Source organism: Podarcis melisellensis (assembly GCF_964234715.1).
Source record: "Podarcis melisellensis genome assembly, chromosome: 13".
NCBI classification, from domain to species: Eukaryota; Metazoa; Chordata; class Lepidosauria; order Squamata; family Lacertidae; genus Podarcis; species Podarcis melisellensis.
In genome coordinates, this window is record NC_138545.1 from 37,157,922 (window position 1) to 37,276,929 (window position 119,008).

Sequence of the window (119,008 nt, forward strand, 5' to 3'; positions counted from 1 at the left end):
AGTCTTTAAACCTCTTTTGTTGACCATCAGCATCACGCTTTCCATTTTTAAGTTCGGAAAAGCGTAGTTGCTTTGGAAGACGATAATCAGGCATCCGCACAACATGACTAGTCCAACGAAGTTGATGTTGAAGAATCATTGCTTCAGCACTGGTGATCTTTGCTTCTTCCAGTACACTGGCATTAGTTCGCCTGTCTTCCCAAGTAATGTGTAATTTTTTTCGGAGACACCATTGATGGAATCTTTCAAGGAGTTGGAGATGGTGTATTTATAAATGGTCCACATTTCACACTTGTAGTTGTGCATGTGTGCATCAAATCAAGCTTCTGTTATCTACATCGCTCCATAGAGGCATTCTCTCATATCTCATTCACTCCATCAAAAAAAAGAGTGGGGAAAGGCTGGGACAATAGACCAATTTCACAATTTTTTAAAGCTGTGTGTTTTCTCTGTTTTGGTTTTGCCTTTTGTAACCCCTGATTGTTTCATAGGTCACATCAAAACTTCACTCTTGTGGTTTATCACCACAACAGCTACTCACTTTGGATAAAGCAAACAGTCTAATTTGTCAGCGCCTAAATGATATCGAACGTCAGAACAACTTGGCCACAATGTGGAAAGTTTGCCCATGGTATGACTATTTTCCACCTTCCCATTTTGACTCTCTGGCACCCTATCTGCATAACCTAGCAATTCTAAAATATAGACGCGTTTTTACTCTCACAAGATTGAATGTATTGCCCTTGGCTGTACTTGAGGGACGATTCCAACAGATTCCACACAAAAAACGCTTACCGTATGTCCCTGAGGAGATGGCAGTGCCGAATCAGTGGCGCATGCCCTTCTGGCTTGCTCTTTACAAAGACCTAAGGAATGAGATCATTACCCCTCTTTTATTGTCCATTCCGGGGTCGCCCAACCACTGCCACAGTGTCCTTTCTCTTGGCAGATCAAAATGAGCAGGTGACAGCAAAGTCAGCAAGGTTTTTTGTTTTTGAATATTTATTGAATTTTATAACAAATAATGAAATGATACAAATCTCATTCATCACGTTATTTACAATTATTCTCCCTCCCCTCCTCTGGACTTGCCTCAACTCCCCCTCTGCTGAGTTATTTAGTTTTATTTATCGTATCCTGCTTTTCCTACACAAAAATAAAATCCCTTATCCTTTCTCTGAAATTATCTGTTACTCAAATGAAATTGTGAAAGTGTATTCAGATACTGCCAGTGAATCAGAATAAGATCCACTATTTGACTATTGATTCAAAACCCTAAAATGTATTTTATATAATTGACTTTTTATGTCTATTCTTTGTATATCGTATTGTTGTTTTGTTGCTATAGCCGATGGCTGACGCAAGTAAAGATTCATTCATTCAGGTCACATCGGTAAATGGCGAGGAATCTTTTCCTTTGCTGTGTGGCTGATAGGGAGCAGAATGAGACCCAGCAGCAAAAGACTGTGTCTTTAAATACAGGTCACCTCTGTGAACACCTGGTAAAGGGGGGGGGGTGGAGGTAGGGATAATTTCAACTGTAAAAGCAAAATGCAAGACAGAAGGTTGCTGAACTACCCACCAGGTTCCATACATCCAATCTTCTTTCTCCCTCGGTTATTTTCCTCCTGAGTTTATTTCCATTCTTGGAGCCTAGCTAGGAGAAAGCTGGCTTCATGGGGGAATGGCTGGAGGCCTGCAAGGGCGGTGGGGGGGGTGGGTTGAGGGAGAACTCCATGTTGTCCTCAAAACAGGAACTCAAAGTCGTAAGTCTCAAGAGACAGCGACTATTGTTCTTTAAAAGATAGGTGCCGTAATGTGCTATCATACTCATTTTTCTCCCCTCCTCCTCACATCTGGTTACTCGTGCACATGGACATAGATATACAAAAACTCATCCCTGGGTTGTTTAGATAAGGGGAAACTACAATAAATGGGGAAATTCTTATCTCCCAAAACAAAACTGATATTATTAGTTTCAGGCCAGCTCCTGGGTTTCATCCTCTTGGACAGGGTTGTATGCCAATATGCCTCTGATTCTTGCCTAGCTGTGCAGAGCGTTTGTTACTCTGTTGGTTTTATAGATTTGTGTAGTGATAAGGAAACCCTGCAGGAAGCGTGCCATTGCTAACACCGTCCATATTTTAATCTTCTGTTCAAAGGACTCTGACTTAAAGAGGCTTTGGCACAGGAAGCAGTGAACAAAAATCTGGAAAACAGGCCACAATCCTACTGTATATTGCAAAGATAAAGTAAATAATGATGATGATTGTTATGTACTGAAGTTCTCACCCGGGGCCAGCAGGGGGATACTGTAGATAGTTTTCACTCAGGTCCACATATGCAAATAAGGGATCGAAAGTGACGTTCAGTGATTGGCTAGTTACAGAAAATGGTTACTGTTGTGTTCTAGTGCAGCTCTATATTAGCAGGCTGGCTGAACCCTTCAGTTCAGTTCTGTTCTGGCCTGTGAATAAACAAGAGCTGTTTGAAGAATCGCTGTGTTGTCTGATATGTTCACCCACAACTTAACAATGATGATGAGGAGGAGGAGGATAATAATGTATTATTTATATGCCACCCATCTTACTGCGTTGCCTCAGCCACTCTGGGCAGCTTCCAACAAATTAAAATACAGTAAGACATCAAACCTAAAAAAACTTCCCTATACAGGGCTGTCTTCAGATGTTTTCTAAAAGTCAGATAGTTGTTTATCTCTTTGACATCTGACGGGAGGGTGTTCCACAGGGAGGGTGCCACTACCGAGAAGGCCCTGGTTTCCTGTAACTTCTTGCAGTGAGGAAACAGCCAGAAGGCCCTCAGAGCTGGATCTCAGTGCCTGGGCTGAACGACGGGGATGTTGGCGCTATTTCAGGTATGCAGAACCATAAACATTGAAACGGCAATTAGGCGCTCAGGGTTTCCAAAGAGTTCCAGACAGATACCTGTTTTCATGGACATCAATATAGGGCAGTCTTTCCAGGCATGCCCCACAATTTAAAGCTCTGTATCCGAAGGTCTGTCCTCCCCGGAGCTCTCTCTGTGAAAACCTGCTCTTTAAAGCTCAAGGGTGCCAACGTGAAACCCAAATTGACATTTGCACCAGTTCAGCTTTAAAGAGTAGGTTTTGCGATAAATGTTCAGGGCAAACAGACATACAGACATGGAGCATTAAAGCATCAACATCTGCCTGGGAAAAATGGCAAAAGTTAAGTTTGGATAAGCCCATACTTGTTGCAAGAAGGCTTAAACAAAAAAACAACCTTGCAGGAATTTTATTACAGATACAAGCCAAGAAGTACAGTCAAAGGAACAAAAAAAATCAATGGAGCAATTTTTAAACATGTAATTAATTGATTGATTGATTAATTAATTAATTAATTATGCTGCTCTTCCAAAGGAGCCAAGCACATCTGTCAGAGTCACCCGTTTGGTCCCAGCTCACAAGAGACCCAACTCCGATCCGGTTTATTTACAGAAAGTCTTTATTGAAGATCATGGTTGCATTTACACCCCATCTCTGTGACTCTACATCTGTACCGTTAGATCGTTGAAGTCCCCTCTGAATCTGTCCCGCCTCGGCACCAATTTAAGAGGCTAGCCCTGGACCACCTCTTCCTCTCCTTCCTTTTCCGCAGGGTCTTTCTGCCCCCCTGAGTTCCCCCTCTCCGGGACTCGCCCGAGGCTGAATCCTCTGACGCCTCTGCCCCCCTCCTTCTCGCTTTAGGGCCGGGCTCCTCCCCAGGGCTCTCCTCACTTCCGCGCGCCTCTACCTTTGAACTTGGCGCGCGTACGTTGCTCCTGACCTTTCTCTTGACCGCTACACTGCTCTCGGTGCTGCTCTCCACCCCTTCCGGCTGAGCGCCCTGCTCCGATCTCCTTCCCCTGTCTCTCTCCTGCTCTGCTCCCTCTGACACACTTGTAACTCCACCCCCTTCACTCCGTTCCGGCTGAGCAGCCGGCTCCTGCCTCCGACCCCCACTGGGGCTTCCCCCTTTTCTCCCCTGCTCCTCACTGTTTCCCCCTTGTCCCCCTTTCGGTCTGACCAGGGGAGCCCCCTTTTGGGAATCCTCTGACTCACTGGTCAGACTCATGGAGAACCTTTGGGCATCGTCATCCTCCTCCTCATCTCTCTGGGATTCTTCCCCCTCGCTCTCTGTCTCCTCCCCCATCTGCTCTTCTCTCCCTGAAACCCTGACATCCATCCCCCCCTCGAAGCCCCCCCTTCCCCCCTCCCGCTCGCCGGGGGCCGGTTGTGGAAACTGCGGCTCTTCGGGGGTAGGCTCAGGATACAGGTCGTCTACGTCAATGTTCTCTGCTGGCAGTTCTGTGTATGTGTATTCGAACTCGGGTTCTTCCCCCAAATGCTTCTCAGTCTCTGCTTCCATCGCTACTTCCTCCGGTGCTGCCCGCCAAGGACCTATCAGCCACCTCTTACGCCATTCCTCCTCTGGCTGCTCCTCCCACCAATAAGGGGTTTCCGTGTCCACCCCCGAGCACGATCCCCTGGGCGGGCTTGATTCTGGTGTTCTTTCCTCGGGGGAAGAGAAACCCCTGAACGTGCTATCTGACAATGTGGGTGTGAAAAGCCAGTCATCAAAGTACTCAGCTGGCATGGGTCTATGTGGGAAAAGTGCATGGAACTCTTCTTTCAAAAGGGGTTCGTCTAACTCGTAGCCTGGCACCCAACTATTAGCAGTGGCTGGTGTGCCCTCCCTGGCGAGAAAGTATTCAACCCCCTCCTCCCCCCATCTCGAGTCCAGTATCTCTGTGACCTCGTTAAGGGGTTCGGCTCTAGGCGACCTCCCCTTCTTTGGTGCCCCCTTGCGTGGGTCTGGTACTGTTTCTGACTCCTGAAACCTGTGCGGGGCCTTGTAGGGAGTGAGCACCGACCTATGAAAGACCGGGTGCACTCTGGAGCCTTCCGGAAGGGCCAGGCGAAATGCTACTGGATTGATCCTAGCCTCAACTTGGTATGGTCCTAGCTGCCTGTGTCCTAGCTTCTTCTTGGCTAACGATTTGGCTGGCATAGCTTGGGCTGCTAACCATACCCAGTCCCCCACCTGGATGTCTTCTCCCGCCCTTCTGTGCTTGTCCGCCTGCACCTTATAGGCCTGCTTGGCCAGCTCTAAATGTCTCCGCAGCTCCTCGTGCACCTCTTGCAACTCTGCTGCGAACTGGTCGGCTTCTTGAGGCACCCCCTCTCCTGGCGCTATAAGCCTCGGAAAGGTTCTGGGATGACGGCCATTGTTCGCGAAGAACGGTGTCACCCCGGTCGATGCGTGCTTCGTGTTGTTGTAGGCAAACTCAGCCATCGGCAGGTAGTCCACCCACGCTGCTGGTTGCTGATTGGCGTAACACCTCAGGTACTGCTGCATGATCGCGTTGACCCTCTCTGCTTGGCCGTTGGTCTGCGGATGTCTCGCCGACGCTAGGTCGATCTTGACGTGCAGGATACCCAGAAGCTTCTTCCAGAAGTTGGAAACAAATTGGCGCCCCCTGTCGGACAGGACGGACTGCGGTAGTCCATGCACTCTGAACACGTGGTCGATGAAGAGTTTGGCGGTCTGTTCTGCCGTCGCCACCTTGGCACAAGGAATGAAGTGCGCCATCTTGGTGAACAAGTCCACAACCACCAGCACCGCCGTCTTGCCCCTGGAGCTGGGCAGGTCAGTAACAAAGTCCAGTGCTACCCTTTCCCACGGTTGCTGCGGCGTTTCCAGCGGTTCCAACAATCCCGCCGGTTTCTGGTGTACTGGTTTGGACCTCTGACAGGTGTCACACCTGGCGACGTAATCCGCCACCTCTCCCCGCATCTGGGGCCACCAAAAGTCCCTGGCCACTAGTTCTATCGTCTTCTCCTTGCCGAAATGTCCCGCACTGGGAGCGTCGTGCAATTGCTGCAGAACCTTTGCGCGAAGTTCGTCATTAGGCACGTAGAGGGCACCCTTGCGAGTTAAGAGTCCGTCCCGCAACTGGAACTCATCGTCTCTTTGCGACCCGCTGCGGAGCTCCTCCATCTTGGACTGTGCAAATTGATCCGCTTGCAACGCTCGTCGCACCGCGTCCAGGTCGACTGCGATAGCCGCGCACGCCCACGCCTGCGGTGCGAAAATGTGCTTCGCTGCAATTGGTGTCGTCTCCTCCAGGTATTGCGGTTTCCTGGAGAGTGCGTCTGCTATAACATTGGAGTCCCCCGGGATGTATTCTATCTTGAAGTCGAAATCTGCAAAGAATTCTGCCCAGCGCATGTGTCTTTGGGTCTGCAGCTTTGCCGTTCGCCAATACTCTAAGTTCTTGTGATCCGTGTGGACTTGCACTGTGTGCTTGGCTCCTATGAGGAAGTGCCGCCACGCTTTGAAAGCTGCATGAATGGCCAACAGCTCCCTGTCCCATATGGTGTAGTTCCGCTCCGTCTTGCTGAGCTTCCGTGAGTAGAAGGCACCCGGCCTCCAATTGCCTTGCGGATCCTCCTGCAGAAGGACGGCTCCAACCGCTCTGTCGGACGCATCGGTTTCCACTCGCATGGGTCTGCCGGGATTCACGTGCAGTAGCTGTTCCTCGGAGGCGAAGAGGCTTTTAAGCTTCCGAAAAGAGCGCTCTGCCTGTTCCGTCCAAGCGAACCTCTTCTTTTTGGAACTGAGGGTGTCCGTGATTGCTGCCGTCTCATTGGCAAAACCTTTGATGAATTTGCGATAAAAATTGGCAAATCCGATGAATCTCTGGACCTCCTTCCGATTGCGTGGGCTCTTCCAGTCCAACACCGCTTGTACCTTGATTCTGTCCATGGCCAGCCCCTCGTCGGAAAGCTTGTAGCCAAGAAAATCCACCTCCGTCACATCAAACTGGCACTTCTCCAACTTGGCGTACAGCCTGTGCTCCTTCAACCTCTGTAGGACCTCCTTTACATCCTTCTCGTGAGCTTCTGGCGATTCCGAGAAAATCAGGATATCGTCGAGAAAACACACACACTTCTTGTAGAGGAGTCCCGCCAGCACGTGATGCATAAATGCTTGGAAAACGTGGCTGCCATTTTGGAGACCAAACGGCATAACTCTGTATTCATACGTGCCTAGAGGCGTGAACATGGCAGTCTTCCACTCATCGCCCTTCCGGATGCGGATGAGATTGTACGCTCCACACAAATCCAACTTGGTGAAGATCTTACCCTTCCTAACGGTCGCTAGGAGGTCGTCAATCTTGGGCATGGGAAAGGCCTTGGGCTTAGTCAGTCTGTTTATGAACCTGTAATCCACCACGAGTCTTTTTTGGGGCGTGTCTTTTTTCTTCACAAAGAAAACAGGACTGCCTCCCACTGCCTTGGATTCCTGGATGAACCCGCGCTTTAGATTATGCTCTATGAACTCTCTGAGCTCTTGCATCTCGTCCTCAGACATGGAATACAGCTTTGCAGTTGGCAGCTGCGCCCCTGGCACCAGGTCGATCGCACAGTCGTAAGGCCTGTGAGGCGGCAACTTGTCAGCTTCTTTCTCGCAGAAAACCTCCAAGAATCCCTCGTACTTGTGAGGCACTGCCTGCACCATGCCCAGGTGCAGTTGCTGCTCAGCTCCTTCCTCCTGATTGGGTTGGATGCAATGCTGAGCACAATACGATGAGCAGAAGGTGATCTGCCGCTGGTACCACGCTACAGCGGGACTATGTCTCTCCAGCCAACTCATGCCTAACACAATGGGTGTGTCTGACAGGTGGGTGACATTGAAGCTAATGACTTCCCGATGATTTCCAATCTGCATCACCATGGGAGGCGTCTGCTGCACAACTTGCCCTCCCAGCAATTTCCTGCCGTCCACTGTGACCACGTTCAGGGGGGTCGTCGCAGGCAGGAGCGCTATGCCATGCTGCTTGACAAATTGCATTCCCACAAAATCCGCGTTGCTTCCTGAATCAACCGTGATCGGAACTTCCAGGGAATGTCCATTTGGCAGCTGAAGGGTTGCAGTGAGTTGCACTGCTGGCTTGGGGGGTAAAGGGTCTGTGCGTTGCAAGGGTGCTGGGGACTGTTCTACAGATCCGCCTGGCTGAGCCCCAGTAGCTCCGCCTCCAGCCAGGCACTGTCGTTTCCCTGAGGCTGCTCCGTTTGCACCACTTCCGCTGACACTGTTGCTAGAGCTGCAGTGTGCTTCTGGAGCCTCTGGGGGCACTCTTTCGCCATATGGTGTGCACTGTCACAGATGTAACATTTCCTGGTCCCTCTAGGCGGCTTCGCCTTCACTGCACCGGAAACAGGGGCTCTGGATGGTGTCTGAGCCCTAGCACCACCTATTTCCATCGGCTCTTCACCTTGCCTCCCCAAAGGCGAGGGGTGCGACTGGTTGAAGTCCCTGGGGACAAAAGGGGGGGTTCTCGCTGGTGCACGCGCCTGGGGTCCCTCCCCCTCGTGCCACGGGCGTCCCTCATGTCGGATTCCAATAGCCAAAGCCCGATGCACGACGTCTTCCAGGGTCTGGGGTCTATCCCCCCTGGCGATCTCATCCTTGACGGGGGGGGGCTAAGCCCCTCCCAGAAAAGATCTCTGACTGGTTTACTATCCTTCTCCCAGCCCAACGCAGTTAGCAATGCAAAGAACTTGGAGTGATATTGACGCACAGTGGCTTTGCCTTGTCACAGTCCGTGCATCTGTCTCCGTGCAATATCCACATCCACCGAGGACTGGAAACAAGCATCCATCGCTTTAATAAATTCATCAGAACTGCGGCGGGCAGGGCCATCTTCGCGCCACAAATTGCGCAGCCAAGCTCTGGCCTCCCCATGCAGATGCGAAATTATGAACCCCACTCTCTCCTCCTCATCCTTAAAATCATGACGGAGTAAATGCAGTGCATACACGATGTCCGCCCTGAAGTTAGGGTAATCTTGAAGGTTGCCATTAAAGTGCGTAACTAGGGCGCCCCCCCCCCGCCGTCCAAGTGCAACGCCCTCCGATCTGGACCCCGGGACCCCTGCCCTGGCCGCTTGCTCCCACCTTGTTCGCAGGTCCTGGCAAGCCTTGTCCAGTTCGTCATTCTTCTTCTGCGATGCAATGACTGCAGCTGTGAGCTCGGTAACTTGATTCCGCAGCGTGATCAGCTGTTCCTCCGCGCTCATGGCTGCTCCCGGTGGTGAGCTTTGCAAAAAAAAAAAAAAAATTTGCGTTCTGGAGAGGGGACTTACTGTCAGAGTCACCCGTTTGGTCCCAGCTCACAAGAGACCCAACTCCGATCCGGTTTATTTACAGAAAGTCTTTATTGAAGATCATGGTTGCATTTACACCCCATCTCTGTGACTCTACATCTGTACCGTTAGATCGTTGAAGTCCCCTCTGAATCTGTCCCGCCTCGGCACCAATTTAAGAGGCTAGCCCTGGACCACCTCTTCCTCTCCTTCCTTTTCCGCAGGGTCTTTCTGCCCCCCTGAGTTCCCCCTCTCCGGGACTCGCCCGAGGCTGAATCCTCTGACGCCTCTGCCCCCCTCCTTCTCGCTTTAGGGCCGGGCTCCTCCCCAGGGCTCTCCTCACTTCCGCGCGCCTCTACCTTTGAACTTGGCGCGCGTACGTTGCTCCTGACCTTTCTCTTGACCGCTACACTGCTCTCGGTGCTGCTCTCCACCCCTTCCGGCTGAGCGCCCTGCTCCGATCTCCTTCCCCTGTCTCTCTCCTGCTCTGCTCCCTCTGACACACTTGTAACTCCACCCCCTTCACTCCGTTCCGGCTGAGCAGCCGGCTCCTGCCTCCGACCCCCACTGGGGCTTCCCCCTTCTCTCCCCTGCTCCTCACTGTTTCCCCCTTGTCCCCCTTTCGGTCTGACCAGGGGAGCCCCCTTTTGGGAATCCTCTGACTCACTGGTCAGACTCATGGAGAACCTTTGGGCATCGTCATCCTCCTCCTCATCTCTCTGGGATTCTTCCCCCTCGCTCTCTGTCTCCTCCCCCATCTGCTCTTCTCTCCCTGAAACCCTGACAACATCAAAAAGAACTCCATCAGGACTGGGATGATCAGAAGAGCTGAAAGAATGTACTTAATCCTAAAAATTGAAGTGCTGTGGAGATAGATATGGTATATATCAACCTATAGCTGAGGATCACAGGATGGTTTAAAATGTAAAAACACCAAAATACATAGCATAGTAACAAACAAAAATAATAGACACCCTCCATACAGTTTAAAAGGCCATAGGTTGTGTAATTAGCCAAAGACCTGGGAGAAGAGGGTTGTTCTTGCCTGGTACCTAACGGTTTGTAACAAAGACACCAGGTGAGCCTCCTTGGGGAGAGCGCTCCACAAGTGGGGAAGGACTACAGAAAAGCCTTGCTCTCAAGTTGCCATTCTCAGGATGTCTTAAAGAGCAGGCACACAGTAGGACCTCACATGATGAGTGCAAGGTGCAGGTCAGTTCACATGGGGAGAGACGGTCCTTGAGGTCTTGTTGTCCTAAGCCATCTAAGGCTTTATAGGTCAAAACCAGCACTGGGCAGACTTGGGTCTAGCGTAGGATTGCTGTATTTCAAAAAGTAACCAGGACACCCCAAAAGTTGTTGAGCGTTTTTTAGGAAACCCCCAAAAGTTGTTGAGCTTTTTAAAGACAACCCACAAAGTTGCTGAGCCAACAACGCCCAAAACTGTGATTTTTTTGATTGACTTGCCTACGATCCAGGACAAAGCACCACCTTTTGGAAATCCCCCCCCAAGACGTCAGTTCCGTCTTTGAAATCCCAGTAATGGCAGCCCTAGTCTAGCGGCTGAGCCAGACTAGGCTATCCCTTGGCCAATAGCTGAAGCTGATGGAAGATACTCCATGCCACCAAGGCCGCCTGAGCCTCAAGCGACAGAAATACTCCAAAGCTGTGTACCTGCTCCTTCAGAGCACGCAGGTCCTATCCCTGTGGTCTAGGGAACCACCCACTAAGAACTTCATTCTTATCTGAATTGAACTTGGTTGGTTCTCATCCAGTCCATTACCGAGGTAAGGCAATGATCCAGCACTACCACTGCCACACCTGCAGATGCTAAAGGAAAGGTCCAAAGTCTAAGAATTGCATTCAAAAACCTGAAAGATTCGCTTAATTGAAGGCTGTGCAATCCTAGCATATTTCTAGCTGGGAGTAAGTCCCACTGAATTCAATAAACATGCATAGGATAGTGGTGGGACAAAGTCCCCCCAGCTCCCCAAATTCTACATTGACAGGCTTTCTACCTACCTATATATGCTTTATCCCCAGTTAATGGTTTGAAGGTCCATGCTGCAGCAAATTTACTGAAGTTAAGCAGGTCACGATCTGGCCAGTACCCAGATGGAGACCACCTGGGATTTTTGGAAGTCCGCTCACCTCTCTAGGTGGGGCAGCGTTGCTGGATGGAAGAGGCTTCACTGGCGCCCCGATGGTGGAATTCAAATGGCAGTGCCCTTCCTGATAGGCAGAGAGGCCATATGCCCCTGCCGCCCATCAGGAACTGGATCTTAGCCCGCACCCTGCATTGGCGAATGGGGATACAGGCTGGGATGTGGGCAGAGCCAGGGGCGGAGCCAATGGAGCCCACGGTGGGCTTCCCTCGGATCCGCCCCCTGCCCATTTAAGCAGCCCACACCTGGGGCACAGCCTGTTTATTCCTGTGCCAGGTTTTCCCCCCATCCCACCCACCCACGGTTTACACTGATAGGCAATGACTTTGTTGTGACTATGGTGGTCGCCGTTCTTTATGGGGCCGGGTAGGAATTTGCCCACTGGGCTAATCGGCACTGACCTGATGGTTTTGCCTACCTCATAGCAATTCGTCACAACTGGTTGAGCATTGGGACAGTCCCTTGTTTTGGATGGAGGGGAGGTTGTAGTCTCCACTTGCCCCTCCAAACGCTGGGGGTATCCTGTTAAAGAGTTCCAGGGGGAGTGGCCATGTCCACGTGCCCAGGAGGGCTTCAGCTATTGGCCTCCCAGTACGTTTCCGAGCACAATTCAAAGTGTTGGTGGTGACCTTTAAAGCCCTAAACGGCCTCGGTCCAGTATACCTGAAGGAGCGTCTCCACCTCCATTGTTCTACCCGGACACTGAGGTCCAGCTCCGAGGGCCTTCTGGCGATTCCCTCACTGCGAGAAGCCAAGTTACAGGGAACCAAGCAGAGGGCCTTCTCAGTAGTGGCACCCGCCCTGTGGAACACCCTCCCACCAGATGTCAAAGAGAACAACAATTATCAGACTTTTAGAAGACATCTGAAGGCAGCCCTGTTTGGGGAAGCTTTTAATGTTTGATGTATCACAGTATTTTAATATTCTTTTGGAAGCCGCCCAGAGTGGCTGGGGAAGCCCAGCCAGATGGGCGGGGTATAAATAAATAATAATTTGTTGTTGTTGTTATTATTATTATTATTATTATGGATCTAAAAATAATAAATAAAAGTAAGGAAAACGAATGCATGTCACCATGTAGGAAGTGTGCTGGGTATTTATTGCATGCAATGGCTTCACAGTTAGTGAGCTTGCAGTGAAATAAACAATCACACAGAGAGTTGGCTAGCTGGACCCTTCCCGTTACTGCTAGCCAGAAATAAGGCATGTGTGTGCTAATAGTCTCCTATGCTCCTTTGCCAATTTCAGGCATCTGTGTTATGTTTCTCCAAACAAACAGAAATCGGCGTTGGGAAGGACAAATTCAGTGGCCGGCTCAGTTGCCCCAGAATCACCCAACTTCTCATGTAAGGGGGGACCAGATAGAGAATATAATCAAAAGTCAAAAACACTGTAAACATAGACCAACACCCCCTCAAAAAAACTAGCCACAGAATCTTCAGTGCAGACCAAAGTCCCTAACTCCTAGCAACAGCAGGAATGGTCTTATCACTTGAGGGGCACAACATGAGTTAGAAAGCAGGAACTCCCAATACATCAGTAAAGGTTGGCATTTATTTAATACATGATCTAATGTAAGAACCCAAGTCACATTCTTCCAATTTTCATAAGTGAAAGATGGAAACATCTGCGGAACTTGTTTACAAAATTAAATAATATGGTCAAATTCCACTTCTTCTTTTTTTGAAGTAGTGGCTGAAAGCAGTGAGCCAATGAGATATAACAAACTGTCACTTGGCAACTGCAACAGAGGTTTACCCTGGCCCAGTTCTAGGTCAGTTTATGTATACTGTACCCTATTTCTCCTGGAAGATCAGAGGAGTAATTTCCCTGGATTGTTTGCAAAAACAGTAACAAAATATATAAACATATTTTTTCAAAAGGCAATTTCTGACACCAAGATAGTAAGTGAAGTATTTTGGAGAGTTTAGTATGTGGTGCATCCATTTCCCCCCCTCCCCAGAAGACCAGCTGGGAAATTTTAGGCAGGGGTTGTTTGCTGAACATAAAGTGAAAGGGGATATCCAGTCTTGCTTATGTAAATACTTTCATCTGCAAAAGTTAGGCTTGTATTTGGCTACTTGACTTCCCCTCCGCTGGATCTAACATAATTCTGAGTTAGAAGAGACCTCTAGTGGTGTTTTTTTAAGACACCCACTTTAAACTGTAATGCAAATTGTTGGGTAGATGAAGTATTATGAACATTCTCCAAATCTATGCCACAGAAAAAAATGTTCTAACTCTCATGACTTGCCTGTCTCCAAGGCATCACAGGAAGTGAAGTTCTTTAAAGAGTGATCCACTGGCCACTCAGTTGCCTCTTTCTCTCTGCCAACCTCTCCAATCCTTCCCATTTCCTCTCTCCTTGCCACCCGCATGAAATTAGACCAAGGGCTGCATAAAATCAATATGAGGGCCACAGGTTTTCCATCCCAGTCCCAGAACATCCTAGCCAACTGTATCAAGGAGTGCCTTCTCTCCTACAAAAAAAATAAACATTTGGAAAGCACTTAAGGCCAGGCTTGGGGTGACTACTGGTGTTTATCCTGTGCGGAAAGGGTTGATACCATGTGCTGTTTCAGATTATTTTTTGTCTTTGCAGGAAAGCTTAGTATTCAGTATTTGTATTGTTGCATTGGTGCTGTTAGCGTCTTTTGCACTTTTTTCCTATCGGGGAGCCAAATTAAATAAAATATTGCGGGGGGGGGGTAAGCCCGACCTCACATAACTGGTCACATGATGCACACTGTTTGAATGACAATGCTCAACAACTTGGGGGCCTTCCAGCCCACCTGAAAATTATTTAGGGTAGGGCCAAATGGACCTAATCTCATAGGAGTTGGTTCCTATATGATTCCTAGAAAGTCACTTGAGGGTGCCTCCAGATGAGTGAAGTTATACGCGTATATGAATCCTGCACAATAAAGTGTGTACAAGCTATTTACACCAGTGGCGTAGCGTGGGTTGTCAGCACCCGGGGCAAGGCAAGTAATTTGCGCCGCCTAACCCGTGGATTTGCGCCCCCTAACCCTAACCCCCAGATGTTGCGCCCGGTGCGACCGGCCCCCATGCACCCCCCACGCTACGCCACTGATTTACACAGACTCTTTTTGGACTGCTGGCAAATGGTGTGGCAACAGTCGGTGCAATCCCAATCCCCACAAACACACACACACACAGAGAGAGAGAGAGAGAGAGACTACAGCCCATAGGAACTAACTCCTAGGGGCTGAGGTCCCTTCACCCCTGCAAAAAAAAAAAAAAAAAAGCTATTTGAGGGGACCAGCAGGCCCCCCCCCCCGTTAAATGGGCAATGTCATTCAAATACAGTGGTACCTCGGGTTAAGTACTTAATTCGTTCCGGAGGTCCGTTCTTAACCTGAAACTGTTCTTAACCTGAAGCACCACTTTAGCTAATGGGGCCTCCCGCTGCTGCCGCGCCGCGGGAGCACGATTTCTGTTCTCATCCTGAAGCAAAGTTCTTAACCCGAGGTACTATTTCTGGGTTAGCGGAGTCTGCAACCTGAAGCGTATGTAACCTGAGGTACCACTGTAGCGTGCATGCACCGTGACATGTGATTAAGTGGTGTGGGGCTCACCAGCCCTGATATTTTATTCAAGTTGTCACCCGTGCACAGCCAGCCAGCAATAGAAATGCAGAGGACTTTTTGCTGCTGCTGCTGTTGGAAGAGACCCTTTTACACTAACAGGTAGCATGAGGGACTTTCAACATCCTGCCCTGCTCACTTGCCACTCATACTCATATATATATGCGCATATATTGTGTGTGTGTGCACGCACACACATTGTGCATATATATATATATATATATGTATGTATGTATGTATGTATATGTTATGGGGTACTCTCATTTTGACTCAAGAAAACCACCATTTTATAGTTCAAATTGGGAAAAAGAAATACAGTAAATGGACAAAAGTACAAAGACTCGCAAAATGTTTGGGGGTATGCATACCCCTGTGAACCCCCAGAAAAAAGCACTATATATGCAATATGTGTGTTTGTGTGTGTGTATGTATACCCATGCATGCATGCAATATATGCAATATAATATATGCAATATGTGTACGTTTTTTAATAGAAAACAAAGGAAAAACGAGATTCTCGACCCGTCAGGAAACGCAGCCCTCTGCTCTGGAGAAGTCCTTTCTCCCACGCCTTTATGTGTCAGGAATCAGGATTCATCCCTTCTCGCCTCAAATATGTGAGAGGCGAGGCTGAGATAACCTGACACGGGAAAGTGTCGCTAAGGCAGGACTTTAAACTCCTGTCACTCCTTCCCAGTCTCACATATCTCAAGGGAAGGAGGAGGCCGCCGTCGCTTTTGGCGCCCTTTTTGCAAAGAGCCGAGCCCGCTCCTCGTGAATTACTCCTGTAGGGAAGCGACACAGGTGTTCCCCCGGCGGCATGCATACAAATGAGCGCGCCAAATTCACGCACGGCTTGGGAGGAAGGAGGGCGGGGAAGGAGTCCCAAGCCGAAGGGGAAGGTGTGTGTTTAATTAACATTATATAAAACGCTGCAAAACAAAGTATTCAGGGTTAGGGGGCGTGATCAGACAGGAAGGCGGGAGATCTCTGATTCCCCGTATGTGGCGGGAAAGCGGGAAGTTTGAAAAGATGTTATAAAGGGGCTTAACTAATTCGGCTCTGCTACTGAGAGAAAGGACATTCCTGTGGTAAATGAGGGCGTGCCATGCTTTTATAAACGCAGGCGCACACAGTTGTGTTATCTTTTGACAGGACCACCTTTTTGTATGTAGGAACACCTTGGGGGGGAGGGAAGTGGGGGGTGGAAACAAACAAACAAAAAGTTATGTACAGAGCATTCTCAGAATGAGGAGAAGTAAAACGTTATGGATGCTAAATCGTATTTAAATGAGTCTGATTCAAATATGCCTGGAAAATGGATGCTTTGGCGGATGGGAGGATATTTCATCCCACAGCAATCTATCTATTAGTGGAAATTTGGGTATTTCAAATTCGCTAGTGGTTCACTTATAAAAATTAAAATAAAAATAAAATCCATGAGGGAATGTTCAAAATCAAGGAAAAAAAGAAGCTCGGAAATGCATGAATTATAAAAAGCAGCCTCTCGCTCACTCTGTTTATTGCTCTGTGGAACCAACACAGCTGCTGTTATTCCTCATAACACTTCATTAATTCTGAATACAAGCGTTTTATTACTCTGACAATTCTGACAGGCAGGCAGATGCCATATTTTAACAGAGCACCCTTCGATTTTTTCCCTAAGATAAACGACATATGCGGAGAAAACCTAAACTCCCATAATACCGTCATTAATACTCTGCAAAGTGAAATACTAATTCTTTTTTTTAAAAATAGCCCAAAATAGATTGCTGCAATTTTAAATTGAGGCAGTAGGCCTAGGTGTCCCCTCCCCCGCTACTATGGCATGTCTATATGCTTTGCCTCACACAAAACTGAAGGTTTTTATCTTTAGCCACACTGGGTGAGACGCAGCTAAAATAGGGTTAAAGTAGCTAAAGCAGGTTTATCTCTCTCTCTCTCTTTGTATCTTATTGTAACTGAATTTGGCATATCCTCATCTCATTTTATCCACCTGTGAGGGCCAAGAGGGTGGGATTTGAATATGAGAGATGCCGGTTCAAATTGCTGCTCTGTGCACAACACAGCATTAAACTGAGACTCACTGAACATTGGTATGTACGTTTATTTTCAGGTGTCGTAAATCTGTCTTCGCGATCTGACAGGTTCTGTTGCAAGGGCTTCATGGGATGCTACAGAGGGCTGAGGTGTGTGTGTGTGTGTGCCTCACTTCAGAGAAGGCAAACATTATCGCGGGTTTGTGTCAAAACGAAGAATTGCCACAGGTTCTGATAGTATTTAATGTGGGCCAAGGGCTCTACTTTTGGATACAGAAATACAGACTTAAAACTAGAATGTGTTGAGAACAGGAAGGCAGCAATTTTTAAAAAAATCAACAGAGTGACAGATCTTAAACATTTACAAAAATGAAATATTATACCTTGCTTCTCACATGTATTTACAGTCTATAATAGAATCTTTATTGTTGTCTCCATTTTTATTGTTCTGGACTGCTGTATTGACAGTTTTCAGTATAATCTATTATATCTTTCTGAATTACTTGTCTAAATTTGACCATGATTCTACTCTTATCTGCCAGGTAGATTCCACAAGGTGACTGGAGACAGTTGCTCGGCCCTATGGGAGATGACCCTTGTGTTGCTGCAAGGTTTCGTATTTTCTTCCACCTTATTCAACATGTACATGAAGGTGTTGAGAAATGCAATTTGAGGATTTGGAGTTCATTGCCAGCAATAGGCTGATGATAATCTGTTATTTCTTCCTCAGTTCTTCGCAAGGTGGTGCTGGAATCCCTGAACAAGTTGTCTGGAGTTAATAATGAGCTGGATAAAGGCCAATAAAAAGCAGTTCTATCCAGCTAAGACTGAGCTGTTGACGGTAGGTGAACCAGTTAACGGTAGGTGAACCTGTCAATTTGAGTGTGAGTGGGCAACCTGTTCTTACAGCACTTCAGTGTTCATGGATCCAGCGTTATAGCTTGACAGTTTCTGTCCAGAGTGCTTTTTTCTTGTTAAGTTTGGTGCATCAACTGTTCTCTTTCCCATATTATAATGCTTGTGTCACCATCTAACATACCTTCTAAATTATATAATAACGTCAAAATTTTATTTCCGTAATGCATTTGACGTGGGTCTGCCTTTGAAGACTGTCCAGAAACTTTAACCGATCTAAAATGTAGCACCCAGGTTACTGTTGAGGAATGGCCTCAGAGACCAATCTTCGTATGTCTGCTGCCAGTATATTTCTTGGCACAATTCAAAGTACTGTTGTTGACTTTTAAAGCCTTAAACAGTCTTGGTCAGGGTAATACGAAGGGGCACCTTCTCTCCTAATTTTCTACCTTCCTCTTTTCATCAAAGTCATTAGTGGAGACTTTGTTGAGTATACCATCCCTAATGAGGTATGGTTAGCAGTGAACAGGACGGGGTCTTCTTAACAGTGACACCATACCTCTGAAATCCCTGGTCAGTAAAGCTGTCCTGGACACCTCACCTCTCATCCAGGAAGCTGGGCTGGGGGAAAGAGCTCTTTAAAGGAGTGTTCACTCCAAAATCAAGGAGTATTGATTGTTCTTTTCTAGTTGCTTTGTTTGTGTTTTAAAGATAGGTTGTTTTAGGCTGCATTTATATTTTGTATGCTATATTTAATTGGTTGTAACCTTCTTTGAGAGTGTTTAACTAGGAAGCAGCATAGCAATCTTTAAAAAACAACAACATTTTATTACTTGGGCAAATATGGTGTTGTTGGAGCTAGGTGGTGGTATGTATCTTCTAATCCAAAGATAAACTTTGGAGTTTCTCCAGTTATTCCCAAGGCTGTGAGTTAAGAAGTTAACTTTTGTATTCCTTATTTTGAAGTTCCTTTATACAGCCTACCTGCCGAATTCCAGCAAGTTTACTCAGGTCAATATTTTTTATCAAGTGTTTTTAGGATGGCACATGTTAAATCACACTAAGTTCAATCGGAGTAAACTTCCATAGATGGGATTTCTGCTTTAACACAGTAAATAAATCATGCAGACTGAGTGCCTTTCTGGAATATGTAAAGGTAAAGGACCCCTGGATGGTTAAGTCCAGTCAAAGGCGACTATGGGGTTGCAGCGCTCATCTTGCTTCAGGCCGAGGGAGCCAGCTTTTATCCAGAGACAGCTTTCCTGGTCATGTGGCCAGCATGACTAAACCGCTACTGGCACACAGAGGAGCGTGATTAGTGCCAGAGCACACAGAAATGCCGTTTACCTTCCTGCCGTAGTGGTACCTATTTATCTACTTGCACTGGTATGCTTTCAAACTGCTAGGATGGCAGAAGCTGGGACAAAGGAACAGGAGCTCACCCCATCAAGGGGATTCGAATCACGGCTTTTGCCAAGTTTGGGTATTCTTACTGAGATGCCACTACCCGACTACCTTTGGAGGTTTTAGCCTTTATTTGGAGGGAAATTGGATCATTTGAATCCAAAATACCCTGTTGGAAAAAAGAAAAGAAAAGAAAATACCTAGAGAAAAAGATCTGCCAAAAAAAAATGACGCTGCCGTCAAATATTGTACTTCTGTTGAGGCATATTTTGCAAAAGAAGAAGAAAACAAAAAGTGCAAGGGCTCAAAAATTATCTGTGCACTGTTACTGGAACAAATATAGGTTCTCAAGCTGTGAGAATTTACAAGTCATTTAGAGACAGAAAAGAAGTCAGAAATATTGAATGTTTATGGTTTCTTTTCTATGAATAAATCAGATATATGCACAAACAACATCATTTATTATGATGATTGAAATGTTGTGCAAAACATTTTTCTAGACTCCTGTCTTGACTAAGCAGGTTTTCTAGAGGCCTAGAGTATAATGATGGTAAATCCATATTGGTCATAGGTTTGAAGTCTTGTTTATTCTGTTATATTTTACTCCAGGAAGAGCCATTTATCCTAAATAGAACCCAATAAGGCCAACATGTATGTAAAAAATAGATGTATTTTAATGTGATTCCACTGATATCCCAAAGATGAAATTTTGCAGGAAGCTCATGAAAATGTTTAATCACATCACTTTTTAAAACACTTTTTAAAATTTTAAATTATGTAACTTTAAAATTTAAAGTAAGTCCATCACGTGCCATATCATATTAAAGCCCATGAAGTTCTGAAGAGATTTGTATTTTTAATTTTGAAATATCTCAATTCTGGGCTGAGCTTTTAAGGTTTTCGTGTAGTCCAACAAGGCCAAAATTGTCAATTTTTTGACATTTCAAACCCTCGTAACGGGATGAGATAAAAAATAAACTGAGATCTGGGACCTTCTCTTATACAGTACTACTTTTAGGAAACTGAAACTGAAAGCAAAATAAAATGGTAATGTAAAAGTCTTTGGATCGCTTGACATGGAATGGCCCACTCCATGCCTGTAAGTGTAGAAGTGAGCTTATTGCTACATATTTGCTGCTCTTGTGATTCTCCAGATTAGAGGAAATAAATGTAAAAGCTTCTGGCTATAAAACAAAGAACTGCCAGTACTTCAGAGACGTCACATTTATGTATGACAACAGTAGATGTTAGAAAACGACTCATAGATTTGGAAGGATGATTGATGTGTTGTATATTATACTTATAAAATTCAACATTTACCCTGTTTGTGTAATATATACCAATCATGCCATTTTATAGTCCTTGAGCTCATTGTTCCTTTCAATTTTCCTGTGGATTTCATTTTCCTTATCTCTATACTGTGGATTTCCCTCCCGCTTTTCAGGCTAGATTAATGAACCAAGGAAGAAGGATGACATATCCTGCAAGAACCAGCTATACCTTGATTCCAAACCAGAAATATCGACGAAGCTACCGTCGTTCCAGCAGGTTTAGCAGCACCCTGGATGCAGATTCTCCATCTCTGTCAACCCTTGGGGATTTCAAAGCACTCCCCTTAGAAATCTTTCAGATGGTTTTAGAATATCTGCCAGGTGAGAATTTGAGGCTTTGTGATGTATCTGCTACAAAAGCTCTACCCCACTTGCCAAATGTAGCATACCACATTAGCTTCCAGTTCCTATGTGGCAAGCCACTATGTCTGGTTTATCAGGCGAGGCTGCTCATTTATAATTGACAGTGGCGATATGTTATTTATTGAGATGCAGAATATTTTGTACCAGTGGTCCTGTGGTATACTTCTTTGGCTTGTTTTAGTTCGGGACTCATTGCCCCTATGCTGCTGTTCAAGTTTTTGGGACTAATACAGTGGTACCTTGGTTTAAGAACAGCTTAGTTTATGAACAACTTGGATTAAGAACGCGGCAAACCCAGAAGTAGGTGTTTTGGTTTGTGAACTTTGCCTTGGAAGCAGAACGTGTTCCGCTTCCTGTTGTGTGTGTTCCATTTGTAAATTGAGTCCCCCGCTGCTATGGTTTAAGAACGCTTTGGTTTAAGAACGGACTTCCAGAACGGATTAAGTTCGTAAACCAATGTACCACTGTATGTGTTTTTACCTCTCAGTATAGAGTGCCTACATTGTTTTTTAAAAAATGTTAACTCCTAGTTTATACTGTAAACTCCTGGCCTATACATCAGGGGAACCTCAGGCCTTGGAACCAAATGTGGTCCTTCAGTTTCTTGGTTCAGCCCTAGGAACTCTTTCCCACATCCTCTTTGACTCCTTTTGCCTGGCTGGAATGTGCCTTTAGCTGTGGCAATGCCGCTTGCTTACCTGGAAAGAGAATGGGGAGGTGTGTGGTATATGTGGGTATAGAAATCTCTGACTTTTGCATGGCCGGAATGTAACCTACTGTACAAAGGTAAGAGGTGTGCCCATTGCTCTGCCCACTCTTGCATCTGGTCCTGGCCACCCCCGGTATGTGGCCCCCAGAAACTTGCCCACAAAAGAATGTGGCCCTTGGGATGAAAAATGTCCCCACCCCTGCCTGCTGTACATATATACCGGTATCTTATGCAGTGCGCAGAAGGGGCTTTTATGGAGTTGAAAAGTACTCAGGGTTGTGCAAGGTCAGAAACAATTACTTGCCTCCCCACTTGCTGTGGGTCCCCTGTGTCCCTTTTATTCTTGCGCCATTTTGACTATATATAAGCAGTAGCACTCACAGCCTGAACAATGGAAACAGAAGGACTTATTTAGTCACATGATTAAATTGTGTATTCTCATTGACCTAGTTCACATATCACATTAAAACATAGTTAAAATAAACTGTGTTTTAATGTGAGCGAGTGGCATGCTAGTTGCAGGTGCTTCACTCATTCCTTGCTCCTGCTGAACTGCCAGGAAACAAGCAAAAGTTTTTCCTTGGCTTGCTCCTCAGGGCTTCTTTCCCAGCAGTGCAGCAACAAGGGGAGCAAAGCACCTTGTGAGCCCAGCTTGTCAACTAATTTGTAAGAGCAACAGTAATCTTGGAATAGTCAGCATCCTGAAGTTCATAATAAGCATTCTGGGAAAATGTTTCTGTTGAACCTCATATGGGTGAGAGGAAAGGGCAAAAGAGCTATTTGCCTGTGTCTTGTGATGGGGAAAATTAGCTGAGCTCTAAAGGTCTGATACTAAGTCACTGGAGGCCACAATGAATCCTCAGGCCAACCTTTGTCTAAGATAAAGTGAATTATTGACTTGATAAGCAACAATGTTTTTCTAGAGAATAAGGGCTCATGGTTGTGTGTGTTTTTTCTTTTCCTTTTCCTCCTTTTATTCAGTGAAGGATATCAGCATGCTAAGCATGGTATCAAAGACTATCAGCAGCCGCCTTATTAATTACATCTCAACTCCTACAGGAAACCGAAGACTTTTGCGGCAGGACTTTCATAATCCTGAGCTATCTGGCTGTAGGAAAGGATCCTCCATGCTAGAACACTACAAATCCTTAGGTGACAACAATCATATTTTTTATTTTATTTTTATTCCAGGGACACAAAAATAGATTTCAATCAAATAAAAAGAAGCCAGGATTCAAGATCCTGGTTAACTGGAGAATAAGAACATAGATACAAATTGAATCCTTTTAAAATAACAGGGAAATATTATTGAGCAGGATAGGAGGGTAATTTCTCTATGGCAAGTAATCCAGATCCAGTTTCAGTCATATAGTGAACAAGGGTTCGTTTCTCAACGGATGAGCATAAATCTCAAGTCTCAAAGACTTTTGCTGGAAATTTCTTTGGTTTACAATGAAAGACCCAAAAAAGGAGGACAGTAGTTCTTTTTAATACTTTCTACTGCATACAATACATGCATACATACATAATTTTATTTTTCCATACTTCAAGCCAAGCTCAAGGTGGCTTATAACATGAAAAAATAGATAATGACAACGTAACAAAAGTAGTCATAAACAATAAATAAAACATCAAATCGAACAATTTCCACATGAATCATGAGATCTAAAATAAAGATACAAAAAAAATTCAGTAAAAGCAACAACTTCCCCCTGCCCTCCTGCAACAGCACCCATGCAACAACACCCCAGTCCAAGAATATTTTCCGCAGCCTCAGCTTTTGTAGCTGGAGTCAGTCAGGGCCCCACTCTCCCAGTCTAGTTGGGGAAAGGCCTGGAAGGCTAGGAGCAGGTTTCCAGGACCAGAGTCAATATGGCCTCTACATCATTAGTAGTAACATACACTTGCTGCATCCTGCAAAAACGGAATCAGTTCCATGTACAAGTTAGGAATTGAATAATGCCCATGTAGTTCAGCAAGTCTGTGATGGTCACAGCAACCCAAGTTTCCCACTTTTGAAAGATGGCTTCTACAAAAGGAACACAAGAAGAGCCTTGCTGGATCAAGCCCAAGGCCCGTCTAGTTCTGCAATCTGTTCTCACTGTGACTGACCAGATGCCTATATGAGAAGCCCATAAGCAGGGCATGAATATAATGGCGCTCTCCCTTGTTTATGAGTCCCAGTGGAGGTAGAACATAGCCTCATACAACATGAATTCGCTAATCATCTCTTAAAGCCCTCCAAGTTGGTGACCACCACTATAACTTGTGGGAGCAATTTCCATACTTTACAATGTGTGGTGTACTTTCTTTTGTCTGCCCAGAATCTTCCAACATTCAACTTCACTGAATGGCCCTGGGTTCCAGTACTATGTTAGAGATAGAAGAGTTTCTAGCTATTTTCTCCACAATATGCATAATATTATACACCTTTATCATGTCCTCTCTTGTCTTAAAAAAAATAATAAGGAAAACGCCCTAGGTGTTCTTTTCATTGCTGTTTTCTGAAACCTTTGCAGCTCTACAATACCCTTTTTCAGATAAGGCAACTAGAACTGTACACAAAAAGTTACAATTATCTGGGCCCTCCAGATGTTGTTGGACTCCAAATCCCATCAGCCCCAGGCACATGGCTGGCGGCCAGGGGAAACAGCACTACAAAATGATCAAAATTTGCTCCTTCTGGAATAGCAAAATGGTCACCAAGTGAGTTTTATAGCTAAGCAGGGATATGAACACAGGACAAAGGACTATGTTCCAAGTCCTTAGCCCTTACGTGGCATTAGTTCTCTGTTTCAGCAGCTGAATGAGCAAAAAAGCTCTTTTACACTTTCATCCCTCAGCCTTCTTTGTCTGTCCCCCAAATATATTTCCAGCATTCCCACTCAGAATTCGCTACCAGTTTTCCTGAACAATACACTGTTGACCTAGTTTTTTAAAATAAAAATTTAAACCATAAGTTTCCACTGGCTGAGAAATATTTTCCCTCTACTACAAACAAGCTGTTCCAAATTCTACATCAAAAAACAACTCTGTTGTTGCTTCCTTGTGTGCTATGCCATAATAATTCAGAATAATATATCCTCTAACATGGCTTGGAAGAAAGTCAAAAGCTCTTCTTTCCATGATGGACAAGGGTAGCTGAGTTCCCCACAGTGTACTTTCAGATTCTATTGTATTTCTTTTTAATGTAAATATTTTTAGTAGCTGTCACTTTACAGTAGACACAACCTCTCTTGCAAGGCTTGAAATGCTATTTACATGACCTTTTAAAAACAACAACCGTTTCTGAGGTGCTTTGATGTGCAAGTCTCAACACAAGGAGCCAAAGTTGGCAGAGGCCTCAAAGGATTTCAGCTTTATAGACTGATCTATAAACCAATTAATCTGGAACACTTTCATTTTATCCAGCTGATGTGGCTTTAAGTCCAAACAGTCATTTTAAGTAAATGAAACTAAATCAATTTACAACTAGCAATGCTAATAATAAACATTTGTGTAATACCTGTTGTGTGCCAGAGAGGCTGTATGGAGCAGTCAGTGCTGTCCTGCTCAGAGGGCCTAAGTCAGGCATGTCCAAAGTCCTTTTCGGGGCCTAATCTGGCCCACCCTGTGGCAGTTCAATCCCCAAAAAAGCTCAAAAACGTAAATACTAAAAAAAGCTCAAAAACTTCAATCCTGAAAGAAGGACACAGTTCTGAGTGAGTAGTAGGATTAGAAAAAATTGAGTGAGTAGGAGGATCAGAAAGAAAGAAGGAAGTATAGTGACAGCAGAAAAGCAAGGAAGCTTAGAGTGGGAAGGGTAGTTCAGGAAATAATTTACTGGAAACAGAAGAAGAAAAGTCATTGTCATCTGACTATCCTAACTAGCTGTCTATTAACAGTGTGTAGCCTATTATTTAGTTTATTAAATAAACGGGCTTCTGGCTCCTAACAGCAATATTTCAAAATATTCTTGTGTGCTTTTTTCTTTCTTTGCAGGCCTGTTGTTAAAAAGGTGTACTTTATTGCTACCTACAAAGGAGAGATTGAAGTACATACACAAGATACTTTCAGAAGTAAGCATAACAGCTTTTTTAAAAACCCACCTTTGTACATCTGCACATGCAAATTGCCTTATGCTTCCTAAAATGCCTAGTAAATTGAAGGTTCCACCCCTCTTTTATCTTTATAGATTTCCTGTTTTAAATTTAGTGGCTGCTCAGATCCATTTCATTGTTTAGGACTACAGTGTTACGGAGTATTTTTACAGGTAAAGGATACTTTAAGGGAGAAAAGCATTTGGGTTCCGTGGTTGCTTTGAAACTAAACAAAGTTTTGGGGACTTGGTTTTCACCTGTAGTTCCTATTTTTGGTCATCACAGATAAAAATATGAGTTAGCAGAGAGGTTGTCTGTTATTTTCCAAAATGTTAATTGCACTGATGTGTCATAGAAATCATAAGCAGAAGTCAGTGTTATTCCATTCATTTCTCCGAATCACTGTGTGACAGAAAGAGGGAGAACTGGATTGTTAGATATCACTGAGGGTGCTCCCATGGGGAAAATACCCAATACTTCATTTTTCAAGAAGTAATTTGGAAATATTGGTGCACACTGTAAAATTTGCTTTAAATGAGTGTCACGAGGGAATCCTTTGTTACCATAAAGCACCAATGCAGCAGCAAGCAAAGGCTCTAGCAGCTCAGTCAGCTGCTTGTGGGTGGAAAGCCAAACAGGATGTTTGTGACTGTTGCCATGGGAACAAAGGAGCAGTCCATTCTGTACTGAGCACTGGATGTTAGCTCAGTGTGTGTGTCATATGATCGTACTGGAAGTACATGGGTGGAGTTTGATTCTTACTGCTGTTGAGTGCAGACATGTTTCTCTGTACTGATGTAAGAGACAGAAATAAAGGATGTAAATAGATTTCTGTCTGCTTCTTTCCCCTCCCTGGGGATACCAAAGGGGAGAGAGAAGGAACGGTGTGTTCTTCTCACATCTGGGAAGAATCGCCGAGACCTCGCCTGCTTATCTGCTGGGAGTAGCAGCGGGGAGGTCGACAAGGAATATCTGCCGGTGCCTACGTTGTGGCACATTCCTCTGACCCAGGCAGAATTCCAAAATCCTTCTGACCTGAATTTGTGACTGTGAGGTTCTGGAATGGACAAAAAATATGCCTCCATCTGTCCTGGGAATCTTAATTTTACCACTGGCATTACTATGTGGATATACGGCCCCCCTACCCTGTTCCCGCGGGAGGTGGGTGGCTCTGTGGGTTAAACCACAGAGCCTAGGACTTGCCGATCAGAAGGTCGGCGGTTTGAATCCCTGCGATGGGGTGAGGTCCCGTTGCTCAGTCCCTGCTCCTGCCAACTTAGCAGTTGGAAAGCACGTCAAAGTGCGAGTAGATAAATAGGTACCACTCTGGTGGGAAGCTAAATGGCGTTTCCGTGAGCTGCTCTGGTTCGCCAGAATGCTGGCCACATGCTGGCCACATGACCCAGAAGCTGTACACCTGCACCCTCGGCCAATAAAGCGAGATGAGCGCCACAACCCCAGAGTCGGCCACGACTGGACCTAATGGTCAGGGGTCCCTTTACCTTTTTACCTTGTTCCCAGCTCTCAAATTACTTGTAGGAGCCTCAACTCCCTTTTGAAGGTGTGATATTCTCTCTGCAACAAAGAGTTCGCTCTATGGCTTTATACTTTTACTGTCTGAGGTTTCATTCTCTTCCTGTTGTTGGTAAAGGCAGAGCTATAACTCTTTCACTGCCTCCCAGGTATTTGATGCAGCTCTTCATCTTTGGAGGATTAGTATCTGTCTCCCCTGTCAGCCCTCTACTTCTGCTACTTCCCCCTGGCTGCTTGCATTAATTTCATTGCCTCCCTCCCAAAGACAGTAGAGTCAGGCAACTAGAGCTCAGTACTGAGTCATATTAGAATACTGTACACAAAAAATATATACATAGCTAAGAGATGTTGGACCTATCAAAGTGATTTGGTGATCTTTATGTATCTACTTTTGTTTTTCTCTGTAACGTTTTCAGACTTTAACAGCAGGTTGGGATGAATTAGAATGTCATCGGGTTTATAACTTCCTCTGTGAGTTGAGCAATTTACCCCGGAGAGTACAGACAGTTGTCGGCAGCAAACCTGGTAAATACACCGTGTGAGGGAGAATGGTGTCCTACAACCCTCTTCCTCTGAATTCAGAAGGCATCGAGGCAAGGGCAAGATCCTTGATTCTGAGACTTTGTACACACTCCCATTTATTTTGCATCCAGTGTGCCCCCCCCCCTGTTTTAGGAAGCGGTATATACACAACATTGGGACGTGGATGGCGCTGTGGGTTAAACCACAGAGCCTAGGACTTGCCAATCAGAAGGTCGGTGGTTCGAATCCCCGCGATGGGGTGAGCTCCTGTTGCTCGGTCCCAGCTCCTGCCAACCTAGCAGTTTGAAAGCATGTCAAAGTTCAAGTAGATAAATAGGTACTACTCTGGCGGGAAGGTAAATGGCGTTTCCGTCATTGCTCTGGTTCGCCAGAAGCAGCTTAGTCATGCTGGCCACATGACCCGGAAGCTGTACACCGGCTCCCTTGGCCAATAAAGCGAGATCAGCGCTGCAACCCCAGAGTCAGTCACGACTGGACCTAATGGTTAAGGGTCCCTTTACCTTATATACACAACATTAGCCACAAACCATATCTATCTGCATTAGCCCTGTTGCTTCTTACAGAATGATGCCTTTTCCTGCATTTCCCCCAAGCCAGCTTCAATCGAAACTGAGGTTGCGTTGCAGGGGGGTGGACTGGATGACCCTTGCGATCCCTTCCTACTCTACGATTCTATGATTTTGTGAGCTAGCTGTGTTTTAAGCCAGTAATGTTCTTGCAGCCTGAGTCTGTAGAATTCACTTTCTGCTATTATTTGCAGCAATGTAAAACCAGGCTATTCTGTACCAAGGCTGATTCCAACATGTTGATTTAATGTCTTAGGAAGTGCCCGAAAACTGGAGCTGAGGATAAGGATCTTTTGCCGCAGTGTTCTTTTGAACCATTGGATTCATCGGAGTGATTCGGCATTTTGGCTGACGCGTATTTTAAAGCCATGGCCTATGGTAAATCAAGCCCGGTTACTATATATACTGTTTGGGCCTGCTTCTAACTTGGATGGTAAGCTGTTTTAAGTAATAAGGCACAGAATCTATAACATAGGTAGAAATATATGGGTAGGCTATCTGTAAATTCTGCCTATGCAATTCCAAATGTTTTGTTGCAGAAAGAATTGGGGTTGGCTTTTGCTGTCCAACTCCCCAAGGGACTTTGATTCCCCTAAGTCCATGATGGGTCAGAGAAGAATGGCTGGAGGCAGGATTCAGGGAAAGCAAGGCAGATCTTTATTTTTCTGTTGCAACAAAGTCCCTCCCCCCCCCCTTGCAAGGAGGTGAAAGACCCAGAACAAAGATGTGCAAGCCCCTTTTAAGACATTAGACATTGTCCAATCCCTTAGCCAAAGACCACCCAAAAAGCATCATGCATGCATCACAGAAAGAGGTAGGTCTACCAGAGAAATTTGAGTGTGTGGCTTCTCTCCTGTCTGCCAGGATACCTGATAATGTTTTAGTGATTGCATTACCTGGGCAGTCTGGCCATTCTTTTGAGATGGTAAATACTTTAGTTCTTGAACCCAGGTCACCGGACCACCCTATTCATATACAAAATATGCCCGTAAGGCAGGATTTGAAGTATTTAGAAGAGAAAGAATTATTGGGAAAGGTTTCTCTTCTGCAGAGGAAATATTTAGAGTCATTAGGAGAACCAAGATTGTTCTGTGTGCTAAAACAATGTATAATTTTTTTCAGGGAATATTTCCTAAATTTTGGAGGGAGAAGGATTGGTTTTCTGTGGATTGTGTGTCAGCTCTGTGTGTGTGTGCGCGCACCCTAAAATTTTATAGCAATTGCAAGAAGTCCTGAGTGTACAGTGGTACTTCTGGTTACGTACTTAATTTGTTCTGGAGGTCCGTTCTTAACCTGAAACTGTTCTTAATCTGAAGCACCACTTTAGCTAATGGGGCCTCCTGCTGCCGCCGTGCAATTTCTGTTCTCATCCTGGAGCAAAGTTCTTAACTTGAGGTACTATTTCTGGGTTAGCAGAGTCTGTAACCTGAAGCGTATGTAACCTGAGGTTACCACTGTATTAGGGAAAGCATCATGAAAGTATTCTGATTTACATCATTCTTGTTGAAGAGACTGCCCTTGTTAGGTGTGGAACCAGCTTCTAACCTTTTATGCTGCAGTAGACAGGCATTGTAATTGTTTCATGCCCTCTCCTTAGGAGAAGAGAAAGGCACAATTTGATTGATGAACCTTGGCATTTGCAAGGAAGGCACCATCTTACACATTGCCCCCAGACTTGGCCTGCCTCAGCTAGTAAAGAAAGTGCTTGACAGATTTTCACAGTTTAGTGTGAGGAAAGATTAGTTTTTCTGTCATTTCACCCCTCCACCATATTATTTCCCATCTGTGTCTTCTTACACAGCTATGTTTCTTTTTTCCAAAATACAGTGTCTAGTTTACAGCAGTGCTTCTCCATGCCCATAGACTACTGCTCCCTCATGTCAGTTTTGCAGGAAACTTAACAAAGTCACCTCGCGTCAAAAAGCAAGTGCTGTCAATTGTACCTGACACCAAAGCATTGGTAGGCAATGTCCGCAGAAAGTTTTTCCGGGTCATGTGGCCAGCATGATTAAGCCGCTTCTGGTGAACCAGAGCAGTGCATGGAAACACCGGTTACCGTATTTTTCGCACCATAGGGCGCACCGGACCATAGGGCGCACCCAGTTTTTTGGGGGGGAAATAAAGGGGGGGAAATTATTTTTCCCCCAGGCGCAGGGGGCTGGGGCGGGGGAAGCTCGAGCTTTCCCCGACCCCAGCCCCCAAACAGGCAGCTCTCTGCAAGCCGTGGGAGCACTCCCGCTGCTTGCGGAGAGGTCCGCGAAGCCAGGCTTCAACATGCAGGAAATGTTGGAGATAAGCAGTGTCCAGTGCACAGCGGAATGATGAGAAGTATGAGCCAACATGCTCTATACTACTTTATTTACAGTTCAAAGCTGGTAAGTTACAGAAAAACATTTTCCCTCTGCCGGAGCAGAGAAAGCGTCATCTCTCCTCTAAAGCACGGAGAGAATCACGAACTGAAACTGCAAAGAGCAGTGAAAAACAGGAAACCAGTGTACGTCACATCCAGTCTCCATTCCCGTGAGAAACCCAACAGTACAGACTCTGTGGAATGTAAACAACCTGTCTCGTGACAAGCACTTCGCTGCACAGAGAAGAAAGCAGAAACCAACATCCTCCCCCTTTCTGTGAACATCTCTGGGCAGCGTGTTCGTACAATATCAGTACAAACCCAACTTCTGCACATAGGTACAGTGTTGATCCCTTGATACAATCTTGGACAATACATCAGCAGGAATTTCATTACCTGGCATATAGGACACTGTTACGAGTCCCTTCTGAATACGTTCCCTAGCATGTTGCAACTTCAATTGCAAGTGCTTCGTGCTTTGCTTACAACCTTCAGAATTTAGCAAAGCCAAACATGCTTTGTTGTCCTGGTAAACCTGGATTGGACATTTGACAGGAATTTTTATATCTTTGCACAATTGTAACAACCATTCACAATCTTTAAGTGAATAAGACAGTGCATTCAGTTCAGCTTCACAAGTACTTAAGCTAACTGTTGTTTGCTTCTTGCATGACCAATCAAATAGACCCTGATTGTACTTATAGCAAACTCCAGACGTACTTTTCCTGTCTGTAGTGTCACTCCCAAAACTTGCATCTGCAAATATCTCAAGACCACCAGACTTCTGATTGTTAAATCTCAGTCTGTAATGCATAGTGCCTTTCAAATACCGCGCTATGCGTTTCAGAGCTTTCCAATCCTTAACAGTAGGATTGTTGACTTGTCTGCTTAGCAAATTACAGCTAACAGCAATGTCTGGTCTTGAACATCTGGCAATGAAGTTTAGCTTGCCTAGCACACTTCTGTACAGTGTAGTGTCAGAAAATGCTTCTTCAGTGTCATCTACCTGATAACCTGTTGTCATCGGTGTGTCTACAGGGTTAGCATCCATCAGGTTTAGTTTGCTTAACACATCAGCAATTTTCCGTGACTGGTGTACTAGAATGTTACCATCTTGATCTCTCTCTATTTCCAGAGATAGGTAGTTGTTTACCTCACCAAGATCTTTCATGTCAAAGTGCTCTTTCAATTGAGCTAGGGCGTTATTGTACATTGTGACATCTTTCCAAAAGAATAAAAGATCATCAACATAAAACAAACAATACAGTTTCTTTTGCCCCTCCTCTTTGACAAATACACATGGATCAGATTTCCCTTGCTTAAAACCTAGAGAAAACAATACTTCAGTGAGTTTTGTGTGCCAACACCGTGCACTTTGTTTGAGACCATAAAGGGACTTTTTCAGAGCACAAACAAATCCCTGTTTTACCTGTACGCCATCAGGTGGAAGCATATAAAGTTGTTCATTTAGAGATCCGTACAGAAAAGCTGTATTCACATCATGGTGACTAATGTGTAGATTTTCTTCTGCAGCTAGCTTGAGCATAAGCCTAATGCTCTCATACCTCACAGTAGGTGAGTAGGTCTCATGATAGTCTTCACCTGGTACCTGAGCAAATCCTCTGGCTACCAATCTAGCTTTGTGTCTGACTATCTTGCCATTTTGATCAGTCTTCGCTTTGAAGACCCATTTGCTTCCAAGCAGTTTCATTCCTGGAACTACTGGAACAAGCTCCCATGTTTTGTTCCTTTCCAAGGAATCAAGCTCAGCCTTCATGGCATTTAACCACGGCTCAGCTTCCTTTGAATCCAAATCCTGGATTTCTTGGAAACTTGAAGGTTCAAAAACCTTCTTGGAGCTTTTAACAGCTGTTACTGCAATCTTAGCAAACTCATCAGCAAATCTCTTTGGAGGTCTGCCTTTTGTGGCTCTCTGTGACCTACGAATTAGCCTTAAGTCTTCAACACTCTCCTCTTCCTTCTTAGGAGAAAAACGACCTATTGTGAACAATGGTTCCTCCAATTCTTGATCAGAGCTTTCAGAGGGTCGCATAGAGGCTTTCGCACTCTTGAAATCCTCTGAATCATCTGATTCAGTTTCAGACTCAGAATCAGAACCTTCATCAGTGGGTGTGGGTTGTTGCGGTTGCTTTTGACTATCCTCAGTCTCATCACTGTCATCAGGATAACATTGGAAAATTCCCACATTCTCCCCCCACTTGGCATTGTACTCAACACTTCTTGTGAGCTTAATTTCCTTAGAGTCAGTCATCATTATTCTGTAAGACCCTTTCTGATAACCTAGAAAGATACCATGCAATCCACGCTTGTCTAACTTGGAGTTTTGTGGTGAGTGAACCCACATGTCCGAACCAAAAATTTTCATGTGTTTGATGTATGGCTTCTTGCCAAACATCTTCTCATAGGGGGTACAACCAATCGCTGAAGATAACCTGCGATTATAACTGTAAGTGAAACATGAGAGAGCTTCGGCCCAATAACTCTCTGGAAGACTTGCATCATGCAGCAAGGTTTTTAACCCTTGAAGCAATGTCTGATTTGCTCGTTCCGCAAGTCCATTCTGCCATGGCGAGCGAGGACTAGACAAATCGTGTTGAATTCCTTTCTCAGCCAGAAAAGCTTCAAACTGCTGAGAAGTGAATTCTCCCCCCCGGTCAGTGAAAAGAATTTTCATCTTCTTACCATGCACATTTCCCAACCAAGCACAGAATTCCTTGAACCTAGGAAAAGCCTCTGATTTCTGCTTGAGATTATACACAAAAATATACCTGGAAAATGCATCAATAAGAACCATGAAGTACCTATTTCCACCCAAAGAGGGCGCTAGTGGTCCAACCAAATCAGCATGAATAATTTGGTATGGTTCTGTAGCTTGCCTACTAGACACCTTACCTTTCGCAGCCATTTTCACCTTGTTTGCTGCGCATGCCTTGCACTTCATATGGTACCTGCAGGGTTTAATAGTCATACCTTCAACCAAGGCAGGCATTTTAGATACTGCCTCAAAATGCAAATGACCAAATTTTCGATGAAAATCGTGAATACATTCTGCATGCAAACTTTTGTTAGAACCTGCAATGCAACAAGTGTCATCCTGCACAACATCATCATAATACAAAAGAAACAAACGATCAACAAATTCAGCATACAATTGATAATCATTTTTCTTAGTGATGATGCATCTCTTGTTCTTAAAGGAAACGTCAATTTTCTTCTCAATCAGCTGTCCAACGCTGAGCAGATTATGTTTCGCATCCGGCACATAAAGCACATCCTGTATCGATAAGTCCAAACTGTGAAGAACAACAGTTCCGTAGCCTTTACTGGGGATTGTGTGGTCATCCGCCTGGTGAATCGCACCTTCCTGCGGTGTAAAAGACACGAACAGTCGCTTATCGTTGCACATGTGATGCGTTGCAGCTGAATCAACAACGAAGAAAGATCTAGACGTCTTCTGGACCTCTGCAACCTCCGCAACCTCTGCAACCTTTGGAGCGTAGCGTGAGACCATTGCCTTGTGCTGCGTTGTCCTGGACACCGGACCTTTGCCTTTGCTCTGGCCTTTTCCACGCGATGAGCTTTCGCTGCGCTGCTCTGTCTTGGCCCTGGGATATTTGCATTCCCTCTTCATATGGCCTAGACGTCCACACGAGTAGCATTTCACTGCCTTCAAAGCTTTGGCGCCATCTGGTGGTTCCACTGCACTATGGGATGACGACTGTGAAGTCTCCCCCTTGTTGATGCAGCTAGCACCGCGGCGATCCGCTTCATTCAATATCACGGCAGTAACATAGTCCACTGTCAGCTGAGCAGTTGGCTGTACAGCAATCTGAGTCGCAACAGACTCCCAACCTGAACCCAAAGATTGTAGTATCATGAAGGAATACACAGCCTCTGGAAAGTTGAGTCCTCTCTGTTGCAGCTCATGTCTCAGATTCTGCATCTCCATCAGATGTATACGCACATCTCCACCTTCAGCAAGAGCCATATTATGCAGCTTGTTAAAGTAAAACATAGTGGATCCAGCTTCTGTCCTCAAGTGAGCCTCTCTCAGAGCGTCCCAAATTTCTCTGGCTGAGGTCTTATCATGCAATAGACAGAGCTCTTCTGGGGATACTATCAACGTAAGAGTTCCCCTTGCTTTGGAATCCTTAGCTTCCCATGCATTTGTAACTGGAGCTGGGGGGTTGTCTGTAATCACCTCAAACAGACCCTCTTTCCGCAGAATTGCCTCTGCATACAAAACCCAGTCCGCATAGTTTTTCTTATTGAGCTTAGGAATCCCAAAAGCATCCTGAAGGGCCATCATGACTCTGGCATTCGCCTTCTGCGTCATCTCTGCTGCTTTAAATCAGACTGCTTTATACAAGCTGTGTCTGTGTACAGCTGCTTCAAACCTCATTCCAAAGGCAAATTCAAAGTTACTTTCACTTTCCCAGCCATCCAAGCCACTACGCTTGTGCCGTGGAAAACGGCTTTAAAAGTTCAAAGTCCAGCCTTAAAGCCATTAATTAGAAGCTGGCAGGCTGCCCGGAGCAGTAGCACATACCTTCATCAATCATTTTGACGCGCAGAGCAGATACCGTGCGTTCCGTCTCTCTGCATTCCGATCCTCTTTGCTCCTTTGTTCCTTTGCCAGGAGCCCGACTTCTGAAGTCCATTCTCAAAACACTGCATTTTTCTGGGCCCGGAACCAAATGTTGGAGATAAGCAGTGTCCAGTGCACAGCGGAATGATGAGAAGTATGAGCCAACATGCTCTATACTACTTTATTTACAGTTCAAAGCTGGTAAGTTACAGAAAAACATTTTCCCTCTGCCGGAGCAGAGAAAGCGTCATCTCTCCTCTAAAGCACGGAGAGAATCACGAACTGAAACTGCAAAGAGCAGTGAAAAACAGGAAACCAGTGTACGTCACATCCAGTCTCCATTCCCGTGAGAAACCCAACAGTACAGACTCTGTGGAATGTAAACAACCTGTCTCGTGACAAGCACTTCGCTGCACAGAGAAGAAAGCAGAAACCAACAGGAAAGTCTCACTCTCCAGGCTTCAGCGAAAGCCTGCATTCGCACCATAGGACGCACACACATTTCCCATTTTTTGGAGGGGGAAAAGTGCGTCCTATGGTGCGAAAAATACGGTACCTTCCCACCGGAGTGGTTCCTATTTATCTACTTGCACTTTGACGTGCTTTCGAACTGCTAGGTTGGCAGGAGCTGGGACTGAGCAGTGGGAGCTCACTCCAATTGGCAAGCCTTAGGCTCAATGGTTTAGACCACACGCCACCCGCGTAACCCACATATGGTACCTCACCCTAATTCAACATTTATCTTCTATATTTCCAATCCATTTTAGGGGGGGATTAAAATATTAGTTATAATACTACTTAACTTTTAAAAGAGTTGTGGTAATTTTGCCACAGTCCTAACCCCACAATGTTGATGTGTGTCTGTGTTTAGGGTGCTGTGCAGTCACCTCTACTGAGTTACTGTTGTCCTTAATGTAATTCAGGGCATGTGGTTTGGCAGAAAACGACTGACGGTCCAGCAGACGAAACCAGTTTGAAAGGGTTGGCAGATGCCATTAAACTACTGTATGACACAGAAGCAAAAGAGTGGACGGCAGATGATGTCATCAGTTTGTTGGATGAACTTTCAGGTACAGTACTGCCTTTCTTCTACTCATTCTCCTAAGAATCCGGAAGATTATGACGTAGCCACATTCAGAGCCAGTTCACATGACTCAGGGCTGGTGATGAATTGTGAATTGACTCTGTCTAGACTGAGTGTTTTGCTTGGATGGCAGGATAATTTCACTGAACATGACATTTCAGTATGTGCCCAGACCTATAGTTTGGCATGCCCCCCAATTACTTGGCAGTGGTTCAATAAGCTGTGGCCACAAACTGGGAAACTTAAAATGTCGGCACAAGGTGAAGCAATAACACAGCCGTCTTGCAATGTGCACCCACTCAGCCAAGATACATGCTACTCGCAATTCGGAATGACTCGCTGACTACGCAGATTGGCTCCGAGGGCCAAACTGGGTGCAGCGGGGCCATCATGTGTTTTCTCCATTCACAGGGGGAGATGGGGATCTGGACACAGATAAAGTAGGAGATGCTGGCTGGAAGATGTAGGAAAGCATCTAGAGAACACCAGTTTGATGAAGTCTGCCTTATTTAATAGTACAGTGGTACCTCTGGATACGAACGGGATCCGTTCCAGAGCCCCATTCACATCCTGAAGCGAATGCAATCTGAGTCTTCACTGGTTCCGCGCATGCACGTGACGTCCTTTTGACCGTATGCCCAAGCGGTGAAACCCAGAAGTAATGCTTTCTCAAAAGCGCTCAACCTGAAGTACAACTGTAAAAGGAGACAGAGAGGTGCTAGATTCTATTTACTCTCTGCAGTAGATTGTTCCAGGTTTTTTTGGGATTTTGGCATTTTCTTGCTTGGCTGAGAAGCTGGTTGGTTTTGTAGCTCATATTTTTTATTATCTGATTTGTTGGTTAGATGTACTTTATTGGTGCTGTATTGTATCTTGAGGAAATACAACTAACAAAGGCAGTTTTTTAAAAAAAGTTGAAGACGTATTTTTAAAATACTTTGTCTTAAAAATAATAATCTTACTTTTATAACAGTGGTTCCCCGTGACTGGCTTCTGGAAAACAGTGCCCGGCTCCTTATCTTGTGCGGAAACAATATCTGCTTCACTTTTATGGCTAGTAAAGCTGTGAACGGTCGAGCTATCGAACTGGCAAGGCTGGTGGTTTTCCTGGCTTTGGTGAGTAGCAATGAACAGGCAACTTTCCTTCTCTCGTAGTACCTTTTTCAAAAATTAAGGCATATCAAAAAGAGCCAGACTCATTGTCCATAGAAACATGACAGCAAGCTGCCTTATACCAAGTCAGAACATTCACATACCCCGGTATCGTTGGCAGTGGCTGGCAGAAGTTCTCCAGAGTTCCAGGCTGTTTTGGTTTTTTTTTTTTTTACCCAGTCCTTCCTCAAGACACCAGAGATTGAACCTGGAGTGGGAGAAACTTCTGTGTGCAAAACATATGCTCTACCTCTGAGCTGCAGTTGTTAATCATGGTGTTAACTGCACTATTGCATTTAATGGCTACTTTTTCTTTAAAATAATGGGTGCCAGGGGTGCCAACTTGAATAAAATATTGGGGGGGCAGCAGGTAAGCCCTACCCCACACAATCAATCACATGATGCAACACACACACACAATTTTAATGGCAATGGCCATCAACTTTGGAGGGGCGACCCCCTCAAATCTTTTAGGGGGGGTGAGCGAAGGGACCTTGGATCCTAGGAGCTGGCCGCTATGAATGGCCAGGGATGGGGAGAAATGATTGACACAATAGCATTGGGGGGGGAGGAGCCAACACTTCCCACTCCACCACAGTCTTGATTAAACACCTCCTCCTTGAAACTGTTGTTTGGCATGGGAAGAAAATGGCCTCAAAGGAAGCTGCCTCCCAGGCCCAATAGCTCGTGTGTGTGGGTGTGTGTGGGTGTGGGTGTGTGTGAGAGAGAGAGATTTCTATTAAGACCACAGCAGGTGGGATAACTTCTTCCTTATGACCTACAGTATTGATCCTAATTACTATCTTCTCCCTCTCTGTTGCCTGTTATTTAGAAGAAGACAAAACTAGAGACGTTTAATGTCATCTTAATTTGGCCCTTTTGCACCAGCTTTTCTATTACAGTGTTCAGGCTACTTGCCAAAATTAACAAAATTGCAGCAAAGTTTTGAAAGAGACAGTTTAATATTATCTCTGTGAATACTGCAAGGCTAATTATCCTGCCTTAGGGTGTTTCTATGGCAGCATCGCAAGTATGTCGCTTTGCGTATTGCCCACTGCACGATTTTGCTCTTAAGTAGGGAAAGCATTTGTTTTGTACAACACACTTTGGAGAAATAATTCATTTGGGTTTTGCAGCTACATTTTACTCTCTTAATAGCCTGGTTCCCATTTAGGTTAGTTGGAATCTGCACACCAGACACACACACAACCAACACACACACACACACATGAAAAATGTGTCAAAATGCCCTGCATCTAACACATTTTGCCTGCATTACAATATGTGTCAGAGCTACACTGTGATGTCTGGCAAATTAGTACAGATAACAAGTGCATCTTTCTGCTTTTTTCTGTCAGGCAAGCAAATGCAGCGGGGTGTGGGGATGACAGACTTCTGTACCTTCAATTGTTGCACAGAAGAAGAGGGTAGATACCGCTTTTCATGCAAGACTGAGCAAACCAATCCCTGCTGAGAGCTAGCATGGTACAGTGGCTAAAAAACTGGGCTATGAATCGGAAAGCTCTTGGTCTCACTTCTGTCGTGACCTCACTCAGTGGCCCTTTATTCTACGACATGAAGATAATCATATCAGTCTACCTCACAGGGTTGTTGTAAAGATTATGTAAATCACTTTGAACATTTGAAAGCACTGTAGCAATGCTGGGTATAATATTATTAAATTTACAGAAAGTGCTGACCTTTGGCTGCAAAGGAAGAATTGGCAGTACACTTAGAGAACACATCTTCCTTTTAGCCATGGCTTGAACTTTCCTGTGCCTGATGTCATATATGACGTCAAGCACAGGAAAGGTGGACATGGTTTCGCAAAACAGGCTGATGGGCCAATCTGCAGGCCATAGATTCCCCATCACTGATGTTTTGAAGTGAAAAGGGAGGAAGCAAAGATCAACAACTGCTGTCCGTCCCATCAATGGAACGGTCATTAATATTTTCTGTTCTTGTGCTAGGTATGTGAGAAGGACCACTACTGCATGGATTGGGCTGTTAAAATGATGCAGAAAGTCTGCAAGGTTTTCAGTACTCCGGGTGAAAGGAACAACTTCCTGCAAGGCGTGGAGAATTCTTTTGCACACATTATCATGGACGCACTGCAGTCAGTGATATCGGGTAAGAAATCCTACAGGTAGCAGAACCGTTGTCACCTGCTCATTTCTTTAATTACTGCTTGTCCCTGTCAGCTAGTTTCACTGGGTGCCTCTGCTCCATGTAAATTCACAAATGCCCGATAGCCTTTCACACAAATTAGGTAGTCTAGGTGCAGGAAATAGTTTCACTTAATGCATTGTCTCAAGGCTGCTTGGCTGAGCTCTGAAGTGAGAGCTCTGTTAGACAGATAGCACACGTAGCAGCTTTGCTAGATCATAGACATAAGAGGTTTTTAGGGTTGCCAAAAGTAAAAACCAGGACACACTGAAGGTTGTTGAGCTTTTTCTTTTCTTTTCTTTTCTTAGGAAGACCCCAAAATTGTTAATTGTTTTATAGGAAAACCCAGTAATCAGGACATATGGCAGCCCTAGAGCAGAGGTTGGATGGTCCCCTATAAGGGATGCTGTAGCTACAAATTTCCAGGGATTTTTTTTTTGCCCTTCAAAATCTTCCTCAACTCTCTAACTCTGTGATTCTATATTCTGATAAAACGTCTTCCTGAGTTTAGGGTTCCTCTTTAGCATACTCCAAAATATCATTTAAAGTCGTTTTTATGTTCTTAATTACGCAATTAATGATAATAATTGTAATGTTTTTGTACGCCTCCTTCTGGCAACTCCTGCAGCCAAGCTGGTGCCAAACATCTTGCTCTGCTTTCCTTTGGACCACATTAGTGAGGCTGCTATTTGACTTGTGTGCAGCGCTGTCATGGAGAGACAATAGCAAGGGCAAATAGCGAACAATCTCCAGGGAGTGATTTTTATCAGGGCTGCATTGTGAAAATCTAAAACCCTCTCTGCACCTTCAGTGTTCCCAATCCTGAGCTCATAGTTATTACTTTACTGGGAGTGGGGGGCAGACCCACAGCAATGTGTTTCATACATTGTGTTGTCTGGCCCTCAGGGCAGCTAACAGAACATATATTTGTTTTTGTGCTTCGGATTTGTGATTGTATTCTCTTCTGTTCTACTTCCTTGTCTTTTTGAAAAACAAATTCACCCTTGATCATCATTGGGTTTTTATTCAAAATATTGAAGTTGGACTCCTGCAGTTTTCAACCTGTGTTTAAAAAAAAAAAAGGAACAACCCAGTTTCTAGTCCTAGCTCAAATTAAGCTCTGTGAGCACCCAGAGTTGAGTGTCCTTATAAATGTGTAATTCTCTAAATGGCTTCACACTGCAGAAGTGAAAAATAAATTAAAACTTAATATCTGCTACCCAATCACTATGAATATGTAGCAGCGTGAGCTATTGGCTTGCCACTTGCCACTAAATGTTTATAACAATGCAATCAATGCTGTCACACATCACTAATATAGCACAGTTAGGGTGGCCACTAAGAATAGTCCACAGGCTTGCACATTTTAAGCAGATTCTGCAAAATCTGTTTCCATAAAAGTATGTCTTTTTTTTTTTACCTCTTGTTTATTTCACTTAGGGGAGCACGATGAGGAAGACAGCAGCTTTCTTAATCTGTTTCATCTGGTAAATGCACAGGCAAATTTTCATAAGGAAATCCTTTATCTGGCCATGAGCAACAGCATATAAAATTCTCAGCATTTTGGAGAAGATACCACCATGAGGAGTGTTTCCTCTTTCCCATGTGGTTGCCAATATCTTAACCGGCCTTCAAGATTCACACCTCAGTGCTCATGGGCAACTGCATTATAGCTGTAAAAATATTTTTTTGCAGCTTCTGAAGTGTGTTGTTGGATATTTATATATTTATATGCAAACTATATATCTATATATTGATTATACATATTTATACTAGCTGTGTTGGAAAACCCGTTGCATTAGCAGGAGGTGGATATCGGTTTGCAGAAATGAGAAACGAGCTATGCTTTGGAAAAACTGGGCAGAGGAGCACAAAACAGTCACATTAAATACTTCAGGTAGTGCAACTGCTTCTTCTTTCATTTTTAAGTCACTCTGACACCGAGAGAAGTAACTTTTAGTTCTGGTTTCCCTTTGGGATTTCATTAAAATGAAGGAAGCATAATTAAAGAGGCCCAATCAGTTTTATATCCAGTCCCTATTATGCTATTAACCTTTAAAACAGAGAACTCTGCTGTGGATAATTTAAAGTTGTTAACTGTATGTAATTTCACCGGAAAGAAGGTTTAAAATAGACATTTCCCCAGAATTGGAGGAGTAGCAGAAGGATCTCCACATAGCAGAGCATGTAGAAAGTTAGCACATTGCAAAGTGCATTATGTTGGCCCCAGTGAAAGACATTTTTTGTGGACTTTGTACTATGGTACCTAAATGTGGACTGCATTTAATGGATTGGGCTGATTAACTTTTTGCATACTGAAGGAACAAAGCAGACGTTGATCGTTGATACTCCTTTGCTCCCATCCATTATCTGTAGTAAAATCAGTAATGCAAATGGAGTTATTTTAAAGCTACCTTGGTTGATTTATTCATTCAGAAATAAGCCATGCTGTTTTTGTGTTTATGTACAGAATGAATGACTCCCAAAAAGGACTTGGCAAAATGCACTCTGAAGTTGTAATGGATTTGTTCTGAATTTGGTGTGGGAGTAGGACAAATTTAAAAAGTTAAGCTTCCATGTTGGGTTAAGCGGCGTTACACCTTTATGCTTATGTATTGTGATGAGAGAGACAAGAAGGTGATGTGAGCAGCAGTATTTATCTTTCCCTCTGCTGGTTTTCTAAAAAAAACTTTTGCTGCTTCTCTGTTATAACTGGAAAAAATGCCTTTTTCAGTTAAAGAAAAGAAATTCCTGAATATACTTATGACTTTAAACTACTGTCAGTTTTTTTTAAACTCTCAGTGAAATTGAAATAATATATTGAATGCCCAACTATAAGAACATTTTTTAAAATGTATGAATATATATGTATATATCTTATCTAAATTATGTTTCTATTTATTGGACATTACATTAAATAACAAGAAATGATGAGCATGTACTGAAGGTGGTTTGTTTTTATGTGCATTATTTCTATTCACAGAAGATAAAAAGTCAATTGGAATTTAGATTATAAAGGTTTTGCAAGAGATTCTAAGTTATTGAAAATCTATAAAGGTAAAGGGACCCCTGACCATTAGGTCCAGTCACGGACGACTCTGGGATTGGGGCTTTCATCTCGCTTTATTGGCCAAGGGAGCTGGCATACAGCTTCCGGGTCATGTGGCCAGCATGACTAAGCCGCTTCTGGCGAACCAGAGCAGCGCCTGGAAACGCCGTTTACCTTCCCGCCAGAGCGGTACCTATTTATCTACTTGAACTTTGACATGCTTTCAAACTGCTAGGTTGGCAGGAGCTGGGACCGAGCAACAGGAGTTCACCCCATCGCGGGGATTCGAACCACCGACCTTCTGATCGGCAAGTCCTAGGCTCTGTGGTTTAACCCACAGCGCCATCTGCGTCCCAATGTTGTGTATATACCGCTTCCTAAAACTTTTGATGTGCTTTCTTTTTCTTTTTCTCCCCTCCTCCCGCCAAATGTTCATAACCACCTTTAATTGACAATAAGGACATGAACTGTAGAAAAAGTGTAACAGTGGAACAAAAATATGCTTCTACTGGTCTTTTAAATCCTTCAGTGATGGCAGAGTTCACCGTCACCGCTAAAGTGGTGTTGTATGTCCAGGCGCCGCCAGCTACTGTTTTCATACAAGAGCCACAGTGCCAGATACCCACAGCTTTCCTCTTCATTTTGGTCTTGCCACAGAAGTAGCAAGTATATTAAGCATACGGGCTAATTTCAATCTTCTTCACCATTTTCCTCAGGGAAGCTCCGTATCGGGTACCATATTTACCCACAATCCCAACCTTCTTGGTTCGTTTGGCCATCTTGTTACCGCTGCAGGCCGCAGGGAGAGAGCTTTTGATGTGTTTTCGAACTGCTATAAACACTCTTAATTCTTTAATTTCAATAAAGGTGAAAGAAAGAAAGAAAGAAAGAAAGAAAGAAAGAAAGAAAGAAAGAAAGAAAGAAAGAAAGAAAGAAAGAAAGAACATTCCACGTGACAGCTCTTTAGATGCTTGGAGATGGCTAGCATGATTTTTCTCAGTCTCCTCTTATCCATGCTAAACATACCCAACTCCCTCAACCGTTCCTCATAAGGCTTGGTTTCCAGACCCCTTTATCGTATTTATTGCCGTCATCGGCACACTTTCCAGCTTGTCATTATCCTTCTTAAATTGTGGTGCCCAGACACACACTTTTAAAAGCATTTATAGCTCAACTGACATTTATTTGATGTAATTTATTTGTTTCTTGAAGGTCTGTTTTTGACAAAAGCATGCTTGATTGTTAACTTAGAACTAAAAATATAAGAGTTTGCTGGATCATACCAAATGACCCTCTAGACCAGCATCCTGTTCTCACAATTGCCAACCAGATACTTAGGGGAAGACAGCAAGCAAAATCTGAGTGCAGTAACACCCCACTTTCAGTTCTCATTCTTTGACAGAAGAATGTTATTGCACCCCACCCTCAATCTCCACAGCAGTGTGAGATTCCTGGGAGTTCCAGGGCTTGAGTTTCCTTTGGAAATGAGGCACAGCAGAGACTGTGGTGTCTTTATGATATGTGGTTTATTTACATATATATACAACCTGTTCCTGGAGAGGCAGGTGGCACTGTGGGTTAAACCACAGAGCCTAGGACTTGCCGATCAGAAGGTCGGTGGTTCGAATTCCTGTGACGGGGTGAGCTCCCGTTGTTCGGTCCCTGCTCCTGCCAACCTAGCAGTTCAAAAGCATGTCGAAGTGCAAGTAGATATATAGGTACCACTCCAGCGGGAAGGTAAATGGCGTTTCCGTGTGCTGCTCTGGGTTGCCAGAGGTGGCTTAGTCACGCTGGCCACACGACCCGGAAGCTGTACACCAGCTCCCTCAGCCAATAAAGCAAGATGAGCGCCACAACCCCAGAGTTGGCCACGACTGGACTTAATGGTCAGGGGTCCCTTTACCTTTACAACCTGATCCTACAATGGAAGGGCTCCCAGCTTTATACTCCAAGAGGGTCTTGCTTCTCCCATAGGTGCAGTTCTGTGTCCAAGTAGACATCAGCCATGCTTGCCTTGCTCTCCTACTAACATAAATGTCATAAAACTGGCAGAATGACAGGGAGGAGGGATCCTGAGGGGTGTGTTTGGGGCTGGGACAAGCAAGGGATGGGAAAGGAAGTACTCACAGGGTGATGGACGGTGGCGAGGGGATGGGGGTCAATCCACAGGAACTAGAGCAGCAGGACCCATGACCAGAACTAGAGGGTCTCCTGTCTTCAAGAACACAGCAGGCTCTGAGGTGTAGGGAGAAGCGAGAGGGGTGCTCCAGGACAGGGGTCAGCAAACTGGGGGCCGGTTCACTGTCCCTCAGACCTTGTGGGGGGCCAGACTATATTTGGGGGGGGGGAGAGAAATGAAGGATGCTCCACAAATGACCCAGTGATGCATTTTAAATAAAAGCACACATTCTTCTCATGTAAAAACACCAGGCAGGCCCCACAAATAACCCAGAGATGCAGTTTAAATAAAAGGATACTCATGTAAAAACATGCTGATTCCCAGGCCGGATTTAGAAGGCGATTGGACTGGATCCGGCCCCTGGGCCTTAGTTTGCCTACCCATGCTCTTTAGGAGGCTGAGGAAGACAAGAGCCCACAGCCCAGTTCCCTAGCTAGCCAGGTGAGGCTCGCTAGCTCTGGCAGAAGGTTTGTGATTCCTCGGCTGGAGTAAGCTTGGAACAGGTGAGGGTCGTATGCTTCATCAAGCCCAGATGCTGCAATCAGCATTCAAAAGGGAAGCAGAGCTGAGGTGCTATGTTTGCTCAACTGCCCATGTTGATAGACCTTGACTTGGATACTCCTTCAAGTTTATGGGATTATGCTTTGTGTTTGACCCTGGACTGTATCCTGACTGCTGGACTTCAGGCTTGGCGATGTGGATTGACCCTGAACTGCATTTCCTGGACTTTGCATGTGTGGACTCACCCTTGGACTTTGCATACTGACTTGCTGCCAGGTAAGCCAAGGCTTCAGGGCGCACAACTCCTAACTTTGCTCTAGGCAGCTGCCTAGTTTGCTTCTCTGTTCCATTGCTGTTTACTGACTGATAAACCTTTCCCCCTTGAGCACACCAGGAAAACTGCAATCCTGAAACTCTACTACTGCGCTTTGTTCCTGTACCCAACTCTGAGCTCAAGGAAGGGCTTCACCCATTTTCCCACTGGCACAGAATCTTTGCTTTATTAATTGCCCATCTTCCTGCCCCCTTTGTTTGCTGAAAGGCTTGGCCATTATTGGGTGGCTTGGACGTGGGAAAGCTGAGCCCAGCTATGAAGGGTTTAACTATTTGAGCAGGGATTAAATTCTAAAACTTACTAAATCCGGACACCCCTAAATTCTGGCACCCAATTTGTTCACCATCACTGTATCTTGTGGGTGCGAAGAAGTACTCCCCCCACCCCCGGTCCTGATTCTTCCAACAGTTGGCTTAGGTTGGATGGCACTGAGGGAGGGAAACGTTTCTTTATCCACTTTCTGCAAACCATGGATAAGTTTAAAAAGTTTATCATGTCCCCACCTTTTTTCCTTCTAGACTACAAAACCCCAAATGTTGTGTCCTTTTCCTCAAAGGGAAGCAAAATTACCTCCTTGCCTATAAATGAAGGGCCAACACCTTTTTGGTAGTTGAGCTAAACCATTGAACAGATTACAACTGAGTTTTTACTAACTTTCCATTTAACACCTCAAAACCAAACCATCCTTTAGCCACGCTTTTGTCTCTCTTTTTTTAATGAGCACTCAAGAATGCAAGGTGCCTTGAAGTTTATTCACATTAAATTGTTAATTTTTACATTTCAAACCTTCCAAAAACTACTGTTTGTGTGAGGGAATATGTTTGGTTCTGCCTCTTGTGTCATTTTACACATTCCAAAAATACAAGGAAACAAAAAACCACAAACCATGGATCTTATATATTGGGCCCTGCACATTAGAGATAGTTTTGTTTCCAGTCTGAAAGTAGGAATGGGGTGAATTTGTCAGTTTCAGTCTCCTTCTGCTTCTTCCAATCTTAAATTCAGCTCTCCACATTTCCATATCAATTTATGATTCTTGGTTTTGTTTTGTTTTTAAAAAGTCCAAGGAAACTCATCAGCCTTTCAGTGCAAATTTCTCCTAATACATTGACATGCCATTTTGCTGAATACTTGCTTTGCAAAGCACACTTCTCATCATATACATTTCTGTAAGATATTTTCACTAATACATGTATTTTGATGCACACTTTACAACCCTGGCACATACATTTTTCTACGCATCACTTGGCTGGCAAACGGCATTGCAAAATTTGGAGAAGTGCACATTTCAAAGGATGGCTGTGTTCCAGTTCGCTTATTGTTTCAGAAAGTACAGATTGGGTAAATTCACCTTTAAATGTTACTTCAAATCTCTCCTCCTTGCCTAGCTGAGAGTATCAGTTTGGATATGGAGGCAAAAAGTTACAACCTGCAACAGTTTGCAAGGACATTATTTTCACACAAGAATTTGCACTATGTCAATTTTTTTATCTGTATTAGTAACTGTACTGAGCCAACATTCTGGCGTTTTAGTGCTCTGAAGTCATCGCAGAAACATTTTCCTTTGGAGAGGGAGGGAGGGAGATAAGTCCATCCGACAGCTTTCAAACAATACTTCATTTTCACGTTTCTCTCATATTCATAGAAATTATGAACATGTGACATCTTGGAGAAAGAGAATCCCCAAGCTTTCATATCAACCCAAAAGACACACTCCTTTCTATGTATTTCGCATGTGGCTTTCATGTCCCTGTGCAAAAATCTGACCAGCTTAGAAAGATATAGGGGAGAAAGCAACTATGTATAAAAAATATTTTCTGAAAAAGTTTCTTTAAAAAAAAAACACTGGGCAAAAATAAGCATTCTGATCCCCTGAACAGCAATAGCAGCACAAAGCCACACCTCTCAGAGACATAGTGCTTCATGTACAAGGTTCCACACAGGGAAATGTGGGGTGTTTTGAATATACTACTGAGCTGCTGGGAGTGCTGCCCCATCCATTCTCCACCCGATAGGTGATGTCCGTGCCAAAACCCATTTCTGCACAGAGACTGTGTTGTCCATATTGGGACCTTAGCATGACAAACATTAGCTAGAATATGTTTGGTTATCCATCTGTCTCTCTCCCCCCAGCCCTGCCTCCATTTGGCCTTTAGAAATCCATATTTTCCCAGATTCCTTTTTACTAAAAAAACAAACAAACCCAGAACATGCAAATAAAAGAAAATACTATTTTTTCCATTCAAATCCTGTATATTTTCACATATAGAAAACCTCTTTTTTAAAAAACGAACAACAGTAGGGTAGTCCAAGCAATAGCTTCACCCCTTTTTCCTCTTAGAACCTTTCAGTCACCTTTCTCTTGCTGAGAATTTTTGTCCACCCCTGGCCTTGTTCCCTTGTTGTTCCCGTTGCAATTCCAGCCCAAATCCTTTGAAATCTCAAGGGGCATCTTCAGGGCGTTGGGCTGAATCATTCTTCTCTTTGCCAGTTGGCCGTGCAAAGGGTTAACCTTTCTCCAGAATGCTCTGGAAGAACTCTAGAGGACCACCCCGCTGAGATGTAAACATGGATCTCCTCCAAGGTGAGGTCTCCCATCTGTAGAAAATCCCCATTAAGGCAAGAAAAGGAAGGAAGAAAAAAGGATGTGGATATAAATACACATGGACTGGTAGCAAGCAGGCACCTTATTTACCAAACGCAATTCCAAAACACTCAGTGCTACCCGTTGCTTCTTAAAAGCAGAGTAAATGTCACAAGAGGTATTACCAATGCCTCTGTACTTCCTTCAGCCCAGAGCCCTTATCACAAACATCACACTGAGCAGCTATAAAGACCCAGAAATGATTCTTAATCAGAGAAAGGGCATTAATAGTACAGTAATAGCCCAGGCATGATTATTTTTTAATGCATTTTGCTCAGCAAAATGCAGAAGGCACACAGCTTTCTATCTGCAGAAAGATCAGATGATGGGTATTATTTAGTGATGGCAGAAGAGTTTTCATACACACACAAACACACACCATTTATTCCTCTATGCAGTCTACTGCCTTCCACCCACCACCTACCCCCGCAGCACAGATTTAACAGTGTGGCTTTCAAATACGACAGAGCTTTGCTAACCATAAATCAGAATTCCCACCTGCAGTATTGCTGAGAGAACAGCGTAAAGCGAGAAAAGCAGTCTCCCTGCTTGGTCGCCCTCCATAGGCTTTGCCGGTGGCGTGGCTGGAGATTCTACAACATATAGATGATGTAGGATAAAACAACCAGGCCGATAATGGCAAAAAACATGAGGATGAAAATGTCCAACATGGTGATGGAGGGGGAAATGGGGACAGCAATGGTGCAGCCTGGATTCGGAGGCTGGAGGGGAGGGAGAGAGGGAGATGGAGAGAGACAGACAGCTGGTGCAGAGGAAGGGAGGGGTTTAGACTGAGGCAAGGTAATTGCAGGGGTGCCTGCCTGCCTGCCTATCAGCATCTAACAGGACAGAATGGTGATGCCAGATGAAACAGAGCTGTCTTTTTCTTCAGGGGAGGAAGATGGAGAAAAAGAAAAAATGGGGTGTTTGTGGAATCTATGAGAACGTAACCAAGATGCCAGCTTCTTGTGCCTAACAGCAAGGATTCACTGATATCTATTCACCACAGATTTATTCAAAATATCAGGAATCTGGCAGGATTGCCAGCCACAATGCAGAGAAAATGAAGCATAGTTAAATCCCCGTTGCAGTCAACTCGCTCTGCGTGTACGTGCACAGACAAAGAATCTAGATTTGTATTCTAATGCCCTCCAGAATTTAACCCCTATTTTTGTTGATGTTAGATGGCAAAAAACAGCTGGATGGGATCTTGAGGTCTGGAACTGGGAAGGCATGATCTCCCAGATCGGATATTGATGATGACCCTGGAAAGTGGTCTTTAATTTTGTTGCTTTCCAAGGTAACATTTCCGTTTATCAAGACGGTATTAGCAACTTTTCTGTCCTCGTGGTGCAGCGTTCAGGATGCCACAGAACGGTTGATGGCTGGAGGGCTCTACTTGACAAGGGTGCAGAAGAGATGGTTCTTGGTGCTTTATTGATCCACCATTACTAAGATTTAGTGGTCTTTTAAAACAGCGATCTTTTTGACTGACAGGTCATCTAAGTCGTTTCTCTGTTTCCCCTCCCAGAAGGCACTGGATTGCTGTTATTTTTTTAAGTGGGCGGAATTTTAAAATGCTGGCTGAATATACTCTAGAAATAACAACTTTGAATATAATTCCCTCTTAACAGTGAACTCTTTGGAAGCAAAATGGTCCCCTCCCAAAAGATAAGAGAGTGGTTTCTATATAATTAGGGCACTTGATAAGTGTGCAGAAGTTTGTGGAGATAAAAGTAGGGAGGGAAATCAAAAATGCCAAATGGCCTAGCAAGTGCCTGTCAAGTCTGAAAGCCTGCAGAACATTGGTGGCAGCTGAGCTAAAACAGGGATAAGAAACCTTTCGTTTGTCCCCACCTTGTGGGCTAACTTTCACAGGTGGACGGGACTATCCACCTGTCGATCACATGGCATCATTAGAATGCCACATGGGTGACAGGCAAGTTGTCTCACCACCTGTCAAAAACCTTTGCTGATTGCCAGACATATGGGAACTTAAAAGTGGTGTTGCCTGGATTCAGTAAATTTGTGAAGGCTCAGGCACAGAGCTGGCAAAGTGCTTCTTCAAGCATTGGCTACATGAGGCTGAAGTCTCCCTCACATGGCAAAAGAGAACCCAGGATTGTTTTACCTTGTCTCTTCCCATCACTGGTGATGTCAGCTGTTTGTCAGGTGGGTGTGGGTGGGGGGAAATGGCTTTGTGGGCCAAATTGGGCCCTTTGGTTGGCTGAGACTGGCCCATAGACCAGTGGTTCCCCACTCCTGGTCTAAAGGATCAGAAATCAGGCAATAGCATGCAAGCAGAAAATACAAGAGGAACATGGCCTTGCCTTTCTGCTTGATCTCTCTGCTGCTTTGATACCACTGGGCTCTTTAGGATGGATGCTGGGACTCTGTAGTGGTTCTGGTCCTTCCTGGAGTTTGGGATCCAGAGAGCAGCACTGGGGGAAATGCTTTTCGGACCCTTGGCATGTCTGTTATGGGGTCTTTTGCCCCCAGTGCTATTTAACAACTTCATGAAGCCATCAGGAGTGGTCATTAGGGGATTTGCAGCAATGGTCCTCAGATTCTGGTGTGGACCACTGTCTGGGCACAGTGGTTCACTGGGTAAGGGCCAATAAATTTAATTTAAACCCTGACTTTGTGAGTGGTTCCTGTGCTGGGAGACAGGTTAGATACCTGTTTCAAGGCAGGGATGTATTCCCTCTGAAGGAACGGGTACATAGTTTCGGGGTGCCCTTGGAGGTGACCTCTGTTGCTGGAAGTGCCTTTTACCAGCTTTGGTTGGTAAAACAGCTATGGGTGCCTTTTCCTGAGATCACTTCACCAGTGAGGTCCTGTGACTGGGTAACCTCATTACTGGATTACTGCAATGGACTCCATGTGGAGCTCTATCCAGAAGTTGTATCTGATTCAGAATGCAGCTGCTAGGTTGTTGACTGGGGCATTCTGTTGACATCATGTAGCACAGGCATCCCAAACCTTCGGCCCTCCAGATGTTTTGGACTGCAATTCCCATCATCCCTGATCACTGGTCCTGTTAGCTAGGGATCATGGGAGTTGTAGGCCAAAACATCTGGAGGGCCACAGGTTGGGGATGCCTGATGTAGCACCTCTGCTGCAGGGACTACCTTGGCTCTCAGTATGCTATCGGGTACACCTCAAAGTTTTGCTTGTAGCATTTAAAGCCCTAAACCAGTGTTTCCCAACCTTGTGCCTCCAGATGTTTTTGGCCTACAACTCCCATCATCCCTAGCTAGCAAGACCAGTGGTCAGGGATGATGGGAATTGTAGTTCAAAAACAGCTGGAGGCCCAAGGTTGGGAAACACTGCCCTAAACAACTTCCAGATGACCTAAGAGACCACCTTCCTCCATATACCCCTGCCTGGCACCTGTGCTCCACAGATAGGGCACTGCTAAGGGCTGCACTTTATGTACTAGGAAATAAGCCTTTAGTATGGCAGCTGCAGCCCTCTGGATTCAGTTACAAGCTGAAATTTAACAGGCTCCTTGTGTCACAATGGCTACTGAAGATGCTTTTGGTTAAGAAGGCTTTGTATGATGTACGACAGTCATTTTATGGAATATTAATTGTAGAGATTGGTCTTCTTACAGTCTGCACCTCCTGTATTTTATTGCCTTTCATCTTACTGGCTTGATGTTAGGTGTGGGACAGGTGAAAACATGTCTGAGCCAAGAAGGGGTTCTTTATATGGCAGGGAAGACGTAGGGCCATAGCGCCATTTGTATGAAAATTGTGCCGTCCTGGTAACCTGAAGGAAAACACAACCACGTATGCTTTCCTATGAACCTGAATTGGCAGTTAATGCACACAGAGGAAAGTTACAGTTCTATGGAAAATATGAGGATTATATCCCACTTATACTGGGTTTTCACTGGACTTCAAACATTGATCAAGCCTGAATCTGCTTATCTTTTCCTGTGCTTTTGGCTAAAGGCAGCAGACTTGCCCTGCTGAAGTAATTTATTATTGCTTTAATTGCTTGGCTTTTGTCTCCCAAGTCCTGGCCACTCTCTTTTGCCAGTGCTAGGCCATGTTAGAGGCAAGAGCTTGTATTTAAGCCCTTACCTATATTATGGCATTTGCATCCAGACCTCCAGTACCAAAAATGGGGTCCGATTTCAGTAATCCCACTGGCCTCCCACCCACCCACATACAGTACCCGTCTTCCAGTGCTAACTCTATGCTTCTCTCCCCCAACCTGCTTTTCAGCATCAGAATCCCTGGCTTTTGGTGGTCAAGGTTGATTGTTTTAGATTCTCTAACATAACAGGAGAAAGGGTGCCTAGTGTTTAGCCCCTTGGAGTTCCTGTGGCGTAAGCAACGAAGTTTATGATGCTACAGAAATATAATCTGAAAACTCTCTTTAAAAAATTCAGAGAAAAGGAACTAGAAATTGGGAAAAGCAAACACCCTAGATGCAATGTAGATTAAAATTACTCAATGATTTGGATATGGGAATGTACATTTTAAATTTAAATGTGTATAGGTGGAAATACTATTTTAATGCTTTTTTACTTCAGCTGTTTTTGCATACATTCAGTGTAGTCAGTTTGATCCTCCATCTTCCTTGCTTTTTGCTCTTTCTTTGGTTCCCAGACCTGTTCCACCTCTCTTTGGTCAGCGCTACCAAGTACTTTAGCTGCAGGATAAGGCACAGTCCCTTTACACCAGGCTTCAAGCTATCCCTCACTCATTACTTTCAGAGTGGGATTTTGGGATGACCAGCACATCCTCCCTCTTAAGCCATCCTTGGGTGGGGGGGAGAGTTTATTAAGCAGACTTTCTTCATCTGGGGGGTAAAACCCACAGTCCTGTGGACTACACATGTGGCTACATTGTAGAAATAAATTATATCGGGGAACAACAGGACAGTGAGCAAAAAGGTTATCATTGCAACATCTTGACTTAGGCTATCAAGCGATCGCCATGATGTGAATTGGGATTCCAATTCTCTTCTGTAGGCAAACTATGGTTTGTCTGTACCAGGAAGTGCAGGTGGGAGCAAGTGCACAAGATGAGGATGTGAGAGGGGCCAAACCCTTCAAAGGACAGCTAAATCATGGTTTGGTCACTCTCTGTACAGGGAAATCTACCCAACTTCGGTCTGTTTATACGACTACATGCCGTATAGATAGGTTGCTTTACATTTTGAAAGCAGGTAGCTTCTTACAGCATTCTGAATGTAAGTTTATTTCCCATTTCTACCAAAGGAAAGAGAAAACTATCAAAGACCACCAAAAATCAGTCAGCAGTAAAAATTATACTTTTATTTTCAAATTGGCGTCAACCAGAAGAGAACTGGTACTACATTTGATTCTATGGTGCCATTGAAAAAGGCCAAATGACTTTTGGAGAGGGCGTGCAAGCCCACAAAGAAGAAATACACAAAGAACAGATGAAAACCCCAAAATATACTCCAAAGAAAAAAAATCATTCTAAGTTCAGACACTGAAATCTTATTTGAAAAGCTACAATGTACAAGAGACTTGACATGAATAAAAATGGCTACACAGATGCAAGTTAGCTGTTTTTCTTTCTTTTTTTAACATTTTATTTAAATACAGGTTTAGGTGCTATTGGGGGAAAAGGCAAAAGTGCATAAAGAAGGCAGAAAAAAAATAAATCAAGCAGTGAGAAACCATTTCTCCCAGGGCAGGGTTGAAAAGACTAGGAGATTTATAAAATAATGAGAGAGTATTTTATTGTAACTTTATTTGGTCCTCTAAAAATATTTATTCACATTACGTTATTTTTGTATCTTCCTCACAAAAAGCTGTCCTCTTAAGGATTGTCTATACATGATTTTGTCTTTTTCAGTTAGGAAATCAGCCAGTACTAAGGTTGTGCTTCTGTCTTAGCACCAAGAAGAATGTGATTTCTCTTCACCCATCAGTCATTCTCGTTGGCACCTTAAGAAAGTTCACCCTAAGATTGGGTGGTCCCTAGACACCTGTATTCCTCTAAAAATGATTGCGTTATAGAAAAACCTGTCACCATTCTTGTTGACCTTTTCATTTCTACAAATGGATCTCTCTGGGACATGGATATGGTAAGAGGAGACCAAAACCCTCCTCCCTTTAATCACTAGTGCAAAGGAAAAGTAGGGACTAGTAGGGCTTTTTATTTTTGAGAAAATATGCTAAAATGTTTGTGCTTCTATGACTTTATGAAAAGAATGATTTGGTCATTATTTCTGCCACTGATCTGAGGGGTGTGCAGGAACTTCATCATTTTAAACTTGGATAGGGAGCCCCAAAGGGATTTAAAACCCTCCTGAGAGATTTAGCTACAAATCACTAGTGTGCGGTACTCCACCAGTCACAAAGATATGCAAGAGTACTTTGGGAATGACGACATGTAGCATCCCTTTGCTTTCAAACGTCAGGGGCCTAAACATTGAGCAGGCAAGTTCTCCTTAACTCTTGCTTAACGTAAGCCTATTTCACACCTCTTGTAAAGAGACTAAGCTCGTGCTTTTAATGTTGCATATGTATGTTCTCTCTGTACCACAAAGTCCACAGGCAAGAGGGGATGCAATGTGAGGGAAAGGTAAGGTCCTGATATGCCTCTATGCACAGAAGGGGAGGAAAGGGGAAAGGAAGAGCACATACATGCAAACAGCACTGGAATGGGGGAATGTGTGAGGGCGACACGTGTCTTTTAACTTGGTCCTTATACTTTCCAGGTGCTTGAGAGGCGACGACTAAAAACCACCAGAGGATTCAGTGGACTGAGCACATCTCTCTCTGTATGTGCCTCTGACGGGCGTGCTTAAAAACGAAAAGGTAAGTGTGCCTCCAGAGGTCCACTTGCCAACCATTTCAGTTATCCCAGTAAGAGACAACTACCAAATAAAGTGGTTTAGAGCCACTTCTCTCATGTTAGATTTAAAGACACTAGATGTTTTCCAGAGGCCTCTTCCATAGGTAGAGCTTTGCAATCACATCACAGCTAAATGAGTTATTAGACACAGGCTCTAAGACCTACTTTTAAGGGTTTTTTGCACTGCATGGCTGCTAGTTGTTTATTATTTAACTGGATTTGCCTTCTGTCCCAACACAGAAGTGACCTTGGGGAGTCACTGCACTTCTTTAAAAGTAACAGGAGCAGCAGCATTCAATATGCAGAGAAGGATGACTTTCAAGAATCTTACTGCTGCTTAGAGCAGCTCAGCCTTTGCTCTTTCATTACACCAGCACAGCCCTATAAATTTCCAGTTATATCGTAGTTCCCTGCTATAATGACAGCAACACTCCAAAGAATTTGCTTTTGGTCCATGAGACTATCCCAAGCCAGCAACAGCATATTGAGGGGGAGGAAGAGGTATGTTTCTAGTGCAAGGCAGTAGTTCCCCTGATCCCTTCATCCAATTGCCAGGCTGGCTTGGGGGGCAGTAGAAAGAGGAGGAAGGATTGTAAACATTGCTTGGCTCAAAAAGTACAAGAAAGGGAGATGATGCTTTCTGCAAGTCTGCCTTTGGGCTGACAGGAATGTGGGTTCAGGAGAAAAGCTCCACATACGGATCTGCCTCCAGTAAGAGCCCCATGAATACTCCCTAAAGCAAGGAGCAATTGGTCCCTATGCTTACATCTCCACAGTAACTGGGATTCTTCTTGCCCAAGGCTGCTGTTGTCAAGGTTATTCAGAGGAGTGCCCACCTGCCTCTCTACAGGTTAGGTGTCAACAGAATTTGGAATTCTACAAAAACAGAGCGGGAAGGGCATTGATAAACACCAGGAATCTGCGAGAAATGACTATTTGCAGGCATTAAGCTAGGGGAGTGTTGCATAGGCCAGTTCAAAAGTTTACTTGAAGCTACTTTTGGGGTGGTGAGGAGGGCAGCAGGAATGGTCAGAAGCATCTGGAATATGCTTCTCTTCCTCCTCAAATACTCTCAACTCAAGGGGGTAGCACCAAATTAAGCTGTGCAGAGTAGTATCCCTTAGCTGCAGAAACTTGGGCAACTGTTTAGGTCCTGTGCACATTCTACTCCAAACTAATTTCCCCCAGGAATGCAGGGTGCATGTTTTCCTCATGCCCTATAATATTAAGCCTAAAGTAAATGTACACTCTTATTAAGACATGGCATCCAAGAGTCCTGGATAGAATTATTATTTTTCTCCCAAACCTCCCCTTCTGTACCTCTGCACCAGCTACTGCATCTCCCTTCTAGTTATGACAGATGTGCTGGTTCCTTTTGACTCCAAAAGCTCTCCTGCTTTTAACAAATGGTTTGACTTATTTCCAGCTGATAAAGATTTATAGAAAGGAAAATTAATGAGCAAGAGTCGACATGCAAACAGAGGCCTTGGACATTTTTTTTCAATGGGAATGATCAGAGACTTGCGCAAGTTACTCAAAGCTCCACTCTCCCAAAAGGAAACATGGCAGTGGTTCCTGCCCCTGGGCCTCCCTACACCAATTCTGGTTCCACGTAGCAGTTTGGTTAAGCTGTGCACATTTCAATCAGCATCAAAATCAATTCCCAAAAGGGCAGGTCCCTTGGGATGGAGGAGGGCACAGTGCCATGCTTCATGAAAGCCGCGGGAGAGGATGGAAAGACAATTGATCTTTGATAGTAAAAAAGACACCCACCCCAAGTTCAAATGCCTCCAAAACAAGGCTATGTTGGCAGAAGATTTTTTTTTAAATGGCCATGTCAGAGGTTCGGAACAAAATAACTGATGTGTGACAAGACAGCAGAGAAGGGATAATGGAACAAGAAGCACACAAGAGCCCTCCCCCTGCTTGCTTTCAGGGTGGCACCCGAGTGGAGCTCATATAGCCTCCACATAGTTGGCTGGAAGCATGCCTGTGTCACCGGTCCGCTCAACGGTGCCATACATCCAGCCGTCATCAATCTGCTGCACATTGATTATGGTGTCACCGTCCTGGAAGGAGACCTCGTCCTCATCGGCTGCGTTGTAATCGTAGACTGCACGGAACCGCTTCTGGAGTGGGGACAAAAAGAGCAGGGATGGATTAGGGTTCAGTGACTTTGGGGGCTCCTCACCCACCCTTTAAGTACATTGGACCTCCAAAACATGTGGCTCCCGAATCCCAACAGAAAGGTACATCCCACCTTATTTTTTTAGCAGGCATCTTGCAGGCCTGATCTCTTAATCACTGTTCCAAGCTGCTGGTAGTAGCCTAGAGTGCTCCAGCAGACATGCTTTATGATCTTTTGCATGCATGTATGCAAACACACACACACACACACACACACACACACACACACACACATATGGCAACAAAAACTTGGATTGTGCCACATGCATCAAACCAGAGTTAACACCAAGCTGCTGCTTTACAAGTTTATTTCTAAAATTTATACCGTTCCCCTTCAGTGGTCAACTGGCATTTCCAGAATGGGACATAAAACTAATTACATGCAATACGTAGTAAGACTGAAGGAAGGTCGGGAACCATCTGTTCCACAGGTTAGGTTTATGGAATGCTGTTCTGTGAGTTGATCTGCAATGTATGATGGGATTTGGTCAAAGGATCTACCTTGACACACAGGGCTGGACTTAAAACTTATCTTAGGATCCTTTCCAGCCACATCACTAATGTGAACAATGTTTCAAAAGCTGGAAACTGAGGTGTGACAGTGGCTTCAGATCAGTATCTAAAGGACAGAGTCATAGAGCCAACAGGCAGCTCAGGGCAGGATACAGTGGTGCCCCGCAAGACGAACACCTCGCAAGATGGAAAACCCACTAGACGAAAGGGTTTTTCGTTTTGGAGGCGCTTCGCAAAACGAATTTCCCTATGGGCTTGCTTCGCAAGAAGAAAGCCCATAGGGAAATCTCCGGGGACCTCTTTTAAATGCTAGCGGTGGGGAGCAAAGCCTTTCCCCCCCCCTCCGGCCTTCAGAAGAGGTCCAGGAAGGCCGGCGGGGGCCGAAAGGCTTTTCTCCCCACCGCCAGCATTTTAAAAGCAGTCCGGGATAGCAGGGAAGCGCTTCCCGCTATCCCGGATGGCTTTTGAAGGCAGGCGGGGGGGGGGGAGCAAAGACTTTTGCCCCCCGCCCGCCTTCAGAAGAGGTCCTGGAAACCGTGCTTCGCAAGACGAAAAACTCGCAAGACGAAAAGACTTGCGGAACGAATTAATTTCGTCTTGCGAGGCACCACTGTATTGCCATCTCTTGGCCTGCTTTACATGGTTTCCCACAAATGCACCTGTAAAGCACTTTGTTCACTTCCAATCAGATTATATCTGCTATATACACGCTTGCACACTTTTTCCTGCCTTTCCCACTACTCAACCCTAGAGATGGAACATTTCACAGGGAAGAGCCAGGCTACGTATTTCAGAGTACATAGTCGAACCTTTTGCATCCTTGCATGTGTCTGTGTGTCTATGTCTATGCAGGCAGACAGGCAGACTTCTGCAAAAGGCCAGGTTTAATTAACATTTCAGTTTCATTTCTTCCTTCCTCCCACAACTGTCAGCTAATGACTGGCTACTTTCCTTCTTCCTAGATCACACTTACCCCTCCGCCAGATGGGGCGTTACGCTGTATTGAGACAGGTGCTGCTGGTTCCTTGTAGCTGTAAGACTGAGAGGCTGGTTGTGCAGGTGGCTGGTGGTGGTAAACTGTGGGACACAAAGATTACTGTTAATTGTCTATTGATCAGACTGAAACTGCAGAACCTGCCTCAGGCCCTTAGGAAACAATGCAGAATTTTTGCAGGTGAGTAAATCTGCAGTGACTAAATGTTACAGGTAGAAATATTTGACAGCCACCGTCCAGACATAAATCTGGTACAACATAAGAGCTCCACCCCCCATAGGCCTTTACTAGCTTTGGTGGAAAAGACTCAACTAGTTGGGTTCCTTTTCACTCAAGAACTTTCTACACCTTGTTTGGAAGTGACTGCAGTTTGGCATCTTTTTGTTGCAGAAATCACTGTTTTATCTTTGCAAAGCACACAGTGTTGCCCCTTTTTTAGTTTACCTTTGGAACATGGAACTCTGTATTTTGCTGCTAAGGTCCAGAAAATGTTCAAGCAGCTATCTTAGCCTGCCTGTTCCTTGAACAAAATGCTATCAAATTCAATCAAGTTATTCTCTAACAAACCTTGATTGAATTTTAATAAATACTAAATTCTAACAGCTCATAAAACATGCTGTTAAATGAATGATCATAAAATAACCTAACTATAAATTAAATAAAGGAAAGGAGACCAAACAATTTCCACTTGTAATTTGTTACTTTCAGCACTTCCACATTCTTCTGTGGTGTCTTGAACTCATGGTTTCTCCTAATACTTTCCCATACATCTGCAGATACACCTAACCCAGAGCTCTCACACAGTACTGACAGACCTAGTCTAAAGTGGTTTCCTTCATTTCAGACTCTCAGCCCTCACTCTGTCAGCTGTCCATATTTGGCTAGGACTACAATCCACAGATGCATAGTACATTTGAAGAAGCTGCAGGTGGATAGCTGCAATACCCGGCATGACTTGGAATATTCTCTTTCTGGTAGACTCTACCTTCAGCTTAAGCCCCACCCTCCATCTCCTTAACTGCCATGGAATTTTCCTGATCAGAAAAGCAATTCAATCATTCTAATAGATCCTTACAAAGGCACTACCTTATCACACAGTGAACAGTCAAACTGATTTCCCTCCTTTTTTGGGGTGGTGGGGTTGCTAAATGCCACAGGAAGACCCATTCATTCAGGTATGTAGGGTGGGTTGTTGGTATTCTCCCCACCCCCTTTTCTCCAGCACAACTTATTACCAGGGGTACTTGGTTGGACATGATGAGGTTGCTGGTGTGGTGGTGGCTGCTGCTCCACTGGCCTCCTGTAGTTGGCGCCCTCCTGGGAGTTCTGGCGTTCTGACTCGCCTCCCTCTCCACCAGGTGCACCCATCCTGCTCTTCTCAAACTCTTCATGGTACTTTATCTGCAGAGGAAGGGGAAGAAAATATTAGAGCAGCACCAATAACACACATAGTGTGAAAGTTTTTGTGTTGTTTAATATACAGTGGTGCCCCGCAAGACGAATGCCTCGCAAGACGAAAAACCCGCAAGACGAAAGGGTTTTTCGGGTTTTGCGACGCTTCGCTAGACGATTTTCCCTATGGGCTTGCATCGCAAGACGAAAGCCCATAGGGAAATCTCGGGGACCTTTTTTTAAATGCTGGCGGTGGGGAGCAAAGCCTTTTTCCCCCCTCCGGACTTCAGAAGAGGTCCAGGAAGGCCGGCGGGGGCGAAAGGCTTTGCTCCCCACCGCCAGCATTTTAAAAGCGGTCCGGGATAGCAGGGAAGCGCTTCCCGCTATCCCGGACGGCTTTTGAAGGCAGGCAGGGGGGGCAAAGACTTTTGCCCCCCCGCCCGCCTTGGGAAGAGGTCCTGGACCTCTTCCCAAGGCGGGCGGGGGGCAAAAGTCTTTGCCCCCCCTGCCTGCCTAACCGGGGGCTTTTAAATCGCCCCGGACTGTCCGGGGCGATTTAAAAGCCCCCGGACGGCTTTTGAAGCCTCCCCCCGCCGCCCGGCATCGGGGCATCGTCCCGATGCCGGGCGGCGGGGCAGGAACGCCTCCCCCCGCCGCCTGGCATCGGAACCATGTCCCGATGCCGGGCGACGGGGCGAGAAAGCCTCCCCCCGCCGCCCGGCTTCGGGGCATCGTCCCGATGCCGGGCGACGGGGCGAGAAAGCCTCCCTCCGCCGCCTGGCATCGGAACCATGTCCCGATGCCGGGCGACGGGGCGGGAAAGCCTCCCCCCGCCGCCCGGCTTCGGGGCATCGTCCCGATGCCGGGCGACGGGGCGAGAAAGCCTCCCCCCGCCGCCCGGCATCGGAACCATGTCCCGATGCCGGGCGACGGGGCGGGAAAGCCTCCCCCCGCCGCCCGGCATCGGAACCATGTCCCGATGCCGGGCGACGGGGCGGGAAAGCCTCCCCCCGCCGCCTGGCATCGGAACCATGTCCCGATGCCGGGCGACGGGGCGGGAAAGCCTCCCCCCGCCGCCCGGCATCGGAACCATGTCCCGATGCCGGGCGACGGGGCGGGAAAGCCTCCCCCAGCCGCCCGGCTTCGGGGCATCGTCCCGATGCCGGGCGGTGGGGCAGGAACGCCTCCCCCAGCCGCCCGGCTTCGGGGCATCGTCCCGATGCCGGGCGGTGGGGCAGGAACGCCTCCCCCAGCCGCCCGGCTTCGGGGCATCGTCCCGATGCCGGGCGGTGGGGCAGGAACGCCTCCCCCAGCCGCCCGGCTTCGGGGCATCGTCCCGATGCCGGGCGGTGGGGCAGGAACGCCTCCCCCAGCCGCCCGGCTTCGGGGCATCGTCCCGATGCCGGGCGGTGGGGCAGGAACGCCTCCCCCAGCCGCCCGGCTTCGGGGCATCGTCCCGATGCCGGGCGGTGGGGCAGGAACGCCTCCCCCAGCCGCCCGGCTTCGGGGCATCGTCCCGATGCCGGGCGGTGGGGCAGGAACGCCTCCCCCAGCCGCCCGGCATCGGAACGATGTCCCGAAGCCGGGCGGCCGGGCGAGAAAGCCTCCCCCCGCTGCCGGCATCGGAACGATGTCCCGAAGCCGAGCGGCGGGGCGAGAAAGCCTTTGTCCCCCCTGCCTGCCTTCCCAGGGGCTTTTAAATCGCCCCGGACAGCGGAGAAGTCCTCCGCTGTCCCGGGTGATTTTAAAATGCCGCTGGCCAGAAGAGGTCGGGGGAAGGAGTTTTCCATAGGAACGCATTAATTGATTTTAAATGCATTCCTATGGAAAACCGTGCATCGCAAGACGAAAAACTCGCAAGACGAAGAGACTTGCGGAACGAATTAATTTCGTCTTGCGAGGCACCACTGTATTCCCCACACAATCAGAAGGTGCTTTTCTGCCTGGTCTATAAAGTTCTTACAATGCAAGGCCCCCGCCCCAGTCTCCACTGCTTTCAGCCCTCTCTCTAGTATTCCAGATAAAACTCAGTGGTTGTGAATGGTAAACTGGCAGCTGTAAGTGAATGAACTGATAATCCCAAGGGTGGACGGCTCAGTAATATAGTCCTATCATTCTCTCTTCGGAAACACCCCCTTCAACCTCCCTCCCCATCTGAGAAGTCACTGCAGCACTGCATATAAACCAGAAGGTGGCAGTGGACAACTAGCACTTCACGTACTGTTAACTGCTACCTCCCCCTTCTCCTGTGGCTGGAGAGTACAAGCAAAGGAATGGCTTGGCACATACCGCCAAGCTCAGTGCTAGGCTCTCCCTCCAGACATTTCAGCTGCCTTTTTATTCAGTAGATGCAAGACAGAAATTCTACAGTCAGGAATACCAAAGCATCACTACTGTTGGTTACTTGCTCCTGCATCTTAGCTGCTACTGATGTACAGACATTAAACATCTGTCAGCTGAAGATGCAGAGCCAGGGCCAGCGTCAACATCCTTGGACAATGTCCAGGGCCTGCGACCCACGCCTGCCCCTGGCCCTCCATTTAATTTTACAGGCCCAGCACTTCAAACAGCACTATAGTGTCTAGCCACCATTTACATTTTCCCCAATGTAGTGTCACTTTACAGCAGGCCTGGGGACCCATTTTTGGCTGGTAGGTCAGATCTTTATCTCTCCACTGTCCTTCTGACAACCACCTGATGTCATAGTGACATCAGGCAATACTGTACTTTGAAGCCCCGACAGTCATGACTTCAAAATGCGGCATCAGGCTGCTTGAAAGGTCTTTTGCAAACAGCCCGGCACTGCTCTTAAATGTCTGAAAACCAGAGGTTTAAAAGAGCAGGACAGTCTGAAAAGGGCTTTCAAGCGACCCCATCATGAGCTTTGGGTACATGCACCAAACTCCAGCAGGGGAATAGTGGCACACAGCCAAAATCTGAGCAAGCTTTAACCCAGGGGTCAGCAACTTTTTTCAGCTGTGGGCCGGTCCACCATCCCTCAGACCATGTGGTGGGCTGGACTATATTTAGTGGGGGAAATGAATTCCTATGCCCCACAAATGACCCAGAGATGCATTTTAAATAAAAGCACACATTCTACTCATGTAGAAACACGCTGAATCCCGGACCGTCCACGGGCCTGATTGAGAAGGCGATTGGGCCGGATCCAGCCCACGGGCCTTAGGTTGCCTACCCCTGCTTTAACCCCTGCTCATCAGCTTATAAACCGAAGTTAAATCTTGATGCTTTAGCTGTGCATTACTGTTCCCAGCAAGGGAACTGGTGTACATAGTGAATTCAGAATAAAATCCTGTGCCCCCTCCCAATGATATCATCTGGATTGAGTGACGTCAGCTGGTGGCAGATGGGCATTTTTAAAAAATGGCTTTGTGGGCCATGTCTGACAGCTTAAAGGGTCAGAAGTTCCTCACCCCTAGAGTCTAGGGCACTGTGGGATATTAAAATAGGTACCGTATTGGCCTGAATATAAGCCACACTTTTTTCCAGTTTCGGACCCTGAAAAGTTAAAGTGTGGCTTATATTTGCGACTTTTTACCATATGCTGCTGAAAGCAGCTGCGGAGTGTGTGCACTCCCTATCTGCTTGGTGGAGGGGGAAGCGGTGCCCACCTCCTAGCTGCTTGGCGGTGGGGAGTGGGGAAGCATGCGCAGGCCAACCAGCTAGGGAGCATGCACACCACCAAACAGCCAGTGCTCGACTCCAAGCTCACTCTGCGCCCGCCTCCCAGCACTACCACCCTGAACAGGGGCAGGGGGCACCAGCTTGGAGAGCGGGATGCTGAGCATCGGCACCAGCTTGGTGGCCGCACCTGCAAATAAGCCTTGAATTTAAAGGGTGCAGCTTATATGCCGGTGCAGCTTATATTCGGGCCAATACAGTAAACCCAGCCATCTAGTGTAAATTGCAGCATGGCTACCACCACCATCACCACCACCAGGCAAACCTGCCAGAGCCTACCGACAAAGCAAGGGGCAACACCAGAGCACATGTTGCCCACTCAAAATCTGAGGCACTCTGTCCAACATAAAATCACAACTTTTTCAATAATTAAGGTCAGTCCCCAATTTCTAAAGTGAGAAAAGTTGGGCCCTAAAGCAGTGAGGAACTTGAGTTTTCTACCTGGGAAGAAGCCCTTGTGAGTGTTTTTATTTAAATATGTATAAAATGCAGCAAGGTGGTACACAGCATATAAAACTGCAGTAACATTGATAAAGCATTAAAAAAAACTGGTTGGGAAAAAGAAACTAATGTTTCAAAGGCCTGTCTGAATAACAGAGTTTTCAATAAATGTTTAAAAGTCAAAGCACCCCTCTACCAACCCTCTACTTCAGACATGGGGAACTTTTGTGGCCTGGTGGACCAGATCGCTCCCTCTCCCCCAACCCGCAAGCACACTTTGACAGGTGGGTGTCAATGCTGATGGGGGGGGGGCAAGGATATTTCCCTTCAGGAAATATGCTGCTGAAGCAGCACCCAGCATGATCACTCAATGATGTCAGCTGATTGACATGTGGGCATGGCTGGAGGGAAATGGCCTCTTTGGTCTGCTGGCAAGGCCTGCTATAGCAAACGCCAACACAACCTCAGAGCAGCCCAGCACAAAACACAATACTCATTGATGAGGGTTTGGTTCTCTGTGTATGTTTAAAGATATGCTCATTACAGTCTACGGCATGCCCACAGCCGTACAGGAAGCTAGCTATCATAAACGTCGGGGAAAACCCTGCACTGCCGAAGAAAGGTTGCTATTGGTAACAGTCCTCTATCTCCAGTTGTGTTTAGCAAGGGCAAAGTCTGGCTGCAAATTCCCTACATGTGATCATATCTGCGGTCACAACTCTAACAAGCCTAGGTATTCTTCCACCATTACATGTTATACCTCATCTTCCTCCATAGCAACACGGTACCTGAAGCGGTAAGAGTAAAGGAGGTGGAATAAGGGCACATTTTGTGCAGGGATAGATCTGAGCCTTTATTTGGGTGAGCATCCTCTGCTTGATTAGGGAGCATAAGGATCAAAACCTCATCCCATCATGTGGATATATACTTCCCACACCTTTTGGGGTTCAGAGGTATTAGCCAGGCACCACTCACATTTTATTAAAGATTATCTTTGCTGCCATTATAGGAATATACACAGCCAAACTTTAACTTCTCTTTATATAGCAGTGGCCCACTGCCTCCTTTTTAAAAAAATATAAAAAATCCTCCTAACAGGATGGAAAAAGCCTTTCCAAGGTATCTGGCTCTCCTAAGGATCATGCAAACCTTGCAAAAAAGCTGGAATCTACAGAGACAGCCCCACATGTGGTTTTGTTGATTCCACGGGTTTCTCTAAGGAGTGTGCGCCAAACTGGGTTTCGCTATAGGCATCAGATAAGCCCTTTCCCAAGACACACATCCAATTGCAAACCTGGGAGGTTTGCAGCCAAGAGGGGACAGAACTGAGTCTGCAACCGAAGAGGAAAAAAGCAGAAAAGGGCAATTACTGTACTTAAAAGCTCAAAGTGTGTCTGGCGAAAGAGACTGTGGAGCAGAGGGCCTGGGAAGGGAATTCCTGTGGGATTAAACTCATCCTGCAGGGCTCCCCCCCCCCCCCGAATTAACCCCCAGAGCGCCAGCTCACGCCAGATGGCCAAAGCAAATTATTAAGGCCAGATTAGTCAACAGACCTAAAAAAAAAAGTATTTTGCAGCTAGGATTAAACAGAAGAAATCACCACACACTAATTTTAACCATGGAAGTCTTGACATTTCACATTCTCCTTGCTTGCTTTATGCCATTTGTCACTTCCTTGTTTTTGATCTTCAGAACTCTTTACGCCTACTGTATGTAAATTCCTTGTAGGGAGGACCCTGCTCCCATCGGTTTAGTCACCTAGTGCAGTCTCACCCATCCAAATCAGTGTGAAAAATGGTCTCACAGCTTGGTACTGGGGAACATGGGTTCAACTCCCATCTTAAAATAATTACTGGGTGGCCTTCAGAAAATTGCATGCTTTGTCCACCATTACCCACTTAGTAAAATGGAAATAAAACCTCTTACTGGGCTTTGAGAATAATAAGTAACTACTACAGTCAAACCTCGGATCCCAGATGCCTCTGTTTTGGAACTTTTCGGCTCCCAAACACTGAAAACCTGGAAGTAAGTGTTCCGGTTTTCGAACGTTTTTTGGAAGCCAAACCTCCGATGCAGCTTCCATTTGAGTGCAGGAAGCTCCTGCAGCCAAACACACCTTGGTTGTCGAACATTTCGGAAGCCAAACGGGCTTCCAGAATGGATTAGGTTCGACAAGCGAGGTTTGACTGTATAAAGAGTCACAGGTGCCTGGTCACATTGTTAATTGGTGCATTCAGAAACTGGAACATTTTCTTCCACCCCATTTGGAAGCTCTGTGTAGTTAGGGTTAACATTTCCCACCAACCTCAAAACTGTTGTGTGGTAGGAGTTGTAGACCACACCATGTACTAAAAACTATATAAATTATCCATGGAAGAAGATAAGACTATTTTTGCTGTTTTCCTGAAAGAGGAAATCAAGCTGGTCACCTCTTCCCACTGGCTCTCTACAAGGCGTCAGGCTGTCTCTGTCCCATTCCATCACAGCTTCCAGCAAGAGCAGGTGCTGGGAAGGCTGGGCCCATGTCCTTCCAACACATATGGAAGGAATACATAATGGAAGAAAGCTAGCAGCTGGTTCGAATCCTCTAGTGCCTGCACTGCTGAAGCCCTCTGTGTGCAGCTGGGGGTGGAACAGAGGTCAAGAGGGAAAACAGCCAAAGATGACAGTACGCAGGCAGTCTCAGAGTGGGAGGGAGAAATGTGCCTGAAATGGCTCATAGGAGCCAACTCCAGGGAGCCGTGGGTGCCTGGGCACCCACAATGATATAACTGTGGGGGCCAGGTACCCACAAAGTCAATGAGAAAAGGCAGCAGGCGGCTACGTTGCAGTGACAGGCACCCACAATCCTGAGCGCGAGAAGGCACCCCTGCATTGGCTAGAGACACAATACAGAAGGGTTAAGCCACAGCTACTCAGTTTGCTTATGGGAGAATTTGGATTCATGGATCCCTGTAGTCTGATTCTGCAGCTACATATGGTTGATTACTATATCCTATACAGTCACAAGATGTTTAGTTCAAGGTCTCATGGACGGTGTTTTTCTGAGAAGCAGGTCAAGTTCTGCTACTGTTTCCTCATTTCGCAAATCACTCATAGCACAGGGGAGGAGAAGTGAGAGCTCAAACAGTAAAAATGTTCCAGGCTATGCAGTTGGTTCAGCAAGGTTCAGCCCTCAGGAGGGGGGGGGGGGCATTTCAAGCCCTCCTGGCCAAAAAAAACCCTGGAGGCTGGTAAATAATTTACAGGCAAATGCAAGGGAAAGAGGTCTGGGAGACATTAGGGCTATTCAGAGAATGGTACCTGACTCAGAAAAAGTACTTCATTTCTTCTCATGGGTAGAATTGACTGCCTCCAAGATTCCTATCATTTGTATACTACAAGTTCAAATTCTACTCTGCCTGCAGGAAAAGAAAGTAGTCAATATCCAAAAATTAGTTTATATTTCTTGCCAGATATTTTCTTTCTATGCCTTGGTGAAATTGTTTACTAAGTTGTATGTGGGAGGAAACAGTTATGTAACCCAGTTCTTCAGCAACATTGGAAATTTAGTAACCTGAGTCCACAGTTCCTGCTTAAACCCACCCACTTCCTATTCCTTTGTTTCAAAGAAAAATTTAATGTAGTGAGCGATCACCAGCGTGGGTATTTTATTTTTCCTTAGGAAAAACCAACACATGCTGTTAACAATTAAGACTTTTTGCATAAAGTGGTCTTCTTTTTTTAAGTTCTGAGAAATAGGTACAATCTAGATTTTCTAAAGCACCAAGCTTTTCTAGAATATAAATTAAGATGCTGAATGGTCTTAAGAAATATTGTTGAAATAGTGTATATACTTCCTGTTTTTATATTATATTCCAACAAGATAAAGCTCAAGTATTTTTATACTATTTGCAATAAAGAGAGAAAAGACACTTCTGTGTAACACACAAACTCACTGTCAGCATTTGAAACTTTTGATAATACCTTTAACTGTATTGTCTTCTGTGCTGTACAGAACAAGTAAGGCTAAGGCTGCAAGAAAAATTCTGCAACACTGCCCAGTTTCAAAACAACTATAGAATTTGGGAGGTTTGCAGCAGGGATTTTGAAAGCGGAAACTGTGCTGCAGTAGTACCTGCCAAGGGGGAAACCAAAGCTGAACAGTATAAAATATGCACAGAGAAAACAGAATATGCAGCGTGGCTTACGTTACTGATCTGATCCTGGGTCTTCTTGATTCGCTGCAATTCCGGGGTGTCAGCCACCACGCTGAAGCCCTTCCCTTTATTCTTTTCGAACTCCTCCTTGTAGCGGACCTGTGTATGTGAATGAGGAAGCATATATATGTATTACAGTACTCTCCTACTATTAGCAATTTCTTTTAAAAAATACAATCCCTGACTTGCAGGGGCAGCAAGTGGGACACCTCCATGGCAAGAAAACCTAACAGTCAGCCAAAACTCAGGGTTTCAAGACCTTGCAGGGTTTTGTCTCTGAAAGTATAGCATAGAGTCATCCAACCTCAGGAGGAAGGATGGAGTTAATCCATCTCACAGTGCATTTTTTAGGTGTTCAGAAAACTTCCTAAAGGCAGTACAACAGAAGGGAAGCTTGGATGTGAAGAGGGAAGGATGACTGTCACTACAGCTGCACTGCTCCCAAGGTGCACTGAGCACCTCAGAACCACAACACAACTGTGGGAAGAATTCCCCATCTTCACTCTTTAAAGAACTGAGACTCTCAACATAGACAAAGGAAAGAATAGGTTGTCCAGCAAGGCATTGGAATTTGTAGACTTGTAGACTACTGCCCCCCCCACTATCTAAACATACCTAGGCTCAGATCATTAAATGGATATACATTTACCACCTACCTCCAAATGATTTGGCAATATGAGCACAACAAATTCTGTTCTATGCTTCTCGAATATGTCAACATCACAGTTCAACTATCCTGTGAGTCTCTAATACAGACATCTGGTACAATGGTGTTCTGTATCATCTTCCAATGCCATCAAGACTGATAGAAATTTACAGCTATCAGGACATCAGGCCCCCCAAAACTGTCTAATATGTGCTTCGGCTATCTAAAAATAGACATGCAAAGGCAAATGCAGAGGGTATTTTATCCAGCAAGCTTCTTCGTGGTTTAAACCTCCCTAAAAAACAGCATTTCATGAACTCTAATCTCAAGCTACCCAACAGGAGTGCAGAGGCTCAGTTCAAGTTCCAGTATGGAGACATCTGGAAAGTTTTCTCCCCTTTAGGTTTGCTTGAAATAATAGTTGTTGATACCCTGGGCTCACACAGAACACTTCTCAAAACGTTTGCAACTCACAAATGCTGATCAAAGATTGCTGGGAGGTTTCAATTTGAACCATATGATCATATGAAACAGGTTTTATGGGAAAACCAGAGGCATGTAAGAAGAGCCTGCTGGATCAGGCCAATGGCTCATCTAGACCAGCATCCTGCTCTCACAGTGGCCAATCAAATGCCTGAGTGAAACCAACAAGAAGGATTTGAGCACAAGAGCATTCTCTCCTCCTGTGGTTTCCAGCAACTGGTATTCAGAAACATTGCAGCCTCAAACTATGGTGGCAGAGCATAGCCATTGTGGCTAGTGACCATTAATAGCCCTCTCCTCAATGAATTGGTCCCATCTTCTTTTAAAACTATCCAAGGTGGTGGGCATTGCTGCCTCCTGTGGCAACAAGTACCATAGTGGAGGCAATCTGGATACAAAAAACCCCCAAGCAAAAACAAATATTTTGTTTCAAAGCAGCTGACTGGCCTATGTGATATATTTTAAATAAAATTCCTCCTCATTTCTACCCACTAACTGATCAAACAATTGATTGTCATAACATAAGCCTGAATAATGCCTACAGACAGACTGCTCCACATACAGTATATGTAAGATAATGAAGTTTTAAAACTCTCTTCACTTAAAATATTTCTTAATCGGGCCAATATATGCATGTGTCACAGTGGTTGCCATGTTGGCCCCACAACAGACAAGAGTTACAAAATAATTAGAATGAATTTTATGGACTCAATTTTGTCCATCCCCTAAGTTTGATTTTCTTGAATGCTTCTGCCTGATGACACTTTCCGTGAAACTCAAAAATAAAGATACAATATAATTCTTTACCCAATAACTCAACTCTGTCCTCCAAGCAAGGACAAAAACCCTAAAATCATCTGCTTGGTGGATGCGAACAGCTTCACTGGCAGTCCCAATGGGAGCCAGAATGGAAAAGAAGAGAGGGAGCCTTGTTCTCATAGGCTGTGGAGAGACAGCCACAGCTGCAAGCAGCTTCCTAGATCTCAAATGGTTGAGAAACTTCAAATAAATAGAGCATGCCAATACAGAAGAGTAGTGTGGGGTTAACAGGGACAGAGACATAAATGACTGCAATTTTAGCAAGCCATGAGGGATCATTTTCAGGGGTGTGCCAAGTCGTGCATAGCCTAGTAGCAATGTAAGAGCTGCTTCAGGAGAACTACTTGCCAGTGCAGGAAGTCTAAAAAACCCACTTGTTTGTTTGCAATTGTACCAAGTGTTAAAAATTCTGTAGGTGATGGCTGCCACATTGGCCCCAAAGGCGGGCTATGTGGTGTAGGCAAAATGAAAATATGATGCCTTAGGTTGGTACAATATGCAAAGTTTTGACAATACACATAAGGAGCCAATATATGTAGAGCATGCTGCCTTACAAGTATATTTGCACAGTGCGAACATCAGTTACCATGTTCAGTTATGTACTGGTGCAGTAGCCAGTTGCTCTGCAGAATTCTGAAATTTGGCTCCTTTGAATTCTGCCTGTGGCCGAGCATTTTTGGGGGAAAAACCTTACAGGGTTGCTTACTGCTACACTGGCCCATGTTAATCCAAAGTTACCAAGATAACTATTTCCAAACATCAGAAGACTTCCAGCTGCCACTTGGGCTCAACCTCGCCTGGGTTAACACAGAACACAGTTATCTAGGAATAACAATTCAACATTCCAGTATGATGTAAAACAATTGCCAACTTCTCTTCTGCAAGGTGACCTGAGTCTCACCTGCTAGGGCTGGGCAATATCTGCTTTTCAACATCATGATGTATCACCAGCGAAACATTGTGATACACTGTCGTGATATATCTGAAAATGAGGAGGAAAGAGGACTGCAAAGTGGTTTGAACTGGCTTGGTAGCCAGCCAGCCCACCATCCGCTTCTGCCACTTAGTGAATGTATTGGTAGGTACTGCTTAAGAATTCCATCCCACTATTTTATTCCATTAACGTCTATTTTCACCATGAAGGGCCGGGGATGGAAGCAAAGAATTCCCCCTTATCTTGACCTTGCACCTTGGTCATCACATTGCAGCTCAGGCACAAACTCACTGACATAAGGCAAATAATACAATGAGTTCCTGACTCTATCTGTAAAATCAGAAATCACATCTCCCAGAGTTGTGAGAATTAGAGAAAGGATTAAAATGTGCCTTGTAAAAGGGCTACTGTATCAATTATAACTGAGAATTCAACATAGAAGTGTGATCCCTGCTGAAGTTTTGCAGACTGTGCGCAGAGGGAGACATTTCTTTTGCACACCAGAGAGTGAAGCAACAGAGTGCTACATGCAGAGGAAGTGCTCAGACAAGGCAGGCTTTCAGTTTTTTCTGTCCTTTTATGGGCACTCAGCTGGAATCAACTCAGTTCTGATGCTTACGGAAGGCCAGACATGAGTGAGTCAGGCAAACTGGTTAGCTTTTTCCCATGTCCTGCTCAATGCTGGGCTATTATGAGTTGCTAAAAAGGACTGTGAGGGTGGAAGACAACAAGAAAGCAGGAACACAATGGGGCAGCCAGAAGAAGAGAGGACCAGAAGTCATCAACCAGCCTCAGTAAAGAAGCGATTCTATTCACCAGATCAAAAAGTATGTGTTTTCCGCTCAGTTAGTCACACCAGTTAAAGAGCTATGGAAGTTTAACCAAGCCATGACTACAGTCCCTTTGCCCCAGAACAGTTCTAAAATTAGCCCCCGTCAGCTCCAGAATAAGTGGCCATCTTCAATTGTCTCCACCAGTTCATAACTGGGTACTGGACGCAAATCACCATCTTGACAATCTCATTAAAAAAAAAAAAGAAAATCAAGCTTCTAGCTCTTAATTAAATAACATGCTTGAAATTTTGGGAAGTATCAAACTAAGTTGGGTGGTCTGAATATTTCCCTAGAACAAGCAGAATGAACCCTGCAAAATGAACACACGTCTAAGTTTCCAAGGTTCACAAAGATTGCAGCCAGCGTTTGAAATTCACCAGGTGCCAGGCACATTTTGCACCTGGCCACTTGCAACCATGTGAAGATGCCTGGGCACCTGATGGCACCTGATGTCTCCACTGTCTGGAAGTGCATGCCTGGGGATCCATGGACCATGACTGTTTTCACACAGTAGTTACACATCCTGTAGAATTCTATCCGTTATATTTTATCTGCACAATCACACTGAATTTCAGGAAGCAAAAAGTTGTACAGTGGTACCTCGGGTTACAGACGCTTCAGGTTACAGACTCCGCTAACCCAGAAATAGTACCTCAGGCTAAGAACTTTGCTTCAGGATGAGAAAAGAAATCACGCGACGGCAGCGGGAGGCCCCATTAGCTAAAGTGGTACCTCAGGTTTACAACAGTTTCAGGTTAAGAACGGACCTCCAGAATGAATTAAGTTCTTAACCTGAGGTACCACTGTATTGAAAAATAGGACCTTCCAGCTGTTGGACCCAAAAATTACAACTAGGCATTCCGTTTTGGTGTCTGTAACCCTGGTTTAAAGAGCCATTTGGCACCTAAATTGTGTAGCTGAGTTTCTATCACTGGGTGTAGCCTCCAGCTTTCCCTGGTACAGATTTGTGTGTGTTTTTTAGTCGCGCAGAGTATACTGACAGGGCTGTTCCGATACTACACTGACAATATGCAAAAAGGAAAAAAGAGTTTAACAAGCAGTAAGCCATTCTGCTTTTCTGTTCTTCTGCTCTAAATAACACAATACAGGTTTATCTTTTCATAAAAAAAACCCAAAGTCTGTACTAAAGACTAGGAAAGTCAAAATATATTAATGGCTGCCTTCACCTGAACAAAGGCAAACTGCCTTAATTCTCTTACAGAGAATATCCCCTACTTCACATGCTCTCATTTTTACAGAAACATTTACCCCTCAAGAAGGATTGTACTCCATTAAGCAATTCTATCCCAAAGTTCTTATCTTCCAGGGAGGAACTGGCACTCTCTATGGTGGAGATGGGTACCGTATGAAGGAGTGGACCTTATGCTCATTCACAAGTACCAATAGTTCATGGTTAAGACCTCACTTTTGGTGACATTGAAGGAAACATGCTAATAACAAGCCCGTGCAAATTTACTGTATGAAGAAAGCTGGTCAGGTACAATATGAAGCTGCCTCACACCCGCCATGGGAAAGATTGGACAACCATCTTTCATGCATGATTAAAATAAGCCATCCAACATTTGAGCAGAAAGGACTCTTAAGTCCCAGGCACTATTTTGCCTCAAAGTATTCCCCACTCCCCGCAAGATACTATTTTCAACACATGAGAAAGCCAAGCCACAGGAAATAAGCCCTCTTATTTCATGGTCATATGTGGGCTGAAGGCGTTAAAATTAGTCCAACTGGTGGACTTGTTTACTCTCACAGAAAGTAATTGTGTGCTTCTGGCTAGCTATCGGAACTAGCTACGCCTTCTTGACTACTTAAAATAAATACTGTATTTTTCGCCCTATAGGACGCACTTTTTCCCCTCCAAAAATGAAGGGGAAATCTGGGTGCATCCTATGGGGCAAATGCAGGCTTTCGCTGAAGCTTGGTGCGCACCGATCCCTCTCGCTCTCCAGGTTTCAGGAAGACATCCGCAGCCTAGGTAGCCCTGTGGGAGTTCCGGCAGGGTTGTCTAGGCTGCGTATAGCAGCCTGCTTCCCGGAGCGCCAGGCGCGCTGAAAGCAGAGCGCCCGGTGCTTCGGGAACACATCCGCAGCCTAGGCAGCCCTGCAGGACTTCCCCACAGAGCTCCCCACGCTGCGGATAGCAACCTGCCACCCGGCGGGCGGGGCGCGCTGAAGCAGAGCGCCCCGCGCGCCGGGCAGACATCGGCCAGCCCCACAAGCTCGGGGGACAGCAGGGAGGCGCAGCGCCGCCATCCCGCTGTTCCTCGACCTGGTTCGGTTTCCCCAACCTGGTTTTGGGGGGGAAATAAAGGAAATTTCCCCCCTTTATTTCCCCCCAAAAAAACCTGGTGCGTCCTATGGGACGGAGCGTCCTATGGGACGAAAAATACGGTACACAGAACTCAGAGAGGTATGTGGGAGGGCCTTCAGTGTGGTTATTTCTGCCCTAGATGCCCTTGGGGGAGGTCTAGTAGCAGCCACCAGATGGACAAGTGGACAAAAAAGTCTAAACCCTCTGGCAAGAACTAAGCCACTTTTGCATCCAGGGGTTTCTAGAATTCCTCTCACACAAAAAGCAAACCTAGAGCTATCTGCCTCAGCCAGCAAACTTACAACACAACGCTATTTCACCTGTGGGGCAGCTCAGTCCACCTCCTGACCTAACACTTCAGGGCTACCACCTCCCCTGTGTCCACTCCAACTCACAGTGGTTTTGTGTTCTCCAATATGCTCACACATAATGCCATTAGAAGAAAATAATGTGAAGGAGACAGGGTTTTACTACTACCTCAAGCAGCAAAATATAGGGAACACAGAAAATGAAAAGGAATAAAAGGCTCAGAAGGCCTAATGTGTGCAAGGACCATGTACTGAGGAATAGTAATATAAAACTAAAAATGTAAGAAAAGTGCAGCCACATGTATGTGAATGTGTAGAAATAGCAACTACAACCATCATCCCTGACCACTGGTCTTGTTAGCTAGGGATGATGGGAGTTGTGGTCCCAAAACAGCTGGAGGGCCAAGTTTGGCCATCACTGATTTATAACATAGACATAATAGTCACTATAATTTGCTACCTTCCACACATTCACATACCTGTGGTTTGTTAATTTTGGTTTTATTTTATATTTGTTAAACAGTGATCTATAATTGTATATGGACTAAGTATATTGTCCCCAGATCCTATTCAATAACATTGTATTTTGTAGAAGAAATAAAAAACAAAAACAGTGAGTTCTACTACAGTTAGAGAAGATATACGTGTTGTGGGGAGTGGGGAAGAAGAGTATGTGCTCTGCTGAAATGTTTTAACAACCTTCACACTGCTGTCCAAAAGGGGAAAAAATGTAAAACTTCCCATGAATTTTCTAATAGTTTAGTTGCTTTTAGATAAGAGATTGCAACACTAAGAACAGGCACCACACAGCAGATTCAAGTACTGAGTCACTCCTCACTAGGCCTTGGGCTCTGGGCATCCGGGACAGAAACTTCTGGGTCACTTTGTTAAGCTATACAAAGCTCTCCTCTAAGAGAACATCTTGGCACTTAGCTGTGCATCCTTCATTCCCTGAAGCCACTACAATTGGGTACAGATGATGAAATCAAAACCTAGCCTCTCCAGGTGGCAGATTAAAACAGAAAGGGGGCACATCAGACTTCCTAGAGAAACACAGCACTCCCATCTAGATGAGGCTACAAATTCAGAGAGCAGTTAACTGGCAGCATGCAATCAAGCTGGCAGCCTCCTCGTCTCTCACATGGCATGCAGAGGAGAAAAAGTACCATTCCTTGATGGCCTCCCTCTCACAAGCTGCCTTGCAAAAAAACTACACAGGCGTGTCTTCTAAAGTGCATTCCCCTGATCTCCTGACCTGAACACCCTGATCTAATTATTTTAATTGCTATTTTAACAGGTTTTATTGTGCATTTTATTATGAATGGTTTCTTTAAAAAAAAAAATTTATATTAAGTTTCCATTTACCAAATTAAACATATCATACCAATTAGTCCAAATTGTATCAATACACATTATAAAGTCCAAATGTTTTCCAAATTAAAATTTTTTGTGGGGTACCCATGCTTCGCGATCGTCAGGAGTCCAATCATCCATATTTCTGCTGCTTTCCTGTTTACAATGATGTTTTCAGTCCCATCTTCTCAACTTTTTGTCGTTACTCATTTTCCTTTTCAGTTACCTCCGAGTTCTCTCCACAAGTGGATTGAAAGAAACAGTCTTATTTATATCTCTGTGTGGGCTTATTATGAATGTTTTCAATGCTTTAATAAAATGGTTTTATTGCATATTTTGATTGTGTGCTGATATATTTTTATAACTGCTTAGAAACCATTTTAGCAAGTAAGTGGTATAAGAAACATCAACATTCCCACCTTAGAAGTCAGATTACCTGCCTCAGTACAAAAATGTGGCCTCAGCAAAGAGGATTTCTAACTAGAGGAACCCAGAGCAAGACCATTCCAAAAAGTACAGCTGCACAAAAAGTAACACCTCAAGAACTTCAGCATTAAAACACACACAAACTGCTGAAAGACCTCCTGATTGCAATCCACAATCAATAGCATTTAGGTAGAATGTCTGCTAAACATGGCACTGTGTGACCCTCTTTCAGAGGACTTTGAGATCAAGGTTAAGATAAGAAAAACAGTGATTTTGGGGAAAGAAATCCAGTCAGGGATTGAAAATGACAAGGGAGAGATTAAGCAGCTGAAGAAAAACAACCTACCTAAACCATTGTGGAACCCTATTTACAGTGGTGCCCCGCAAGACGAACGCCTCGCAAGACGAAAAACCCGCTAGACGAAAGGGTTTTCCGTTTTGGAGGCACTTCGTAAAACGAATTCCCCTATGGGGTTGCTTCGCAAGACGGAAAAAATCTTGCATCCCCCCGCGGGTTTTTTCCGCTTTTTCCGCCCTTTTCTTAAGCCGCTAAGCCGCTTATCAGCTGTTCCGCTGATAAGCCGCTTAACAGCTGATCGCTGGAAGCCGCTTGACAGCTGTAGCGCTAATCCGCTAAGCTGTCAATGGGCTTGCTTCGCAAGACGAAAAAACCGCTATACGAAGAGCCTCACGGAACGGATTAATTTCGTCTTGCGAGGCACCACTGTATTTAATTTAGCCTAATAAAGGGTCTGCCGTCCTTTTTGAAGCAGTAGATATGTTCTGAATTTTGAGGCAGTGCTGTGGACACTGGTCACAAAATGGCTGCCATGGGGATGTGGCATAACACAACTTAAGAGCAAAAGCCATAGGTGCTTGATTACTCCACTGCCCCAGAAAATATCATGATTGCTGTGGGAAGTCACCTATGGCCTGTTGGTCCTGACTGTGGGGATCATACATTACATAAATACACACAGTTGCCATCTAACAGGGAGCTTTCTTTAGTACAGTTGTACCTTGGACGTCGAATGGAATCCATTCCGGAAGTCCGTTTGACTTCCAAAATGTTTGGAAACCAAAGTGCAGCTTCTGATTAGCTGCAGGAAACTCCTGCAGCCAATTGGAAGCCGCGGAAGCCCCGCTGGATGTTCGGGTTCCAAAGAATGTTCGCAAACCGCAACACCCACTTCCAGGTTTGCGGCATTTGGGAGCCAAAACATCCGAGTACCAAGGCATTCAGGATCCAAGGTACGACTGTACTGTCAAACCTTGCTTGTCAAACCGTTCTGGAAGCCCGTTCGGCTTCCGAAATGCTCAACAACCGAGGCATGGCTACCAATTGGTTGCAAGAGCTTCCTGCAGTCAAGTGGAAGCTGCGTCAGACGTTTGGCTTCCGAAAAATGCTCGAAAACCAGAGCATTTACAGTGGTACCTCGGGTTAAGAACTTAATTCGCTCTGGAGGTCTGCTCTTAACCTGAAACTGTTCTTAACCTGAAGCACTGCTTTAGCTAATGGGGCCTCCCGCTGCTGCAGCACCGCCGGAGAACAATTTCTGTTCTCATCCTGAAGCAAAGTTCTTAACTCGAGGTAATATTTTGGGGTTAGCAGAGTCTGTAACCTGAAGCGTATGTAACCCGAGGTACCACTGTACTTCCAGGTTTTCGGCGTTCGGGAGCTGAAATGTTCCAAAACAGAGCCGTTCAGGAACCGAGGTTTGACTGTACCAGGATACATGTTGACCACACCACACACATGTATTTCTCTCTCATGCATTAATGCACTTCACATATGCACCTCTTCCTCTCTCTTCCAAGTGCCTCTCTCCCTCTCACAGACCATATACGGTATACCGCCTTCTCAGTTACTCATACAAACCACACAAGCCACACGAATCTCTTTCTTTGTCCATCTCTCTTAATCACACACCGTGCACCCCCTCTAAAAGGCCTCTTTACCAGTGAAGAAGTGCCTGCCATTTCAACCACCCCCCTCCAAAGCTATTCACATGACAACTGGTTGGCAATCACTGCCCTAATGGTTGACTAAACCCTAAGTTAGAGTAGCATATGAATTCCCAAATACCAAGCAATCTGGACCAAAACAAAACAAAACCCAGCATTAAAACAATTATAAACAAGGAAGATGTATTTGTGTGCAGGTGTATCTAGGGCATGGGACAGAATAAATTATCACACCCCTCAGAGGGAGAGATACCGATAATAAACTGTCACTAATAATTTTTAAAGCACCAAGCAGCATCCTCTAGTTGGACATTCCAGGATAACTTTTCTTTTAGGCGGTTGTTGTCACCCACTCACAGGGAAGAAATGTTTCCCTCCTCTACTAAGTAGGTACTCTATGCACCCTGCCCACTCCTCCTCGACTAAAGGTCACTAAGCATACTATGCACCAGGAAACTAGGCTCACTATCCAGACAATTAGTCGACTGCCACCGACAGCAAGCACTGCTTTGTCCTTTTCAGGTGTGGTTGAGATTCAAAGTATGCCTACAAATGGACATTTTGCTCTGCAGATTTACAAAGATGGCTTCAAAACTGATCCACAGAGAAAACCGTTTGCAGGCATGGTTTGAATTCAAACTGTATCTGCAAATGGGGCTCACTGTGAGCATTGACCAGTTGATCAATCAGGGTTTTCTGCTTTGCCAAAGAACCATCGGAAACTGAAAGTATGCTCTTGATAGTTCCTTTGTAGATGCATACTTACCTGCCCCACACCTGACGTCACATATAACATCAGGTACGTGCAGTTTGGGGGAAGCGGCTTCATGGGCCAAATTAGCACTAATTAAGCCCATGAGTTAAAGGTTCCTCACTGATGTTATACACAATGTACAACATCCCATATTCTATTCTTGCACTGGTAACCTTCTCTGGCATTTCTAGCAGGCAAAGAGCTTTCCAGTCATTTGCCCAGCCTTCCAACAAACCTGTGCAGCAGATTATTTGTCTACCCACTTACAGTGAAGAAACAGGCTAAAGGATGAGATGCATCCTGAGGTGCCATTATGATCATGATAGAGAGTGCTATGTGAAAAATAATTTGTGTCCTGTAGTCCTCAGAGTTGACTATGGCAGTCAGTACTTTGTTCAGCATATGAAACTCACTGATTTCATCCCCCAATGCCACTTAATTTCTGGCCATACTTCTCCGCCTTCATCTTATCCCCATCTTGACTATAATATTCTAGAATGCTTGGCTTGTGTGCTTGTGTGCTCCACCACAACTTATTTGCTCACCTAATTACTGCGCACTTTCAGCCTGCACTTTTCACTGAGCAGCTTTATTGGGTACATTTTAATTTGCAACTCCTTCCATTTCTCCAGATTCCTCAGCTGCTGCTGCTGCTGCTTCTTCTTTTTTTGGTGGTTCAAATTCTTGTCCATCAATTATTGTATCATAAATATCATCTGTTTGTAGGGGGGATGCTTGTCAGAGCTTGTTAATTTCATTTCAGCTTTGATAATTTCATTTCCTCAGGCAATATTTTAGTAGTTTTCCTTTCTGACAGCTAAGGAGAGAGTTCTATTTTTAAAAGAGGTTGAATATACACACATCCTCTTTGGGTGCTGTTTCCAGAAGACCACTGAGGAAAATACTGTAACTGAGAGAATATAGCAGTAGGCAACACGTGAAGAAACTTTAATAGCCTTACTTGACTCTGAAGCTCGCTCTGCTGTTTAAGGCGCAGGTTTTCTGGAGTGTCTGCCACCATAGTGAAGGACTGCTTTGGGTAGTGTCTGCAAAAAGGGGGGAAAAAATAGGCTGTGTTAAAAAGGAATCATTCTTAATCTGGTTTGGCCAGATTAGATGAAACCAACACCAGCACAGTCTCTATACATATCATCTACACACACCCCCACCCCGTTTGTGAACTATGATCTTGCTCCTAAACAGACCAATTGTGGATTTTACTCAGCTGTTCAAGGTGCCTCTGTCCACCTAATATAATGGATGCTGCTATACTGCAACTGTCTTTAGTATTGTGGAAGATTGATAGGAATAACGCAAAACCCTAAAGGAAAATTTTGACGTAGCGTCTGTGACATCACTGAATTGGCTCAGCTACAGTGTACCAAAATCCAGGGAGTAGGGAAGGAAGGAAGAGCAGATAAAATATATTCCTGCACAGATACCTTGTGAAAACTATACTCTTAGTTGGCAAGTATATCCAAATTTAGATGCAATTATCCATTGCCTACCTTAAGAGGCAAGTGTAAAAGCAGCTGGGCGCAACTGAGACAAATCAGGCCAGTCAAAATTTGTCAAACAACGTGTAATGCTTCCCTAATCCCTGCTGTCTGGTAGCTAAATTAAGCATTGGTCCATGAATTCAGAGGGGGCTCTATGTGCAAAACCACTGAAGATGTGCATAAGGCTAACCTAGTACAGTATCATGAATTTAGCTTCCGTGAGCATAAAACTATCACATGATTCTTCCTCCAGAAGAGCCAACAAATCAGAGAGCTCAACAGGGGACCTGTTTCACATACATCTAAGGTGCTTGGCGAATAAGGGATACATTTCAAACTTTAATCCATAAATTTCGCTTTCATAGCATTTCCCTCCTTATTAGCAGGGGGGCACACATTTGTGCCACTGTACTGTGAGGAACCTAGATTTTCTAGAACAACTTTTTATTGGATTTTATTTAAAAGGATCATAGGAATGATAAATAATACAAATGAATAGACCAAGTCTTCTCATGTTATCTGTATATCACAAAAATAGCACAATAAATCTGCAGTAATATCTACAATGTATGGTTCATTATTAGTGGTCAATGTATAGGTTCTTGGTTCATGAATTGATTAAACAAAATCAAAAGGGAAACAGGATACAACAGAGGTAACAGATAACATTCAACATTACATAGCTAAACCCCTAATCAGGAGCCCTTGTGGTTGTGTTTTTCCTCTTATGTTACCAATGAAACAATATAAAGCATTGGTATTTTGATGAATGTGGGAAGGGGGTTCAAACAGAAGGTAATAATTTATATTTAAGTTAAAATTTAGATAAACCAGACTAAGCCAAATGCTGATGGGTTGTTTATTTTCTGGAATACTGGGATATGTTATGAAATTACACCATTTTTCTTGATCTGCCCACAAGTCAACTGTAGTTTATTTGTTAATCTTTCAAGGAGGGCTGTTTCCCAAAATGCTTTGTATCAACTGTCTATCACTGTGCCAGAAAGGTGTTTCCAGTGTCTGGTTATGTTGTGTCTCACAGCTTTTAGTAACTGGCATGTTAATGCTTTATTATGTAAATCCAGATTGTTATCTTTAAATATATTTAATAAAATTATTTCTGGTTTGACTTCTAATTGTTGTTTTCTTCTGGGGAACCTAGCTGTCTTATGCAGAACATTTAGCCATGATTGCAAAGTCAGCATGTGATGGGACGATGAGCTGCTTGTGCGTAAAATGCAAGTCCCTCAGAGTTTGATCAGGTTTTCAAACCTCTGCCTGTGACGGAGCCCCTCCAGCATGGCTGCGTCAATCACTAGTAGAATCCGAAAGTGGCTGCTTTCGGAAACGTTTCCAACATAAAAGCTCCTTAACGGAAACACGTCGTCTGGCCTCCCGGCGTGACAGTTTCCGTCGAGGTGTGGGTGTCCCTATAGGAGGTCCTGAGACCTCCCCACTGGTTTCGCTTGAAGCGTCTCTGAGCCATCCCTCCGACTCACTTTCCCTTGGAGTTCTTGCTCGCCCTCTACTGGTTCCCTCTTCCGCTGCTACTGCTCTCTCAACCTCAGGGAGCCTTTGCACCTGCGGCGCTTTAGATGTCAGTTCCCTGACATCCACCTCCCCTCCAGGGCCCCCTTCACCCCCTCCCGTCTCCTCTCCTACTGGCGGTGAGGAGGTAAAACCCCTGAAAGAACCTCCCTCATCTTCCGACGTCGCGAACACTTCCTTCCACTTGTTGCTGTTCCTACTCTCTAGGTACTCTTCGTCATCAGAGTCCACTCCATCTTCCAACTCCGACTCCGCGAACCCTTCCATTTCCTCTTCCTCATCGGTGGTGCCGAAATACTCCCTCCTAAACCTTGCTATAGGCTGAGGTTTCCTCGGGAACCTTTGGTGGAACGTTTCTGTTAAAACCTCGTCATTGACTTCCTCTGCACTTACCCAGGTGTTTTCTGACTCCGGTTCCCCTTCCCACGCCACCAAATACTCCACCTGATTACCCTTCCACCTGGAATCGAGGATTTCCGCTACATGGTTGCGGCGTTCCCTCTCTTCCAAGGCTGGTCCCCTGACGTGCTCCCCTTCACGTCCCCCCCTGTATGGTGACAGTAACGACCTGTGGAACACTGGGTGCAATTTCATGTGGTTGGGTAATCGGAGTTTGAAAGCTACCGGGTTGACCTGCTGAATCACCTCAAAGGGTCCCAATCTTCTGGGCCTCAGTTTCTTACAACCCCCTTTGAACGGCAACCCTTGGGTTGACAACCACACTTGATCCCCCACCCTTATGGTTTCACCTTCCCTTCTGTTCTTGTCTGCCTGCTTCTTATATTGTGCCTTGGCCCTTTCTAAGTTGAGCTGGAGCTGCTGATGGATGGCTTCCATCTCTTCTACAAAATGTTCAGCCGCTGGAACGCTCCATCTCTCCCCTCCTTCCCCTGGAAATGCCCTGGGGTGACACCCGTAATTAGCCAAAAAGGGACTCATCCCTGTGGACACATTCTCCGCATTATTGTAGGCAAATTCTGCCAACGCCAACTTTTCGACCCAATCGTTCTCTCTGTCATTGACATAACACCTAAGATATTGTTGAAGAATGCCATTTGCCCTTTCCGCCTGCCCGTTGGTTTCAGGGTGCCGGGCAGTTGAAAAATTAACTTCCACGTGTAGCAAGCTCATGAGCTTCCTCCAGAACCTGGAAGTAAATTGTTTGCCTCGATCTGAGATCACCCTCGAGGGAGCCCCGTGCAACCTAAAGATATGTTCCACAAACAACTTCGCCGTTTCTTCCGCTGTGACTGCATGTGAGCATGCTACAAAATGGCACATCTTAGTTAACAGGTCTACTACTACCATGATGGCTGTTTTCCCCTTGGACCTTGGCAGATCCGTCATAAAATCTATTGATATCGCTTCCCAAGGCCGTTCTGGTGTGGGTAAAGGTTCTAATAACCCTGCCGGCGCCCTTCTTTCCCCTTTGGCTCGCTGACATTGGTCACACCCTCTTACATACTCCCTTACATCTTCCCTCACCTTAGGCCACCAAAATTCCCTGGTAACCAACCACATGGTTTTGTGTTGCCCAAAATGTCCCGCCGTGGGGCTATCATGCAACTGCTTGAGTACTCTCCCCCTCAATTCACCTTCGGGTATATACAGTGCCCCTTTGTAATACAATGCCCCATTTCTTTCCTCAAAACCTCCGGGGCTCTCGCCCTCCCCCCTGAGACCTCTGAGCTTATCCTGGGCATATTCATCATTTTCCGTTTCCTCCACCAGTTCCCGTTGCCCCACCAGCGCCGCCCCACACACCCAGCGGTCCTCCGGGATGACATGTCTCTCTTCGATCACCTCCTCCCCTTCCCAATATTCTGGTTTGCGTGAGAGCGCATCCGCCCTGACGTTTTCTGGGCCTGGCACATAACAAATCTCAAAGTTAAATTTGGAGAATTCCTGTGCCCATCTCACTTGTCGTTGGTTGAGCACTCGAGCTGTTCTCCAATACTCTAAATTTTTGTGGTCGGTGCACACTTGCACCTTGTGTTGTGCCCCAATTAATAAATGTCTCCACCTCCGGAATGCTTCGTGAATGGCAAGTAGTTCCCTGTCATACACCGTGTAATTCCTCTCGGACTTATTCAGTTTCCGCGAGAAGAATGCACACGGTCTCCACTCCGACGCACTCCTCCCCGGTTGAAGAAGGACCGCCCCTATAGCCCGGTCGGATGCATCTGTTTCCACTCTCATGGGTTTTTGTAAATCCACATGCAGAAGTTGTTCTTCCGAGGCGAAAGCCCTTTTCAGTTCTTCAAAGGCTCGATCCGCCTCCACCGTCCAAACAAATTTCTTCTTGCTGCTGAGGCAGTCGGTGATGGGCGCCGTCAAGTGGGCAAAGTTCTTGATGAACTTCCGATAAAAGTTCCCAAACCCCAAGAATCTTTGCACGTCCTTCTTGGTCTTCGGTGTCTTCCATTCCAGTACCGCTTGAACCTTGCCTGGATCCATGGCCAATCCCTTGTCTGACAAGCGGTACCCCAGGAATTCCACCTCCTTGGTATGAAACTGGCACTTCTCCAGTTTCACCCACAGCTGGTTGGCTTGCAGCCTGCCCAACACTTCTCGAACGTCCCTCACATGCTGTTCCTCATCTTCCGAATACACCAACACGTCGTCTAAAAAGGCCACACAGTTCTTGTAGAGCAAAGGTCCCAGAACGTGGTTTATAAAAGCTTGAAAACAGGCGGAGCCCCCTTGTAGACCGAAGGGCATAACGAGGTATTCAAAGGCTCCCAAAGGGGTAAACATGGTGGTCTTCCATTCATCTCCCTTCCTTATGCGTATCAGATTGTACGCCCCCCGCAGGTCCAGTTTTGTAAAAATCTTTCCCTTCCTTACTCTGGTCAAAATGTCGTCAATTCGGGGCATAGGGAAAGCCAGGGGCTCCGACACTGCATTGAGGGCCCTAAAGTCACACACCAGTCTCGGTTTGTCTGTGTTCTTTTTGTCCACAAAAAACACTGGGCTGCCCCCCACCGCTCGGGACTCTCTGATGAAACCTCGCTTCAAGTTTTTGTCAATGAACTCCCTCAGCTCCTGCATCTCCCTGTCTGACATGGCGTACAGCTTGCCTACTGGGAGTTGGGCCCCTGGGAGTAGGTTGATTTGACAGTCAAAGGGTCTATGCGGTGGCAGTTTGTCTGCTTCCCTTTCGCTGAATACGTTGCTCAGATCTGCGTATTGCGGGGGCACCTTCCCTTTGCCCATCACTTCCATCCCCGCTAGGGTGACTCTGTCTCCTCCCGAGACCTTCCCCTCCTTGCAGTGTTCTAGGCAATGCGCTGACCCAAAGGAGACCACCCTCTGATGCCAGCCCACTAGCGGATCGTGTAGCGCCAGCCAGCTCATCCCCAAAATGATGGGCGCTCCTCCCAGGATGGCCACATTAAACGCTATCTGTTCGGTGTGCCTTGCCACTCTCATTATCATCGGGACAGTCTGTTGGCTAACTTCTCCCCCCAACAGCTCTCTGCCGTCAATCGTAGTCACCTGCAAGGGGTTACTTAAAGGGATGGTCTGTATCTGGTGCTCAGCTGCAAACTCCTTACTCATGAAATTACAGGAGCTGCCTGAATCCAAAAGCGCCTTGACCTTTAGTGGGTGTCCGTTTGGCAGTTCTAGTAACACCTCTATCACTAAAGCAGGTCTGGGAGGTTCTGGCATGGGCACTTTCATTGCTCTTTGGCCTGGCTGCTGTGCCCCGACGGTGGCAGCCAGGCGTTGGCTTTTACTTGCTCCTTGCTTTCCTCTTCCTTTCCCCCAACAGCTCCTGCCATCCCTTGCCATTCCTTTCTTTGTGGGCAGACTCTGGCAAAGTGCCCTGGCTGTTGGCAGAGATAACATCTCTTGGCGCTCTTTCCCTCCTTCTTCCGCCCTTCACTGGGATTTGAAACTGCGCGCGCCCGCGCTGTTCCAACTTCCATCGGCTCTGCCGGCGGGAAAGATGGCTCTGGAATGTCTGGAATGCGGAACTCCCTCCAACGGTCTCCTTTCCCTTCCCGCCTTTCCAAAGCCCTCGCCTCCTGGCGCGCTCCTATGGCCAGCGCAGATTTGGTTAATTGGTCCATAGACTCCGCCCTGGGCCCCCGGGAAAGCTCATCTTTGACGGTTGAAGAAAGCCCCTCTTCGAAAAGCATTTGGATGGGCTCCGCCGATAGGTCCCACCCCAATTTATGAATCAGCATAGTAAATTCAGTCCAGTACTCACGGACAGATCTGCTTCCTTGCTGGCAAGCCATTAACTGCCTTCGCACCACCCCCTGCTCAATATCGCTGGAAAACATCAGGTCCATGGCACGAAAAAACTTCCTCGTGTCCTTTAAGATCTCATTATTCGCTGCCATCAGGGGTCTAACCCAATCTTTCGCCCCGGATTCGAGATGGCCAATCACATACGCCACTCGCGATTCCTCGTCGGGGAAGTCATCAAACTGCAAGTTTAGAGCGTATTGCATCTCTGTTCTAAAGGCATGATAGTTCCTGGGATCCCCCCCGAATTTCTGCACCAATCCTGGTACCTTTCTGGCGAGCGGGGTGGTTTTCTCCTTTCCCTTTTCTGCATCCTGAGCCCTCCTCTCCTCAAGCCTCGCCGTTTGCAGCGCCAACTGGATCTCCAACGCTCTGTACCTTTCTTCCAGGCTTGGACCCCCTCCAGCTGCTCCTGCACCCCCGGTTCCGGCTGGGTTGCTCATGATGCTTCTCTCTGCACAAGCTGGCTTTCGGTGACTTTCGGATTGCTGTGATGGGACGATGAGCTGCTTGTGCGTAAAATGCAAGTCCCTCAGAGTTTGATCAGGTTTTCAAACCTCTGCCTGTGACGGAGCCCCTCCAGCATGGCTGCGTCAATCACTAGTAGAATCCGAAAGTGGCTGCTTTCGGAAACGTTTCCAACATAAAAGCTCCTTAACGGAAACACGTCGTCTGGCCTCCCGGCGTGACAGTTTCCGTCGAGGTGTGGGTGTCCCTATAGGAGGTCCTGAGACCTCCCCACTGGTTTCGCTTGAAGCGTCTCTGAGCCATCCCTCCGACTCACTTTCCCTTGGAGTTCTTGCTCGCCCTCTACTGGTTCCCTCTTCCGCTGCTACTGCTCTCTCAACCTCAGGGAGCCTTTGCACCTGCGGCGCTTTAGATGTCAGTTCCCTGACACAGCATCAGTCTGCTAAATATTCAGAAAGTAGAAGGATGTTACATGTGGGTATACAGTGGTTGTTTCTGCATACTTAATGCCCCACAACCTTGACTTAAATGAGCACACAACCGCAAAAAAAATAAAAAAATAGCGAGATCTTGCAACTGCAATAATTTGGGGAAATTAATGGTTGTTATTTGGCCTACATCTACATAGTTGGACATTTTTTGTGCCTTCATTGCACAAAAATAAAGGTTCTCCAACCTAGAGGGCATTGTAGCCAATCAAAACCACTTAGAAGAATATGCCTGCAGAAATGCAGTTATTTGGTGCAGAATCTTTAGCTCAGGGCTCATTTTCTTTAAAAGCAAATTTCTAGCCCTTATGTGTAAAGTTTGAAAATGCGGCCAGTGATTGGTGAATTTATGATCGCATGAACACGATTCCAGTTGCTAAGAAGTGGAGGTTTTAGCACCCTTCTTTACAGCTAGCAAAATAAAACAAGCAAGGATCTGCAAATATTCACAATTCTTTTGCACCACAACATTTGGGTTACCTTGATGCAAAATTCAGAGGCATTTTAAAATGCAGTCTACATAGAACTGTTTGGCTCTGTGAATCTCATCTGTCCTTGGGCCACACCGATGAAACAGCCAATTGCTTTTCCCATCCCCTTCATGAACACTGCCAGTTTTGCTTTCTTGGCATATAAAGTTCCACTATATTCTTGTGACGAGAATTAGCCTCCGCTCATTGGATAACCTCCACTTTTAACACTCTGGATGAACCCATTAGAAGTTAAATACTCCAGGAGCAGAGAGCCCCCTGCCCTTTCTGATTTCAAAGCACCCACTGGATTTTATTACATTCAAGTTTATGCACAGGCAGACCTCTATACCACACCTTTGCAAAGCTGCAGAACATCACAGTATTATCCACCGATACCACACAAAGATAAGCCACTAGCCACAGCAAGGATGAAAAATAACCTGTGAGCACAATGTAGCAGAAACGCAGGAAATTCAGGGTTAAAAATAGAACCGACTACTCAGAAAGACCAATTATGAATGAGTATATGTTTAACTGTGCTTACAAAATAAGCAAGCAGCAGGCAACTGCATGCTCAGTACCAGCATTCCCCTCCCCACAAGTTACGGGGTACAAAGTATACAATTCCAGGCCATGCTGTTATTTCTGGGAAGGAGAGGGGAATGGCCCCCTCTTGTGCAATTTAAGGACATCAGCGGTAGATTACACTGGGTGACATGACACAGAAGGGACCACCTAGCTAAGGGTATTACATCCCACATATTAAAAAGTGAAGGAGGAAGAGAGAAAAGAAGTGAAATTGTGGCAGCTAAATGCTATTCAATAAGATCTATGGAGAGGTCTAATCCTGAAGGGAGAAAATAGGAAGAGGAACAGAAAACCACCCTTTTTTAAAAAAGTGGAAAATGTGTTTTAATTTAAGGGCTGTCTGACAATGCACCACAATTTTGAGTACTGGTGAAGCAGAAAGCAGCTTGCCTGCTTGAAGACCATCTCCTAGCCTGCAAACCTGACAAGTCTAATGCATGAGCAAGAATTATGCAGTTCCTATGTTTGCCCTAAAATATAAACCCCCAAAATTCCCCTTAATCCCAATTCAGGTTAACCCGCTTAGAGCAGCGAGATATTCTGCGTACACACACAGTATCGTCACAGAACAGGAGGGATAGCTAGCTTGAGCCCACATAAGAGCATTAGACCTTGAAGATTTAGGTTTTAGTTCTTCAGCTACAGCCTTGTAGCAAACCACTCTCACTCAGTGCCCCAATATGTAGTATGGAACAGAAATAGTATTTCAAAGAATAATTGCCAATGAATGAAATTAAGATAGCATCTCAATACAGTATGTGGATTAGAGTTAGATATGGTTTTCACTTTTCCTTTTCGATTAATGAGAGCATAAAAATGCTAAGTGATTTTGCAATTCTGAATCCCTTTCAAGGCAATCTTGTAATAACAGTGTAACGAGATTGCTAGGAACCCAAGCTGAAATCCCTGAAGAGCAGGATCATGTGGACAGAAGGCTGCCATTTTGAATTCTTGTCACTTCTCTGCTCCAATTAGCTTAGGGCCAAATTTGAAGTTAAACCTGCATCTGCTGCCAAAAACAGCCAGATGTCTAGCTCTCCCTTTTCGTGAATCTGCAGCAGAACTCTTCTATGTTGTAATGCTGTGTACTACCACTAGGATTGGAGGTGGCATATGGGAGTGCTAGTTGCTGAGGAATGCAAGTAGAGAGAGTGCTCTTGCATTCATATCCTGCTTCAGATGTGACAGAGGGGAAGGTGGAAGAAAGACATCTGAATTTTTTTTTAAAAAATTGCCAGCAGTTAGAGCAACATGCAGGGTCTCTAGTACAGTATTAAGATTCTAAGTGGGAGGCTTGAGAAACTGCTCCTCTTGAACCAATTCCAAGCCTAAATCTGAACATGTGTCTTGACTGGGCCAGGTGGTATGATACTGACTTTGAATAGTGTACTGCACCACAAACATCAATTCTGCAAGAAACAATCAAAGCTGTCACACACACCCATCTTCTGGCCATGTATATTTTAGGTTATATTTGGTTTATATTTCAGTTAGATAAAATTAAGGTAACCTTTTAGTCCCTGTCTAATTGGCAGTAGTTAATCCAAGTAGCTTTTCCTGGGAGCAGGCAGGGATATACATTTTGGGTGGTGCGGGCTCTTATATTAAAGCTTATGGCCACAGCTGGTCTATATATCAACATATTCCAACCTTGGTGCAAATGCATTTATAGGTTGAGAGAAGTCCTGATCATACACAGTGTATTTATAATTAACAAGTCTAAGTGGTGGATATGGTTAAAGTGTATTTTATTTTTTATATTCATCTGGTTATCCTCAATATGCATTTTTGTACTTTAAAATTAAATATTATTTGTGGGGTAGGTAGAAGGGTGGCTGCTGCAGTCTAGCTACCATTCATTGTTTGTTGGGTAGCAAGATACAGCAGAAGCCAGCAATAACAGAGTAAAAGGGACAAATAAGAGAGGAAATATAGGTTTCATCAGGACATTTTAACTGTCAGTATTTGCTTGTCAATGAGAAAAGATTCTATGGAAGGCAGCTACCAGATGTTCATTCAAACCTGTTTTTTTTTAAAAAAAAAACAACTTACCAAAGATACAGACTATAGACAGACACACTGGAACATTTATGGTTGTGCAGTAAGCTTTATGTTGCTGCTATGAAGAGCCAAATTTCTTAGCTTGCCATGGCAACCACTTCCAGTGCTTGTGTTCCAGAAGGGGGTTCCCAGTAGTGGCCACATGTTTTGGTGCAGAAGAATTTTTTTAAAAAACAAACAAACAGGCAAACACACAAACTCCCCAAAGAGATCTGTTAGCATTCTAAAGAGATGTACAATTCAGTTCTGGGAGTTGGTACTTGAAATCCTAGTATCGCTGCCAATAATTGCAGTTCAAGAGTATTTGCAGTGTAATGCAAGGGAAAATCTCACAACCACAGACTTGGCTTATCAGAATCAGGAATTAAAACATTCATGTTTAAACTTAGTTTTCTATTCTCTAAATAACTTCTGCATCAAAAACACCCAGTTTCACCAGTATTTAATTGTTTCCTGTACATATCAGGTTGGCATAGGCCCATAAACTACTGAAGGAAACAATAAGGGTAAGGGTCTGATACTAGCTCATAGTTTAAAAAAATATTCTGAATGCTAAATGTTTCACATATTGCAGGGTTGTTTGGAATCACTACTTGAATCCACGTGGCAGCGTAATGGATTTAACAGTGAACAGTCACTGTGGAAATTCATCTTTGCAGTAGGAACATTGTCAGTGGTTGACCTAACAGCTAGAGCAAGGGTCAGCCAACTTTTTCAGCAGGGGGCTGGTCCACTGTCCCTCAGACCTTGTGGGGGGCCAGACTATATTTTGAAGGGGGGGAACGAATTACTATGCCCCACAAATAACCCAGAGATGCATTTTAAACAAAAGCACACATTCTACTCATGTAAAAACACCAGGTAGGCCCACAAATAACCCAGAGATGCATTTTAAATAAAAGAACACATTCTACTCATGTAAAAACACACTGATTCCCGGACCATCCTCAGGCTGGATTGAGAAGGCGATTGGGCTGGATCCGGCCCCTGGGCCTTAGTTTGTCTACCTATGAGCTAGACTAGAGCAAAGATACTTTCTTACTAAATGCAGCATGTCCACATAAATTTCAGTTTCTCAAAAGATACTTAAGTACTGGCATTAGCAATGAATTTTTGGAATCAGGACCAGAAGACTAAATATTTGGGGGGAAACCCAAAACCAGCCACAGTAAGAGGCCCAAGTGAACAGCAGCAAGTTATTTTGGCAGAACCTGTTGTTGAAATCTGCTCTGTGGAAAATGTATATTGCTACCATAATTACTAAGCAAGAGACAGAAAATGAGTCCAAATGTAAAGGAGGAAAAGTTTGGATTCTCCTTCATAATATGAATAAGAGTGGCCATGTAACTCTTGAATAGCTAGCATAAATACAATTGCTTAGAATAAGGCAGAAGCAAATCTCATCTGCACAAGAACTCAAGACACAAGAACTGCAGTAAAAGCACTGCAGTTATTTTAAATGTTTTAATTAGCAAGTGACGTGATCTCCAATAACATAAGCCATTTTTGTGGCTCCTACCTCTTAGTTCTACCAAACAAACGTGGCCTTCACTTCCATACTTAAGCCATTCCTAAAAAACCCAAAACCCTCCCCTATCATCTGCTATCACTTAGCAAATGTCCACCTTCAGCCTTTGTAGATTCTACTTCTTGCTACCTCATAGCAAGGGGCGGGGGGAGGGGATTTGTATTGCTCACTTTCTACTGAGTAAGCTAGTTATGAAAGTATACCTACATTTTCCCCCACCACAAGATAAAGAGATGAAACTGGCACACTTTTATAATGTATCAAAAGGTAGTAAAGAGAAATTTCCCAGTACAGTGGTACCTCGGGTTACATAGGCTTCAGGTTACATATGCTTCAGGTTACAGACTCCGCTAACCCAGAAATAGTGCTTCAGGTTAAGAACTTTACTTCAGGATGAGAACAGAAATCGTGCTCCAGCGGCACGGCAGCAGCAGGAGGCCCCATTAGCTAAAGTGGTGGTTCAGGTTAAGAACAGTTTCAGTTTAAGAACGGACCTCCGGAACGAATTAAGTACTTAACCCGAGGTACCACTGTACTGTATTAATTCCCTAAGTCAAAAACTGGCTTGCACACATTTCAGAACACTGAGGAGGAACTCTTTAATGGAAAAAATTAATCTGAGAGCGTGCAAAATTTGGGGAAAATATGTTAAGCTGGGTAGAGGGGCTTAACAACAATGCAAAAAGTTCAAGGCCTTTTCTAAAAATGTGATGCACTTCAACCCTCATTTACTAAAATGTATTTCCACATGAAACTTTAGAAAGCTTTTAGATGAAAAATTAAATATGAAAGTTCTTCCATTTCCACCTTTATATTTACTGCAGGTGCATGTGATCAGTCTTAGCTCATATAATACTGTGCTACCAGCAACTCCTTTGTAAGTTGCAAAAAAGCAACTAATAAGTCAAATAAATAATAATATCATCCATTGTCCTAAGTTCTTGAAGGCAGGCTCCAAAGCAGGGGTTGAAAGAAAACAAAGTACAGTGGTGCCCCGCAAGACGAATGCCTCGCAAGACGGAAAACCCGCTAGACGAAAGGGTTTTCCGTTTTGGAGGCGCTTCGCAAAACGAATTTCCTATGGGCTTGCTTCGCAAGACGAAAATGTCTTGCGAGTTCCTGCGGGGGTTCCCCCCCCTTTTTCCCAAGCCGCTAAGCCGCTTATCAGCTGATCCGCTAAGCCCGCTAAGCTGCTAATATCGCTAATCCGCTAATGGGCTTGCTTCGCAAGACGAAAAAACCGCAAGACGAAGAGACTCGCAGAACGGATTCTTTTCATCTTGCGAGGCACCACTGTAACAGGTGGGAAGCATGCTGATTGCTGACCAAATACCTGACACCACACATCCTATAATACTTTGGAGGTGTAGATATGACATTGGGTTGTATACTGGAAGTTCTATATTTAAAAGGGAAAACAAAACTGGAAAATATGACAAGTTTTTTACAGTTACCTAGAAGCAGACACAATAGGTAAGTGACAGCTATTTAAAATCTTCCTACTCTACTGAAAGCAAATCATTAGCATCATGCATTGCAAAATGTGACATTTGTATGAAGGCTTGCAATTTCTGAGAAAAAGCTTTCAAGAACTGAAAAAGCAGGCTATGAGGTTGATTTGGAAGGGGGGTAGAATATAAATCCAATAAATAATACAGCAGATTAACTTGGAGCACAGATTCATGAATGGAGAGATTTCAAACAGTCACTCTTAAATAAACGTGTGTGTTAAAACGCCATAGTTTTCCAGAAAGACCCGTATACAGCTCAGGAGCCAGCCTTTGACAACCTTAACATCCTGCAAGTTTCATACAATTCAATCATAGATTCTGATTCAGTTTGGGAATCATTCATTTCCTTCCTGAGTTAGAAATGAAAGTATCCTTTATTCACCAACAGCAACAGAACAATTCCCATATTGATTTCTAGTGAGAATCAATTTCAAGTCATACATGCTGTTTGTGACTAATCCAGGCTCAACCTTCACCTAAAGGAAAGGTTCAAGATGAGATGATACTCCCAAAATATCATTCCAAGAGGAAGACAATTTTATATATTTAAAGAATTTTCATCCCACTCTTTAGTCAAAAAAGCTCCCAGAGCAGCTTACAGTTTACTACAGAAAGTGCCTATCCTCAGACTTACAATCTAAAATAAAAAATAATAAAAATTGACACAAAAATAAAATGGATTGGAGTGGGGGAGCAAATCCATGTTCAAGTTCTTATTTACTAGAAGAGTTCGAGAACAGAAGCCAAAAGCTGCTTGTCTCTTAGCTGTACAGTGGACCCTCCGGATGCAAACTTACCGTAATTTGTTCCAGGGGTCCGTACGTACCCCGAAAAGTCCACATCTAGAGGTGCCACTTCTGCGCATGTGTGCAGTGCGATATAGCGCTTCTGTGCTTAGGGCAAAACCCGGAAGTTTGCCGCGTTCACAACCCGAAAGTTACATTACCTGAAGGTAACGTAACCCGAGGGTCTACTGTACTGATAGAGTAGCTCTGCATCCCCTCTCTACTACAGTCTGATGTAATGGTTGCTGCCAAGCGATAACTGATGGAAGGAAGAGCCTAGATTCTCAGCCAAGCTAGTACTGAACTGAAGAGAAGATCACTTCTGGGATGATTTCTTCCAAATGACAGGGGCTAATTGAATAATAGTTATTCATTCATCAAGCAATAGCATTGATCAACATTAGCACTCCAGCAGGACAACAGAGTAATAAGATCTCCCCAGTACAGTGCCATTTTTAAGAGCAACAGGGATGCAAATAAAAAAGCTGCAATATTCAAATCAGAAAAATAGCACTAGACAGTTGAGGATTATAAAACAAATGCTTTGAACATGCCCCCAAAGAGAGCAAAGACCTAAAAGTGCTGATCTTACAGAGCACCACAACATTTGACTTCCTATGTGCAATTATAACTGCAAAACAGAGGGAAGGACATGGGGACAGCCACATGGAGTCTAAGAATGATGAGAAAGTATATGGGTGGTGTGTTGACCCACCAGAACATCAACAAAACAGACCAACGAGGCAAACCAGTCATGCATTTCCCCCCCCCCTCCATGGCGATAATAAATGGCGTCTACTAAAAGGAACCACATATCATTAGTTTCCCAAAACAGAGAAACAAGAAATAGATGCTACTGAAAGAAACACGGAAATGTAGTCATCCAATAGTATTAATTCATCCAGTAAAAGTCGCAACAAATAAACAGACAAAAAGCGTTTTAAAGCAGCTGTTCTGCAGAAAGGAGTGTTGTATCTTCCTTCCAAGCAGGGGGAAGAGGAAATAACTGTGCAACTAGGCCACTCACTTCCTGCCATCTATTCTACAGCATTTCAAGAAATAAAGAGGTCTGCTCAGCGGGGTGTACATAAGTAAGCCTTCCAGATTCACCACACTCAAGCAATTCATTGCCAGCACCCACTTCCTTTTAGTGTGGACGGACAATAGCCTGTTCCAGAACTCTAGGAAACTTTGCTGCTTCTGTGCAGAAAAATCATGTTCTGTTCTGCACTTTCCTCTTCTTACTAGTAAACTGGAGATGTAGAAAATGAAGTGTGCTTTTATGCAATAGTGTGCATTGTTGCTCTGTAGAATATCATGAGGCATTCATTAGTGACAAGGTATGTTTTGTTTCTGAAGTAAATGTATATGTGAGAAATGAAGAGCCAGATTTTACACCCCTCCCCACTACTATATTATAACTAGTCAAAACCGCAAAAACCTAGCCTACTTGATCCTATGACATAGCTGCATCGCAACAGGAACAGACTCCAGCCTGCAGCCTCCTCTGGCAAACCAGCAGAGGCTCATTTTGATCAATGGAATTATAAACACACTTTTTGCAGAAGCTACTTTAGTTCTGGGTCACAAAAAACAGAAGTTTTAAAGGAGGTGTTTTCTTTCATCACAAGTAATAACTTTTATACTAACACGCCTGTCAGGGTTTCAGGGAGAGAAGAGCAGATGGGGGAGGAGACAGAGAGCGAGGGGGAAGAATCCCAGAGAGATGAGGAGGAGGATGACGATGACCAAAGGTCGTCCATGAGTCTGTCCAGTGAGTCAGAGGACTCCCAGAAGGGAGCCCCCCTGGTCAGACCAAAGGGAGGCCAAGGGGGAAGCAGGGAGGAGCAGGGGAGCGAAGGGAGAAGCCCCAGTAGGAGTTGGACACAGGAGCCGGCTTCTCAGCCGGAACGGAGTGAAGGGGGTGGAGTTACCAGGGTGTCAGAGGGAGCAGAGCGAGAAGGAGACAGGGGGAGGAGATCGGAGCAGGACGCTCAGCCGGAAGGGGTGGAGAGTAGCACCGGGAGCAGTGTAGCGGTTGAGAGAAAGGTCAGAAGCAACGTACGCGCGCCAAGTTCAAATGTAGAGGCGCGCGGAAGTGAGGAGAGCCCTGGGGAGGAGCCCGGCCCCAAAGCGAGAAGGAGGGGGGCGGAGGCGTCAGAGGATTCAGCCTCGGGCGAGTCCCGGCGAGGGGGAACCCAGGGGGGCAGAAAGACCCTGCGGAAAAGGAAAGAGAGGAAGAGGTGGTCCAGCACAAGCCTCTTAAATTGGTGCCGAGGCGGTACAGATTCAGAGGGTACTTCAGCGGTCTAACGTTACAGACGTAGAGTCACAAAGATGGAATGTAAACGCAACCATGATCTTCAATAAAGACTTTCTGTAAATAAACCGGATTGGAGTTGGGTCTCTTGTGAGCTGGGACCAGACGGGTGGCTCTGACAACGCCCTTCAGAAGTTTGCATATTTAAATGTAATCAATACAGCATGTACGTAACCCAAACCCCTTAGTAAAATGACACCTAAAACAGAACATTTGTTTGTCTCGAAATCAAAACTGGGCCGAGCCATTTATTCCAAGTTAAGGTACTTCCAAAACAGCTAGAAAGCTGAAGTATTGTATACATGAAGTCACATAAAACTCAATTACTGAAAAAATCTGAGGGCATGGCATTTTTATGTCTTAATAGTCAACACTTTGGACATGGTGCTTTCATTTTATGCTAGGACTGTACTAGCATAATAGGAGAAGCTAGATATAATGTTAGCTTGTGGAAGTTTCCCCTTCACACTTGAATCAGTCTTAGCTTGAAGGCGGGGCGGGCAAATGGAACTGAGCTGCTGCAGGATGTTTCTTTTCATACATTAAGAATCCTTGAACTGAAGGAGAGAGAATTATACAATCTCTCAAATGGAAAAATTAGAGATGGAAGAGTTCTGAGTCAGCATTGTCCAAGGAGTTCACATGCCCACACAGCCATGAAGTTAACTAGGTAACCTTGGGCCAGTTACACACAGGCAGCTTAAGTTACCTCACAGAGTTGTGAAGACAAGGGGGGCTAGCCCACATCCATGCATTACCACCTCTGAGCTCACTTAAAGAGTGAGGTAACAATGTAAAACCATGCAAAATTCCATTACTGGAAGCCCGAGTCAAGCTTATACAGTTTTTGATCAGTGTATTTTAATTTTTGTTGTAATCCTTACATTAACCCAGTAAAGTAAGCCAGAATTATCCCTATATTACAGATAGGGGTCAGAGAAATACTAATTAATTCACAGAAGTGGCAACAGTCAAATCAGGAGCTTACTAACTCATAGCTCTATCTTTATATGCTACACTAACTCTGTAAAAGTGGGGCTAACAGGGTATATCATTCAATCTAGCTTTTCAAAGACACTATTGACAGAAGATGCTAGGAAGTAAGCCCTTGAGATCAGAGCAAACATGCCCTGTTCACCCCACCTCATCGATGAAGGAAAGCCTCAGAGGGCAAAACCACACAGCAAAGGCGCCATTGGAAGGTTATGTTCAGATTGCCGTATGGCATCAAGGCAGCAAAGAGGAAGCCCAGCCTTCTTCCTACTGCTCTGACTGAGAAATAAGCTTACGGCCTGGCAGGAAGCCAGAGCATGGACAGAAGAAAGCCTGTATTAGACATGTTTGAAAAAGCAAGCTTACTCCTGCCAGCATAAACGTGGCCTTTTCCCTCCCCACTCCACAGAAAATGATAGGACATTCATTGTACAATTCCACTTTTTATGGCGGATGTTTAGAAAGGAGGGCCTTGTACAAGACTCTGTCAGAACTGACCATAGTTGGAATCCCCCTACCCCCAAAATATTATGCCAAAGAGTACATAAATTGGGGGTTTGGTCTCAAACTGCTATTTTACACACTTTATATAAAATCTAGTGTTTTACATTTGGCAAAATTCTGCACTTTGGTAAGGAGCAGTGTGTCTGAAGAGGAGATGAGTACAGGGAAACATGAGCACTAATTAAAAGAAGGGCAATTCTTTATCTCTGAATCTCAAACTTTTGAGAATATACAGTATCTGTCTATTTTCAATCTTGCCCTCACATACCTGAGGAACACACATGGTCAAAGAAATCCTAGCCAAGTTAATCATATGCCGTTTAACTAAATAGGAAGAAACAAGTATATGCATAAAAAGAGTTAAGAAAAACAGTGTTTTAAATAGCGTATATGCATGTCACAACAGCAACCATCTTAGAAGAGCCACCATCTTTTCTTGTGAGAAGAAAAAGGGGTCATTTCTTCTAAGATGCATTTACAACCTATATTTTTTCAGTACTTCTATTATAATACTTTTAATTCTGCTGCCTGATTAATGGGTCTTGTTAACGGAGAAATCTGAGGGCTCTCTTGGACAAAAAAAACAAGGACACCAGCCAGGAATACCAGAGCAAAACAGCAGCTAGTAGGCTTGGTCTTTATTGAAGACTATTGTGACAGGACTCCCACCTGCCACAAGGTGGAACAAGATGGAAGCCCCAAACAAAAGAGCCCCCAAACCTTTATTAGCTGCTAATCCCCATGTCACACACCCCAAACTACATCACTCATACATCACGGTTACATCATGAAAGGGGAGGTCTGGTGGCAGTAATCTGAGCATCCTGGACCCTGCCCCATGGTTCTCCTTGCCCTCCACCAAACACCCATCAAGTGTAACAAAAAAGATATTTACATTTCCTTGTTTCCCATCCAAGTTAATCACACCCTTTTGTCTTCATCTGGGTTTGTTATTTCTGGAATGGCTACCTGTCTGGCACTCAGGTATCAGGATGCCAGCGATTTTCACTCAGGCAGAGGGCTGATGAGTAGCTGAGCTCACAGGTCTATATGAATTTCTGAAGTTTTCCCAGTGAGCCAGTACATAGATACATTTGTCAGTGAATTGTTACATTTGGTATTGTGCAGCAAAGGCCCTTTGAATAGATAGGAAGAAATTGTAATGAAGTGTTTCATGGGGACAAATCACAAAAGTCACAAAAGTGATTGTGCTGATTTTGGTAGTGGGCTGCATGTGCATGATATGTGCTGGAGGGGCAACCCCCCCCAACCTATACATAAATTCCTGCAACAGTGTGTAGGGTGCTACTCGACATTTTTTAAAATATATTTTGACTGCGTCAGACCAACACGGCTACCTACCTAAATCTAGAACCATAGAAATAAACAATTCGTGTTACCTCTCTTGACGGATGCTGAATGTGGCATGTGGTACAACTAAGCTCAGAAAAACCCAGTAGCACCCCACCTCCTAAAATATCCTTGCTCTGGACATGGATTCTGGGTGCCCTTAAAGCCTCTCTTGAAGTTCTATCCCACATACACACTTCTTGAATTGCTGCCCATAAAGGGACAACTCCGTACTCTGCTGCTCTATCTAAATACTCAAATTTCCCACCCAGTGCTGCTGAAGTTTTCAACAAGAAGAATGGGGCAAGAACAAAGCTTTACCATAGTCTAAGCTACCTTCATGGGCATAGCAAGCTGAATGGAAAACCGAGGTTTGGAGGTGATGAACTGGAGGAGAGGAGGTCACCTTGCAGCCATCTTGACTATTAGTGACACAACCAGGAGCATGGCAATTGTCCTGGGGAAGACAGCATCTGTCTTGATCAGGAGACCAGTTGTGAACTAAAGTATTCCATATCTCCAGACAGAAGTGGTGGTTGGAAGCATAAGCAAAAACACTGGAAATGAGGCTTTCCCAAGCATTTAGATCTGTTTAAATGAGCCATAAGCTACTGGTAAAGCACAGCTTCATCCTGTTTGTTACAAGTGAGTGGGTCTTATAGAAGCTGAAGGGGGAAATTAATTTTTCCACCTCTTGAGAATGCCAAGTAACAGACATGGGTCAAGGGGTTGCGGGCAGTCACCATTTTCACAGGCTTTACTTAAACCCATGTTTATAATAGCAAACCACTGTGGCTAATCACATGTTCTGTTTGTTTCTTAAATGTATCTGTCACTTCTTAACAATATTCTCATCTCGCTTTCATCTTTGGACCAGATGATGTAGTTATTCTGGGCTGGATCCAGAGTTAAGTGTGCTAATGGGACTGGTGGAAATCTACTTCCCACCACCTCCTACATCTGGCAGGCCCCGCTACCCTCGCATGCAACACAGGGACTCAAGGGAATTTGCTGAACGGGATGGGCTGTGGTGTGGGGGCAGCCTCAAAATGGTTGGAGGCAACTTTCCTGAACAGAATCTTGCCACATACTTTCGCCTACACTTATGTATAACTTTTACTCCTTACCAAAAATTCCTAACCCTGACTTGCTCCCAAGTCTTCCCCGTCCCTAAGCCTTTTCAGAAAGCTTCTGAAGCAGCTTTCTTGACCCAAATATTTCCATGCCATCTCTTTTTATGATCTCCATTACTTTCCACTGCAAACTTAGTTTTGAAGATTTTCATCTTCCTGTTCTTTTGCTATTGGCACTGTTGATCTTTCCCTTTCATGTCCTCTTCTGAAATACTTGCTGCTTTCAGAGTTTTTCTTGAATCACGGCCACTAGTTAATCCATATATCCTTCTTGCTATCCCATGACTTTTGCATTATCCATCTATGCTTAAAATTACCAACATTCTAGCACTGAGCACATCACTTTGTGGACTGTGTCATTGTTGCAATCCCTTCGGTGCCATGTTAAGACATATTTATTTGCCCAGGTCTTAAGTTAGTTTTATTGCCTTGCCTCTACTTGCTTTATAGCAGGAAAAGAGGAACTTTTTGGGATGGAGGGCCACAGTGAAAAGCTGTCAGAGGCCACATTTCAATAGTCATACATAATCATACATCACTGACAATCTCACACAGATTAAATTCTACTTCCCGTGGAAAGACACATATGTTAAATTCTTAGTAACTGCACTCAGGTTACATCTTCCACTTTCTCCAAAGACTTTTAAAAAACCAATCTTGTAAGAACGAAAGCTTTCCTTTTACCTGTCAAAAAAGTTCAGCGATCCCAGAAGAATACAATGTACAGCTGAATAGCAAACCTTGCCTTACAACTATTCAAAGTCTCAAACTTCAAAATGAAATTGCATCCCAAAAATTGCATGTAAACAACTGCAAAATGTATGGAGAACTTTTTTGCATATTAGCAAAGTGCAAGCTCAAGTCTTCACGTAGCTAGAGTTTCTTACTTCCTACAGAAGATCTCCTTGCGCAGGAAGGAGTTGCAATTTCACATCTTGCAAAGGAGGTTGCAAAGAAAGTCTCTCCCCCACCTCCCAATGCAATGGTACCCTCTCCCTCTCTTTTTGGTTCCCTCTTCCCCTTTCCCCCCAGCTAAGCTGATTGCACAGATCAGCTGTTTAACATGAAACAGCTGATGGGGGAGGAAATGCATCTCCCAGCTGAAGAAGTGATGGGTGAGAGGGGACAGAGAGGGCCAGAATAGGTCCAACTGCAGGCCAAATCTGGACTGGAGACTCCCCTCCCCTCCCCTGTGCTATAGTTTCATTTTGTTATGAAGGATGTGGGATTTGATGTTTATACTACTGTATTTTTATTATTGTATACCACACTGGAATTTGTCAGGATAAAGTTCAGAATTTTTGAAAAATAAAATAGGTCACCTTTCATGCTGTTGGCACTAGCTTGCTAATGAATAACAAATTCCATTCTCTCAGAGTCATTGACAAGGGTTTAGAAGGATACTTTGAAAGGATGGACTAATTAGGATTAATACCTCCACAGGTATCAGCTCAGCTTCTTTCCTTGTGTCTCTTGCCTGCCACATTCAACAACTAAATTGCATTGAGATTTCCAGATACATACAGCCCCTTGAAATATACTTTTCACTTGCAGCTATTACAGAGTAGAAGGGCAAATAATGTGAACACCAGCAACTTACGCATTGCAATACGGCTTCTTCTCATAGCCCTTGTAGTTTTTCATGTTGAGAGTCATCTTGCAGACCTCGCAGTGGAAACATGCTTTATGCCAAAACTGGGAAAACATGAGAAACAAGTGTTAATGTAGAAAGTTTTATAGTGGGCTACTTCTTCCTAGCTGGAAAATGTTTTTCCCAGCAGTGGCTATTAGCCTCTAGAAATTACAATCAAGCATGCTGCAAGAAGACTCTTTCTAGTATCCTGCAGCACTGTCTCCTCCAGAGCTTTCCAAACTTCAGGTAAAACACTTTTTAGATATGCATCATTTTGCAACACAGAAACACAGGTTTTACTAGCAAACCAGAGGTTAAACTAACCCCTTTCCTGCCCTGGGAGCGTTCATGCAACACAGCTACATGCTGCAGCCGACACACTAACGTGTCATGACACACAGTTTGGAAAGCTCTGGTCTGCTGCATTATGAAGGTCTGTTTAGACATATGCTTGACCAAAGAGCCTTTCAACAGCATTTACTCAACCCAAAAACACACTGTGTTTAAAGTTTAAAGACAGGCTAGGGAAAACATTCCTTTGTATTCAGTCAATGACCTATTTGTTTTTCAACAAACAAGCATTAGCAGTTTATACAATGTGGTCAGCGCTAACCAAAATTGTATTATATTGGCACATGATGAGCCTTAGGAAATATTTCCAACTCATCACCTGACTGCGAGTTCTCTCCCCACCCTCCCCCAACAGGAAGTTGCCATATGTGGCCTTAGCACAGAAATCTAATCCTGATACGCTGAGGAAGGTCTCCTTTCACAGTAACTCTGAAACCACTGTAGTAGGCTTTCCATATGGTCTTGAAAGATAGCTCATCATGCAAGATTGATGCTAAAGCAGCCTTGATTCCCAGATGCTCCTCTAAATGAAATATTTTATGTCTTATAAAAAGCAGACTAGGAGAAAAGCTCCACACTGAGAACAGGTAACACAGAATTGTCAATCAGCAACTATTCTGGGTAATAAGTAGAAATACAGAATTGTCAACCAGCAACTATTCTGGTAGTAAGTAGAAATACAGATTTCCACAACCACATGGTGAGCTAGAGATCTCTTATAGCCAAGCAGCATGCCAGTTTGACTACAAGATACTGGATTTTGAGAGCAAGAGCAGAGAGGCCTCTACATTTTGAAAATCTATGCTAATTTATCCTACTTTCTACAGCTTGGAAGTGCAATTACTCACCTCTGTCAAACAAGCGAAGCAAACGATCAGAAAGTCACTTGTTTTATCTTAAACACATTCTAAATTCTACAAACCATTCTGGACAGTTCTGAAAATTATTCAGCACTAACCGCTTAGGGGAAGGGAATATGTGGACTATTGTAGGAAATAATGCACATGTTCAGGAGTGGCACATCATCTAAATGATGAAAGGGATGTAATTATTTTCAAAAGTTCACATGCTCTGAGAAAATGTACGAGATCACAAGTATTTTACAATATCCTTCCAAAACATATTTTGTGAATGTTTGTGATCATGCAGAAAAGTCAATGGTTCAGAAATAAAATTATCTTTAAAAACCCAGACTGGGATATTAAGAAGAAAAAAGTTGGAACATATTTCTAAAGGTGAAGAGCAAGAAGTTTGGGCAATAATGCCTCTCTATGCCCCCTTCTTAGCAGCATGAAAAATAGAGATATGTCCATGGGTATGTAAAAGAAGGGGCTTCTAAGCCAACACACTATCAAAAACTTCACAGGGACTCCTTTTTGGCTTTACTTTTCATCTGTAAGAGCTAAAAAAACTTGACTTGAACAAACTTCTGTAGAAACTAACAGATACCGTGCAAAGTGAAGTTTATATTTTATGATGTGATTGTACCTAGTTAAGTTGCTCTGTCCACAGGTTCTACCAGCTGACCTGTGCTTCCTTCATGTGCAAAAATTTCAGCTTTTAAAAGAAATATTATAATAAGCAAATGCCAAAATTCTATTTAATGACCAAGATCTACAGCTAGGTTTGCTAGTCTTGTAAAACCAACATTTAGTGGTGGCTGCATTATATTGAAAATACGGTATGGTGTGAATGAGAGAGTACCACACCCAATACTTAAACATGCCCACAACCTAGCATGAGATGACTCAGTATTCGAGCAAAGCAAGCCTGTCTCACTTTGATCGCCCAGGGCAATAGATTTGCACCTTCACCTATGGCTGATGGCCAATTCCTCTTGCAGAAATGAATTTCTGTATTGTGCTCAACAGGCCCCTCTGGTTGCTAACAGGCAAAACTTGTTATTAACTCTTTCTGTTATGTAACCTCTAGCCGTTTCTAATGCACATATATGAAACCTTAAGATTTTCAGACTCATTTATGTTTACACATATTTAAAACTGCATTAGCAATAGAGAGCAAGGGTCACTGCATTCCTGGAATGTCTGCCAAGTTTTGTACCCCAGACTGGCAGACTTTTTAGTACTGTATAAGTAAATAGTTTAAGATTTGACAAAATCAGCTGTACCCATTTATTTATTTTTGTAGTCTATTGCAACAATTCAGACTTTGGGCAATAACAAGTCTTTCATTACCAAAAGGATGCAGGGTTGCAGAGAGCCTTAAATAACTTTTCTAAACCACAGCATTTCCACCTTCAGTATGTATGCAGACTTCAGGCTGTCTAAAAACTGCATCTCAAGCACATAACCAAGGAGCATGCAACTCCAATACTGCCCCAAGACAAAAAGCTACTCAACCTTCAACATTAGCATTCTGTCAAGTATGTACTCATAGTTTGCAATCACGTACAAGCTTATCCCTGGGTAAAGCTATGTGGCTTAAACTTTACCTTAAACATAAAATGGGAAACTGAAACTAGTGTAGTGTGGGGCCGTGCTCGCACATTACTTCAGCTTAACAGAGATGCTTTAAATCCTCAACAGCTTCTGTCTGCATACAAAGTTTAAAATTCAACCACCACCCCCAGTCACAGAGGAAGCAAATACTTGAAGAAATACAGCTAGTCAGCATTAAAATGTTCCTCTCACCCTCACCTTTTTGAAACTTGGAAATTATACCCAAAATTAAGTCACCAAGATCACAGAAGACTTGTGTGGAATACCAGTACTGTAAGTTGAAGCTACTTGAGACAATATCTGGAAAGTTGATATGACAGCGGTCTGCACACTAAGGAAAACCAGTAAACCTAAGACAAATCTACATTTCAACATCACCTGCCATTTGAATCCATATATGGTTATATGGAAGTTAAACTTAACTCTTCAGAAATGCTGTCTCCTTACATATCTGGCAATGTTCCCCCTTTTTTTAAGGGAAATCCCCTTATTCCGAATAGGATTCCTTGCAAGAAAAAGGAAAGGTTGACAGCTATGGTCTCCTTAAAGACAGCCTGACACTCATCTTATATGCAATGTAACTCCTATGACCTACTGCTTTGAAATTAGAACACACAGATGTATGCCTTGAGTTCTGATGCTGACCAAGGGAGCCAGTGTGCCAGTTTTTGCATTTGCTGAAGCACAGAGATCTAAAACAGCAGTTCTGAACTTAGTGTTCAGGCTCAATTCCACACCAGTTCTATCAGCATTTTGTCAAAGCCATGCAAATCCCCACTATGAGATAAACACTACCGAACAGTGGGCAGTGATGTATGTGGGGGGATAAAATCTCTTCTTTTGTGAAGGTGGGACAGTTTCTTTCCTCCTCTTATTTCCCCATAAACATTCTTCTCTGAAACACTGGCTCAATTATTATTATCAGCAAGCACTAGTACAACTTGCTCTGAATGAAAACTAGACCAGTGACTATTCTGCATGTCAAATTATACCCCTTCACTGCATTCAATAAAAGGGGTTTTTTGCTTTCTATTGTTCACACCAGGAAACTCAGCAGGAACTTCAGCAACACACAGTTGGATTAAAAGACACTCCTCTACCACCTCAGAACACAAATATCTAATCAGTAGCTATAGCTTGTGGAAATATTGTCCGCTCTTTCCAAAAGAGGCACAATGTGTGGAGCTGGAAAACTCCAAATGCCTCACTAAGGCACCTAGGAATATGAAATTTTTAAAAGTCCAGAATGTGTATGGAGGTGAGCGGGTACAATATAATCCTGATGAACCTGTAAACAAACCATGTGCTGTACAATTTGGAAATATACAAGACACACATAGCAGTGCCTATAACCCAGGACTTCTGATTCTTTCTCTCCCTTTTAAAAACAACCCCTTCTTCTCAAAACATCCATCTTTAAGACTGTAGGAATATTTTGCATCACCCCATCTGCATTTTGTATTAATCTAGTTAAAAAAACACACATTTTTATAGGACAGTCAGCAGGCTTATTTCTTTCAACCTATGCCTGCAGCATTCCTTGATAAAGCAGGGAGTGGATGTGATATTTTCTTTAAACAGAGAAGAAAGGAACGCAGGTGATATAAACCCTCTTCTGCATGTAATTTACTATCCTGACACACACACCCTTTAAGGTCTGATACTAGAGAACATGGCTTGGCAAAAAGCACCTGGGTTCAGAGGATATAAGAAGGTAAGTGGTGCACTTTTGTGAGAATTCAAGTTTCCTTCATCCACATGCCCTTTTTGCTTTAAATATCCAAACCAGATTAGGATTTAAATGAATCTAGTTTAAAGTGAATTAAAAGGTATACTGACAGACTGCTGCAAAGTGATGGTGGGATATGCCTACCACAGAGCTGTAGTTACAGGGCAGGTGGGCTGGCTAGTCACATTTTTTTGCCAGGGTGAAGGCTCCAGAGGGGCACCATTGAGGCTACCAGCCTGTGTGTGTGCCAAACTGGGTTTTTGACCTGGCTGAAATAAAGCCTAGTTTTGCCCCTACCTACCACTCTGAAGAGAAAATGGATGCGGTTACACAGCTAAGTTCACTTTAGACTGGGAACAAGGAATGGGGAGGAGGAAGTTGAATTTCTTGAATTTGGAGTGATGTGATTGAGATATTTGCATTTTTCAGACACATTTTTCTAAGTCTTACAAAATTTTGTTGGAGAAATAATTAGTGTAACTAAGACTAATTACACTTATTAAGAACTACTGTACTAATTATTCTGGTATTGACAATCATTCGCAAAACTAAATCTGATCTCTCTTCAATCTTGGAATATGGCATAAAAGATTTAAAAACTTAAACCAACACAAACAGCAGCAGCAAAAAGGAGTAAGTCTGCCCTTTAAATAAATCTATAAAACCAATTCTAAGTTTTTAAACTCTGAAACACTGCTGAACGATCCATCTGGAGGGAGGAGGCAAGGGAACAGAATCTAAATGTGAAGCAGATGATAGCTTGTTAGTCCCTTTTCATTTTGTCTGTTGAGACACCCAGCTGTGTTTGTAACTGTGGAAAATAAAAAGCACTGGAAGTTCTCTTTGTTACTGGCTTTATCAGAAACTAGTTTGAGAACATTACAGGGGGAAAAGTTGAGGTGATGTGGCACTTACACTGCTTCTTAAAATGGGGTTCACACAAGCAGCTGAGAACAGCTCAGAAATTCCTGTCTTTTAACCTTAGCAGTCAAAACTGGAATACCTCCAACACCACATTCAGTTGTTCCATAGATTTTTTTAATGGAGAAATTGAGAAGGTGCTTTTCTCAAATATTGTCACACAACCACCTCTTCTTGGACAGAAGACTTGGTAGAAATGCTATAAGCTATATAGCAATCTAATTCACCATCAAATAAGGAAAAAGGGAAACAAGGGGAAAGATAGACCGCAGATTTGTTTAGGTAAACTCAATGCTCACACCCTTCAGCTAAAGGGGAAGACTAGTATTTTAGGGAGAGGGCTTGGGGAGTACTAACAGTCACTACTGATAGGGAGAAAAGCAATCTAAGAGAGTGCCAGATGAATGATCTAAGAATGCATCTCCTTTGGTGATTTGCTGTGTTGACAGCACATGCTCTTTGCCTTTTCCCATATGTGTCCCCTAAAGCCAGATTCTTTCTCAAAAGGCAGACTGTTGTGATTCAAGCTATCTACTGGTATCTAAATATCCACAGTCTTATTCCATTGTTTTAGGAAATGGGAGCTGTCAAGCCTACCAAGACTAGGAGTGAGACTACTTACTTGCTCTCTTGTGTACACACACACACTCTCATACACATACCTAATCTAAGCTTACCAGATTTTTTTCAATGAATGGGGGGGGGGCACTTTTCAACTTCAATGGATTTCGCATGAGGACTGATTTTGTAAATCCGGGGACTGTCCCCGGGAAACAGGGACGTCTGGTAACCTTAACCTAATCACTCCCAAACTATATCTTAACCACCATATCTGACCAAATCTCTGCATTCCTCAAGTTATTTCAAGCTTTATCTACTACCAGCAACCCCGGAGGGGGGTGGGGTGAATCTGCTGCCACAGATCACAGCCCTCCTTAAACATTCCCCATACTGTCTCCCTGCAAAGCTGCAATCCATTACTACTGTGCACCCCATGGCATAAAACATTTGAATTTTAGCAGCTGCTAAAACCAGGTTGCTCCTCATCACACCTTGCAGGAAACACACCACACTCTCTAATACCTTTTATATCCTCCTCAACACCTTTCAAAGTTGCCTCCTTGTCATTACTAGCACCCTCTGGGCATCCACAGAAAACCTCCTCCAATTCACCAGCCAAGAAACTCATTCTCGGGATGGGTGGGGAGGAGGGAAGAGAAGGGGATCTGATCCCTAAACCAGGGGGAAAGCCTTGCACTCGTTCCTTTCAGTGAACAACCTGTTATTGCCACCCTTCTGGGTTGGGTGTGTGCGTGTGAGTGAGCGTGTATTACATACATATACTGTATACACACACACCCCTTTCCTCCAGGCTCTCTGCTTATCTGCCATGCCCTTTGGCCTACACTCCAATCACCAACCCCCCACCCGCCAAATAGCAACTCCCCCCCTTTCTCTCTTTTTATTCTGCCCCTTAAGTCTCCCATTCCCAACCCCTCTGACCCCCCCTCCGCTCTAGCCATTCATAAACCGCCCCCCTTCCTTTTGTGCCTTACACCCTCCTCCCGCCCCCCCCCCCAGACCATAGACTCTCCCCTCCCACCAATTCCTCACTTCGGGGACTGCCCACTCGACAGTCTTCCCCAAGAGACCTCTACACTCCCTGACATACGCCTACAGGCTCCCCGCGACCCACCACACCCCTAGATTCCCCCCCCTCTTTTTTGCTGGGGTCGTTTCCCCTCTTCCGCCTCACCCACCCCCCTCCCTGTTTCCCCACTGCTCCTGCTCTCCCCTTCCCCAGCTCAGCTTGAGACACGCCCCAAGAGCCTGATTTAAACCCCCCCAAGCCCGCCCCACAAACGCAAGTGGGGGGGGGAAGGAAACCCGCACCCCCAGTTCAGTTTGCCCTCAGCCCCTCCGTTGACTCGCAGCCCCGCCCGCTCAACGGTCGCCGCCGCCGTCGCCGCCCTCTCCTCACCCGGCAGCAGCACCCACCTTGTCGAGGCAGTTCACCTTCTCGGTCGGGTACACGATCTTGCCGCAGCGGGCACAGCTGGGGTTCATGGCGGCCGAGGCGAGGAGGAAAGCGTGTGTGTGTGTGTGTGGAGGGAGGGGAGAGAAATGCCTGCGCGTGTGAGGAAGGGAGGGAACCAGGAAAAAAAATAATAGGGGTGAGGGGAGAGAGAGAGAGAGAGACCCCCGGGGAAGGCGGCGGCGGCGGTGGGAGTTGGCCCCGGCTGCCTGGAAAACTGCGCCCGTGGCGAGGCTTGTAACGCAGGAGCGAGCGGGAGGAGGAAGAGGGCGTGAGGGAAAGAGAGAGAGAGAGGAAGGAAAAGAAGCCGCCTCGGCAACGGCTGGAAACGACTGAGGGGAGGGGCGCGGCCAGCCAGCCAGCCCAGTCAGTCAGTCAGTCGCTCCCTCACGCGCCTCCGCCCTCGTCGCGCGCGCGCGCGCGCGCGCGCACCAGCCAACCGTGGGGGCGGCGAGGGAATGGCGCGCGGGGTTGCGGCGCGTGCGTGAGTGGCCTGAAGCAACGGCCAGACTAAACGAACACAGAGGGGGAAAAAAGGCGGGCGGGCGGCGAGTCGCGAGAGGGAGGAATAACCCGAAAAGGAGGCTAATGTCTGTCAGAAGCTTATGTGGGGGTGGCGGCGGCGGCGGCGGGGGGGATGACGGTGGTGTCTCTCCCCCCCCCCCAATCTCCTTATGGTTCCCCACCACAGCCAGGCTCTTTGGAGAATTAAATCTTAATTCCATGTCGTCAGGACTTTATTGAGTCGTGTCTTCTTCCTCTTTCCCGCCGCCAAGTAAGCTGCGCGGGACTCATGGCTCCTGAGGAGAAATGGCCTATAGGATGTAGCGCCTGTCAAAAGGTCGGGTCTGTGGTCGTCCGCCCAATGTGCGCAGTGCGGGCTTACTCCCGAGTAAAACATGCCTAGGGCGCTAGGCTGTACAAGGTGAAATACGGCCAAACACACCCTCAGGCGGAGTCGGGCGCTTGTTTCTCTGTGGTGGCAACGTTTTTGAAATAATGGTCTGCTCTCTGCTTCCTACCACCACCACCACCGCGCCTCTTTTCCCTGGCGGCCTTCACGACATCGATCTCTACCTTTCTCACTTTCCTGCCCTGAAGAAGAAGGTCGGAGATGAATTTCCAGCAGGTGTTACTTTGCGGGACATGCTATACCTGTTGAAATGGCCGCCTGTCGTCTTGAGTTGCTGCTGTCTGCCCAGGGCTTTTAAAAGCAGGGGAGAGAGAAGAGAAGAGAAGAAAGGCTATGTTTGACTAGGTCATTTTATTCTGGACTTGCTCAGTAAGTTGCCCTGGGAACGCGCTGAGCAGGGGGATACAAGATGCCAAAACGTTAACAAGTAAGCAATAGGAAAGTCTGCACCTGTTGAATGCCTGCCTGTTGTGCAGCTTTCTGGAAACGCAAGAAATGTTGCCAGTGCAGCCTGTATTTCTCAAGGCTGGCACATGTCCTCAGCCCAGTATTCCTGAATTGACAAGACGGAAGACGCCTGTGCGTGAATTGGTTTTATGTGTGTAGTTCAGTGCACGCTGACCAACGCACATTATACCATGTTTATGGAAGACAATCTTACTTGGCTACGAGTGATCGCCAAAGAAAGATACCTGAAGGAGCGTCTCCACTCCCATCATTCAGCCCAGACACTTGAGGTCCAGCTCCAAGCGTCTTCTGGTGGTTCCCTCCCTGCGAGAAGTGAAGTTACGGGGAATCAGGCAGAGGGCCTTCTTGGTAGTGGCTCCTTTCCTGTGGAATGCCCTCCCATCAGATGTCAAGGAAATAAGTAACCATACAACCTTTAGAACAGTGTTCCGCGGCACACTAGTGTGCCTCGAGATGTTGCCTGGTGTGCCGTGGGAAAAATTGAAAAATCAAAAAAATTAAAAAATGAAGTATTTTATAATTTTTCATATTTCTGTTTACTTACTATTTCATAATAAAGTAATTATAAAATACTTTCTTTGTGTTTATTTGATTCCTATTCAAGAGAATTACTTTATATATAGTCAATATAGGCACAGAGTTAAATTTTGTAACATTTTCTAATGGTGGTGTGCCTCGTGATTTTTTTCATGAAACAAGTGTGCCTTTGCCCAAAAAAGTTTGAAAAACACTGCTTTAGAAGACATCTGAAGGCAGCCCTGTATAGGGAGGTTTTTAAGGCTTGATGTTTTTATTATGTTTCTAGATATGCTATAAGCCGCCCAGAGTGGCTGGGTATAAATAAGATTATGATGATGCTGATGTCGTTGTCAGTGGGCCCCTGTGTTGTCTGCTGTGACTCTCCATAGTCTGAGCCTGAGGGCTTTCACACTCCTAAAATCCTTTTAGATCAGAGGTGAGGAACCTATGGCCCAACATCCAGGTATGGGGCTGGCAGAGATATGCTGCTTTCCCTGCTTGGTAAATATATCCCCCCCACACACACCTAGGGGCAAACTTTGATAGGTAGGTGAGCATAGCCACCTCACAATCACCTGATGTAATTTTGCATTGCAATGAATTAGTGAGGGCATATTCCTTTGTGGGCAGGCACCCTGGAAGACAGGGTGGGTAGAAGGGGCTAGGCACCACCCCAACATTGGCCAGAGGGGTGAGTTCCATTTCGGGAAAACCAGTTGTAAGTAAGTTAATAAAGAAAAGGGAGAGTTGCAGCCCACCTTCTACCACCCAGACTGCCCCTTCTTACTTGTGGGATCATAGTTTTGCTGGGGAAGGAAGAACCACAGAGCAAGAAAAGTGGGCAGGACAAGCCCAGAAAAGTGAACCTCTAGTTCTACAATTCTCTAATATTAAATGAATCGTGTCTTTTCAATACAGTTGGGATGTCTTTTGCAATTTATTTTTAATTTAGTGTTGAACTTTCTGTCTGTCACCAGTGTTCCAATATATGGAGTTTGCAAATCTTTTATCTCCCCTTTTCCTGTCCTATCAATATTTCTTGAAAGCATTACTGCTCCACATGGTTTAATTATTAATGTGTTTAAAGGTCTATCTACACTAGGTGTCCGAGGCAACTAAAAACAACAAAACATAAAATTACAATATAATTAAAAATGTACAAAAGATGTACAAGAAAGTGCAGGGGAAATCATTGGCTAAACTACTAAGACCAGAGCTACCAATCCAATAGCAACGAAATAATCGGGCTAATGGCTTATCTAAGCAAGAAGGGGTGTATTTATTTATTTATTCCATTTCCTCTTACTCACTCTTAAGAACATAAGAAGAGTCCTGCTGAATCAGGCCGATGACCCATCTAGTCCAGCATCCTGTTCTCACTGCCTGTGGGAAACCTGTGAGTAGGACCCAAGCACAGGAAAACACTCCCCTCCAGTGGTTTCCAGCAACTGCTGTTCAGAGGAGTACTGCCACTGACCTTGGAGACAGAGCAGAGCCATCAGGACTAACAGCTATTTATTGAGAGCCTTTTCCTCCATGAGTTTGTCTAGCCCTCTTTTAAAGCCATCCAAGTTGGTAGCCATCACTGCCTGCTGTGGGAGCAAGCTGCATCATTTAATTGCCGTATTTTTTGCTCTATAAGACGCACCAGACCACAAGACGCACCTAGTTTTTGGAGGAGGAAAACAAGAAAAAAAATACTTTGAATCTCAGAAGCCAGAACAGCAAGAGGGATTGCTGCACAGTGAAAGCAGCAATCCCTCTTGCTGTTCTGGCTTCTGTGATAGCTGCGCAGCCTGCATTCGCTCCATAAGACGCACACACATTTCCCCTTACTTTTTAAGAGGGAAAAAGTGAGTCTTATAGAGCAAAAAATACGGTATTTGCTGCATGAAGAAGTACTTTCTTTTATCCTTCACGAATCTTCCAACGTTCAGCCTCCTTGGATGTCCGTGAGTTCTAGTATTATGAGAGAGGAAGAAAAAGTTTTTTCTCCACCTGCTTTTTCCATGCCATGCATCAATTCATAAATTTCTATGAACTATAAAGCCCCAAATGCTGCCAACTTTCCTCATAGGGGATTCTTCACCATTAGCGTTCCAGAGTGGGTTTACAATAATATAATAAAACCATATTAAAATCAGTTAAAACAGTTCACAGCAGAGAAATAAGAGGAGGGTCCTATCAATATATCTCAGCTGTCAAAGGTCAGAGTTAAGAGGCAGTTCTTTAGCATATGAGGAAAGCTATTCATAAATGTGCCAGATGTACCTCTGTAGGGAAGGAATTTTACAACTTAGGAACTGATGCAGAACCATCTTCTGGGTTACCCACCCCCCAAAAGTCCTAGGGCAGTGGAACTACCAAGAGGGCCCCATCTGCCAATCTTAGCACTGAAGAGGTTCTTTAGGGAAGCAGTCTTCCAGATATATGTGGTCTAAGTCATTTAGGGCTGTAAACACTCATGTGAGCAACCGTGAATTGAACTGGCTGTCTTCACCTACTACAGAAAACATGACTTCAGTAGAAGGTTGGCTCCAAAAGAAAAGGAAAAAACCACTCTAATTATGGTAAGTAGGGGGCATATTCCAGGAATCTCAGTACATGGAGATTATTATAACCTCTTCCCATCTATGCCTCCTCCCCTGTAAATGTCCACATCACACACCCATTATTAGGCTTGAAACAAGCCTTCTATGTTAGGTTTCCTCATTAGGATCTGAATTTGGGACCCTACAGTAACAATTTGTGTTCAGCAAAACTTGCACTTAGAAGCACAGATCTGGAGCCAAGCTATAACTAGGTTGACCCTGAGTTCCAGTTTAGTTTTACTGTGCAAGTGTTTCCAAATCCACTTCAGTGCCTCTTGACATGAAAGCATAGACGCCTGGAATCACAAATGGAAAAAGACTGTTAGGAAGATTCTCTAGCCAGTTGGTTGTGTACTGGATCCATCTTGGGGGTTTTTGCTTAAAGAAATTAAACCACCCAATAATTTACAATCAATAATACAAAACATATGATGCCATCAGCAAATGTTGGACATTAGCACCCTCTGGTGTTACATCTTGGTAACGTCAAAAGAAATATTTGTGGTTGTGAAACATCTTTAGCAACAACATACTGTTTTTACACATAAAAACAAATAATAGAAGTCTTTCCTGGAGAAGGAAGGCATCTGCTATGTCAAATCATTTTGTACTTCTTCCATCCCCAGTCTCCAAACAGACCTAGGTTTCCCAGTCGTACAATACAGTCCTGTGTGTGTTATACTATTATTCCTTACATTTACATTTATACAGTGGTACCTTGGGTTACATACGCTTCAGGTTACAGACGCTTCAGGTTACAGACTCTGCTAACCCAGAAATAGTACTTCGGGTTAAGAACTTTGCTTCAGGATGAGAACAGAAATCATGCTCCGGCAGCGTGGCAGCAGCAGGAGGCCCCATTAGCGAAAGTGTGCCCCAGGTTAAGAACAGTTTCAGGTTAAGAACGGACCTCCGGAACAAATTAAGTTCTTAACCTGAGGTACCACTGTATTCCATCCCCTCTTAAGGAGTTCAAGGCAGTACACATGGTTATTCCCACCATATACTCACAAAACAAACCTATGGTGTAGGTTACGCCAAAATACAATGCATGGCCCAGGATCACCCAGTGAGCTTCATTGCTAAACAGGGTTTTGTACCTGGGCCTTCCCAGTTCTAGTCTCACATGCTATCTACTGCACTAGATTCAGTGGCTTTAACATTGTTTACTCTCAAATAAGTGTGCATGATATCACTGTAGCCTTAAGGTGTGTTTCTGGGTTTTTAACAGCTGTACGGCAGGAAGGGATTTGGCTAGTGTGTTTTTACCTGCCACTAAAAGTAATATGCTTAGATCCCTACATGTGTTCCCCATCGTAATGGCTATTCACTCAGCACTGTGTTTAGTCTTTGCACCTTCAACAGGTATCAGAAAACAAATAATGTAACTTTTCATTTAAGGCAAAGTTTCTAGACCTCATGACAGTAGAGAAAAGCTTGGAAATGCGTAGGTTGTATCTGCTGCTGAAATTTCAAGGGTGGGTGTTTGGGGACGTCTTCTCCTATGGCTATTACTTCCTCTCCTTTATGTGTTTTACAGAAGCAGTTCCCTCTGTTCTCAGTTCCAATTTTGAACTGTTTTCAAGACATGCACACACACACACACACACACACACACACACAGTGTGTGTGTAATGTGGGCGTACCCACAATCTTTTGGCTCCAGGATAAAAAAATATTTCCTCCGAAACACATCTCCATAAAATGTTTATCTGCTATCCAGCCAAAAACTTATTTATTAGTAGGATGGGTATTTTGCTTTTGTTCTTACAAGCTTAGTGTTCTTTGTAATTTAATTTATTTATTCTCTTACATTTATAGACCAACTTTCCTCTAAGGAGCTCAAAGATTGGCCCAAGGTCATGGCTGAACAGGGATTTGAACCCCAGTCTCTCAAACCCTAGCCTAGATTGACACTTTACACCACACTGGCTCTGTTTGTTTTTGTTTGTTTTTTAGGCAAAAGGTGGGTAAGGGTAAAGGATTCCGCTTCCCATAAGAGATTACTGCCCTCTTAGAATCAAGGGCTGCTCAGCCCACCTACCCCTGACAACAGGACAAAAACAACAACAGGGTTTTCTGCTCTGAAAACAAATACTAGCTACTGTGCTGTTGACAGCAGCCTGCTTCTCTGGGTCATTGCGTGTGCCCTGGGAGTGCCCAGGGCAACAGCTCCATCAAGAAAGAAGCTGAACTACTACTCTGCCAAGAGTGGGACAGTACAACTGTGTTATTCTCCCAACCCAGAGGTCACTGGATCAAAACCGCTTCTGGTTTCTGGTGCCAGCTTTCTGCTTTACTGTGAAATCTCACAAAGCAAATTGTGGCCCTTCTTCTGGCTATTCTAACTGTCCCCTCCCACCACCATCCATTTTAAAAGAACAAATTTTTGCCTTTCTCTGAAAACAAGGCACAGAGTGGAGCAAAGGCAAACAGCTTCCTGCTCTGTCAGCACAATGACCCAGCCGGGCACTTTCGTGTATTGTCAGCAGACTTGAAGGAGGAAATTCTAATTTCATTCGAATGACAGGGCATGGCAAAACAACAGCGAAGAAGAATCCATAGAATTAAAGAGATCTCATGGAAGTTAAGGTTCCCAGAAAAGTGAACAGAGCTTATTGCAGTTCTTGCTCTTACTGCTTTGTGCAGAGAGCAAATGTTTCTACATACCCTCCAACATTTAAAAGTTTGAGGAGAGCTGTGGCTCAGTGATAGAGCAGCTGCTTGATATACATACAGAAGGTCCCTGTGAGGTTGGGAGAGAGCCCTGTCTTAAATCCTGGAGAAGCTACTCCCTGTCAGTATCAACCATACTAAGCTAGATGGACTGATGATCTGACTTAGGTACAAGGCGGCTTCCCATGTTCTTTCCTAAGAGTCTGAAGCCTTTCCCCCTTTATGTCTTCCGCACAATCACATTGAGGGAGAGATTTGGGGTGCATCCCTGCCCCTGACCCCTGCTGTTGCATCTCCCACTGCCCTGTGGGTGGGGGCGAGGAATGTCTGTAAAGGGGAACCTTGCTGAACATAGCAGACTCGACCTATGATGTGCACAATCAGTTTTCCCAAAGTGTCAGCCAAAATCTACCCTCCTGTAATTTAAGCCCATTAGAGTAAGTGCTCCCAGCTCTGGGTCGGCAGAGTACAGGTTTGACTTATTCTATGTGACAGCCATTCTCTGCTCCAGACCAAATGCACCCAGTTTTTATTCACCCTTTCCTAACTGTGTGTTGTGTGCTTCTGACCACATTCTCTTAAGTTGTCTACAACCTTAAAGTGTTGCACTCAGAATTGAAGGCAGTATTCCAGATGAGATCACTTCAATAATCTGTCCTCTGTTGATTTAATAAACCTCAGCGTTTGCTCTTTAGGTTAAATATATTCTTGCAAAAATCAACCCAAGTCTTGCAGATCCTTAAAGCCTCAACAAAACTCTTATGTCATAAACTACTTTACAAATGTCAATAAAGAGTATTGCCACTGACAATTCAGATCTTAAATGTATGCAAAACGAACACGACATTTCAAAACAGGAATTGGTGTTAAAACAATCAGCGCTGCTGAGTAAATTCAGTGGAACATGAAACCGTTGTCTGTATTCAGATCTAAATTATTCAACTTATTGAGAAGCTGGAGTTGTAATTTTGCAGTTTCATCCTGGAATTTCCATTTGAAGTTCCTCCAGAAATGTATTTCAGCAGCTGCAGGATGGAATATGACAAGCTATGTACTACGTGGCAAGGTATTGTCCATGTATAGTAATTTAGCCATGTGTCAACTAGAGATATGGTGGATTTGTTCTGTGAGATATGTATCTTACCTTTCCACCAAGTGGTGTCCAAGGTGATTGTTCCCCTGTGCAGCTGTCCTCCTACTCAGAGACTAAATAGTTAGAGACCAGAAGAATAAAAACTCTAGTAATTCACACAAATTGTAGTAAAGCAAGCACCTAATGCAAAATGCATAGACATAGACACATATGTACACACATACAAACCAGAAGGTGGTCATTAAAACCACTTGTAACAGAAAGAACATGAACCCGAGTTTGCTTATTTCCTCCTCTCTCCCAATCCATTTTCCTTTTGTGTCAAGACTTTTAAAAATTATAAGCTCAAGGACAGGGGCTGTCCTTTTTTTAGTGGTTAGTCACTGGAAGCCTTTTCTGGCTGAAAAGTGAAATAAAAATAATTTAAATAAATAAACAAAATAAGTTGCCTTCTGGTTTGGAGGAAGTCTTTTAAGTATCATCTGTCTCAAACCTTTCCTTTTAGATGAAGGTGGTTGGACACCTGTATATACAGATGTTCTCCAACCAGTGATACTC

The 119,008-nt window shown here is 44.7% G+C and overlaps 2 protein-coding genes, 2 long non-coding RNA genes and 1 pseudogene across 22 annotated transcripts; 2 read left to right on the forward strand and 3 right to left on the reverse strand.

Annotated features, from left to right (window-relative positions):
• The first annotated feature begins 15,540 nt into the window (after positions 1-15,540).
• FBXO47 (F-box protein 47) lies at positions 15,541-41,633 on the forward strand. 18 transcript variants are annotated; one of them, XM_081884202.1, is made up of 13 exons: positions 15,541-15,846; positions 17,526-17,594; positions 17,714-17,843; positions 20,687-20,894; positions 22,627-22,797; positions 25,627-25,703; positions 25,820-25,897; positions 27,674-27,782; positions 28,623-28,799; positions 36,249-36,395; positions 37,383-37,525; positions 39,532-39,691; positions 41,168-41,633. In XM_081884202.1, exons 4-13 carry the CDS (start codon positions 20,696-20,698, stop codon positions 41,275-41,277), a joined length of 1,371 nt encoding a protein of 456 aa, XP_081740328.1. In that variant the 5' UTR covers positions 15,541-15,846; positions 17,526-17,594; positions 17,714-17,843; positions 20,687-20,695; the 3' UTR covers positions 41,278-41,633. The 18 variants fall into 18 exon arrangements, with proteins under 18 accessions (XP_081740328.1, XP_081740327.1, XP_081740332.1 ...); XM_081884206.1 differs by having other exon boundaries at positions 15,544-15,846; positions 17,714-17,824; XM_081884196.1 differs by having other exon boundaries at positions 15,822-15,846; positions 17,530-17,594; positions 17,714-17,824.
• A 1,570-nt stretch (positions 41,634-43,203) lies between these two features.
• On the reverse strand, positions 43,204-43,588 carry LOC309355672 (large ribosomal subunit protein eL43 pseudogene; annotated as a pseudogene). Its single transcript has one exon. The product of its transcript is annotated as a large ribosomal subunit protein eL43 pseudogene (transcript).
• Positions 43,589-46,523: 2,935 nt separating this feature from the next.
• On the reverse strand, positions 46,524-49,575 carry LOC309355077. Its single transcript, XR_014162409.1, has 2 exons — positions 48,933-49,575; positions 46,524-48,388 (listed from the first exon to the last, which is right to left on the reverse strand). It is a non-coding gene; the product is annotated as an uncharacterized lncRNA (long non-coding RNA).
• A 4,137-nt stretch (positions 49,576-53,712) lies between these two features.
• Positions 53,713-110,488, reverse strand: LASP1 (LIM and SH3 protein 1). The gene is made up of 7 exons (XM_081884417.1): positions 110,154-110,488; positions 102,663-102,757; positions 80,518-80,602; positions 68,699-68,806; positions 60,212-60,377; positions 58,956-59,059; positions 53,713-57,411 (listed from the first exon to the last, which is right to left on the reverse strand). The coding sequence occupies exons 1-7, from the start codon at positions 110,220-110,222 to the stop codon at positions 57,238-57,240; spliced, it is 801 nt and encodes a 266-aa protein (XP_081740543.1). The 5' UTR covers positions 110,223-110,488; the 3' UTR covers positions 53,713-57,237.
• Positions 110,489-110,673: 185 nt separating this feature from the next.
• LOC309354451 lies at positions 110,674-113,007 on the forward strand. The gene is made up of 2 exons (XR_014162313.1): positions 110,674-112,012; positions 112,338-113,007. It is a non-coding gene; the product is annotated as an uncharacterized lncRNA (long non-coding RNA).
• Positions 113,008-119,008: the final 6,001 nt, after the last annotated feature.

Bases quoted from the DNA above. Each gene is read 5' to 3' on its own strand.
- FBXO47 (XM_081884201.1), top strand. From the start codon at position 17,765: ATGAGCTGGATAAAGGCCAATAAAAAGCAGTTCTATCCAGCTAAGACT. The intron at 25,898-27,673 runs GTAAAGGATACT...TAACGTTTTCAG, and splicing joins GTTACGGAGTATTTTTACAG to ACTTTAACAGCAGGTTGGGA. The intron at 36,396-37,382 runs GTACAGTACTGC...CTTTTATAACAG, and splicing joins TTTGTTGGATGAACTTTCAG to TGGTTCCCCGTGACTGGCTT.
- LASP1 (XM_081884417.1), bottom strand. From the start codon at position 110,222: ATGAACCCCAGCTGTGCCCGCTGCGGCAAGATCGTGTACCCGACCGAG. The intron at 102,758-110,153 runs GTGGGTGCTGCT...ATGTTTTCCCAG, and splicing joins AGGTGAACTGCCTCGACAAG to TTTTGGCATAAAGCATGTTT. The intron at 59,060-60,211 runs GTAATAAGTTGT...TGTGTCCCACAG, and splicing joins TGTCCAACCAAGTACCCCTG to TTTACCACCACCAGCCACCT.